The 115,758-nt window shown below is 42.1% G+C and overlaps 1 long non-coding RNA gene across 1 annotated transcript; it reads left to right on the top strand.

The window, feature by feature from the left end:
- Positions 1 to 11,721: 11,721 nt before the first annotated feature.
- Positions 11,722 to 77,450, top strand: LOC131277359 (uncharacterized). Its single transcript, XR_009184546.2, has 2 exons — positions 11,722 to 11,799; positions 77,164 to 77,450. It is a non-coding gene; the product is annotated as an uncharacterized lncRNA (long non-coding RNA).
- The last annotated feature ends 38,308 nt before the right edge of the window (positions 77,451 to 115,758 follow it).

Here is a 115,758-nt window from a genome sequence, read left to right on the forward strand (position 1 = left end):
AGAAATCAGCACTTAATCTTATGGAGCTTCCCTTGTATGTGATGGTTTTCTTTTCTCTTGCTGCTTTTAGAATTTTCTCTTTGTTTTCGGCGTTGGATAATTTGACAAGTATATGTCTTGGGGTGGGCCTGTTGGGGTTTATGATGTTTGGGGTGCGCTGTGCTTCTTGGATATGTACATCCATCTCTTCCAGTAGATTTGGGAAGTTTTCAGCCATTATTTCCTGCAACACTCCTTCTGACCCCTTTCCATTCTCTTCTCCTTCTGGGATGCCTATAATACGTATGTTTGTGCATTTTGCATTGTCATTCAGGTCCCTAAATCCTAGCTGGATTTTTTCTATCTTTTTATCGATCAATTCTACTGTTTGATTTCTGATGTACTGTCTTCCACATCACTAATTCTCTGCTCTGACTCTTCTAATCTGCTGTTATTTGCTGCAAGTGTATTTTTGATTTCTTGAACTGTGGTGTTCATTCACATCATATCTGTTATCTTTTTGCATATGTCTGCAATTTCCCCTCAAGTGTTGTCTTCATATTGTTAACCTCTTCATTAAATTTGTCTGTGATATATGTTCTGAGATCTTTAATTACTTGTGTGAAGTTCTGCTCCCCTTCCTGGTTTTTAGTTTGTTCATTGGATTCAGCCATGTTTTCCTGATTACTGGTTTGGTTTGTAGATTTTTGTTGCTGTCTGGTCATCATTTTATCTTCATGGGTTTAATCACTTCCTTAGCTTCTTTGTGTAGTCTTGGGGATTAATTAGCTCTTGTTTTTGCATAAATGTTATATCTTCTCTTTGTCACTTTGTTCTTCTTATTCTAATTTCTTATTGCTGGCTGAGTTCACTTTGAAGGAAACTATTAGGGCCAGGGAAAGGCAATTGTGTAAGAAAGGAAAATGAGTAAAGTAGTATTGGTAATAAATGTTAACAGAGCAACAATATGAGATCTGGGAGGATGGATATTAGATTCATGTAAGTTGTGTAGAGTTATAGCAGTAGGTAGAGTACCTACAATGAGGTAGTCGACTGAATATGGGAGGAATATGGTATGAATCAAAAAGCTAGTGTTTTCATGAGAGACGGAAAGAGAAAAGAAAGGCAATAGTTTCAAGAGTGGATAAAAGACAGAAAACAAAACAAAGGTACTAGAAATTAAGAGTTAGACAATTTGGGGATGAAAGAAAGGGAGGTGGAATATAGGAGAGACAGTAGATGATGGAGGATGTCAAGATGTGGGGGAAAGGGGATAGTGTAGTTAACCAAAATAAATTCACACAGAAATGAGGCAACAGAGGATGGGAAACCCAGCAAATGTGAGGTGTTTCCTGCAGCACCTATTTTACACTTAAGATAAAATGAAATAAGAAGAAAATGAGGGACAAGAGAGAAAAAAAAGAGAAGAAAGAAAGAAAAAGGGGGTGGGTAAAGGGAGGGGAACAAGTAAGGAAAGAAAAAAAGATATAGAACAACCACAACAGCAACAACAAAAAAACCCCCTAAATAACTAAAAAAAAAAAAAAAAAGACTTTGGGGGATACGATGAGAGAAAAAACTAGGAGAAAATGCAATGTTAGCAATCAGGACAATAAAAATAAAAAAAAATAAAAATAAACAAAACAAAACAAAAACAAAAAAGAAAAAATGCAAACATTGAGGGCTAGGACTTTCAAGGACCTCTGATGGACCTCAGGGCATGATGGATTCAGGGATGGAAAGTCTGTGATATTGCAGACTCAAGAGGTGTGAGTCTCTGGGGTCTGGGCCACCAGGGTTTAGGGGACTCAGACTTGGCAACCTCAAATCTGGTTAACAGGGAGCCTGGGAGCATCACAGTGCAAAACAGCCTTCAGGGATCCCTGCAGCTGGGATAGGACCAGCCAGCCCTATGGGGGAGGTCACATCCACAAACTCTAACCTATGTGTCAGAACCCCGCAATTCACCCTCTCACTTGGGTCTCTTCTGTGGCTGTATCACCAATTCAACTTCAGGACACCTCCCACCCTGTAAGCCCTCGAAATGGCCACCTGGGGGCACCTCTACACTACAGCCAATTTAATGATGCTGCAGATCAGTAGCCAGGCCCAGGGTGCGGGGCTCCAGCCAGAAACACTGATATCAGAGTCCAAAACTGAAATTCCCACACTTCGCAAAATATTCCCCTAATCGCCTTCCAGATGTCTCCCACCCTGCCAGTCCCTGAAACAGCCTCCTGGTGATGTCTCTTTATTGTGAGCAATTTAAGGCCACTGCAGACTGGCCTTGGGGGCAGGGCTCTAGCCAGAAGTGCTATTATTTGTGTCCACAATCAAAAATCCCTGCCTCGCAATAAAACTCCTGTCTGTCTCCCCAAATCGGTCTTCGAAGGCCTCCTGCCCAGTTAGCTCCCAATAGCCCACTCAGGGCTTATGAATTCCCCAGTACCACAGAGCCTCCAGGAACTGCCACCGCAGCACCAATGCCACAGCTCCGCCCACCCAAAGAGGGAGCATCCTGCACGCAGCCCCCACCTCCATGTAATAGAGCCTCAATTTTATCTTATATATGAATTTTCTCTGTTACCTTCCCACCAAATCAATGTCCAGACATCTCCTGCCCTGCAAAATCCTGAAACAGTCTGGTCCCAAAGAATTTCCAATGCTGCCCAGCTGCTTCTTTGCAGGAGAGATTGTCAGGTGCACTCACTCAGCCACCATCTTGCCCCACTCCCCATTTACATATTGATGCTCCACAAGGTTCAATCTTCTCACTTTCCTTCTCATTCACCATAGTCTATTCAATGACCACATCCGAACCTATTGTTTCAAGGAGGAGGCCAAGGACTCTTAACTTTTCATATCTAGCCCAGTTCTGTCTCCTGAGTCCCACATGTGAATTTCTCCCTTGTCTTTCATAAATCTCTCAAACTAAGGCTGTTACTCCAGAGGTCTAAAGCATTTTCTTTTTCAGTATGAATGTTACCACCTCCTGCCCAATTCTCTAAGCCAGAAACCAGATGATTTCCTTTATATTTCCCACTCTATCATTCTGAAATAATATTAGTCTGATGATGTGTCAATACTGTTTCCTAAACATATCTTCTCAATTCCACACCACCTCCCCATTTCTCACTGTAGACTTAGTCCATTATTTCATCACTGATAGCCTGGATTATTGTCACAAGCCTCCAAATATTTTCTCTGCTTCTGGTCCAGCCTCCTTCAAATTTATCTTCTACACTGCAGCTAGGACAGGTATAAAATTCAAAATATTTCTTATCTAAAACTATTCAATTATTTATATAGTTTGCATAATAAAATTCAAATCCAGCATTTTAGAACAGAAATCTCCAAACTAGACATTATCCACCTCTACAACTCATCTGTGAATCCCCCAACAGAATTATCTTACACTAAAGGTCAGCATATTCTAAACAGTGTTCCAAGGAACACTTCTTTCAGATATTAATAAAATTCTGGTCTAATAAGTTTGTGAACATGGGGAAATGAACTTAAACACAGTGATGGGCAGAGAGTGTAAACTATAATGTAAACTGTAATATACTTTAGCGGCAATGTTCCAAAATGTGCTCATCAATTGTAATAAATATACCACACTAATGGAGGATGTTGTTAATGTGGGAAAATGTGGAAAGGGTTCGGAGTGGGACATATCAGAATTCCCTCTATATTTTTTGTAACATTTATGTAGTCTTTTGTAACATTTATGTAGTCTAAGTATTTTTTTTTTAATTTAAAAGTATATTTAAAAAAATAAACACAGTAATGGGCATTGAGGATATCCAAATAGAGAACAGAGAAGATAAAGTTTGAGTACTGAACTCCTGTTTTTCACTGAATAGCTACTAACATCTGAAGGCATTCAGTTTGGGAAATGTTACCAAAAGTGCGGCTGGGGCGGCTTGCACCCCGATGCTGACGGGGGGGTTTGGAGGGGTCAGACTAGACCGCAGTGGCATCTGATGCTACGGCAGACAGCATCAGAGGGGCTCTCAGGAGTGGAGGACGCACGGCAAGGGGAGGAAGAAAGCCGCGGAGACCAGGTCTGTGCGCAAGTCCGGTTTATTGCGGAAGGGGACACAGCTTTATAGGGTTAGGGACTGCGTGGAGGGATTTGATAGGTGCGGGCGGGTACTGCTTCCTGATAGGTGATTGTAAGCGGTTGCTAGGCAGAGGGCTGGCTGAGAGGTTTGGAATAGGGGAGGGGAAAGGGGGAGTGAGAGCTGGCTGGATGTTGGGCTAGGCGGGAGATAAAAAGGGGGAGGGCAGCGCCGGCCAGCCGTTAGCAGCAAAGGCCTAGTCAGGCGTGGTCACCTTATCTAGGCCCAGTGGGCAGAAGCGGTATCACTTCTTGCCGCACCGTTTTCTACTGTGGCAAGCCGGGCGCCCTTCCTCCCACACAGAAGCATTTGGGAAAACCTAAAGTTCTGACAATATACTCTACTCTCCTATTTCTTCACCTCTGCCTGGTGAGTCATCCATTCATTCAGTCATTCATTTGTTCATACACTCCAAAACAATCACTGGATATCAACTAGTATATGCTTTACATTCAGGGGGAGAACATGCTCTTGGTGACCCAAACTTTGTAAACATATGATTAAAACAGTCAGGATAAGTGCTCTGAATTTTGGAGCATAGTGTAAGGATCTGAGTTTGGCAGATCAATCAACAACAAGCTTCCCCCTCCCCCCCTTGACAGGGATATCCCTCAGATAGGAGTCAAATTTTTTTTTTTTACTTTAGGTATTAAATGGAATCTTAGGTGTTAAATGAGCATATATTTACAGATGTCATATCTTTCCTTTAGGTTGATCCTTTTATTGTTATGAAGTCTCCCTCTCTGTTTGTAGAGGTATAGGTAAAGTATATGTACATGTCATGAAAGTTAAGTTGGTACCAAATGAAACATGATTTTATATATTAAGGATGTTGCATTTTAACCCCATGGAAAACACAGGAAAAGGAAATGACAATATATCCATATAGGAAAAGGAATGCAATCAATGTGGTACAATTCAAAACATCCAATACATATAATAGTAGGAAAAAAGGGTTGTGTTTAAAATGAATTCTTACCTTAGGACAAACTTTCTGGATAGAGTTAAGAAATTCATAATAATAATAATTTGAAAGAGTGGCAGAGTAAACTAGGCTGATGGGACAGTAGTGATCATGAGATTATTCTAGATAGATATTTTTCATTATGTTCATGTATCTAATCAAGAAAACTAATATATTTTAAATAAAATGCAGATTTCTGGTTCTCCACACCAAATCACAGATAAAAATATCTGAGTATAAGGTATAGAAAATAGTATTTTAAATATGTTTCCTACAAGATTTTCATGTACAATAAAGATCGAACTTTTCTGTTGGGAGACTGTAATGAATTCAATAATTGAAAGGTTCAGAATCCTTGATGTAAGTCATATATATTGGCTTCTTCATTTTTCACTGACCACTAAAATATTATATACCTGGACCACAGTTTAACCTCCTGCCACAATGTTTTTAAATTATAGTTTTGTTTTTTATTTACCAAGAAAGGGTTCTTATTTGCTAAAAAAAAAATTTATCTTTTTTATTATTGTTCTTTTTTATTAATTGTCTCTAATAACAGTTATATGTTATTTAATTATCCCTGTAAAAGCTATCACTTTCAGCATTCTTGCATCAGGAAAACTTTTTCTTAAGAATGGTATGTTTCCTTCTCTGTGAAAAACAAATATGTAATTGCTTTTTAGCCTGAGAAATATTTAACAAAAATGATAAAAGCATGGCTGCCCTGATGGAAGGGGCTGAGGGTCAGAACTGTGTACTCAGTTTCCTCCTTGACTCCTGCATTAATTTCCTCACTGCTGTAACGGATTCCATATAATGGGTTGGCTTACCAACAGGGATTTACAGACTCAAGGTTTCAGAGGCCAGAAGGCTTGCTTCCTCCCAGAGTCAGTACTTAGAACTCACCAGCCATGTTGGTGCTCCTTGGCTTTTCTGTCATGTGCTGATGCATATGGCTGCATCTTCTCCTTTCTCTTCTGGGTTCTGTTGACTTCCAGCTTCAGGCTGCTTCCAGAGTTTCCTTTCCACATCCATTTGCTTTGCTTATAAGGACTTCAGCGACACTGGATTTAAGGCCCATATATTCAAAGGTCCTATTTACAAAAGTGTTCCCACCCACAGACCAGGGGTTGGAACCTGAACATACCTTTTGTGGGGGACATTATGCAATCCCCAACACCAAAGATACCCTCTGACAACTCACCTTTCCAATGGGACCCAGAAAGCAATCAAAAAATCATTAAGTGAAAAATCAGTTTGGAAATCAGTATTTCAAATGTCCACAATTCTCACTTTGCCCTGAACACTAATTCAGTCAAATTTGATGCAATTTGTATTAACTCTCTTTGTGAGAATGTTTACTTTTGCCTTCTTTATGGCTTTAACTTCTTTAGTGCTTTAGTTTCAAGAGAATTTTATAATTATTTCTATAAATATGTGTTTGTGCATATACTAAAAACCCATTATGGAAAGATGGGGTACAAATAGTCTGAATACATATTCATTATTATTATCTTTAATGAAATCTTGTGAACTCAAATGGCTTCTATTACTTTACAATGATTCTTCTGGGAAGATGGCAGATTAGCAAGACAGAGGACTCTTCTCTTCCAGAAAAATAGCTAGAGGACAGGCAGAAATGGCCTGGAAAGAAACTTCTAGGCGTCAGGACCCCAGGGGAAGCCTGGACACCACCCAGCAGATAGAGGGGCAATGGAAAAGAAAAGAACCATGGTGGCAAAACTATGAGTACATGTTGCAGTTGCCAGTATCCACCCCCACCATATAGATACTTTGAATTCTCAGGCCTCAGGGCCACTGGCTACAAAGGGGGACCCACCTCCCAGAAGTGAGGAGAGAGCAACAAAGCCTAAGGCTGGCTGCTTTTGACCCACAGCTTTGGTCTGCTGTGCCCTTGAGCTCCTGCAGCCTGGGTGGGGCCCTGCTATTGTTTGCCTGGGAGCCAGCAGGGGACTAATTGCCCTCTCTATCAACCAGGACTGACTGTTTGATTTAGGGGGCTCTTAGCCTCCAGGCAGGATCCTCTATCACTGTGATCTGGTGTGGTGGATGTAAACACACTCTGACCAGGCTTTGAATTGAGAAGGCTGACAAAGAGTGCCATGGCTGGACCAAGGAAAAGCATATAAGGAACACAAATAAGCAAGAGAGGCATTTTCTGGTCTTTACAGTCTCCCTCCCCAACGGCCTAGGAAGCAGGTCTGCAATACATTACTCTGCTCAGGGCCTAGATCTGAGCAACAAACAGGGACTATCCTAAGACCCAGAACAAGTTGAACCAAGAATCAAGGACACCAGTAACACACAGCCTCCTGCCGCTAAATCCCTATGAAAGGAAAGTGAGCATCTGAGTAAACTCACCATTCAAATCAGATGCCTAGACATCAGGAAAAAGTTACAAGTCATTCTGAGAAAAGAGAAGAAATGACCCAAGAAAAGGAATCTATCAAAGTCCCCAAAAGAGACACAGGATTTCAGACAACTAACCAAGGAGATGCACACAAACTTCCAAAATCAAATTAATGAATTGAAAGATGATATGGATAAAAAGATAAAAGATATAAAAAAGACAAGTGAGCACAAAGAAGAATTTGGAAGCCTGAATAGAAAAGTAACAGAACTCAGGGTAATGAAAGACACAAAAGTGGGATAAAAAACAAATTAGAGGGCAGCAGTTGTAGCTCACGTGGTTGAGGATCTACTTTTCATGTACAAGGTCCCAGGTTTGATCCCTGGCACCTTCTAAAAACAACAAATGAAAAAATGAACTCTCACTGCAGAGCAGATGTAGCTCAGTGGTTGGGCATCTGCTTACAATGCACAAGGTCCTGGGTTCAATTGTCAGTACCCCTTTAAGAGGAAACAAACAAAACAACAACAACAACAAAACATTAGAGGCATACAACAGCAAGTTTGAAATGACAGAAGAAACAGTAAGTGATGCAGAAGACAGAACAGCAGAAATGGAAGAAAGAAAAGAACAGAAAGAGAAAAGAGTGTGAAAAATTGAGCAAGGGCTCAGGGAGTTGAGTGATAACAGAAAACACAACCACATGCATGTCATGTCAGTTCCAGAAGGGGAAGAGAAGGGAAAGGAGTAGAAAGAGTATCTGAGGTAATAAGAGCTGAAAATTTCCCAACCCTTATGAAAGTAATGACCTTGCATGTCCAGGAAACACAGTGTACCCCAATCAGAATAAATGTGAATAGACCTACTCCAATAGGTCTATTCAGATTCATAGTAGGTCTAACAGGACTACTCCAATTGCCAAATGTCAAAGATAAAGAGAAAATTCTGACAACAGCAATGGAGAAGCAAACTATCACATACAATGGGTGCCCAGAAAGATTTTTTTTGTGGATTTCTCATCAGAACTTGAAGAAGAGAAGACAATGGCATGATGTAATTAGGATACTAAAAGAGAAAAACTGCCAGCTGAGAAATCTTTATCCACCAAAATTGGCCTTCAAATATGAAAGGTGCATTTAAAATACAAAGAAAACAGAAATTAAGAGAATTCATAAAAATGATTCCATTTTGTAGGAAATATTAAAGGAGACCTTACCACCTGACAGAAAAAGACAGGAGACAGAGGTTTGGAAGAGATTATAAAAGAAAGAATAGCAGAAAGGATAATCAAGAGAGTGAAAATACAGGCAGAAATAAGACATAACATATGAAAACCAAAGAATAAAATGATAGAAGTAAATAATGCATTTACAGTAATAACATTGAATGTGAATAGATTAAACTCTCCAATCAAAAGATATAGGCTGGGAAGCAGACATGGCTCACCTGCTAGAGAATCCATCTACCACATGGAGGGCCCAGGGTTCAATCCCCAGGGCCTCCTGACCTGTGTGGTAAGCTGGCCCACGTGCAGTGTTGCTGCACTCAAGGAGTGCTCTGCCATGCAGGGATGCCCCTGCATAGCGGTGCCTTATGTGTAAGGAGTGCACCCCACAAGGAGAGCTGCCCCATGTGAAAAAAAGGTGCAGCTCACCCAGGAGTGGCACTGCACATGGAGAGCTGACACAGCAAGATGATGGAACAAAAAAAAAAGAATTTCCCAGTGCTGCCAGATAATGCAAGCAGACACAGAAGAACACACAGCAAATGGACACAGAGAGCAGACAATGGAGGGGGAAGGGGATAGGAATAAATAAAATAAATCTTAAAAAAAAAGATACAGGCTGACAGAATGGATGGAAAAACATGCGCCATCCATGTGCTGCCTACAAGAGACTCACCTTAGATCCAGGGATAAAAACTGCCTGAAAGTGAAATCTTTGAAAAAGATACTCCATGCTAACAGTAACCAAAAAAGATCATGTCTTCTACACAAGTAAAAGAAAAAACTTGCCAACTTTGATGAGTGATTCTGCAGTTCTTTGGGATTTGAGGGTTCTATAACAATGGAAATGAGGCCATGGCCTCTTGTGGTTTAGAAAAGCCTGAGAGAAGAGAGAGAAGAGGCAGGAGGAGGAGAGGGAGGAGGGGGAGGAGGAACTGGAGGGAGGAGGGGAGAAATGGGACATAAATAATGGCAGGGAAGGTTCATGTGGTCAGAGAGAACCCTGCAAAGGCACTAATAGAAGAGGGGAAGCTTAAGTGAGCTAGGAGAAAAACCCTCTGACCAGGTTCTGTACTAGAGCAGAAAAGAAAAAATGCTTTAATTGATACTGGTAATGAAATCTAGCAAGAGACTTGCTCAATTCCAAAATTCCTTTTTCCTCCTAATTCATCTTGAGTATGTCTGTGTTGATAATACTTGTTTAACTTAATACCCTAGCTTTTAGTCATTTTTAGAACTAGAGAAACCTATTTCTTGAACAGGAACCAGTCAGGATTTTTGTGGCTCCTTTGCAATGTAGACACACCTTGTCCTTTTGGATGGCATGGAACTCTTCCATCAGCAGGTGACAACTCAGAACTGTGCAGGTGAGAGATATAGTAGAAAGAAAGTGTTCCTTTCAAGCACTATAAGAGCATTATAATTATGAGTTTCTTTTTCCTCCACTTCACATTATCTGTATATTTTTTGTTAGGTGAAAGTGACATAACATAAAATTAACGATTTTAACAGTACATTCTGTGGCATTTAGTACATTTACTATGTTGTGCATAAAATTTATCTAATTTCAGAACATTTTTATCCATTCTGAAGGAAAACTCATAGACCCAAAAGGAGTTACTCCACCTTCCCCACTCCCCTCAACCCCTGCCAGCCATTAATCCTCATTCTGTCTCTCTTTATTTGCATAGTATAGTGGGGGGTAGGGGGTGGGAACCTTATATTTTTAATGTAACATTTGTGCTCAGGGTAGCATAAAAAAAGACAAATAAAAATTTTTTTTAAAGTTTCCATTTATATGATAGTTTTTTGACATTACAGGAGTAATCTGTTTGGAGTGAGTACAAAAGTCCTAAAAGATGAATTACTGATAGTTTGTCCCAAGTATTGCTCTAAAATATTCCAAGTGTTGATTCACTTATAACCATAGCATTTCATAGGTCTTCATTTCCCTTGAAGATTTTCCACTCTAAAATCCTGCGTATCTTGGGAAACTACAATAATTCTGTTCATTTTAACTATTTTTATAATCTTGGGTCCTAGAATCATTACCTGTTAGTTAAAAAGGGGCCAGTAACCATCTGTTTACAATGAGACTCCCCGCTCCCCCCCACCCAGCGCACCTCCTGCTGCCCTTTATTGGGCTGCACCCTGAGCTTCAGTCTTCTGTGATGTAGAAGAATATTTATCTCACAACAGGGGGTAGGGGGTGGGGGGTGGGGGGTGGGGGGGGTGGCTGGCAGCTCCTCCCAGGAGGCGTCCCCATTCCTGGCCAGGGGTATCCACGTGGATGCCAGGCGCTGGCCGGATCTCGGGGGTGGGGAGACCCTCCTCCCGGAGCACGCAGGTAGGGGCCCCGAAGTCTAGTGGGACGGGAGCACGCAGGAGCCCTACGTGCGCGGGTCCGCCTCGGGCCGTGGCAGGGGGGCGTGGCGGGCGCTCAGCCCAGCTGCTGACCGCGCAGCCGCTTTCCCCACCGCTCAGCCCCGCCCCCTGAGGCACCGCCCAGCACGAGGTGCAGCGGCTGCACCTTTCGGACCCTCAGGGGTTCCAGTCCCGGCGGCGTCCTGGTGCTTGGGCGGGGCCGAGACTCCGTGCAGGGCAGCTAGCGCCGGCCCGGAACCCTCAGGCGGAGCGCATGGTCCCTTCTCAGACGTCGGCCTGCTCCTGGCTCGGAGCTCGGTACGTGTGCGGACCCCACCCGGGGGCGGCGGGGCAGGCCAGGGCGCGGGGCGCGGGGCTGCGGGGGCCGCCGGCAGCGCGGAAAAGCGGGCAAGCGGCGGTCCCCGCGCTGCGCTGAGGATGAGCCTGGCCCGCGCGGCCGCCAAAGCTCCCGCTGTGCGGTTGGGGGCTGCCTTCACGGGGCCTGTGGGTGGCCGGGGGCCGGGGCCTGCTTCAGTCTTTGGCATTTTTCCAGACACGGATAACTTGTTTATTCTGTGAAAGTTAGTTGAATGAAATTACCTCGTTAGAGCTGCAGAGCTATTTACGATGTACCACCTTCTCTTATTCAAGCCCCAGTTGATAGGCATTTGTATTTTTTTCCCAGTTTTGACGGCCATGAACTTGCTGTGGGAATCATGGTACAGCAGTTTGTCTTGGATAGATATCTCGGAGTGGAACTAGCAACAATGATGTAAGTTTATATATATATATATATTTTTAAAGATGTATTTATTTATTTAATCCCCCCCTCCCCCGGTTGTCTGTTCTCTGTGTCTATTTGCTGCATCTTGTTTCTTTGTCCGCTTCTGTTGTCGTCAGTGGGAGGGGAAGTGTGGGCGGCGCCATTCCTGGGCAGGCTGCACTTTCTTTCGCCCTGGGCAGCTTTCCTTGTGGGGCGCACTCCTTGCGTGTGGGGCTCCCCTATGCGGGAGACACCCCTGCGTGGCAGGGCACTCCTTGTGCGCATCAGCACTGCACATGGGCCAGCTCCACACGGGTCAAGGAGGGCCGGGGTTTGAACCGCGGACCTCCCATGTGGTAGACAGGAGCCCTAACCACTGGGCCAAGTCCGTTTCCCAGTTTATATTTTTAAGAAACTGACAAAATGTTTCCCAAAGTGGTAGCACCTTTTGGCATTCTAACTAGAAAGATATGAGGGCTCCAGGTTTTCCACATCTTCTTTAACAGTTGGTATTATCTTTCTTGATATTAGCCATTTTACTATGTCTATATGATGTCATAGCAGATTTTAATTTGTATTTCCCTAGTGATGAAAAGAATTGAATGTTTCTTCTCTGGTGAAAGTGTTATTTACATAGTTTCCCATTTTTAAGTGCTGTTTGTCATTTTTTTAAACAAATCATTTTTATCTATATGTATCAACAAAGCATACAGTTCACTGCACAATCAGTGGTGTTTGGCAGCATCACATAGTTGTGCATTCATCACCTCCATCATTACTAGAGCATTTTCTTAATTTGAATAATAATTTAAAAAGTAAATCCATCACTTCTCCATCTGTGCTTCCTACTGTTCACAGCTCCCCTTTTTGGCTATTCTTGCACAGATACTTTTATTTCCCCTCTGTAAATTGATTTACATTTACATTTTATGTAAATGGGATCATACAATGTTATACAATATATTTAGTTCATAGTGATCCTCTATTTATTGTATTTATCCTTTTGTGTCTGGTTTGCTTCACTCAACATAATATCCTCCAGGTTCATTGATGTTGTCAAATGTTTTAGGACTTCTTTTCTATTTTTTTTTAAGATTTATTTTTTATTTATTATTCTTCCCTTCTGCACCCCACCCCCAGTTGTCTGCTCTCTGTGTCCATTTGCTGTGTGTTCTTCTTGTTTCCACTGGTACTCTTGTCAGCGACACCCAGAATCTGTGCCTCATTTTGTTGCATCATCTTGTTCTGTCAGCTCTCCATGTGTGTGGCACCACTCCTGGGCAGGCTGCACTTTCTTTTGTGCTGGGTGGCTCTCCTCATGGGGTGCACTCCTTGCACGTGGGGCTCCCTTATGCGGGGGACACCCCTGCGTGCCGCAGCACTCCTTGGGAAAATCAGCACTGTGTATGGGTCAGTTCATCACATGGATCAGGAGGCCCTGGGTTTGAACCTTGGACCTCCTATGTGGTAGGCAGATGCCCTATCTGTCTGGCCAAATCCGCTTGCCCATTTCTTCTTAAATACTGCATAATATTCCATTGTGGGACTATACCACTGTTTGTTTATCCATTTGTCAGTTGATGGACACCTGGGTTCTTTCCAGCTTTTGACATTGTGACTAGCACTGCTATGAACATGAGTGTGCAGATGTGTATTTGTATCACTGCTTTCAATTCTGGGTGTAGACCCAATAGTGATAGTGCTGGGTCACTGGCATTTTTATTTATTTATTTCTCTCCCCTCATCCCCGCCCTGCCCCAGTTGTCTGCTCTCTGTGCCTATTTGCTGCATATTCTTCTTTGTCCACGTCTGTTGTTGTCAGCAGCACGGGAATCTGTGTTTCTTTTTGTTGCATCATCTTGTTGTGTCAGGTCTCCATGTGTGCAGCACCATTCTTAGGCAGGCTGCACTTTCTTTTGCACTGGGCAGCTCTTCTTCTGGGGTGCACTCCTTGCACATGGGGCTCCCCTATATGGGGGACACCCCTGCATGGCAGGGCACTTCTTGTGTGCATCAGCACTGCACATGGGCGAGCTCCACATGGGTCGAGGAGGCCCGGGGTTTGAACCACAGAACTCCCATGTGGTAGATGGATGCCCTAACCACTGGGCCAAGTCTGCTTCCCTATATTCAACTTCTTTAGGAACTGCCCAACAGTCCTCCACAGGGGCTGTACCATTCTGCATTCCCACCAATTGTGAGTAAGAGTTCCTATCTCTCCACATCCTCTCCAACATTTGTAGTTCTCTGACTTTTTAATTGTGGCCATTCTGATAGGTGTGAAAAGATATCTCTTAAGTATGATTTTCATTTCCCTAATCATTACTCATATTGAACATTTTTTCACATGTTTTCTCACCATTTGTATTTCTTCTTTGGACAAATATCTATTCATGTCTTTTGCATTTAATTGAGTCTTTTTTTATTTTTGAGTTGTAACATCTCTTTACATATCAGGGATCTTAATTCCTTATTGGACATGTGATTTCCAAGTATTTCCTTCTGCTGAGGCAGCTGCCTTTTCACCTTTTTGACAAAGTTCTGTGAGGTGTACATGTGTTTAATTTTGAGGAGGTCCCATTTATCCATTTTTTCTTTTATTTTGTGTGCTTTGGATGTAAGGTCCAAGAAACCACCATGTAGCACAAGGTCTTTAAGATGTTTCCCTACATTTTCTTCAAGCAGTTTTATGGTGCTTTTATATCTAGGTCTCTGATCCATTTTCAGTTGATTCTTGTATGGGATGTAAGATAGGGGTTCCATTCCATTCTTTTGGTTGTAGATATCCAGGTCTCCCAGCACCATTTATTGAAGGGACTTTTTCCCCATTAACATGGACTTGGTGGGTGTCTGAAAAACTAGTTGACCATGGAGGTGGGGGTTTATTTCTGGACTCTAAATTCCATAATACTGATCCATGAGTCTCTCTTTATGCCAGTGCCATGCTGTTTTGGCCACTGTAGCTTTGTAATATGTTTCAAGGTCTGGCATTGAAATTCCTCCCATGTTGCTCTTCTTTTTTAGAATGCTTTTGGTTACTTGAGTGCATTTTCCCTTCCAAATGAATTTGGTAATTGCCTTTTCTATTTCTGTCAAGTAGGCTGTTGGAATTTTTATTGGTATTACATTGAGTCTATAAATCAGTTTAAGTTGGATTGACATCTTCATGATATTTAGTCTTAGAGTAAATGAACACAGAGTGTCATTCCATTTGTTTAGGTCATTTTAAATTTCTTTTACCACTGTTTTGTAGTTTTCTGCATCTAGGTCCTGTACTTCTTTGACTAAGTTGATGCCTACATATTGAATCTTTTTGTTGCTATTGTAAATGGAATTTTCCCCTGATTTCTCCTCTGATTATGCAGTACTACTGTACAAGAACACTGATTTCTGCATGTGGATCTTGTATTCTGCCACTCTGCTGAACTCATTTCTTATGTCAAGTAGCTTTGTTGTAGACATTTCAGAATTTTCTAAACATAGGATCATGTCATCTGCTGATAGTGCAAGTTTTATGTCCCCTTTTTCTATTTGGATGCCTTTAATTTTTTTTCTTCTCTAATTACTCTAGCTAGAACTTGTAGTACAATGTTGAATAGCAATGATGATAGTAGGCATCCTTGTCTTGTTCCTGATCTTAGATGGAAAGCTTTCAACCTTTCCCCACTGAGTACAATGTTGGCTGTGGGTTTTTCATATATGCCTTTTATCATATTGTGGCATTTTCCTTCTATTCATACCTTTTGAAGTGTTTTTTTTTTTTACCAAGAAAGAATGCTGGATTCTGTCAAATGCCTTTTCTGTGTCTATTGTGATCACCATGTGTTTTTTCCCTTCAATTTTTTTTAATGTGGTGTATTATGTTGATGGTTTTTTTTATGTTGAGCTAACCTTGCAACCAGGAACAAATCCCCCTTGGTTGTGATGTGTAAGTCTTCAATAATGCTGCTGGATTCAATTTGTCAATATTTTGTTGAGAATTTTTGCATCTCTGTGTTCATTGAAAAGATTGGTCTGTACTTTTCTTTCCGTGTAGTGTCTTTATCAGGCTTTGGTGTTAGGGAGATGTTGGCTTCATAAAAAGAGTGGGGTAATTTTCCCTCCTCTTCATCATATTGGAAGAGTTTAAACAGGATTGTTGTTAATTCTTTTTGAAATGTTTGGTTGAATTTGTCTCTGAAGTCATCTGGCCCTGAGCTTTTCCTTGTTGGGAGGTGTTTGATGATGGATTCAGTCTCTTTAAATGTGGTTGGTTTGTTAATTCTTGTATTTCTTGTAGTGTCAGTGTAGGTTGGTTGTGCCTTTCTAGGAATTTTCCCATTTCTAGGTTGTCATTGTTGGCATACAGTTTCTCATAATATCGTCTTTTGATTCTTTTTATTTCTGTGGGGTCAGTCATTACTTCCCTCCTTTCATTTCTGATTGTATTTATTTGCCTATTTTTCTCCTTTGTTAATCTTGCTAGCGATTTGTCAATTTTACTGATCTTCTCAAAGGACCAGCTTTTGGTTTTGATTTTATCTATTTTTTTGTTGTTGTTGTTGTTCTCAATTTCATTTATTTCTGCTCTAATCTTTATTATTTCTTTCCTTTTGTTTGCTTTGAGGATTGGTTTGCTGTTCTTTTTCCAATTTCTCTAGGTGTTCAGTTAAGTCTTTGAGTTTAGCGCTTTCTTCTTTTTTAATATAGGTGTTTAGGGCTATAAATTTCCCTCTCCAGACTGGCTTTGCTGTATCCCTTAAGTTTTCATAATTTGTGTTCTCATTTTCATTTGTCTATACATTTACTGATTTCACTTGCAATTTCTTCTTTGATCTACTGATCATTTAAGAGTGTGTTGTTTAGACTCCACACAGTTGCAAAGTTACCTTTTTCCTGTCTATTCTTGATTTCCAATTTCATTCCATTATGATCTAAGAAGGTGCTTTGTATAATTTCAGTCTTTTCATATGTATTGAGACCTACAGTGTGCCCTACATGTGGTGTATCCTGGTGAAGCGTACATGGGCACGTGAGAAGAATGTATAACTTGCTGCATTTGGATGCAGCATTCTGTGTATCATTAGGTCTAACTCATTTATAGTTCTTTAAGTTCTCTGTTTCCTTGTTGATCTTCTGTCCAGTTGTTCTGTCTCATAATGTGAGTGGTCTATTAGAGTCTCCAGTGATTATTGTACAGATGCTTGTTTCTCCCTTCAGTTTTGACAGAGTTTGTCTTATGTATTTTGGGGCACTGTGGTTAGGTGCATAAATATATCGTGGGTTGTCCTTTTAATTAATATATAATGGCCTTCTCTGACTCATAACTTTTTTTCACTTCAAGTCTGCTTTGTCCAATAATAGTATAGCTGTCCCTGCTCTTTTTTGGTTACTATTTGCATGGAGTATCTTTTTCCAACTTTTTACTTATAGCTGGTTTGTATCTGTGAGTCAAAGGTGGGTCTCTTGTAAGCAGCATATGGATGGCTTATGTGTTTATTATCCATCCTGTCAATCTATATCTTTTGTTTGGTGCATTTAATCCATTAACAATCAATGATAGGACTGTAAATGCATTGTTTACTTCCTACATTTTATTCTTTGGTTTTCATGTGTCATGTCATATTTTGGTGTCTTTTTTCTCTTGGTTATCCTTTCTGCTCTTCTTTTGTCTCTACTCTCCTCCAGGCCTTTCTCTTCTTTTTCTTTCAGGCTCTATGGCTTCCTTATTATTTCCTGCAATTTGGATTCTCTTTTACAAACTCTCTTAGTTTCTGTTTGTGGATATTTTATACTCACTTTCATATTTGGAGGACAGTTTTGCTGGGTGCAGAATTCTTGGCTGGTAGTTTTTCTCTTTCAGTCTCCTTATTGCATCATACCACTGTCTTCTTACCTCCATGGTTTCTGATGAGAAATCCATACTATTACTGGGCATCCCTTGTATGTGATGATTTGCTTCCCTTACTGCTCTCAGAATTTTCTCTTTATCTTTGACTTTTGACATTCTGAATAATATATCTTTTGGAGTATGTCTATTTGGATTTATTCTGATTAGGATAAGGTGGGCTTCTTAGACATGCAGGGTCATTCCTTTTGTGAGCATTGGAAATTTTAACTATTCCCTTAAATACTATTTCTAATCCTTTTCCCTTCTCTTCTCTTTCTGGAACTCCCATCACATGTATGTTGTTGTCCGTTTTCTGTTGTCATTCATCTCCCTGAGCCTCTGCTCAATTTTTTTCCCCATTTTTTTCCCTCCCTCTGTTCTTTTCTCTCTTCAGTTTCAGCTGTTCTGTCTTTGGTATCACTTATACTTTCTTCTGTCCTTTCAAGTCTGCCTGAAATTGTTGTAGACCTTTAATGTGTTTTTGATGTCACCTATCGTGTCTTTCATTCCCATGAGCTCTGTTGCTTTTCTGTTCCACATTTCAAATTCTGTTTTTTGCTTGCTCAACATCTTCTTGATGTCATTCATCCCTTTAGCCATATTGTCCTTCAACTCATGAATTTAATTTTGGAAATTGGTACACATCTTGTTAATTAGTTCTCTCAAATCCTGCATCTCTTCTGGGACTTTGATATATTCCTTTTCCTGGGCTATGTCTTCCATTTTCTTCTTCTGGCTCATAAATTTTTGCTGATTCTAGGCACCTGATTAGTATGTAGTTTACTCAGATGCTCAATTTCTTTGTCTTTTGTTGGGATTTAGTGGCAGGAGGCTGTGTGTTACTGTTGCTCTTTGATTCTGGATTCAACCTGGATCATTAGGCTTGTCCCTGTTAGTTGCTCAAAGGTGTGCTCTGCACCCACTAATGGGTTGCAGACCTACTTCCTAGGGCCTTGGGAGGAAAGCTATAAAGGTCAGAAAATGCCTCATTTATTTTTTATTTTCTCATATGTACAACCTAGTTCTGCCAACAGATGGCACTCTTTGACAGTCCTCTCAGTTCAATGCATTTTTAGAGTTTTTTTGCTGTAACACAGCCTGGATCAATCTGAAAGGGTCCTACCTGGAGCCTAAGAGCCTTGTAATTTGAACTTTCTTATTAAAAAAGGCTCTAGCCTTCTCTGGCAGCCCCCTCCCATTTTCTGGGTAAGAAATAATTCCACTCCCTTCTCCATCTTCAACAATCAGTCCCCGTTCATAGAGGAGATTGAGAGGGTCAGGTTTCTTTACTCTCTTGCAGCCTCCTAAGGCAAACAATGGCAAGGCCTCCCTGGCCTGGAAGGGGCTGTGGGACACAACAGACCAAATTTGTGGGTCAAAACCCGAGTCAGCCTTAGATCTTGTCCCTCTCTTCCCTGTTTTCTGGGAAGGTACATCCTCCACAATCAGTGCCAGCTATAAGAGAGGGAGATTGAGAATGTTGGATTTCTCCAGTCCTGTTTAGTGTCCCAAGGTAGACAACAGTGTGGTCCCACTCAGCCAGGAAGGGCTGGTGGGACACAGCAGACCAGAACTGTGGGTCAGAAGCTATCAGCCTTAGGCAGTGCCCCTCTCTCTCCCCTTTCTGGGGATGGTAGATCCCTGGATACCCCTTTGTAGTCAGCTCAGAGGCCTTTGTGTCCTTTTTAAATTTATTTTTAAAAGATCCTTAGATTACATAAAATGTTACATTAAAAAATGAGAGATTCCCATATGCCCTACTCCCTACACCTCCCACTGTTCCCAACATTACCAACTTCTTGCACTAGTGTGTCACAATTCATTACAATTGATGAACAGATTTTGATGCATTGCAACTAAGCATGGGTTATAGTTTACATTGTAGTTTATACTCTCTCACACTCAATTCTGTAGGTTATGGCAGAATATATAATGGTCTGTGTATTAATCAGGGAAAGGGGTACTGATGTAAAATACCAGAAATTGTTTTTTTTTTAACAAAGGGTATTTATTTGGGGTAGGAGCTTATAGATAGCAGACCATAAAGCATAAATTACTTCCCTCACCAAAATCTATTTTCACATGTTGGAGCAAGATGGCTGCTGAAATCTGCAAGGGTTCAGGCTTCCTGTGTTTCTTCCCTTCCAGGGTATTGCTTCTCTCTGGGTTCAGGGTTCCTTGCTTCCCAGGGCTCCAGCTTCAGCATCAAACTGCAACATCGAAACTACAACATTAAGAACACTTAACTCTGTCCTTTGCCTTGCCTTTTATCTGTGTGTCCCTGCTGATCAAAGGGTAGGGACTCAATGCCCTTCTGGCACAAGTGATAACATAAATACCTAATCAAGTAAACCTATGAATCCAACATAATTTAATATGCCCCCCTAAAAAAGATCAGTTTACATACATAATCCGATATTTCTTTTTGGAATTCATCCATAATATCAAAATGCTACAGCCTGTATCTGTCATTGCAATGTCATTCAGGTCTATTCCAAGTCCTGAAAATGCACCCATATTATACCTCTTTTTCCCTCTCCCTGACTTTAGCACCACCAGTGGCCATTGTCTCCACATCAATGAATAGTTATTCCATTGATAGAACCACAGTACATCTATAGTAGAACACCAGTAAGTTCACACTAATCTATATTTTATTCCCCAATCCTGAGGATTCTGGAATGGTGATGCCTGCTCTACCTGAGAGGTGACTTTGAACTCATTTGGCTAATAGATGAGACTTTCTTGCTTGCAGTTGTTGACTTTCTCAGTTCCTTGGTATGGTGGTTGTCCATCCTCACCTCCTTGTTAGTTGTCCTGGGTGAGGCCAATGAACTGGAGAGTAGGTGTTACACCTCCACTGAGTCTCAGGGCCCAGCTGACACATGAACCATCCAGAAATTCAAGTCTTTTGGATGTACACCTACCAATTCCAGCATCAACTATAGGTTCAAATAAAAGAGATAGAAGAGGCATGTGTAGAGAAGCACATTTGAGTCCAACTCTGTCACACTCAGGAGCACAAACTCCAAAGGAGGACCCAGTGGCCAGGCATCAATCTCTGGAGCTATCTGCCCTGAACATATGAGCTGGGTATCTCTGGATCCCTCAAGTGTCCCACTATTTGTGGTGGCATCTGCTTCGGCAGTCTATGACATCCTGCAGAGACATTTTAAGTGTAAATATCTGATGACCTCCTGGCTTACTTTGAAGTCTCTTAGCCATATAAACTCATGTATCTTTACCTTTCCCTCCCTTTAGTTCAGTGTCCAGTCTCATTCCTGGGAGTCATGTCCCACATTGGGGGAGAAAGTAATGCATTTGTATGCTGAGTTTGGCTTAGGGAGAGGGCACATTTGAGTAACATGGGGGCTCTCAGGAAATAACTCTTAGGTATCCTACATCACTAGGCTGAGTTACAAATTTAAGAGCAAAAAGTACATAAGCATAGTCATCAATCTCAAGGGTATATCAATGGGCCATCCTTTTTCACTAGTCCTTGCCCCTTGGGGGATTGTTGCTGTAGCATTAGAGAATGTGGCAGAGCTCCCAAGGATAGGACTTCAATATTCTTTCAGTTATTGTGTGAATCTCTACCCACTGTGGCAATGCCCCATGAACATTTGAACATATTTATATACCTTGTATATATCCCCACATGAACTTCCTTCCATATATCCCCCATCACAGACACCCCACACCAGTGGTCCTCCCCTACCATAGGTGTAACCCTTTTGTTATCTAAAACTTCTTCAAAAATGAAGCCAAGAATATTTTCAAATTCACTTAATAGGAAAATGAAATAATAACGAAAGGTTTAAACATCATAAATAAAATACATAACAATTTAAGAAAACAAAAACTAAAATAGGGTTAAAAAAAGGGTATTTAAAAAATGAAAAATAGTTTAAAAATTAAGTTTTGCCTTTCATCACTGTAATATATGTTGTCCTATATGTACAGTTACATTTTCTTCCATTACTTCCCCAGTATTTTACCTTTTTCATTTTTTCTTCAAAGCAGTTTTAGGTCACAGTAAAGTCATACAGAATATAGGGGACTCCCATATACCCAACACCCCCCCCCCTTTTTCACCTTTCCTTTTTAAGAACCTTTTTTTCATATGGATGGTACATTTGTTGCAACTGATGTACAAATATTAAAACATAGCTGCAAACTATGGTCAGTGGTTTCTATTATGGTTTACATTTTAGACCATATACCTTTATGCATTTTTGATGAAACTTAACATGGCCTATATCCATCATTGCAAGATCATACAGAACATTTCCTTTGCCCCCTAAATACCTACTCTTCCACTGATCCCTTTCCTCCCTCTCCCTCCCCTCAGGACCCACTGTGCCCACAAGGCTTCACTCCTTGAAGGACAAGATTTGTAATTCTTGCAACAATGCTGACACAGTCGTCTGTACTCCCCTATTGGGAACCACCCATACTCTCCAGAGACACCCTCCCCTGTGTTTGAGAACATATCAAGACTCCCCTGTATGGGAGTTTAACTCCTTTCCACTCATTATGTCGGTCTCCCCCACTGATCGAACACACTATGACAAAAGCATCACTTGCACCTTCTCTAGAAGACTACTCAGGTATGCCCTGTCCTAAATGTACCTCTGTCCAGCACCCTAAACCAGTAGCCCTTCCTTGTCATATTGCCAAAACAATTTTCTCAGCATTGTAGTCTCAACCACATACCTGCCAATCCCCAGTGTTCACCTGCTACCTTCCCCAACCCTTCCCCCATTTCCATGGACCATCCAACCCATCCTCCTTACCCTAGCTCCCTGTCAAGCTTGTACCACCCAACCCAATAGTATCCCTACACCCCTGTCATATCCCTTTACTGCACAACTACTCACACCTTATCATAGATTTCACCCCTATGGGCATTGGGTCACAATCTTCTCCCTTTCTATTTCCTGTAAACCTGTCTTCCAGACTCTAGCTCCCTGAGTTGGCTCACTTAACTTAGTTCTTATCAAAGAGGTGATGTAATATTTGTCCTTCAATGCCTGGCTTGCTTCATTCAACATAAGGCCCTTCAGATTCATTCATGTTATCCCATGTGTTGTACTGTATTCCTTCTTACAGTTGAATAATATTCCATTGTATGTATAGACTACATTTTGATTATCCATTCATCTCTTAGTGGGCATTTGGGTTGATTCCAGTTTTGGCAATAGTGAATAATGCTGCTACGAACATTGTTGTGCATAATCAGTTCTTGTCTTTTGTTTTCAGTTCTTCTGGATATATACCCAGCAGTGGAATTGATGGGTCTTATGACAGAACTACAGTTAGATTTTTGAGGAAATCCCAAACTGTCATCCAAAATGGCTGGGCCATTCTACATTCCCACCAGCAGTAGATGAGGGCATCCATTACTCTGCATCCTCTCCAACACCTTAGTTCTCTGATTTCTTTAATGTCCACCAGTCTGATAGAAGTAAGATGGTATCTCGTTGTAGTTTTGATTTGCATTTCCCTAATAGCTAGTGATGTTGAACCTCTTTTCATATGCTTTTTAGCCTTTTGTATTGCTTCTTTGAAGTGTCTGTTCAAATCACTTGTCCATCTTTAAAATGGGTTGTTTGTCTTTTCATTTATTTATTTATTTTTAAAGATTTATTTAATTCCCCCCTCCCCTGATTATCTGTTCTGTCTATTTGCTGTGTCTTGTTTCTTTGTCCACTTCTGTTGTCGTCAGTGGCACGGGAAGTGTGGATGGCACCATTCCTGGGCAGGTTGCACTTTCTTTCACGCTGGTTGGCTCTCCTTACGGGGTGCACTCCTTGCGCATGGGGCCCCCCTATGCGGGGGACACCCCTGTGTGTGTGGGGGTACTCCTTGTGCACATCAGCACTGCGCATGGGCCAGCTCCACACAGGTCAGGGAGGCCCGGGGTTTGAACCACGGACCTCCCATATGGTAGACGGACACTCTAACCACTGGGCCAAGTCCCTTTCCCATGTCTTTTTATTTTTGAGATATAGGATTTCTTTACATATACTGGATATTAGGCTCCTATCAGATATTTGGTTACCAAATACTTTCTACCATTGTCTTTTCCCTTTCATCGCAAACTTCTTTCTGGTGCAAATGGTTTTAATTTTGAGGAGGTCCCATTTGTCTATTTTTTTCTTTTGCTTCTCATGCTTTGGGTTTGAAGTTCATGAAGACATTTCCTATTACAAGGTCTTATAGATGCTTCCCTACTTACCTTCCAAGGTCTTTATGGTCTTGGCTCTTATAATTAGATCTTTGATCCATCTTTAGTTAGTTTTTGTATAAGGTGTGAGATGGCTATTCTTTTGGATATTCATATCCAGTGTCCAAGCACCATTTCTTGAAAAGGCCATTCTCTCCCAGTTGAGTGGGCTTGGTGGCTTTGCTGAGGATCAAATGACTGTACATGCCATGATCTATATCAGAACTCTCAGTTCAGTTCCATTAGTTATTGTCTGTTCTTGTGCCAGTACCATACAATTTTGACCACTGTAGCTTTGTAGTATGCCTTAAAGTCAGGTAGTGTGATTCCTCCAATTTCATTTTACTTTGTCAGTATGTCTTTGAATATTCAGGCACTCTTGCCCTTCCAAATAAATTTCATAGTAAGTCTTTCCAATTCATTAAAAAACGTTGTGTTGATTTTTATTGGGATTGCATTAAATCTGTAGATTAGTTTGGGTAGGACAGACATCTCAATGATATTTAGTCTTCTTATCCATGAGCAGGGAATATTCTTCCATTTATTTAAGTCTTCTTTGATTTTCTTTAACAGTTCTTTGTAGTTGTCTATGTATAAGTCATTTACTTCTTTAGTTAAATTATTTCTAGATATTTGATTTTTTTAAGTTTCTATTGTAAATGGTATTTTTTTTTCTTGATTTCCTCATCAGATTGCTCATTATTAGTGTAGAGGAATGCTACTTATTTTTTTGCATTATTCTTATAACCTTTGACTTTACTGAACTCATTTGTAAGTTCTAGAAGCTTTGTTCCTGAGGGCTTTCTCTGTATAGGATCATGTCGTCTGTACATAGTGAAACTTTTTTTTTCATAGTGTAACTTTTACTTTAAAAAATATATATATATATATATTTATTTATTTCTCTCCTCTTCACCCCCCCAACCCCAGATGTCTGTTCTCTGTGTCTATTTGCTGCATCGTCTTCTTTGTCCGCTTCTGTTGTTGTCAATGGCATGGGAATCTGTGTTTCTTTTTGTTGTGTCATCTTGTTGTGTCAGCTCTCCATGTGTGTGGCACCATTCCTGGGCAGGCTGCACTTTCTTTCATGCTGGGTGGCTCTCCATATGGGGCGTACTCCTTGCACGTGGGGCTCCCCTACACCGGGACACCCCTGCATGGCACAGCACTCCTTGTGCGCATCAGCACTGCATGTGGGTCAGCTCCACACAGGTCAAGGAGACCCGGGGTTTGAACCATGGACCTCCCATATGGTAGATGGACTCCTTATCCCCTAGGCCAAGTCCACTTCCCTCCATTTAGTATTTCTTGAATGGCAGGTTTCTTATTGACAAATGCTGTTAATTTCTCATTATCTGTTAATATATTGAAGTCTTCATTTTTTGAATGCCAGATTTTCTGGATAGAGAATTTTTGGCAGGAAGTTTTTTCTTTTAGCACCTTAACTCTGTCATACCACTGCCTTCTTGCCTGTATGCTTTCAGATGGGAAATCAGCACTTAATCTTTTTGAGCCTCCCTTGTATGTGATGGATCTCTTTTCCCTTGCTACTTTCAGTATTCTCTTTGTCATGAGCTTTGGACAATTTGACAAGTATATGTCTTGGGCAGAGGTGTTGGGATTTATACTTTTTGGGTTGTGCTGTACTTCCTGGACATGTACATCCCTTTCCCTCAGTAGGGTTGGGAAGTTTTCAGCCATCATTTCCTCCAGCACTCCTTCTGTCCCCTTTTCCTTCTCTTTTCCCTATGGGATTCCTACAGTGCATATGTTTCTGCAATTCAAATCCTTAAGTCCCTGCTGGATTTTTTGTCTTTTCATCCTTCTGTTTTGCTGTCTGATTTCAGATGTACTGCCTTCCTCATCATTGAGTCTTTCCTCTGTCTGTTCACATCTGCTGTTTTGTGCTTTCAGTGTATTTTTGATTTCCTGCATTGTGCCATTAATCACCATCATATCCATTATCTTTTTATGTATGCATGTTTTCAATTTCTTCAGTATATTCTCCCAGTGTCTTTTTTTAAGATTATTTTTTATTTATTTTTCTCCCCTTCCTCCCCTCCCCCCAGTTGTCTCCTCTCTGTGTCTATTTGCCGTGTGTTCTTCTGTGTCCACTTGTATTCTTGTCAGTGGCACTGACAATCTGTGTCTTTTTGTTGCATCATCTTGCTGCATCACCTCTCTGTGTGTGGCGCCATCCTGGGCATGCTGCACTTTTTTACACTGGGCAACTCTCCTTATGGGGTGCACTGCTTGTGCATGGGGCTCCCCTATGCAGGGGGACACCCCTGTGTGGCTTGGCACTCATTGCACACATCAGCACTGCACATGGGCCAGCTCATCCCATGGGTCAGGAGGCCCTGAGTGTGAAATTTGGACCTCCCATGTAGTAGGCAGATGCTGTATCTGTTGAGCCAAATCCACTTCCCCCTGTTTCTTTTTAATATCCTCAGTCTCTTCCTTCACTTCATTAAGTTGACTCATGATATTTGGACATCTTTGATTGTTCTGTATTTCCTCCTTTTTTTCAATTTGTTCATTAGCCTGGGCCATGTCTTCCTGTTTCTTAGTATGGGCCATACTTTTTTGTTGGTGTCTAGGCATCTGTTTATCTTGATGGGTTTATTCAGTTGGTTAGCTTCTCTTTCTGCTCTAGTGTTTTATTTTGTTATTGTTTTTGGATGTTGTAAGTTTTCACTTTGACACTTCATTCCTCTTATTGTATTTCCTTGTCTGTGTTGTCTTGAAAAAAATATGACCAGAGGAAAGGAAAGAGATAAGAAGAGGAAAAGAATAATAATAGGAGTAATAATAATAAAAGGTAGAATAGGGGTCATACAAGACCTAGGAAAATAAATACTCCACATGAGTGAAAAATCTTAAGGACAGTGGAATAAGTTTTAAAAAGTGGAATAAAAAATGAAATGAGAAAAAATAGAGAAAAATAATGAATTAAAAGCCTGGAATGATGAGTAGAGAGGTGAAAAAGAAATTAAAAAAATTTTTAAATTGAAGACCAAGCAAAATAGGCAAGGTGCATGAAAAAGAACAGAAAACAGAAGATAGATAAATGAAGGAAAGAAAAGAAATTATGTAGGTAGAAAAAAATCAGTAAAAGTAAAATTGGGGGGACAAAGCGAGGGGAACACCACAAAAAAAAACAAAACAGCAGCAGCAAGAACAACAAAACAACTGAAGAAAGACAGCCTTCTCTTTAGGCCCCTAAGGAGCTTCTCAGGCTGCTGGTGTTCATCATTCACCCTGCAGCCTACCTTCTGCAGGCAGGTGATGGACCCAGTTTTAGTGATTAAAATTTAAAAAGTTAAAATAAAGAAGGGGGACTTTTTTTAAAGCAAAGAAATAACAGGTCCAAGAGCACTTAAATCAGAAAGAGTGCCAGCATATTCCTTGTTATAAACTACTAGCTGATGCCTGATAACCAGTTGGGTCACACCTTAGACCAGGGATCTCATAAATGCAAGGCAGGACTCCCTCCACTGAGCTAAATTGTCTCCTTAAGTTAATGGGTCTTTAGAGAGCTAGGTGCCACCTTCCCCAGGTGTTTGTAGACTTCTGTACTTGCTAGAGTCCTGCTGATAGGCAGTTGTGCCCAGCCCCTCTCTAGTCTAATGGCTTTCTCTCCTCAGGAGGGCATCTGGGTGTGACAGCCTGCCTTAAGGGATCCTGCCTCCCCTCTCCCAGGCAGATTTGGGTTTCTTCCAAGATTCCAAGGGGCCTGAGCTGGCCAAACTCACCACAAAGAAACCACTGTGCAGCATCTGCCAGACCCCTCTTCCTCCCAGGGAACACCCCTTCCCAGTCCATTGGCAGCAGCAAGCTGGGGGCCATGTGGCTACTTGCCAGGATTGTGGGGTACATGTGCAATTCCCAGCCACAGGGGTGAGCAACTCCTGGTTTTCTTCTTTATCTTTCCAGTACCTTCCAGATGACTCAGAGCACCTTCCTGTTCTATAAATATCCAGAGCCCCTCCTTTAGATAGGTACCTGCCTTCTGGGTGCTTTTTTTTTGTAGGCTTGTAAGTCTCTACCTACCTTCTTCATCCTTTTTCCTGGCAGTCCTCAAGGCTGTTTTTTGGGGGGAAGTGGGCTTGGCCCAATGAATAGGGCATCCACCTATCAATGGGAGGTCCACTGTTCAAACCCCAGGCCTCCTTGCCCCATGTGGATCTGGTCCATGGACAGTGCTGATGCACATAGGGAGTGCTGTGCAATGCAGGGGTTTTCCCTAAGTAGCAGAGCCCCACATGGAGGGAGTGTGCCCCATAAGGAGAGCCACCCAGCACAAAAGAAAGTGCAGGCTGCACACACGGAGAGCTGACACAACAAGATGATGCAATAAAAAAGAAACAGATTCCTGGTGCTGCTGCTAAGAATAGAAGAGGTCACAGAAGAACACACAGTGAATGGACACAGCAGACAAATGGGGGCTGGGGAGGGGAGAGAAAAAAATAAATCATTTTTTTTAAAGTTGTTTTTTATGTTTGGTCCTCTAGAATATCCTCCCAGTTGTCTCTATTCCCTTGGCAAAAAAATGCTAGACCCATAGGAAAGGAAAGAGGTAAGAATAATAGTAATAATAATGCAAAAAACTTAAAGAGGAACTGCATAAGAGCTAGGAAACTAAGGAATATAAGTAAAAAAACATAAAAAATACAAAGGAATAAGAATAAAAAGAGTTGGAATAGAAAAAATTAAACAAGAATGAAAATAGAAAAAAATAGAATGAATTAAAATGCCAAGCACATCAGAAGACCGTAGAAGGAAAGAGAGAAAATGAAAAAATGAAGACCAAAGAAGAACTGGTAGAATGAAAGAAAAGCAACAGAAATCAGAAGGCAGAAAAACAAAAGGAAGAGAAATAAAATAGGTTGAAAAATAAGTTTAGAAAAAGGAACAAAGAACAAAGAAAACAAAAGAGTAACAAAGAAGCCACCCTGGAAGAGCAGCCTTCCCCCTTAGGCCCCCAGAGACCTCATAGGCTGCTGGTGTTCATCAGTCAGTCACTTACAGCCTGCCTTCCACAGGTGATGCATCCAGTTTTACCAAGTGAAATAAAGGAAAAAGAAAAAAATCCAAGAAACCATTAAAAAAACAATAGAATCTCAGCCTTATGTCCCTATCATGAGGTGCTCACTGTGTGCCTACTCTCTCTGGATCCCTTCACTCAGGAGGTACCAGGGCTCCAACCAGGCACCTACATGCAAGGCAGGGGCTTCCCTCTTGTGCTGCAGCAGCTCTATGAGCTAAACAGGCTTTTGGAAGCTTGTCTGGTTCTTCCTGGCCCTGTTTCCCTTAAGAGTTGGACTTTCTAACAGCTTTCAGGGGCTGGGCTAGTTGGGTGCCCATCCCTGCCCCTCCTTGATCAAGTTTCTCTCTCCCAGGGTGGCTGGGTGTGACAGCCTGCCTGAGCAGATTCCCCCTCCACTCTTCCCCAGGGCCACCTCAGTGCTGGCTGATGTCCTCCCTGAGATTCAAAGGGGGCTGAGGTTTCCAAACCCACAGAAGAGAAACCACTGCCCACCCTGCAGCAAACCCGCTTCTTCCCAGGGAATGCTCCCTCCCCCTCAGCTGGCCTTTGAGGGCCAGGGGGTCCGTGGAGGCTATTTGCCTTGAGGGTGGGGCTTGCCCACCACCTTTTCCAACCACAGGGGTGAACACCTCATGGTTTTCCTTTGAGCTCTTTATCTCTTTGTTCATCTCCCTCCTGAATGATGCCTGCTGCCTCTTGCTCCTTGGATTCCCAAAACAGCTCACTCAAGTTAGGCCCTTGCCCCCTCTCTCCCATTTTTTTTTTCAAAAGAGATGAGCAGTACCCACTTCCATCGACACCATTTTCCAGATTAGTGCATCTACAAATTTTTAATCTGCTCAGTGACAGAAAGGAAAACATGAGAATTATGTCTCCCCAAGTAGAGAATATCAATAAAGGGCTAGAAAGTATAAATTTAGTGGAAATAGAAATTCTGGAGTTGAAAAGTAGAATGATGTGAGAACTTCTCTAGAGGTGGTCAACAACAGGTGTTTCCCTGACTAAAGAGCTAAACAATTCCCTCAGCAGCCTGGAGTGTGCACCTTCCTATTTCAGTCCTTCCTCTCCCAGATCATGTGCACTTCAGAAGATGTAGCAGTGAGACCTTCTAGTTTTCTTATTAATTTTACTGGTCACTAGTGATGTTGAGTGAATTTTCATACCTTTGCTCATGCTTAACTCACTGCAGATCCTGTGATTTAGCATATAAAGAGGAGGGGACTTGGTCAATTATTGTGTTTTCAGAGACCTCTACTTCCTTCTGAGAACCAAAAACTGCACCCAGCCTGAATGAAAATATGCCAGTGGAGACATAGCTCTGTACTCAGAGATATTCCACATCCTGGCCTCTGAGTCCTCATGAAATTTACAGGAAAATTTTGCCCTCCATTAACAGGGAGAATTAGGACTCAAATTTCTGTGAACCCCAATATCCCTCAGAGAATCCCACATATTCCTACCCAAGTCAACCAGATCTCAATGAAAGCCCTCCTCATATTATATAAATTAGTCTATCACAGTCACACAAGGGAGAAAGGTGATTTTTTTCTCTATTAAAGATACTTATTGAAGCCATTTAAATTGGAGAATTGGTTTTTCCATTTCTGTAAACAAAAATGGCTGCTGGGATTTTTATAACTATTATATTGAATCTGTAGTTCCCTGTGGGTAGTATTGATATTAGAACAATACAGTCTTATCATTGTTGAACAATGGATGTTTTGCCATATGTTTAGGTCTTCTTTAGTTTCATTCAGTTGTTTGCTACTGTTCATGTGTTTTATCCTTTCATTAAAGTCATTTTAGCTATTTTATTTGTTAGCAGCTAATTGAATGGACTTTTTTTTTGCTGTGCTGTTTAAATGAAAGTGACTTTTGTGCCTTTATCTCCTACTATGCAAGTTTGCTTAATGCCCTTATTGTTTCATTAGTATTGTTGTGGCTTCTTTGGAATTATGTATTTAAAGGAGTATGTCATCTATAGGGATAGCTTTCCTTCTTCCATTGCAGTATGGATGACTTTATTTCTTTTTCTTACCCAATTGCTCTGGCTAGTACAATGTTGAAAAGCAGTGATGAAAGTTTGTTAACTTATCTTGTTCATGAACTCTTGGGAAAGATCTTCAGTATTTCACTATTGAGTGTAATGTTAGCCATGGATTTTTTAAATGCAGCTGTGAACAGAGTAGAATGACTTCCACAAATGACCATACACGTAGTGAGCAGCAGAAAGTCTCCAGATTATAGGCATCCTGTGCGTGCATTTCTGAAATCCTGGAATGTGAGTTAGTTGTAGGATACCTACATTTTTGTGGTTTTGAAGAACTTAATTCTTGCTAATGTCCATATGTTCAAGGTTTAATAATATCATGATAGACTATGCCTGAAATATTTTGATGTGTTCTTAAATTTTAAAAATTCAATAAACCCTATTAAATGAATTTTTCTTTCCTCAGGTTATTTATAAAATAGTATTTTAATTGGAGTAAGAACAAGTATTAGCCAGAATCCTTGAGGACCATGTGTGTGTCTGATGATAGGTATCAAGCCATATGGTGGTAATATTGTAGTCCAGATATAAATGATGCTGAACCTATTGGATTATGAATCTAAAGCAATAAATAATTTTCAGAATTTGCTGAATATGAACCATGATTGCTAACACCAAATGTGTATGAAAATAGATTCATTTAAAACTAAATAGAAAATAACTGTAGTCATAAAGTATAAGAAACTAAAATCTAATGATTGTAGGAATACAATACATTAAATATACAAAAACAAGACTAATTCAGAAATGAAATATAGTATAACTTATTGAAATAACATAGACATATTGCTTTTGAATATATATAGACTTTTATAGATCATTGATTTTGAAAATCTATAGATGTATAGAGAATGACTAGATTTTGGCAACGTGGTAATGTTTCTCAAGAGAGGAGTACATGTAAAAGGAACATTCAGTAGTCAGGTGGAGAAAGAAAATAGACAAGAAAAGGTGCAGTAGAGGTAATGAACTGAGTGAAGACCCTTCTTGGAAGAGTGGTGGAAGTATAGAATCTGAAAATATCAGGAAGAAAGCTTCCATATTTTAAAATATTTCATAAAACCTGTAGAAAGAGAAACAGAGCTGTATTGTTAGAAAGCTATTTTCAGTTTCACTTCTGTCTATAAAATTTTTTTAATCATGAAAACCAAGAGAAAAAACATTGTTATTTTCAAGTATCAAAGTAATACAGGGAGAAAAGGCGTAGGTGCTGAGTAATCCACAACAAATGAATGAAAGCTCTTTGTCGTGATCTATATTATGTACTGAAGTATACTTTCTGAAAAGTAGAGAACAGGCATTAAGTAAATGAAATAATACATGATAAGATATCATAAATTTAAAAAAACTCAAAAAGTGAATGAGAAGAAATAAGAAAAATGGAAATACAGCTCAAAATTGAAGTATGATCTCTTAAGAAATAGGGTGACAAGATAATGCTTGAGTAGATAAAGTGAAAAGCTGAAAGGGCTGAAATATTAAATGGAGAATGTTAAAGATTAAAGAAAAACACTCAGAAGTTGAGGAATGGTTCTGATGATCCACTAGCTGAACCCTGGGTGCCTGAAGCAGGAAGTGGGTGGGGCCATCCCCAGTCTGGAGGCCTTGGGTGGGCCCTGAGGTCTGGGTGGGGCCTGCACATGGGCAGTGCTGAAAGCTGCCCCGGCCCTCCCTCCCATGATGCTCAGCTCCAGGCTGCAGGCCTTGGCAGGTGGTGTCCAGGCTCCTTCAGCCCGGCCTTTGGTGATGGCTGTGGCTGCTCAGGTGCTAGGCAGCCTTGAGCTCTGTACCCTGGGAATGTTTGCAGGAGGTGTTAGTCCTGTGCACTGGGGAGGGTGCAGACCTGTGCTGAGTCTCATCCTTTAATACTGGACCTCCTGCTGCTGGAGCGGGAGGTGGTGCTTTCATCTGGGTGGACCTGGGGGACCCCAGATCACTGATTTGTCAATTAAAGAAAGTCCATGAACTGGGTTTCCACAGAGCTGTTAAACAGATGGATGGCTCCAGGATGACTGTGTGCTCCCCCTTGTTGAGGGCAGTTCTGTTTTATGTCCTTTGTCCTGCCTTGTCATGTCACCCCCTCTCACTAAGAGTATCCTGATGTGACTTTATGTTACATGGTCAAGCTATTAGGTCTATTTTGAGCATTTCTTTAAGAAAGGTTGACTTAATGACTGAATGATTTAAGTTAAAAAAACTTGTAAAACATAGGGTGTGCAATGAGACACAGGCATATATACTTGTGTCTGGATGGCTTATTCAGCAAGGAGGTGTGTGAAATTGGTAAGTGGGTGTCTGGGCAGAGGTAGAATGGAGGGAACGGGCTGGATGAGAGGGAGGCTTACCTTTCATTGTGTACCTTTTTCAACATTTGATTTTTATTAAAATGAGTGTTTTTCCTACAAAATACACAATAATAAGATTCTGGGAAGGGATCATTATAGGCATTTGTAATATGTCCTGTTATGTGAATTTTCCTTCTAGGAGACCCCTAGTCAGCTGGACAATCCCAGGCAATGGGACAAAATTTTGTTTTTATATTCATGAGAAATATTGGTATGTGCTTTTCCATTCTTTTAATATCTTTTTCTGGTTTTGCCATTGGCTAATGTTGGCCTTATCTCATGAGTTAGGAAAGGTTCCCTTTGCATTGTTTCTGAAAGAGATTGTGAAGAATTGGTTTCATTTTTCCTTAAATGTTTGGTAGAATTTGCTTTTGAACTGTCTGAACCAGGTCCTTTATTTTTTGGAATGTTATTAATTATTGATTCAAAATTTTAATGGCTATAGGGCTATTCTGATGATCTATTCTTGTGTGAGTTTTGATAATTTGCATCTCTCAAGAACTTTTGAGTCATTACATCTAAGTTATAAAATTATTGGACCTAAGGATGTTCATAGTCTTGTTTGATTATCCTTTTAATGTCTGTGGAAGCAGTAGTGATGACACCTCTTCCATTCCTGGTATTGGTAATTTTTATCTTCTCTATTTTATGTTTGGTTAGCCTAGCTAGAGATTTATCCGTTTGATCAGATCATTTCAAACAACAAACTAAGGCTTTAGTTTGGGCATATGTTTTGATTTCTATGTGATTAATGTGCAGGAGTGCACTCACTGGGCTGTATGATAAGTTTATGTTTAGTTTTGTAAGAAACTGCTAACTAGTTTTCAGAGTGACTGTACCATTTTATGTTCCCTTATGCAATGTATGAGTGATTCAGTTTTTCTGCATTCTCACCAGCATTTGGTATTGTCACCTTATGTTTTAGTTGTTTTAATAGTGTGTAGTTGCATATCATAATGGTATAGTTTGCATTTCCTTAATGACTAATTATATCCAGCATCTCTTCCTGTACTTATTTCCCATCCATTCATCTACTACGGTGAAATGTTTGCACATATATAGTGCCCATTTTCTAATTGGATTGTTTTTTTTTTTAATTTTTAAGTTTCCCCTCCACCCTCGCAGCTTGCTTGCTGTGTCCATTCTCTGCACACTCTTCTGTGGGTTTTTTTGCTTGTCTCCCTCCTTTGTTGCATGACCTGGCTGAGTTGGCTCTCCGCAGTACCTGTGGGCGAGGCAGCGATCCTCAGCCTGTGGGTGAGCCTGCCTTCACAAGGAGGCCCTGGGATGAGAACCCAGGGCCTCCCATATGGTAGACAGGAGCCCAAGTGATTGAGCCACAGCCACTTCCCAGGATTGTTTTTTCATGGTTAAATTTTGAGAATTTTGGAAATTCTTTTGATTTATTCTAGATATCTGTGTTTTTGTGGGTTGTTTTTTTTTTTTTTTTGATATTTGGCTCAGTGGTTGAACCCAGGACCTCATTAGTGGGAAGCCAGCCCTCTACCACCAAGCCACATGGGCTCCCCTGAAATTTTTTTGTTTGCTTGTTTTTTGTTTTTGTTTATTTTAGCAAGTACTTGGATCTGAACCCAGAACCTCTTGTGGGAAGCAGGCACTCAACTGCTCGAGCCACATCCACTCCCAATATTGTAGATAGCTGTTCTAGATATCAGTTTCAGATAGTCTAGGTATGTGTTCTTTCTTTGTCATAGTTAAGTTTGCAAATATTATTCTCTGTCTGTAGTTTGCCTTTATTGTTTCTTTTTTTCAGATCTGTAGTTTTAAAATTTGGTGAAGAGCCGTGTATCATTTTTATTTTTTATGGATCTCATTCAATGCACTCTCTCTTCAGAATCTCTTTCCATGTTTTCAAATATCAACTAGTTTTGATGATACCCCAGTCTTTCTCTTGCCTAACATCACAACCCCATTGATACTTCTGCTTCAGTGTCACAATTTAAAAAAAATTTATTTTCATTATTTTTAAAGGAGCTTTAGTTGCCATAGATGTTCCATCAAAAATATAGGGGGTTCCCATATACCCTACTCCCTCCCCCTAACAATTTTCCCCATATACATTATCCTTCATTAGTGTGGTCCATTTGTTTCATGGGATGAGCACATATTGAAGCATTGTTGTCAAGCATGGTCTATAGTTTGCATTGTTTCACACTTTGCACAGCACATTTTTGTAAGTTTGAGAAAATGTATAATGACATGTATCTGTTATTGCAGTATCATGCAAAATTATTCCAGTGTTTGAAAAATGCCCCATGTAATGCCTATTCTTCCCTCTCCCTCCCCTCAGAACCTCTTGTGTCCACTGTCTTTATATTAATGTTATGTTCTTCCATTATTAGAATAATAATAGTCTACTTATCCATAGGTGCATTCCTCCTGATTGTTCATTCCTCTGTCTTTTGGACTTGGGATTGTGTCACTTTCTTACCCCACAGTAATCCAGCAACAGCTACTTCAAATAAGTGTGGAACCCGACCACCTGGTTTCCCTAACTGCTGCTGCTCTGTCTAATCCACCATATCACTTGCCTGGACTGCTGTGATAGCTCCCTAACTAGTCTGCCTTTTGACCTACTTGCCATTGTGGTCCATTCTTACCTAGCAGCCAGAATGATCCTGTTAAAACCTCAGGCAAGTCTTGGCCCTTGTTTTTCTTTACTGAAACCCCCACACTTTCCCAGTTTACAGTAAAATGCAAGGCTATTACACTGGACTACAAGAACCTCCACAATCTGTGCTCCAAGTTTTAAAAGCAGTTTTATTGAGATATAGTTACATACCATATAAGCTATCCTAAGTGTACTTTAGTATAATTACAGATGTGTGCATTCCTCACCACAATCAAGTTCAGGACATTTTCATTACTCCTAGAAGGAAAGCCCTATACTCCTTAGAAGTCACCTCTTAATCCCTCTATCATTCCCCAGCCCTCCATAACCACTATAAATTTCATCTCTATAAATTTATCTTTCCATTTTATATTAATGAAATCATAGAATATATGGTACTTTGCATCTAGTTTCCTTCATTTAGCATAATGCTTTCTTAAATTATACAATTTTTTTAAAATGAGGGAAGTTGTATGTTTACAGAAAATTCATGTAAAAAATACAATGTTCCCATGTATCCCTCTATTGTTGACTCTTTGCATTAGTGTGTCAGCTTTGTGAGGCTTGATGAAAGAATATAAGATATTACTGATAACTATAATCCTTAGTTTACATTAGGTTTTTTTTCCATCTACCTTCCTATTATTAACAATGTGTAATAGTGTCATCCATTTGTTATAATTCATGAAAGAGCAATCTTATATTTGTTAACCTCAGTCCATCATCCATAACAGATTCACTTAGTTAAACAATCCCATCTTTAGGCTTTTAGCTTTCCTTCGAGTAACGTACTTGACCTTAAACAAATTCTCTCAACCATATTCACAAACATATAATTCACAGTAAGGTCCTACCGTCACCACTATCCATTCCCAAACATTTATAATCAACCTAAATAGAGATTCTGCACAATTTAAGTATCAGTTTTCCATTCTCTAACCCATTGTATCCCTTGGTAACTTACATTCTAGATTCTAAATCTGTGAGTTTGCTTCTTATCCTTAGTTCATATCAGTGAGATCATACAATATTTGTCTTTTTGTGTCCGACTTATTTTACCGAATGTAATGTCCTGATGGTTCATCCATGTTGACGAATGCATCAGGACTTCATTCTTTCTTAAAGCTGAATAATATTCCATTGTATGTATTCACCACATTTTGTTTATCCATTCATCTGCTGGTAGTTATTTGGCTTCTATCCTTTCTTTATTGTGCTCTGAACATTGACATACAAATACCTGTCTGAATCCTTGCTTTCAATTCTTTTAGATATATATGCAGAAATGGGATTGCCAGGTCATTTGGTAATTTTAGTTTAACTTTTTGAGTTACTGCCAAGCTGTTTTCCACAGCCAATACATTATTTTATATTCTTACCAACAGTGTATGAGGTTTCCTATTTATATGCATCCTTACCAGCACTTGCTATTTTCCAATTTAAAAAATAATAGCCTTTTGAGTGGGTGTGAAGGATAGCTCATCATGCTTTGATGTGCCTTTCCCTAAAGGCTAATAGACTTGAGCATCTTTTCATATGCTTATTTACCATTTGTGTATCTTCTTTGTAGAAATGTCTATTTAAATACTTTGCACATTTTTAATGTTTTTTTTTGTCATGCCCAACTCCCTTGGAGATAATTGAGTGATCAAGCTCTTTCTTCCTTCTCCACTTGTCACTGGCTATATCCTTGATGTGGAAATAGCCCCTCACCATTTGCCTGCTTCCTCCTCCTCCTTTGATCCCCATCTCCAGTCTTGTCTTCTCTGACTTAGGTAACCTTTTTTTTTTTTTTTTTTTTAGGTACCAGGACTGGGCATTGAACCTGAACCTGGGACCTTGTATGTGGGAAGCTGGCACTGAACCACTGAGCCACATAGGCTCCCTTGAGTTGGTTTATTCATTTGTTTGCTTGTTTGTTTTTAGGAGGCACCAGGAACCAAACCTGGGACATCCTATGTGGGCAGCAGGTTGAACTTAATCCACTCACAGCATCTTTCTTACCTGCTCTGTTATCCTACCATTGACCCCTCTTCTTCAAGTTGTATTTGCTGATTCTTTATCTCTTGCTCACTGGACCACCTAAACAGTCCTAAACAGTCACCATGCACCCACTTTATTTAATAAAGTGTAAAGGGTGGAGACGGTGGCTCTTTCCACCATCTCTATGATGACCCTCCTTGTTGGGTAGGTGGTTTCAGACCATCATATTTGCAGCCCTTGAATGTAGTTGAGGCTCACCATGGGCTTTGAGGGTGGCCCAACTTGGATGGAATTGTGACTCTTGTGAAGTCATTTCCACAGTGGTTTACCTTAAGTCAGACTTCCCTGTACTTAGATCCTGACATGTACTTGGTGGGTCACTTCAGGAAAAGTACTTTGAGATCTTTGTACCTATTCCTCATCTGTAAATTGGTGATAAAAAAAAATACCTAATTTTTCAACTTTGTTTTATAATTGAATCTAATTTTAGCTTGCCTGACTCCCCAGATAGTCTCCTTCCAATCCTGTTCCCCAGAAAGGAGAGTGATGGACTCAGTGGGTCCCATGCTTTTTAAAACATTTTTTAAAAATTTATTAGAGTATACCACTCATACATAAGCATATATAAACATTAAGTGTATACTAATAGTTGTGAATTTACAAAACAAATATATATATAACATGATACAGGACTCTCATACCTCACCCTATCACCAATACCTTGAATTGTTAAACATTTTAACCTAATGATTAAAGAGCATTGTCACAATATTACTACTAACCAAAGTATTTTCCCCAACCCACCCTATTATTATCTTTATATCATTTATATATGATCTTTCATAAATAATAAGTATGGTAAAAATTGTGAAGTTAGAAAGCAAACATGTGTAACATCATTCAGGTGTCCCATACATCAACCCTCCACCAACACCTTGCATTTTCATGAGATGTTTTTTACAAATTATGAAAGATTTTTGTCAGAATCTTGTTGTTCTTATCTTACATTTGGTGTATTTTCCCCCCAACCTACCCTATTTTTATTTTTTAACTATATTTTTATGGCAGAAGTTGTAAACTTATAAAACAATCATGCACATGTACAGAATCCCCAAACAACACCCCTCTATCTGAACATTTGTTACAGATAAGATAATATCATCTGATTGTTACCATGACCATAGTGTACATTTGGCATACATTTTCCATACTGCCCCATTATCAACACAGTACATCTTTGGCATAGATGCAACAATATTATATTATTACTGCTAATCAGAGTCCATAGGTCACTCCAGTTGTATTTTTCCCATACTTCTCCACATTCCCACCACCTTACAGTAGTGATGTACATTTGCTTTAGCTAACAAAGGACACTCTTGCATTTGTACCATCAAACACAATTCTCATCTACTTCTTGGTTTGCTGTGCTATTCAGGGTTCCTAGATTATTCTTTAGCATTCTGTCAATTGGCATTTCATATCTAGATTACCATTTTCAGCCACATCCCCATTTATAAACTAGCTTTTACTCACTATGTGTTACCATCCGCTCTCTACATTTCCACACTTTCACAGCAAAGCTAATTAAAACTTATGTACATTAACCATCAGTAGTCCATCTCAGTCCTCCTCTTATCTCCTTTAAGAATCTACCATGTACCACCATATCTTGAAGATACTTTCCTATCATTTTTTCTAGAAGTTTTATGGTTCTTGCTTTTATTTTTAGGTTTTTGGTCCATTTTGAGTTAATTTTTGGATAAAGTGTGAGATAGGGGTCCTCTTTCCTTCTTTTGGCTATGGATATCAAGTTCTTTCAGCACCATTTGTTGAATGGACTATTCTGCCTGAGCTGTGTGGGATTGACAGGCTAGTAAAAAATGGCTTGACCATACATGTGAGGGTCTGTTTCTGAACCATCAAATTGATTCCATTGGTCTATGTGTCTGTCTTTATGGCAGTACCATGCTTTTTTTAAACCACTATATCTAGGAAATATGATTTAAAGTCTGGAGGTGAGATTTCGCTTTTCCTTTTTAAGATGTTCCTGGCTATTCAGGATCCCTTACCCTTCCAAATAAGTTTGATAATTGTGTTTTCAATTAAAAAAAATTCTGGTGGAATTTTCATCAGGCTTGCATTGAATCTGTATATCAATTTGAGTAGAACTGACATCTTAATGATATTTAGTCTTCCAGTTCATGAGCATGGAATATTCTTCCAGTTATTTAGAACTTTTTTGATTTTTTTTTTAACATTGAGTTGCAGTTTTATGAATACAAGTGCCTTACATCATTGGTTAAGTTTTTTCTTGACTTTTTGAGTTTTATCTGCTGTATTTTATTTTCACCTTTTTTTCCCCTCTTTTAATTTTATTGATATAATCTTCATTTCTAGACTCTCTTCCAGGCCTCTCTGTCCTGTCTTTTCTTGTCAGGGTCTAGCATAACCTTTAGTATGTCTTGAAAATCTTGCCTCTTGGTTAGAAATTCTCTCAGTTTCTGTTTATCTGTGAATATTCTAATCTCACCCTCAGTTTTGAAAGACAGTCTTGCTGGATATAAGATCCTTGGCTGGAAGTTTTACTTCTATATTTAGTATCTTAAATATATCAGACCACTGTTTTATTTTCTCCCTGGTTTCTGAAGAGAAATCAGCACTTAATCTTATTGGGTATCCCTTATGTCATGCTTTGCTTTTCTCTCGTTGGTCTCAGAATTCTCTTTGTCTTTGGCATCAGATATTCTGGTTAGTATGTGTCTCAGAGTTGGTTGATTCAGATTTTTTTGGATGGGAGTACATTGTGCTTCTTGGACATGGATATCTATGTCCTTCAATAGGGTTGGGAAATTTTCTACCATTGTTTCTTCAAATATTCCTTCTGCCCCTTTTCCCTTTTCTTCTTCTCTGGGTCACCCATGACATGTATGTTTGTACATCTTTTGCTGTCATTTATTTCCCTGTTTCCTTGTTCAATTTTTCCCATTCCTCATTTGTTCTTTTGTATGTTCACTTTCAGAGGCCATTTCTTTCAGCTTACCAATCCTTTTTGCTGCCTCCTTAAATCTGCTTTATATGATTTCAATGTTTTTAAATTTCATTTATTGCACCTTTCATTCTGAGATCTGCTAATTTGCTATGTATGCTTTCAAGTTCTTTGTGCTCCTCCAGTGTCTTCTTAATATCCTTAATCTCTTTAGCCATCTCATTGAATTTATTAAGGAGATTTGTTTGAACTTCTATGATTAGTTGTCTCAAATCCTTTCTGTTACTTGGAACATTATCTTGTCCCTTTAACTGGGCCATATCTTCCTGTTCCTTGGTGTGGATTATAATTTTTTGTTGTATTGGCATCTGGTGTAGTAGAGTATTTATTCTGGGTGTAGATTTTCCTCTTTAGTTTATGGCTTTCTGCCCTTTCTCCTTTGCTGGTTGTGCAGTAGGAGCCAAGGATGTAGTTGGTGCTCTAAGCTGTGGAGGCTTAAGCTGCCCTCATTACCCAGGGACCTATGAAGCTTCTCTCAACTTTCCCCTTTGCCAGGACTAGGGACAGAATCACAGCTGTGTGGAATAATTCAAGTTATGCAGGCTGTGACTGTGGCTGCCCAGTGAAACTGATGAAGCTTCATGCCCCTTTCACCCCTGCCTGGGGCAGGGACAGAACTGCAGGCATGGGCAGCAATCTATGTATTGCAGGTCCAAGATGACCACAGTTGTCCTGGTAGACTTCCAGTTATTCAGTCCATGTCAGCTAAAGGTTCCTGCAGTTACCTGGATAGGCTGGTACAGGGTCCACTAGTTTCCCCCCTGCCAGAGGTGGGGCTGAAGCCTAGGATAGGACTGCAGGCTGATCTGGGTGAAAGAAACAGGTCTCTATGTTCACCATGATTTTCGGTCAACCTGGCTTCCCCTTCTGCTGGGGGTGGAGTTAAAATGGTGGTCATCAGCCTCTTTCTGACTTGGACAGGTTCATCCTTTAGCTGTTCTTAGGGTTAGACTCTAGCAAACTGAATTTACTAATCAGTAGCTGAAATCAGTGGCCAACTCTCTTCCTCCCCTGTTTTTGGGAAAAAGGAGCTTCCATTTCTAGCCAGAGGATAGCTCTTGGGGCAGCTTGTGCTGCTATAGTAGGATATTCACTGGCAACTCAACTTGAGTGGTAATTTCCCAAAGAGGCTAATGCAGGTCCCCCAGCTTCCTCCCTGCTGGAGGTGAGGCTGGGTCCTATGCTAGAGCTGCAATCTGATCTGGATGGAAAGGTGCTGGTCCCTACCAGCACTGGGATTTTTATTCTGTCCTGCTTCCCCTTGTGCCCAGCATGGAGTTAAGATGGCAACTCCCAGCCTCTTTCTGACTTGTTCAGGTTCAAACTTCAGCTGTTCTTAGGATTATATACTGTAGCCCTCTCAATTTACTCATCAGTAGCTGCAGTTGGTGCCCAACTACCTTTTCTTTCCCCATTTTTGGGAAATGGAGCTTCCTATTCCAGCTGCAGAATAGTTCCTGAGGTGGCTTGTGCCTCCATTGGATGATGGGCACCAGCTTCCAGGGCATGGGGTGCTCTACTTCTGAATCTTCTCTGCAGATGGGCAGTCTCCTTCCTTCTGTTCTTTCAAGGATGTTGCATGAAACTCTTCTGGCTTCCTGAAGCACCCAAACAGGTGCTTTAGATAGCACCATGTGATTACTAACTGCCCTGTAGCAGGAGCTGACTCTAGGAACTCCTTACTTTGCCACATCTTGTTAGTTGTCCTTGAATTTTGGATATTTTATATATAGGTCTAAAGTTTCCTTTTACATTTTTGTTGTTGTTTATGTTTCTTTGTTGAGAACTATCTTTTCTTTCATTCCAAGAGTATTTACCTTTCTAATTGAGCAGAGACTGCTTTGACGCATAATTCCTTCTCTGGTTCATTTGGGACTGTATTGGCTGATTTTTCCCCCTGGAGAATAGATGAGCTTTTTCCATTTCTTTTTATGTTATGTTGTATAATTTAGGATGATATCTTGGTTGTGTGTGCTTATTATATAGTTAGAGACTTCTGAAAGATTGTTTTGGCTAGTTGGTGCCTTGCTATTCCATATGAATTTGAGGATCACCTTTTTCCATTCCTAAAAAAAGGTTGCAGAGATTTTGGTAGGTATTGCATTTATTATTTTTTTCATTTTTTTTGGTCTTTTTAAAATTTTTTAATGTTACCTTAAAAAAATACAAGGTCCCTATAAACCCCCATCTCCCTCACCCCACTTTTCCCCCCATAACAACCTCCTCCATCATCATGAGACATTCATTGCACTTGGTGAATACATCTCTGAGCACCACTGCACCTCATGGTCAATGGCCCACACCATAGCCTACACTCTCCCACAGTCCACCCAGTGGGCCATGAGAGGACATACAATGACTGGTAATTGTCCCTGCAGCACCACCCAGGACAACTCCAACCCCTGAAAATGCCCCCACATCACATCTCTCCCTCCCACTCCCTGCCCCCAGCAGCCACCATGACCACTTTCTCCATACCAATGCCACATTTTCTTCAGTTACTAATCACAATCGTTCATGAATAGGACATCAGTAAGTCCACTCTAATCCATACTCTATTCCTCCATCCTGTGGACCTTGGAATGGTTGTGTCCACTCCACATCTATATCAAGAAAGGGCTTAGATTCCACATGGATGCTGGATGCAATTCTCCTGCTTTCAGTTGTCTGCACTCTTGGCTCCCTGCTGTGGTGGTTCACCTTCTTCATCTCCATGTTAGCAGAATGGTGTAAGTCCAATAAACCAGAGTGTAGGAGTTGCAAGCCTGTTGAGGCTCAGGGCCTGGCTATCACATGGTCAGTCCAGAGATTCAGGTCCCCTGGGTATACACTAAACCCAAGCACCAACTACAGATCCAGTAAAAGTAACAGGGGAGGCTTGTGGACAAAATCAGATCTGAGTCCAGCTCCATCACACAGAAACACAAACTCCAAAGTAGGGCCAACTGACATGGCACTGTACTCCATCTGCCATGACCACAGAAACTGTTGGTCCCTGTAGCCCTCAGAAGAACCAGTACCTGGGGTTGTATCTTCTTTATCTGTCTCTGGGACTCTGCTGAGATGTGCGTAAGGGCGACCACTCTGATGACCTCCTGGCTCTTTTTGGAGACTCATAGCCACATAAACTCATTTGTTCTTTCCTTTCCTCCTTTTATTCAAGGTCAAAAAGCATTTTTAACTCCTGGTATTATATGTAGACAGATATTCTGATGGTCCGAGTTGACCCTTTTATTCAAGGTCATTTTCTAGTTACATCATCAGCTGGTATTTGGTAGTAATCCCTTGGTGGAAGAAGTTGCCTTGCCAGTTTGCATACAAGGCAACACTTATTGCAGTGATGGAAGGCAAAACATCAAAAATAAAGCTTTTGCATTTTTAAATTTTTTGGTACCCCAATTTATTTTTACCTTAATTTTTCTAAATTAATATGTATTCTATATCTAACCTTTAAACTCATCACTATATTTCATTTTACTACTAATGGAACCTGGCAATATAGGGCTTCATTTTTGAAGAAGTTTTGGATCACAGAGAGGTTCAATAATGTCAGAGGAGGAACGCTGGTGTGGGATGTTATTGACAGGGGACACATGGTTGGCAGGGAGTTCTACAGGGCATATATCCATATATCCAGGGTACATAAAGATGTTTGGATATTTTCATAGTTGTTACAATTAAAAACAACTGAGGGAGTGCTGAGTTCCTAGCCAGGGGAGCTCTATCACAGTCCCTAAAGGAACAGCAACAATCCCCCAAGTGCAATAGCAAAGACCAAAAAAGAAGGAAGATCCAACAATGAGCCCTTGATACTAATGATTATGCTTGTGAGCCTGTGCACCTGAGATAAGAACAAGGCCTAGAGCTGCAGTGTGCCTAAGAATTACCTCCTGAGAGCCTCTATGTTGCTCAAATGTGGCCAGTCTCAAAGCCAAACTCAGTATGTTAATGTATTGCCTTCTCCCCATTTTGGGTATTGCATTTAATCTGCAGATCACTTCAGATACTACTGATATTGTAACAATATTAAATCTGAAACAAGGACACAATGTCTCACCATTTATTTAGATCATCTTTAATTAATTAAAATTAATTAGGTCATAATTTAGGTCAAATTTAATTAAGTGCTTTGCAGATTTCAGTGTATAGGTCATTCATCTCTTTATTTAAATTCATTATCAGGGATTTTATTGTTTTAGAGGCTATAGTGAATGGAATGTTTTAAAGATTTTTTTATTTTTTCAAATGTACTTAGGTTACAGAAAATGTTACACAAAAACTATAAGGGATTCCCAAATGCCCCATTCCACACACCTCCCACCCTTCCCCACATTAACAGCTTCTTTCATTAATGTGGTACATTCATTGCAATTGATGAACACATTTGGAGCATTGCCAGGAAGCATGGATTATAGTTTACATTCTTCCTACTCAGTCTCACTCAATTCTTTAGGATATATAGTGGCCTGTATCTGTTTTTGCAGTGTCAGTGAAGACAATTCCATGTTTCAAAAATGCCCCCATATTACACCTCTTTTTCCCTTTCTGTGCCTTCAGCACCTCCAGCAGCCACTGTCTCCACATCAATGATATACTTTCTTCCATTGCTGGAATACTAGTAAGTTCATAGTAGAATATTAGTAAGTCCACTCTCATCCATATTTTATTCCCCAATCCTGACGATTCTGGAATGGGGATACCTACTCCACTTCTAATTGAGAGGTGGCTTCAATCCCTTATGGCTGATGGATGGGACTCTCTTGCTTGCAGTTGTAGACTCTCTCGGTTCCTTGGTATGGTGGTTGTCCTTCCCCACCTCCTTGTTAGTTATCCTGGGTGACGCCAATGAACTGCAGAGTAGATGTTGCAGCTACTGCAATTGATGTTTAATGCCCATATCACAGTGTTTTTTCCGGGTATGGAAAAACAAAACTGATTTTTTTTTAGTGTTTATCTTATACCCTGCAACTTTTCTGAATTTATTTCCTCTAGTAGATTTCTTGAGGATTTTTTGGGATTTTCAATATGAACGATCATACCATCTGTGAATAGTGGTAGTTTTTGATTTCTGATTTAAATGTCTTTCTCTTTTTTTGCCTAATAACCCTGGCTAGAACTTCCATTTTAATTTTGAATAGAAGTGGTAACAGTGGGCATCCTTGTCTTGTTCCTGACCTCAGGTTTCATTCTTTCATTGCAGGCTTTCATTGTTTCTCACATTGATTTTGATGTTACCTGTGAGTTTTTTGTATTTACTTGTTGTGGTTGTTACCTTTCATTCCTATTTTTCTGAGCAATTTTATTATGAAATCATGGTAGATTTCATCAGAAGGCTTCTCAGTGCTATTGAAGTGATCATAGATTGTTCCCTCCATTGTTTTTAATGTGGTGTTACTACAGTGAGTGATTTTCTTAGGTTGGCCCACCACTGCATTCTGGGGATAAGTCACCTTTGGTCATGGAGTATAATCCTTATAATATATGTAGTTTGATTTGATTTGCCAGTGTTTTGTTGGGAATTTTTGCTTCTGTATTCATATGGAAGTGGTTCTTTGTTTTCTTTTGATGTGTCTATCTGGTTTGGGTATCAGAACAATAGTAGCCTTATGGAATAATGAGTTAGGAAGAATTCCTACCACTTTAGTTTTTTGGAAGAGTTTGGGAAGAATTGGTGTTAATTCTTGTTTGAATGTTTGGTACACTTCTCCCTGAAGCCTTCTGGGCTTTGATCTTTCCTTGATGGGAAATTTTCAATTATTATTCAATTTCTTTGCTTTTATAGGTCTGTTAGGATCTTTTATATCTTCTTGAGTCAGAGCAGGTTATTTTTATGTTTTAGGAATTTGTTCATGTCTTCTCGATTATCTAGTTTATTGACATATGAATGTTCATAGTATTCTCTTATAACCCTTTTAATTTCTGCCAATTGAGTGTTAATGTTCCCACTTTCATTCCTTAAATAGTTATTTGCATCTTCTCTCATTTCTCTTTGTCTGGATAAAAGTTTGTCAATTTTATTAATCTTTTTAAGGAACCAAATTTTGGTTTCATTGATCCTCTCAGTTGTTTTTCTGTGCTTTATCTCCCTTTTCTCCTTTCTGATCTTTATTATTTCCTTCCTCCCACTAATGTTAGGTTTAGTTTTCTCTTTCCTCAAGATATGAAGTTAGGTAATTGATTAAATATCATTCTTTGGTGGGTGGGGACTCAATGCCCTACTGGCACAAGAGGTTTCTGTAATTCCTTAATTAAGTAAACCTATGAATCCAGTATCATCTGATATGCCTAGAATTGAAATTCATCAATAATATCAAACTGCTACAGCCAATATCTAAAAGGGGAACAAAAGAGTTGGAGCCTTTATTTACCTATCCTATACTTATTTAAATCCAAGGTGGGAGCTAAAATATAAAAACTCAAGGATGTGGGCTGCTTAGAAAAATTCTTGCTCCTACTTGCCTTGTGAATCATGTTACCTTACAAACTGGGTCCCCTATCTAATGTCTGCTGTGACCTAATTAAAACAATAGGCAGCTGCAAAGTCTTTAAAAAAAATCCAAATTTTATAAAGAACCAATTAGAAAGCCCTGTGTACACCAAAAAGATACATTTTCAACTGCCTTTTGAAGGCTTAGAAGGAGGACTGCTTGATCCCCAAGTCTGAATGTGTAAACAATGTTTGGATAAGGAGCCAATATACTATAGGATATCTGAGTCATGGTATCTCTATTTACCAGCCCACTAGCCATACCAGAAATAAACATGCCTTAGATATGAAGTAGCTGGGCTAGGGTTAACCATAAGACTATCAACTCCCTATGGAAGGTTTGCCCATCATGAGGCAACCTAACAGCCACAGTAGAAGAACATGTCAATATCACTGATTCAATTCTCAAAACAATTCGAGTTTCTATAGACACAGCAAATGTCATGCATAATGAGATGGCCTTAGATCATCTTCTGGCAGAACAAAGAGGGGTATGTGCAGTAGCCAATATCTCCTGCTGCACATGGGTAAATACATCAGTGCAGCTAGGGCTAAACACCCAAGCCATTTAGCTTCATAACATTACCAGTCCTCCTGCATAATCGATATGAGAATCCATCAAAAACTCTATGCCTAAATTATCATGGTTCTTACCCATAATAAGTCCCCTAATAATTGGTATCATGCTCTTAAAATGTGGTCCCTGCCTTCTTAACTGCTTGGTGTACTTCATGAGTAAAAGTTTAGAAGCTATTAAACTGCAAATGATCATAGCCCAGAGCTATGAACGATTCTGTTGTCAGTATGCTGACAGTCAAGTATACCTTAACATAGCTTGGGCAAGATTCTGCTCCTCCACTGGAACCTGTCACAACATCCACAGTCAGCAGGAAGCAGCTCCAGAAGCTAAACCTCCTCAACAGTAAGGAGAGGATATAAACAGAGGGGGAACTGCTACAAGGATGGAGTGCCCCCTGGATGATTTCACCCGGAAAATTTCACCTGTCCTTTTGTTTGAGCTATGCTTATTTTCAGGAACTAAGGGTAGGTTGCCAGTAACCACAAGAGCAGCCCACCTAGGGCTGCCAAAGATGGCAAATGGGCTCCCTGTGCAAAAAGTATTATAAAAAGTGCCATGTGCAAGAAGAGACCATCTACATATAACAGAGTAGAGTTAACAATAATATTGTAATATTTGCAGCAATGGCAAAGATATATCAATTCTAAGGGACAATAATAAGGGGTATAAGGGGATATGGGATTTTTCCTTCTTGAGTAGTGAAAATGTTCTAAAATTGACTGAGGTGATGATAGCACAACTTTGCAATGGATGTGAGAGCCACTGAGTATACACTTTTAGTGGATTGTACAAAACAGGAGACTGTATAACACAGTGAATCCTGTGGTAGAAGATGGACTGTGGCTAACAGAATATGAAAATGTTCTCTCATGAACTATAATAAGTACATAATACTAATTCAGGGTGTCATTAACTGGGTGAGTTGGGGGAAAAATACACCAAATGTAAGATATTGGCTATATTTAGTAGTAATATTTTTACAATACTTTTTCATGGTTTGTAACAATTGTTTCATAACAATGCAAGGTACTGCTGTTGGGGTAATATATAGGAGCCCTGTATGATGATATTCATGTTTGTTTTGTAAGTTCACAACTTATACTATACACTTATTATTTATAGATATTCACATATGAATGATAATCTTCAATAAAAACTTAAAAAAAATAAAAAGTTGTAAAACTAAAGATAGGAGGTAGCATGATTGTAAAATAAACATAATTATTTCAAAAGTGAGGTTTATTCTCTACAACAAGAGAGGATGATAAGGTAAATATACAGCAGAGGTGATACAGAAAGTTTGCCTTCTAAACAAGACACTCAGTTAAGGAAAACCTTTTATAACTTCTTATTAAGAACAGACAGATAATACAAGAAAACTTTAAATGAACAGAGAGAAAACCACGGTATGAGGTGATTTTGTATGAAGCACTGTATGAAGATATTGTCTGATGGGAAAACTCTTAAAAATCTTATAAACCTATCAAATCTTAGCCACCCTGTGCCATGACAAATAAAATCCATTTTCTGCAAACCTTCAACTTTCTGTATCAACTCATGATTGTCCTACATATTCCCGTTTCTTTCTACAACAACCAGTTTATTTTACTTTAAAATTTAAGACAAAACTTTATTTTCCTTTAACAAAACATATCTTGCAAATGTATTTAAATGATCAAAAAGATCTTGGAAACTCTCTTCAAGGTAACAATCTTGAAAACATAATTTTTCTTTCAATATAATCATGGAGGTGAAGAAGGTCAACCACCCATGTGGAATCTAAGTCTCCTCTTGATATAGATGTGGAGTGGACACAACCATTCCAAGGTCCACAGGATGGAGGAATAGAGTATGGATTAGAGTGGATTTACTGATATTCTGTTCATGAACTATTGTGATTAGTAATTGAAGAAAATGTGGCATTGGTGTGGAGAAAGTGGCCATGGTGGCTGCTTGGAGTAGGGAGTGGGAGGAAGAGATGAGATGTAGGGGTGCTTTTGGGACTTGGAGTTGTCCTGGGTGGTGCTGCAGGGACAGTTGCTGGACATTGTATGTCCTCCCATGGCCCACTGGGTGGACTGTAGGACAGTGTGGGCTCTAATGTGGACCATTGACCATGAGGTGCAGCAGTGCTCAGAGATGTATTTGCCAAATGCAATGAATGTCTCATGATGATGGAGGAGATTGTTGTTATGGGGGGAGGAGTGGGATGAGGGGGATGGGGGGAATATGGGGACCTCATTTTGTTTAATGTAATATTAAAAAATAAAGACAAAAAATAAAAATATTAATAAAATCAAAATAAAAGCTCTGATAGATATAGTTCTAGTTTATTTGATCAGTAATTACATGGAGTTGGGAAGAACACACCCATGTAGAATGAAATTATATGCTTATATTGTACTTATTTTTTTAAAGATTTATTTATTTCTCTCCCCTCCTTCTGCGTTGTCTTCTCTCTGTGTCCATTTGCTGTGTGTTCTTCTGTGACTGCTTCTATCCTTATCAGCGGCACCGGGAATCTGTGTCTCTTTGTTGAGTCATCTTGCTGTGTCAGCTTTCCATGTGTGTGGTGCCATTCCTGGGCAGACTGCACTTTCTTTTGCCCTGGGTGGCTCTCCTTAGGGGGTACACTCTTGTGCATGGGGCTCCCTGTAACATTAGGAGTGTTAATTTATATGTAAATGCTTACTTATCTCTAAGTCAATTTGAATAGAGCTCTTTGCAGGAGTTTCATAAGTTAATTTGGAAATAATATTCAGATGTAGGAAAATATCATGCATCAAACATACAGACACACAGAGTTTATACTTTCAATTTAAACTACTAATCAAACATAAAAAACAGAAATACAGAAAACATAGACATCTCATGAGCTTTTAATTTCTCACTTGCCTTTTTCAAAGAATCATTTAATGAAACTTTAAAAATATTGCTAACATACTGTGAGCATCAGTTGAAATAGGCATCTCATTTGACTGGCTGGGATATCACATTTGGGAGCACATCTCTGAGATGAGTAATTTTGTCTACTTGGAATGTTTCTCATAATTAACATTAAAATTCTAGGTTGTCTTTGTTAGATATTGCCAATTTGTTCGATATGTACAGCTTCCAACTCCATAATATTTGAATATGGATAATATGCCAGTGTGCCATAGGATAGAGAATTAACATTTTAAGAGAATGAGGATCCGTCTTTATCATTTTGCTTCTTAACTTGTGCACAGGTCAAAGAAACTAGCCATAGCAAACATGAAACTGTGGACTGAACCATAAGGCTAGAGACTCAGGATCAAAACTTGAATTTTCTCATTAAAAAGATTGACCCACTGACCTTTGGACTGAAAGCTAGTGAGACTGGAGAGCACAGACAGAAATGAGTGGAGCTCAGATCCAAGAGGGACTCACTCATGAACCTTATAGATGGTGGAGAGGAGAGCATGCTGAAAGGTTTCAGCAGGAACCTTCTTCTGTCTTATCTCCAGAGCCCTTCATAGTGGCATTCAGATTCTGTTCTCATCACTGAACCTGTGCAAAAAAATACCCAGGTAATTAACATTTTGGATTTCACACCTTTATTAAGTGATTCATGAATTAGGCAGCATTCAACCCAAGAGCAAGGCTCATATAGGCAGAACAAGGTAGTCTTAAAGAAAATAGAGTTGGGAAGTAGACTTGGCCCAGTGGTTAGGGCATCCGTCTACCACATGGGAGGTCTGCGGTTCAAACCCCAGGCCTCCTCCTTGACCCATGTGGAGCTGGCTCACGCACAGTGCTGATCCATGCAAGGAGTGCCATGCCACACAGGAGTGTCCCCCGCATAGGGGAGCCCCACGTGCAAGGAGTGCACCCCATGAGGAGAGCCGCCCAGCATGAAAGAAAGTGCAGCCTGCCCAGGAATGGTGCCGCACACATGGAGAACTGACACAAGATGATGCAACAAAAATAAACACAGATTCCCTTGCCACTGACAATGACAGAAGTGGACAAAGATGCAGCAAATAGACACAGAGAACAGACAACTGGGGTGGGGGGGGAAGGGAGAGAAATAAATAAATCTTTTAAAAAAAAAGAAAATACAGTCTTACAGAGTGCCTTACTTGGCTTAGCCTTGACTTAGAGGAACTAGGCTACAGAACAAAAAAGGGAGCTGGTGAGTTATGATTGGTTGCTCCCCAATTTCAGGTTCAGGGAGAAGGACCCTTTACAAGAGATAGGAACTTAATTAGGCTTTGGTTTCTGATATGAACTTAGCATGAAAGTCTCTGTATCAGGCCTAGTAAACTTACTTATCATCTGTTGTGCTTGTGTCTCCTATTTATTTTGAAAGGGCAGTTCTTATACTTTCTCAAAAAAAGTAGAACAAATTTCACAAATTTTCAACAAATGTATAAATGAAAGCACAACATCCTAAAAGATGAAAATTTATCTATAAGGGGCTCATGGGCCTGCATACAAATGACTCCTAAAATAAGATGGAGAGAAACTGCAAAAATTTGAAAGATATAACAGCATTCCCTATCACGGAGTCCCCAGGACCTGGGGGCACAGGGACCCCCAAGGGGAGATCATGGCCACTGCACCTAGAGAGCCCCAAACTGGAGGGGGGTGCATGCAGGGCACAAAGAGGAAGTCCTCAGTAACACAAAGCAAGGGAGCTATGCAGCCCCAAAGAACAGGATCTGTGCAAGCTGGCACCCCAGGTTTCCACAGGAAACAGTTGCTGGCAGCTACAAAACATTTACAGCTTCTTCTCTGAAAGAAAAAAAAATTAATTAATTGAAATTTAATAGCCAAATGTGGCTAGTGCTTACACAAGTGAACACCAAAACCTGGGATCTTGGATGAGGCAATTAAAAGCAATGAAATTTTTCTTTCATGTAAAAGTTGCATGTTTGAAATGTCTGCAGGTGGGTCCCACTATTGGATGGATTAGTTGGTGAATATATATTACAAAATAAGATCAGGGAGGATGTGGGGCTGCTGGAGAGGGAAATACTTCCCAGAACTGGGGTTCAGTTCAGGCATGGCCCATGCCTGCCCCTTCCCTGGCTTCACCCACACCTGCCAGGTAAGGGCTGACTATGTAAAGGGAACCAAATCATCTTGATAGTGCCTGCCTGTAGAGGGTGATTTTCATAATCTCCCCATCCCAGGCACCCAAGAATCAAACCACAGCCAGGGCTGCAGCACTGAGCCATGGAATGTGGCAACTCCTAGAGCCAAGAGGTGTCTTTTAAAGAGCCACAGGTGGGTAATCTCCTCAGCCATCAGTTAAAGAACACACACTGCTTCTCCCTCACCATCCTCCTGTAGTGAGGATGGTCTCCTGCCCCATGTGGGGACTGCTCTGCTAGCAGTGGGCATTTCTGCTCAGACCACCACAAGCTCCTGGGATGGGTGGCCCAGCAGGCCAGGTGCCCTGGTGCTCTGTGGGTGGGCACATGGGCTGTCCTGAACTAGGGAAAGGTCTGCAGCCTCCCCCACTGCTCCCTCCAGCTTATGGCTGATGGTGACCTGTGGACAGGCCTGATGACAGATGTGAACCTGCCTCCTGAACAGGTGCGAGTGGGCTATCTTTTGGAAGTTAAAGGTAGCATTAGTATTTGCCTGTGCTACAGAGGAAGACACCTAGGGCTTCTCAGAAACAGAGAGAAACTTAGTTTGCACAAAGCTAGGGCCCTGTGTGCACAGTGGCACTTTGCATACATGCACGTGCAGGCAAATGCATGCACAGTGGCATTCAGCAGAGAGGGGCAAAGATGGGAGACAGGATGGGAAGGAAGAGAAAAAGCCTGAAAAGAAGGAAATCAGAAAAAAGCAATGAAATAAACTAACACCCCCCAGAGACAATACTCTGAGTAAACCAGCAACTCTACACACACTCTTTAATAAAGTGACACATTCTGGTCCACAGCTGGCAGGATGTACCAGAGGGGCATTCACCTGACATTTCACAGGTCTCCTCCCCTCCATATACAGAAAAAAAAAAAAGAGCAGGGGAAGGGGCCCACATTTTCTCCTTGATAAAACCTGGTTGAAAACCCATAATGGACTCAAAGTCACAAGGTTGTCTCTTTTTTAAAAAATCTGCTAGTGAAACATGTCTTGGATTGTCCATCTCAGCAGGGAGTGATTTTTAATAAGGATGGAAAGAGCATCTGCTGTTGAAGATGCTTCCCTAGAGGAGAAAGAAACTCTGTGGAGCAGGAAGAGAGCCACAACCTGCCCCCCAGGAGGTGCCTCTGCCCTCTGCACCCCAAGGGCCTCTGGGGGTCCTCCAGGGATGCTCCTGCCTGAGGGGAGCTGGCAGCACTGGCACGAAGGCCTGATGAGCCAGAGGAGGAGCTGACCTGGTCTCACCAGGTGGGGCAAAGCAGGAGGGAGGCCCCAAGCCTGGAGGGAACAGCAATGGCCTTTCAAGCACCCAGCGAGCAGCAAGAGCAACAGAGGGAGCTGCGAACCCCACCCAGGACAGGAAGCTCCTCCACTCTCCTCTCTCTGAATTAACACACCCAAAAGCTACTGCTGCCAGCTCAGGAAAGTTAAGACTCTCTTCCTCCGTCCTCCTCAGGGCACACAGGCAGAAGAAGGGACACAAATGGAGCCCTGTAGGAAGGCCTCCCTGACCAGAGGCAGGTGCTGCCTCAGCCCACAGCTGACAGGGGGCTGGGAAGGAGGTGGAGGCATGTACCAGGTCTGGAGAGCTGCAAAGGGAGCCCTAGAAATCAACAGCCCCAGGGAGTGCTTCCTACTGTCAGTGAGCCTCAGGATGGCTGGTGTGGGTCAGGAGCAGAGCTCTGCACCCTGAGAGGTGCTGGAGGGAGAGTGATGATGACAACCAGGATGTCAGACCTGCTGAGTGTCACACCACAGAGTGGGGGGATCTCACACATTGGGGTGCACAGAGCAGTTTTAAATAGGATGTCAGAGAGGTCTAATGGGGAAGGGGTCCTGTATACACAAGTGGGAAGGAGGTGGGGGTTGTGGGTAGCAGCCTGTTTGGGGTGCAACAGGAGAGAAGAGGCCCTGAGGACCACCTCGGGGGCTTGTTGGGAGGGAAGGGAGGAACCAGGTGCAGCCACGTGTCCAGGCCCAATGGCTGCCACATAACCCCTGCATTCCACCCCAAGGTTTTTACCTGAGAGAAATGAGATCAAATGTGCTGCCACCACTAATGTGTCTCTGGGTCATAGCAGCTTTATCTGCAAAGGCCCAAAGTTGGAGCCAACCCAGAGGCCTGACAGGGTATAGCATGAGCCACATGTGGTCTGTCCACACTGTGGAATCCTACTTAGCAGTAAGGATACACACCCCATGATGGATCTCCAAATAATTATGCTGGGTTAATGAAGGAAGACCAAGGGGGCAGGGAGAGAAGAGAGAGAGAGCAGTGCTGTGCAAATCCCCCCATGTGATTCTAGAAGGTGCAGGGGACTCTGTTGTGAAAGGAAGCACAGCAGTGCTCCCTGGATAGGGGGCAGGGAATGAGGGTGGAGAACCGGCAAATGGGGACTCCAGGGGTGGACATGTTCATTACTTTAGTCTTGGCTTCATAGGTGGACATGTGTCAACACAAACCATAACAGCTGTAGCCTCTAGACTTGCAGTTTAAGTAGGTCAATATGCCCCCAAAGGAGGAGGGGTTTTTTTGTCTTTATTTTTTTAATGTTACCTTAAAAAAATGAGTTCCCATATCCCCCCACTCCCTTTACCCCACTCCTCCCCCCATAACAACAACCTCCATCATCATGAGACATTCATTGCATTTGGCGAATACATCTCTGTGCACCACTGCACCTCATGGTCAATGGTCCATGTCATAGCCCACACACTCCCACAGTCCACCCAGTGGGCCATGGGAGGACATACAATATCCAGTAACTGTCCCTGCAGCACCACCCAGGACAACTCCAAGTCCCAAAAACACCCCCACCTCACATCTTTTCCTCCCACTCCCTACCCCAGCAGCCACCATGGCCACTTTCTCCACACCAATGCCACATTTTCTTCTATTACTAATCACGATAGTTCATGAATAGAATATGAGTAAGTCCACTCTAATCCATACTCTATTCCTCCATTCTGTGGACCTTGGAATGGTTGTGTCCACTCCACATCTATATCAAGAGGGGGCTTAGATTCCACATGGATGCTGGATGCAATTCTCCTGCTTTCAGTTGTAGACACACTTGGTACCCTGGTGTGGTGGTTGACCTTCTTCACTTCCATGTTAGCTGAGTGGGGTAAGTCCAATAAACCAGAGTGTAGAAGTTGCAAGTCTGTTGAGGCTCAGGGCCTGGCTATCACATGGTCAGTCCAGAGATTCAGGTCCCCTGGGTATACATTAAACCCCAGCACCAACTATAGTTCTGGTAAAAGTAACAGGAGAGGCTTGTGGACAAAGATCAGATCTGAGTCCAGCTCCATCACACAGAAACACAAACTCCAAAGTAGAGCCAACTGACATGGCACTGAGCTCCATCTGCCATGACCATAGAACCTGTGAGTCTCTGTAGCCCTCAGAAGAGCCAATACCTGGGGTTTTATCTACTTTATCTGTCTCTGGGACTCTGCTGAGGTGTGTATAAGGGCAACCCCTCTGATAACCTCCTGTCTCTTTTTGGAGACTCATAGCCCATATAAACTCATTTGTCCTTTCCATTTCCTCCTTTTATTCAGGTCAAAAAGCATTTTTAACTCCTGGTGTTATATGTAGACTGAGATATTCTGCTGGTCCGAGTTGACCCTTTTATTCAGGGTCATTTTCTTGTTACATCATCAGCTGGTACTTGGTAGTAATCCCTTGGCACCAGGAAGGCTCATCCTCAGGGGTCATGTCCCACGCTGGGGGGAAGGCAACACATTTACACGCTGAGTTTGACCTTGAGGCTGGCCACATTTGTGCAACACAGAGGCTCTTAGGAGGTAATTCTTAGACACCCTGCAGCTCTAGGCCTTGTTCTTATTTCAGGTGCACAGGCTCACAAGCATAGTCATTAGTATCAAGGGCTCATTGTTGGACCTTCCTTCTTTTTTGATCTTTGCTCTTCACTTGTGGGATTGTTGCTGTTCCTTTAGGGACTGTGATATAGCTCCCCTGGCTAGGAACTCAGCACTCCCTCAGTTGTTGTTTTTAATTGTAGCCACTATGAAAATATCCAAACATTTTTATGTACCCTGGATATATGCCCTGTAGAACGCCCTGCCAATTATGTGTCCCCTGTCAATAACATCCCATACCAGTATTCAAAGAAGGAGTTTTTAACAGAAATAAACAAGGTCATCAGGTTAGAGTGGGGGGAGGAAGCTAGGGGCTCTGAGGAATAAGAGGAGGTAAGTGTGGGTGCAGAGCACACACAGGAATTGTCCACAGGACATGGGGCCCAGAGAGGCTGATGGGGACAGGTGAGGGGAGTGCAGGCCACAGGGTCCTGCTGGTCCCACAAATGGTTGCTCTTATCAAGAGCTTGTGATCTGGGGCTCACCCTCTCCCTCTCATGTCCCATCATTCTGCCCTCCCAGGGCAGTGCCCAGCAGTGGCATCTTTGGCTCCACATTAGGGAGACCCTGCTCCTGGGGGACCTGGTCCTGCTGGCACCTGATGTGACCACAGGATGTGGTGTCCACTGTGGTTTGGGAGATGGGGCAAGGTCCCCAGCAGAGCCCCTTGGCACTCTCAGCCCTCGGTGCCCTCTCCTCTGTCTCTCCTGCTTCCTGCCATGACCCTGAGCCCTGGGATCTTTGGTTATCTCCTCTCCATTTCCTACACCATCAACAACAAACTGTCACTTGGAATGTGCAAGACCCTCCAGAGCCTTTCAAACTACAAATGGGAATGTAAAATAAGGAGGTCATGCTGCTTAGGAACCCTGGGAGCAATTTATCTTGTGTAAAGAAAATGCCAGGTAGAGGCTTCAGGGATTCAGGATGATCGCAGGGAAGAGAAAACTCTTGAGCTTAGTTCCCAGTTCTGGTTCAAACATAGGAGAATGTATTGTATCTATTCCTTGCAAGAGAAAGCAAGCACACAGCCATGAACCCACAACTGAGAGGTGAGGTGTGAGGTGAGCAGCAGGTGGGAGATGTCCACAGTTCTGTAGACTCAGGAAGCAAGAGGAAGGGCCATGGCCAATGGGCATCTGAGATAGAGCTTCAGGACAGGGCAGGGGACAGGGTAGGGCAAGAGCGGGGTAACTGGCTTTTGCGGTTTGGAGATACATTCACCAGAAAAGCATGTTCTTAAACCTAATCCATCATGTGAGTCTACTGATGAGGTTACACCAGCTGAGTCCTGGTCCAGCTAAAGCAGGATGGGTCTCAATCCTGTTACTGAAGGTCTTATAGGGAAGATCATGTGGAAAGAGAAAGCCAGGAGCAGCCAAAGGTGAAAGTCAACAAAACCTGGAATAACAGAAAGAAATCAGCACAGGCTGCCATGTGCACTGGGATATGACAGAAGAGCTAGGACCAAGGGTCCCTGGCTACCAGCTCCAGGGTGCTTCAGTTTCTGGGAGAAAGCGTCACTCTCATGACACTCTTGATTTTGGTATTCTCCTTGAAAAAACTATGAGTAAATAAATTCCCACTGTTCAAGCCAATCCACTGTTCAGCAGCCAGGAAACAGCCATTGTCCAAGGGTCCTTATTTATCGCAGCACTTGGGCAGTCAGCAGGAACACCTGGGCAGGGAATTCTACAAACCTGGCAAAAATAATATTGGAAGAACAAGAAAGCTACTGGTTTACCAGTGAAATCCCTCCTCACATTTGCTGGTCCCTGGCAGGTGGTAACAGGTGAGGCCAGATGGCCCTGGAGGGGGAAGTAGAGAGGCAGCAGCTCTTTCCTTTCATTTTAGTTCTTTCTACACTGCCTTACTCTTTAGCAATGTGCATATTTTCTGCCCAAAAATAAACTAAAATCTATAGGTAATAACTGTGGGAAGAGTGTCTGTTTCAGTGGCACAGGTTCTGGGTCTAATCAGATGACAATGGGGGAAAGTAAACATCTGGGTCCTTCCATCCTTCTGCCCTCTCAACAAAGAGGTGAGGAGGCCATGGCATCTGGTACAGAACTAATCATCCTGTTGAGAGGAGACCCACCTGTAGGGCTGGGATTGTCCAAGGCAATGATGGGACACAGCTGCTTTGGCATCGAGATGGAGCCAGATGGGGCATCATGAATTCCAGCTCCTGAGTGGGGACCAGCTGCCCACTTCCATGGATGACACCAGGACATAAGCCATGATCCTGATGTGGCCAGTGTGGGTCCACCAGGTTGCTGCCAGCTGTCAGTGGGCAGAGGCCAGGCCCAGGCCAGGTGGGGGTCCAGGAGGCAGCATGGAGGCCAGAACCCTCCACCAACATATTGGTGCCCTGAAGAGACTTGAAGGACAAGCAAACATCACCCCTCAGTGGGCAGAGGCTCCTGCAGGCAGGGGCCTGGGTAGGGACTCCAGTTACTTTGGGAATCTGGGTTCCCATCTGGGCTCAACCCTGACCACCTGTGGGACCCATGCAGGAGTCACACTCCCCTGTCCTCCTGCACATGTGAGATGAGGGGGCTAGAGGCTGGGCCTGAGGGGCTGGCCCCAGGGACACCTAATTGCAATTCATTAGCAGTTGTGTTTACAGTGGCTGAAATGGAAACCTGGTTCAAGACTGAAAAGGCTGAGCAAGGGCCTCAGGGTGGATCATGGCTTCACACATCAAATAGTGGTGCATTGAAGGAACACCAGGCAGCAGTAACTAGTAATTTACAAATTAATATTCATCATACTTTCAGTGTCTCTCAGACTGAGCTCTGAGCCTTTGGTTAACCCCACATAATCTCTGCAGCAACTCAACATGAAAGTCCTATCACTAGCCCCACTTCACAGATGGGAAAACTGAGGCACAGAGAGGTCAGGAGAACCTGCCCAAGGTCACACAGCAATGTGGGGCCAGGCCTGGAAGTGAACCAGCTGGGAGCCATGAGAGATTCGATGTCTGATCATTTAAAGGACAAAGAGGAACAGGTGCACTCAGGGTCAAGGGCAGGCCAGGATGGGCCTTGGCCCTGGCTTGGGCCCCAGCCCTGCCCCAGCCAGCCACATGGGCACCACAGTGTCCTTACAGCTCCAGGGGCTGTGAAGTTGAGAGGAGAAGCAGAGTGGCAGGGGCAGTGCTTAGAACAGCACCTGGGGCAGAGGAGGGACTCAGAAGGGGTTGGTTTAAGCAACCCAATGACATTTGAAAACTCAAAGTACTACAAAGAGATGAAGGTAACAGCAGCACATTATATTTCTAAGTCTGCCTCTCCTGCTGCCAGAAGGAAGCTGCCCTCACCTGTGGCCACGGGGGCTCCTTCCATCCCAGGACAGCTGTCTCTGCTCTCAGCCTCCAAGGACCACCCTCTCCAAGCCCCACTCTTTTGCCCTGAGAGCAGAGCTGGGGCTAAACGGCTGATTGGTCACATTAGCCATCGAGATGACAGGACCTGGGCTCCAGTGGCTTTGAAAGGTTCTCCTCTCCAGGAAATTCCAGGACCAGGGCCAGTGGTTCCCACAGTCCTTGAGTGGCCTCTGGGTACCTCAGAGGGTCAGTTCCTTGACTTCCTGCTGAAAGCAGGGCAGAGTCAGAAGGAGAGGAGACTAGAAGCTCCATGGCCCTGCCTCTTTTCCCTGGCAGAGTTAGGTCATCTGAGCAGGGAAGAGCATCCACTGGTTGGAAGAGGGCGTTGCCACTGCTTCAATCCACTGTCCTTTACTGCTTGGTCTCTCTTCAGTCTTAACCAACAACCAGAATTATGAATCCTGGACACCCGAAACTAGGACACATGGTTCACCAGCTCCCTACCTCTGACCACATGATGGCCCTTTTTCCACCTGACTCCTGGCCCTGGCTGCACATTAACCTCTAACCACAGAGTGGCTGCCACAGCCCCACCTGGCCAATACTTGGCCACATAGGAGCCTCAAAGCCCAATCTCTTGCCAGCCTCAGCTGCATCATTCTCATTCCCTGATAACAAACTGACCCCACAACACCTGAGGGTGAGCTCTAGCCACCAGGAGAAGCTCTGAACCTGCAAATGGCACACTGCCCCTGCCTAACCAGAAGGGTACAGGTGAATGTGAAGCTTATTGGAGGCCAGGAGCCACCCCAAGCCATAAAGAGTCTGGGCCCTCACACCACTCACCTGACAGCACAGGCCTGTCCCCAAACTGGGCATGAGCTTGGGTGCTGCCTGATGGCCCTGGCAGGCCTTGCATGGAACTCAGGAGGAGAGACCTTCAGCACCCCTGGAAGCTGGCACAACAGTTGTAGACATTTGACTGCCCAGCTCATCTCCAATGCCACATGCTCCTGCCCAGGACAACATGTCCCCCAGTCAGTCCAAGTTCACCCTCATCTCTCCAAGCACAGTCATGGATTATTCTGTGGTTAAGGTTTCAAATTTTGCTCATGACAGAGACAGAGTCGTGCCAAGTTGCTCAAGCAAGTACATCAAACACCCAGTTAAGTACAAAAAATGTGCTTCAGAGTTAATAACTGGATCATACAAAGCTCAGGATGTACTGAAAATTGCCAAAGAAAAGGCACAAAAGAAACAAATTGAGACCTGACTCTTCCAGTGTATCAGTTGTAGCACTGATTTGAAATCAACCCATGCAGACTCTAGTTCTCCTGAAAGCTTTGATTTTCCTCCAGGAAGCATGCATGCATCTTCTGCCTCCACTACTTCCTCTTCTTCAAAGGGAGAGAAAAAGCTCAGGAATTCCTTGATAATGAAAGCCTGTTCCAAAATCATCTCTGAATCTTTCACACCAGATGGCAGGATCATATGTGTAGGGAACATTGTTTGCATCCAGATTTACAGCTTCCATTGGCCATTATTCATATCATAACTGTGGGACAGAAATTTATAATGGCCTTTCAATCCAACGGGAGACCCATATTTCATGGTTTGAGTCTCCAACATCTTTCCTTGCTCTCTTGCAACCCTCCCCCTTTATAGAAAACTTCCAGTAACACTTTAGTAAGAGAAAGGGCCTGTGTCACAAGCCTGTCACAAAGGCAGCTAAGACTGCCAAGCAGCCAACCCCTGAAATGTGGGCTCTGTTGGTGCAGTTTGAAATATGAACATGGACAGTAAGTTAGGTGAGAAAAATTGGAAAGCACTGCAGATTTTCTAATCTAGTTAGCAATGACTTCCACAAATTGCCTGTTCAAATTGTAGAGAGAAATTGTACTGAATTGGCTGGTTTGTTTGTTTGTATGTTTTGGTTGGGCTTGGTTTTTTACTTCCATATAGCCATTTTTTGACTGGGCAACTTATTGAACAAGCAATGAAATTTTGTCTTAAGGAAGTGAAATGTTAGTAGTATTTTTCAGTTGTGAAGTCAAAAAACCCCAAGGCATAGGAACCAAAGCTTCAATTGAAAGTGAATTTTTGTAACTAAAAATTTTCTTTTCTTCTTTATTTTCTTTTAAATGTTACATTAAAAAAAATGAGGTCCCCATATACCCCCCACCCCACCCACCCCACCCACCCCACCCCTCCCGTATCAACAAACTCATTGTGGCACATCCACTGCACTCGGCGAATACATTCTGGAGAACCACTGCAGCACATGGACAGTGGTCTAGATTGTAGTCCATACTCTTCCCCAGTCCACACAGTGGGCCACGACAGGACACAATGTCCAGCATCCATCCCTGCAGCACCACCTAGGACAACTCCAAATCCTGAAAATTCCCCCACACCATATCTCTTCTTCCCTCTTCCAACCATCAGCAGACACCGTGGCCACCCTCTCCACATCACTACTACAGTTTTTTCCCTTAGTTATCACAATAGTTCCCCAGCAGAACACCAGTACATCCACTCTAATCCATACTCTGTTCCTGTGTCTTGTGGACCTGGGATGGCTATGTCCAGTCCCCTCTACCTCAAGAGGAGGTTTAGATTCCACATGGATGATGGATGCAATTCTTCTGCTTGCAGCTGTAGGCACTCTTGGCTCCCTGGTGTGGTGGTTGACCCTCTTCACCTCCCTGTCAGCTGGCTAGGGTAAGTCCAAGAAACCAGAGGGTAGGAGCTGCAAGTCTCCTGAGGCCCAGGGCCTGGCCATCACATGGACAGTTCAGAGTTTCAGGTCTCCTGAGTATACACCAACCCAAGTGCCAACCACAGGTCCAGTAAAAGTAACAAAAGAGGCATGAGTAGAAAGGTTATATCTGAGTCCAACTCCATCACACTCAGGAACACAAACTCCAAAGTCAGGCCAACTAACATGGTCCTGAACTCCAGAGCCATCTGCCTTGACCATAGAACTGTGAGTTGCTGCAGCCCTCAGGAGAACCAGCACCTGGGTTTCCATCTATCTTGGCTGTCTCTGGTACCCTGCTGAGGCATGCATAAGCATCACCCCTGATGACCTCCTGACTCTTTTTTGGAGACTCTTAGCCATATAAACTCACTTTCCATTCCCCCCTTTTTTATCCAAAGTAAAAAAGCAGTTTTTAACACCTGATATTACATGTAGGCTGAGATATTCTGCCGGTCTGAGTTGACCTCTTTGTTCAAGGTCTTTTGGTAGTTACATCATCAGCTGGTGCTTGGTAGTAACCCCTCAATGCCAGGGAGCCTCATCCCCAGGAGTCATGTCCCATGCTGGGGGGAAAGCAGTGCATCTACATGCTGAGTTTGGCTTACAGAGTGGCCACATCTGAGCAACATGGAGGCTCTCAGGAGGTAATTCTTAGGTACCCCACAGCTATAGTTCTAGTTCATATTTCAGGCACATAGGCTCATAGTCAGAGCCATCAGTATCAAGGGCTCATCGTTGGACCTTCCATCTTTATTGGTCTTTGCCATTGCACTTGGGGGATTGTTTTTGTTCCACTGGGGAGTGTGATAGAGCTCCCCTGGTCAGAAAGTCAGCACTCTCTCATCTGTAGTTTCCAACTGAAACCACTATGAAAATATTCAAACCTTTCTATGTACCCTGTATACATGCCCTGGAGAACTCCCTCCCAACTGTGTGCAGCCCTCCAATGACACCCCACATGAATGCTTCTCTCCCACCATAGTTGAACCTCTCTGTATTCCAAAACTTATTCAAAAAGGAAGCCCAATATATTGACAGGCTCCATTAATAAGAAAATGGAATATAGTGATGGGTTTAAAGGTTAGGTATAGAATATATAGAAATTTAGAAAAATTAAATAAAGGAAAAATAAATTGGGGCATCAAAAAAATGAAAAAGCTTTGTTTTTGACATTTTGCCTTTCATCACTGCTATAGCTGTTGCCTTGTATGTACAGTAGCAAGGCAATTTCCTCCATTTCTTCCTCAGTATCTACCTCCTTTTTTTTTTTTCCTGGTTATTAATTTTCTCTTGATGTAAGTTTTAGGTCACAGTAATTCACATATACAATATATGGTACACCCACATATCCAACGTCAAACCCTTGTCCTTCCTCAACAGTGATCTTTTTACATGTTCATATTATATTTGCTGCAGCTAATGTACAGATATTGAAATGAGAGCTTTCAAACATGGTTTCATTTGGGTTTACATCATGGTTTATATTTTAGACTATACACTTTTCTAAATTTTTAGTTATCTTATGTTTTACATTTTGGTTTACATTTTAGCCTATAGACTTTTATACATTTTTGGTATAATTTAACATGACCTATATCCATCATGGCATGATCTTGTGGAACACTTTCATTGCCCCACAGTTACCCTGATTCCATGTATTCAACACCTCTTTCCCCCTCCCCTTAGGGCCCACCACGACAATCAATCTTCATTACTTGAGGGACCATATTCAGAGATACATGCAAAAATGTTGAGGGCTTGATCTACTTGACTGCCCTAACCTATTGGGAGCCACCGATTCTCTCAAGAGTTACAATTCCCTTTGTTTGAGAACATCAGTTCTCAGGATGTGGGTATACCTTCACTCTCATTGTATGGGTCTCCACCCAAAGATATAATCCACTATGACAAAATGAGCACTCACACACTCCCCAGACGCTTGCCCTGTGTCAGATGCCCCCTGCCCTTAAGCATCCAAAACAGGCAACCTTCCATATTACATTCTCTAAAGAGTTTTCTCTGCACCACAATTTCAACTACATACCTGACAATCTCCCATGATCAAATGTTCCCCTCACCCTCTGCCCAATTTCTTGGGCAATCTGACCCATCCTCCCATCCCTAGTGCCTCTAAAGCCCATGCAGCACCACCCTAAGTTACCCCTATGCCCCCATTTTATCCCTTCCCTGTACAAATACTTACCTCCAGCTTATCATCAGTTTCACCCAAGTAGCTGTCAGCTCAAAACCTTCCTCTACCCTCCAACTACTTTAAAGTTTATCATCCAGTCTCTAGCTCTCTGAGACAGCTTGGTTTACTTATTTCATATCATTGAGGTCATGTAGTATTTGTCCTTCAATGCCTGGGTTGCTTCATTCAACATGAGTTTCTCAAGATTCATCCATGTTATCAAGTGTTTCTACTCTATTTGTTCTTATAGCTGAGTAGTATTCCATTGTATGTATATACCACATTTTATTTATCCATTCATCTGTTGATGGGCATTTGGGTTGATTCCAACTTTTGGCAGTAGTGAACAATGCTGCTATGAACATTGATGTGCATATATCAGTTTGTGTCCTTGTTTTCAGATCTTCTGGGTATATACCCAGCAGTGGAATTTCTGGGTCATATGGCAAATCCATAGCTAGTTTTTTGAGAAACCACCAAACTGTCCTCCAGAATGGCTGGATCCTTCTGCATTCCCACCAGCAATGGATGAGTGTTCCCATTCCTCCACATCCTCTCCAACAATTGTAGTCTTCTGATTTTTTGATAGCTGCCAGTCTTATGGGAGTAAGATGGTATCTCATTGTTGTTTTGATTTGCATTTCCCTAATAGCTAGGGATTTTGAGCATTTTGTCATGTGTTTTTTAGCCATTTGTATATCATCTTTGGAAAAGTGTTCAAATCTTTTTCCCATTTTTTAAATGGGCTGTTTGTCTTTTCACTTTCAAGATATAGGAGTTCTTTATATATGCAAGATATAAGTCTCCTATCAGATATATGGTTACCAAATATTTTCTCCCATTGTGTAGGCTCTCTTTTCACTTTCCTGAAAAACTTCTTTGAGATGCAGAGGAAGTCCCATTTATTTATTTGTTCTTTTGCTGCTCGTGCTTTTGGTGTGAAGTTCATAAAGCCCTTTCCTATTACAATGTCCTGTAGATGCTTTCCAATTGCAGAGAGTTTTAATAGCCAATTTGTACATAGTATTTTTTTGTGTGTGTGTACACATACATACTCACAGGTAACATAAATATATGTAATAGAAAATGTAGCTTGTCACTAAGTGACACATGTTGCAGACTTGGAATTGCAGATGAGCTGGAAGAATAGTACAGACATTTAATGAATTTTTGTTTTGCTTTTTAATTAATGATCATGTAACCTTTCTATGCACACAATAGCATAAGAGTTTGATACATGGGGTCAGTCAAACTGAGATGCTCATTATTCAGTGGCAGACTGGAAATAGCCTAGTATTTGGGATTAACACTGTTAAGGCTGGATATAGGTTTAAATGATCACTTCCTATCTTCCAATGTGGATTTAACAAAAAGTTTCAAGCTTCTTGTTTGGAAGATTAATTAGGTTTGTTTTTAAATATATAAATAGCTGATTGCTGAATTGCGGTCACCCCTCCGGCTGAAGTGTGGTTTGCTGGCCTGGCAGGGGAGCGGCCGCGGTAGGCCTAATTCCGCTGCCCCCATAATAGGGTGGTTGGTCGGGCCCACCGCCACCCCTGAAGGAAGCTCGGCATGGGCGCAGAGTGCCCTCGGGTCTCCCCTTCTCGGCAGCCATGCTTCCGCGGCCGCCCCTCCTCCCGGATGGCGCCACATGATGCCTTCTTTCTCCCTGCACAGGCGCAGGGCAGAAAATTCCAGTCTGCCCTTTTCCCCTCCCCCGACAGCAGCAACAGCCAGGTGTGGGCGGAAAAATCCAGCCCGCCCTTTTCCCCTCCCCCGACAGCAGCAACAGCCAGGTGTGGGCGGAAAAATCCAGCCTGCCCTTTTCCCTTCCCCCGACAGCAGCAACAGCCAGGCGTGGGCGGGAAACTCAAGTCTGCCCTCCACCCCAGCAACAGCAGCCACCAATCCCTAAACCCTGCCCCTTCCCCCAGCAACAGCGACAGCCAATCCCTAACCACCACCCCTCCCCTGTCCAGTACCGCCCACTGACCTTTTGCCGGCAACCAATCAGAACAGGGCGTGGCTTTGACCAATCAGCCTTCCCCAGCCCCTATAAAACTGTTGCCTCTCCCTCAGTAAAGTGGACTTGCGTGTTTACCTTGTCTCCGCGGTAGTTCTTCTGCCGTGCGCCCTCCAGTCCTGAGAGCCCCCGACAAGGGCCTGGCCTCCCTTGTCCCCAGTTCGTCGCCTGCTTCTCCGGGCGACCCCTTCGTCGCCGGCTTCGCCCGGTGACCCCGTCAGCCGAACCGCGCAACCCCTTGTGAGACCGATCCCTCGTCTGCTGCCGGACCGATCCCTCGTCCCAGGTGGGACCGACCCCTCGTCCCAAGCGGGACCGACCCCTCGTCCAGAGCTGGACCGACCCCTCGTCCGCAGCCAGACCCCACCTCTACCGACCGAGCAAGCCGTCGCAGCTGGCGCCCAACGTGGGGCAAGGCAACCCCACCACAGCCTCACTCCATAACCTGGCAGCCCCCCCCTCCTCTCTTCTCACCTTGGGACTTCTCTCGTGCAACATTGCTGCTACCTGAGCCTTGGCTACCTCATACGATCCACGGCGGTCTGGGAGAATCGCTGGATGGCTTTCTCCTTCCATGTCGGGGGCTTATACCGACCCGCTATGATTAAGAGGAGCCTTGGATTTCTCGGGAGCGCGTGCTTGCACGTCTGAAGTAATCCTACCACAGCCCTACGCCCTCCTCTCTTCTCACCCTGGGACTTCTCTCGTGCAACATTGCTGCTACCTGAGCCTTGGCTACCTCATATGATCCACGGCGGTCTGGGAGAATCGCTGGATGGCTTTCTCCTTCCATGTCGGGGGCTTATACCGACCCGCTATGATTAAGAGGAGCCTTGGATTTCTCGGGAGCGCGCGCTTGCATGTCTGAAGTAATCCTACCACAGCCCTACGCCCTCCTCTCTTCTCACCTTGGGACTTCTCTCGTGCAACATTGCTGCTACCTGAGCCTTGGCTACCTCATACGATCCACGGCGGTCTGGGAGAATCGCTGGATGGCTTTCTCCTTCCATGTCGGGGGCTTATACCGACCCGCTATGATTAAGAGGAGCCTTGGATTTCTCGGGAGCACGCACTTGCACGTCTGAAGTAATCCTACCATAGCCCTACGCTCTCCTCTCTTCTCACCCCTATCTTTTCACTCTGCATTGCTGCTCCTGAACCTTGGTGACCTCATATGATCCACGGCGGTCTGGGAGAATCGCTGGATGGCTTTCTCCTTCCATGTCGGGGGCTTATACCGACCCGCTATGATTAAGAGGCACCAATAAAACTCTCAGGAGCGCGTGCCTGAGCACCTCCTCTCCTGCCTTCACCTCTGCCTCCTCCCCTCCGTGCTTGCTCCCCTTTGCCTTGCTCCACTGCTCGTCGTCCTGCCCTCCCCTCGTTGGGGCCTTCTCTTGGCCCGCGACCACCGTCGGAGCCCCACCGGCTCCGACCCCTCGTCTCACAGCGCACCTTGGCTCCCATCGCCGCGCTCTCAAGGTAAGGGCCCCTTTTCTTATCGGCTCCAAAAGGCCATTAGCAATGGGTAACATCCTATCTGCTAAGCAAGCCCCACAAGTTCGGGCCCTCGCCGGTCTCCTAGACACTCACCGGTGTAAGATCTCTTTCAAACAGCTTCAAGTATATCGGGACCTTCTTCTCCCCTTTAATCCGTGGCTTACCACGTGTCAGCTTTGGGACCCGGACACCTATACTCGCCTTATAGATAGGGTCACTTTTGCTGTGGAGCAGGAAGGTAAAAGATTCCCTCCTGGCATATTATAGGCAACATGAAGTCCAGAAGAAATCTTGAAGGGTATAATCTATGATATGCTATATAAAAAAGGATTTAAAAGCAGCTATACCAAGAAAGTAAGAATTATGAGTCAACTGTAAATAAATTATATATTTCTGTTAATGTGTTGTAATTGTTCTGTGTTTGTCTGTCTGTTCGTTCAATGTCAACGTATATTGTGATACCTCCGGATGGTAAATATAAATTACTAGAAATCTTTAAAAGAGCTCTATTCAAATGGCCAAAAATTAAATAAGCGCTTATATTAATACTTAAGTTTATTATATTAATACATAAGTTTAAATGTTAATAAGATATCTACAATTAAAAAAAATTGTAAGTCTTAATTAACAAAATTAACTGTACGTCTTCAGAAAAAGTTGTTCTTGCCTAGATTAAAATGAATAACTTATTTTTCTTCACAGGATAATATAAAGAATGTAAAACTTATATGAATATTAAAAAGGTTAAAAGTTTGTAAAAATGCTAACGGAAATGTAATAAGTTTTGCAAAAAGACGTATTTTGTCCTAAAGTAAGATGGCTAATTTTTCATAAACTCTTGAAATTTAATTTGCATGCGGCAAGTGTAAAAGGTATTGTGATAACTTTACGTAAGGGAATGTGTTCTGTAAGGATAAAATTTATCTTCAATAGTTTACATTAAGGTATTAAATGGCTAATTCCAAAAGGTCATTCTTAAATATATATATATAAAACTAAATTGATGATAATAATAATAAAAGGTAATTTTATAACAGGAAAGATTAACAGCAACCAAGCTCCCCTGCGAACTTGCTTTTAGGAAACGGTTTCTAATATTGCATGCTACTAAGTATTTAAAGAAAAGTTATTCTTAAGGAAACAGAGGATGATTTTGTCTTTGCAGCCATTGTCTACTTAGCAACACCCCTCGCTATCGGCCTAGCCACTGTTGCGCCGGACGATTGGAACCTTAAACAAAGACTCCTCCTCACTGTCATCTTCCTATCTATCGTTACTATATTTACTGCCCTCATTCTCCTTCGTTTATAAAGCAGTCTCCTACAAACCACAAAGCTTCTGTCTTAAACATACCATTCTCAACCCTATCCTCTAAATGATCTTCTCACTTCCCCCACAGCCTTTAATACTCTATTTCTTTCTCATAACCTTTGCTTTCTTGATAATATTTTCCGCCATCTGTCTAGCCACTACCACCCCAGAAGATTGTAACCACGGCCCCCCATGCCGCCATCGCTCTCAAGCAGCTCCAGCCCCGCGAAACGGCCCGCAACCTGCTTTCCCCGGCCTGCGGCCTGCTTTCTAGCATCTAATAACGTTTCTGCTTTTAACAGCTCCCCATACTTCTGCAGAGCTTCCTCCTGTCTCGACCTCACTCCTCTTCTCAGCCATCCAAAGCGTCCTTTCTCGTCCCCCGCCCCCCTCCTTTTTTCGCTTGAACCCCTACTGCATTGCAGATTGGGCCGCCCCATGTCGGCCCGCCCCATTAACATCGGCCTCTCTCGCACCCGTGAAGACTTTGGCCTTCTTATTGTCCTCGCCTACGTCTCCACCACTCCCGACGCTGCCGCCACCACCGTCGCTGGTGCCCTGACGCGACGTGTCCTCACCGCTGCGATCCTCCAGACCATCACACAGTCTGCCTCTACCGCTCTTCGCCGCCAAGAAGAGATCAACTACCTGTAACGCGCTGTCATCCTGGACTTTTAACAAGCAGATGGACCTTATAGCCACCGAGATCAACAAGAATTGGACATTGGCCACCCTTGCTTGCAACGGCAAGATACTGCCCCCCAAATTGTACATTTATCCCCGGCATACTCGCCTCCCTCTTCAGCCCCGCTTCCCTCATTGCTTACTGCCTCTTGGGCCTCAGCTACTTGTTGCTGCTGCCATCCTGGTCCTTATTTGAAAAGAAGGGGGAAATGCGGTCACCCCTCCGGCTGAAGTGTGGTTTGCTGGCCTGGCAGGGGAGCAGCCGCGGTAGGCCTAATTCCGCTGCCCCCATAATAGGGTGGTTGGTCGGGCCCACCGCCACCCCTGAAGGAAGCTCGGCATGGGCGCAGAGTGCCCTCGGGTCTCCCCTTCTCGGCAGCCATGCTTCCGCGGCCGCCCCTCCTCCCGGATGGCGCCACACGATGCCTTCTTTCTCCCTGCGCAGGCGCAGGGCAGAAAATTCCAGTCTGCCCTTTCCCCCTCCCCCGACAGCAGCAACAGCCAGGTGTGGGCGGAAAAATCCAGCCCGCCCTTTTCCCCTCCCCCGACAGCAGCAACAGCCAGGTGTGGGCGGAAAATTCCAGCCCGCCCTTTTCCCTTCCCCCGACAGCAGCGGGAAACTCAAGTCTGCCCTCCACCCCAGCAACAGCAGCCACCAATCCCTAAACCCTGCCCCTTCCCCCAGCAACAGCGACAGCCAATCCCTAACCACCACCCCTCCCCCATCCAGTACCGCCCACTGACCTTTTGCCGGCAACCAATCAGAACAGGGCGTGGCTTTGACCAATCAGCCTTCCCCAACCCCTATAAAACTGTTGCCTCTCCCTCAGTAAAGTGGACTTGCGTGTTTACCTTGTCTCCGCGGTAGTTCTTCTGCCGTGCGCCCTCCAGTCCTGAGAGCCCCCGACAAGGGCCTGGCCTCCCTTGTCCCCAGTTCGTCGCCTGCTTCTCCGGGCGACCCCTTCGTCGCCGGCTTCGCCGGGCGACCCCGTCAGCCGAACCGCGCAACCCCTTGTGAGACCGATCCCTCGTCTGCTGCCGGACCGACCCCTCGTCCCAAGTGGGACCGACCCCTCGTCCCAAGTGGGACCGACCCCTCGTCCAGAGCTGGACCGACCCCTCGTCCGCAGCCAGACCCCACCTCTACCGACCGAGCAAGCCACCGCACTGAATTTGGTCAGAATTTTCCTGATTGCCAAATTTAGTCAGATTTCTACTGATTGGCTGCTCTAAATTCTTAGTACATGTCCTAGTAAATTCCACTTTGTGAATTGTCTTATATGTAGTTGTTGCATTTTGGAAATACCTAATTTGTAATATTAAAAAAAATACATTTCCACATAAGGTATCTGTTTGCAGGTCAGAAAATGAAAAAAAAGTAATTGTGTAATGCTCTGAAAGGTGTAAGAACAAAAATGGTGAAATAAAATTGACTAAATCTAACCAAAAAACTCTAAATGCTTACATTTAAAATTGGCATGAAGCTGTAAATGCTTATATTAAAAATGAGGAAAGATTTTATATTAGAGACTTAACCTCAAACCTGGAAGAACCAGAGAAAAAGAAGATCAAGCTAAACCAAAGCAAGTCGAAGGATGTAATTAACAAGGTTTAGAGCAGAGATTAATGAAATAGAATATGATAAAACAATAGAATCAGTGAAACTAAAACTTGGGTCTTTGAAAAGGTTAATAAAACAGGCACACCTTTCTTTCAGCTTCTGACTACTCCATCTTTGGCTGTTCTCTCTGCTGGGCATTGGTTTTAGCTTCTGGAGTCATTTCCCTGTCTCTGCAGTTTTTTCCTCCATTAGTGACCTTTTATTCCTCCATATATAAAGGACTCCAGTAGAAGGATTAAGACACACCCTGGGTCACACAATCTAATCAAAGGCCCTTAATGGAGTAATTTAATCAAAAGATCCCACCAACAATTGGTTTCCACACAGGGAATTAATTAGCTCTAAGGACATGATTTTCTAGGGTTTAAAATTTCTCAAACTACCATGCCCCATAGTCCAACTATTAGATATAAATCCAAATGAATGGAATTGCACAATGATATTCATAGCAGCATTATGCAAAATTGCAAAAAGTTGGAAGTAACCCAAGTGTCCATCAACTGGTGAATGGAAAAAAATGTGATATATTCATACAATGGGATATTATTCAGTCATAAAAAGAAATGCAGATTTGATACATGCATTGTGAAGATTTGAAGCTGTACATACCTCAGAAAAAGAAGCTCTTAAAAGCAATCCATTCCTATGGATGCATATCCATAGTAAGTAGGGCCTTTTGATGAGGTTCTTTCAGTTACGGTGTGACGCATCTCAATCAGGGCGGAACTTACTCCTATTTCTGCAGTCCTTTCTATACAGAACACATTATGGAGAGAAAAAAAGCCATGGTAGGAAGAAGCTGGAGTCATGAAACCTAGAAGAAAAAGAAGAGATCAGGAGAGGCCACCATATGCCTTTCCATGGGCAGAGGAGCCAAGAATCACTGTAGTAGTCTTAAAGAAGAAATCATAGCCTTGATGGATTACATGAGTTGAACATATTCCTATAACCATGAACAAATAAATTCCCATTGTTTAAGCCAAACCCACTTCATGATATTTGCACTAAGTAGTCTAGGAAAATAAAACAGATTTTTGTAACAGGATAGTGGAGTGCTGCTATTGGAAGCTCTAAAAATGTGGAAATGGCATTGGAATTGAGTAATGGTTAGAGGCTCATACAACTGTGCAGCACTTGCTAGAAAAAGTTTAAAGGTTACTTTTTAGTGTCTGTTCCTAGAAATATGGACACTAAATATACTTCCATTGAGGCCTTAGATGGAAATTTGAAAATGTTATTAGAAACTGGAGTTAAAGTGATCCTTGTTCAAAATGGCAAAGAACTTGGCAAAATTAAGTTCTGATGTTGGTGGAAGGCAGAACTTGAAAGTACTGAGCTGGGATATTTAGCTGAAGAGTTTCCCAAGGTATAACTATAGAAAGGACAGTTTACCCTTCATTGCAGCTTATAGTAAAATATAAGAGGAAATGGAAAAGCTAATAACCGAATTCTTAAGCATAAAGAAACCAGAAATTGATGGCTTGGAAAAGCCTGGGCTTCCATAAAGCAAGTCCCTAGAGAACAGTGTCCATGTGAGGGTTTAACTGAACATGAATCCAATTAGACAGACATTCCAGGGCAAGTCAGGACTTGCAGTGTAGTTACTCAGGAAAAAAACTGTGAAAAGTCTTGTTTGATGGATTCAACCCTGTTTACTACATGCAGACCAACAAGATTTTTTGCAAGATCTGTATAAGTGGAGCCACTGCCAGCCTGGATTAAAAGGGAGACATTGAAGACTAAAATCACTTCAAGGGCAGAACCATGGAAGCTGAGTTCTGGACCAAACACAATTCAGGCCAAGAGTGTGGACACACCATGTGTGCAGAAAATGTGCATCTGCCACAGCATTGGAGAGGGCAGGCCTTCCAGCCCACTGTTCAGGAAAAGTGTTATTGCCCCAGTGTTCTAGGAAGTTGGAACCTATGTCCCAAGATTGCTGACAGCCTAGATGCCATCTCAGTGGTGGAGAGGGTGGTGTCTTCACCACTAGTACTTGGGTAGAGCATTTTCACTGCACACACACTTGGAAGGGTTGTCCTCCACTCCATCAGGCCCGTAGAACAAGACATCTTTCCATTGAGGACTCTCAGAGTGTGCCCTTCAGGGTTTCATAATTGCTTGGAAACTCTAATCCCTATTTTCCTTCCAACTTCTCCCTGTGGGAATGGGAATGTTTATCCTATGCCTGTCTCTCAATTGTATATTGGAAGCAGATAACTTTTTAATTAGGATTCCCAGGTCAACTGAAGGAGGGGAACTGTGCCATAGGACAGACCACACCCAGAACCAATTCTGATGAGACTTTGTAATAAGCATTGTTTCTGAAATGATTTCAAGTCTTTGGGATATTGGGATGGAGTAAATGTATTTTGCATATGGGGAGAACATGTCTTTAGCAGATCCAGAGGATGGGCTGTGGTGGTGCAATGCTGTATGTGCCCCTGAAAAACACATTCTTAAATCTAATTCACTCCTGTGGGTGTGAGCCCACTGTAAGTATGGATTTTTGTTAAGGTTACTTCATTTAGGGTGTCACCAACATCAATCAGGATGGGTATTAATGAACAGAATGAATACAGAGAGAGAGAGAGAAAGCCATGGAAGCAAAAAGCTGAAATCAACAAAAACTGGAAGAAGGGAGAGACCAGCAGATGCCACCATATTCCATGTGGTAGAGGAGTCAATGATTGCCAGAAGCTGCTCTTCAGGAAGAAAGCATCACCTTGATGATGCCTTGATTCAGACATTTTTCTGAACTCTAACCATGAGTGAATAAGTTCCCATTGTTTAAGCAAACTCATTTCATGGTATTTGGTTTGAGCAGTCTAGGGAACTAAAACATGAGACAGTTTGGATGAAGCTTGAAGACGTTAAATGAAATAAACCAGACAGAAAAGGACAAATGTTGTATGATTTCATGGATATGAAACTAGAATAAGTAAACTTACAGAGTCAGAATCTAGAATATAGGATACCAGAAGATGAGGTGTGGAGAGGGAATGGGAAATTGTGGGTTAAAATGTACACGGCTCTTATTTGGAAATTATATAACTGTTTTGGTGGTGGATGGTGTTGATGGTGGCACAACATTGTGAAGGTAATTAAGAACCCTGAAATAGCCATCTGAATGTGGCTAGGAGAAGAAATGTAAAGTTTTGTATATGGTAAAAAAATAAAACTTTTACAAAACTCCAGGGAACTGCACTATATAAACAACAAACCCGACCTTAAACCATAGACTATAGTTCATAGTACAATTATAAAAATGTGCTCTTATCAATTGTAATATATTTTCCACACCAATGCTTGGTGTTAATATTTGGATGGTATATGGGAATCTTGTATATCATGTATGATTTCTCTGTAAACCCACAACTTCTCTCAGAAAGAAAAAAAATGGTATTGACATCTGATAAAAGAAAAATTTGTAATGAAAAAATATTAATTAATTTTAAAAGTAGCCCCAATAGGATGATCATGTCTTTTTTATATAATTTTTAGATTAAATTGTCTATTTTTAAAAGATACATAGATCACAGAAAATGTTACATTAAAAAATGTAAGAGCTTCCCATAACCCCCCACATACACACTCTTCCCACACCAACAACGTCTTCCATCATCGTGGCACATTCATTGAATTTGGTGAATACATTTTGGAGCACTGCTGTACCACATGAATAGTGGTTTACATTGTAGTTCATTCTCTCCCCCAGTACCTTCAGTGGGTTATGGCCCATGGTTTCTGGTTTCCTCCTTCAAGAAATGGACACAACCAATCCAAAATCCACATAGAAGAGGTGGCATTGGATTGGGAAAAGTGGACATGGTGGCTGATGGGTATGGGGAAAGGCAGGAAGAGATGAGAGGTGAAGGCGTCTTTGGGACATGGAGCTGCCCTGGATGGTGCTTCAGGGGCAATCATCGGACATTGTAAATCCTCACAGGACCCACTGGATGGAATGGAGGAGAGTATGGGCCATGATGTGGACCATTGACCATGAGGTGCAGAGGTGCCCAAAGATGTACTTACCAAATACAATGGATGTGTCATGATGATGGGAACGAGTGTTGCTGGGGGCGGGGAGAGGTGGGGTGGGGGGGTGGGGTTGAATGGGACCTCATATATATATTTTTAATGTAATATTATTACAAAGTCAATAAAAAAATAAAAAGAAAAAAGAAAAGAAAAAAGAAAAAAAAAAAAAAAGATAGTCCCTCTCCCACTTCCTGTCTTGGGCCCTGTCTCCAAAAGGTTTGCAGACTCAAGCTGGAATTACCTTGCATGCTCTTCTCTGTCTTCCTTCCTTGATGATGTCATGGGGTCCAGAACAGGTCACTGCACCCACTTGTAAATAAGCCAGCCTAAGGGACAATGGGGCAGGGGAGTGGAGGTAGGGGTGGTAAGGGTGTGGGGGACATATTTTTGCTGCATCCCATGACACGAGCAGCCCCATGAAGCTTTGGTGTAGGACTTTTATGTGGTGCAGTAAACTCACTAGGGCCCAAACAGACTCCCAGGACTGATGGTTTCTGAAGTTCTGCAGATAAAAGGCAAAACACTACAGTGATGCTTTGTAGCATGATTTGCAGGCTTCAGAGACTATCTTTCAGCTTTCCCCAAAGCAAGAGTTCTTTACAGATATATGTGCACTCTTTCTCCTCCTAGCAGGGAGAAGTCCAAGGAGTTTTCACCCTCTCTTTGGACCTCAATGTTGAGCTCCACCAACACTGTGCACCCCCAGAGCTACTCCTCACTGCAGGTGAGCAGAGGACTGCTACCACATAAATACAGGGGTGGGCAGATGCAGCCTCATGGCCTCAAGGACAAGTTTCAGGCAATGCTCTGAATTGCTGGACTACTGAGATTAAGCATGTTTAGGGGGCACAAGGGTGATACTTAAACTCAACCATGTGTTATGGAGAAGAGAGGAAAAATAAAGTGGGAGGCACACGATTTGTCACTGTGGCCATGTATGTGTATGAGAGAGAAACAGTGACAGAAGTGGGACAGAACAGTGACAGAAGTAATGGAGTCACAGGTCACAGATTCCCTTCAGCGCAGTGTGCTGGCCACTGCCCTGGCTTTGGAAGGCACCACATATCAAGGGGTAGATGGGTTACATGACAAGGACACAGGAGTCTAAGAGGTGGATCTAGGACTGTTTTCTCCATGATCTTTTCAATTTTTCTGTTTGAAATTTTCCATAATGAAATGATGGGGGAATTCCTGTGTGTGGAAAACAGATGGGTAGTAAAGACAGTGTATGTGAATGTGAGCAGCTGAATTTTAAGGCATGGGGTGTGACCAGGTGCCCCACAGAGGGACAAATGAGAAGGGTCCCAGGTGGAACCCCAGGCAGGGTGATGTTTAGGGTAGGAGAAGCAGATGACAGTAGAGACCTGGGGAGAGGACAGCAGACAGTTACCTAAGGCCTAAGGTCCCATGGGAGACCCAGGTCTAGGTGCTCCCTCTGAAGTGATCTCTTGGCCAGGCTGAAGCTGCAGATCTTGAGCAAGATTCCCTTCAGGCACTGGGGCCTGGGTGTAGCTTCTCCAGCAACAGATCTGAATTCTTCTGAATCATAAAATCATGTATCTCTTTATTGTGGACCTCTTTTAATTTCCCTTAATAAAGTATTACATTTTTTTACCTTCAATCTTGCACGCCTTTGGTTAGATTGATCTGTTTGTGTCATTAGGATACAGAAAAACATAATTGTCTGTATTATTCTTTCACTCAACTACCTTGTAGTCTCATATTTTCCTGTAGATTTTTTCATGGTTCTATGTAAATTGACAAATAATATACAAGCAATTTTATTTTTTCCTTTCTAAATCTTATGCCCTTAAATTCTTTTTCTAATTTTTTTTTGCTCTATCTAAGGACTGCCAGTATAATGATGACCAGAAGTGTTAGTGAATATTCTCTTCTCATCCTTGTCCCACATTTTAAAGAGAATATGTTCAATGTTTTAGGAAGATATTTCCATAGGTATGGCTTTGGGGAGAGCATGACCATCAGCCAGTGTTCTGACAGCACTGATCCTGTGCTCTGGGATTGCAGTGTTTGGCCATGACCATGATGCTTCAAGTGTGTACTTCCTCCCCAGTGTTTGGGGAGAGCATGGGAAAGGGTGGGACTGCTGCTCCATTAGTCCCAGAGGCCAAACATCATTCCATAGAAGACCCTCAGACCTCAAAATCTGATGAAGGAGTCCCTGCTGTGTCTCAGAATTGTTTGGGACCCATGAACCCTGTGTTTCCTTCCAGTTTCTCCCTGTGGGAATAGGAATGCATATCCTATGCCTCTCCTTCCATTGTGTACTGGAAGCAGATAACTTGTTCTCATTTTCACAGGCCCACAGACAGAGAATTATGCCCCAGGACAGAACACACCTATAACTGATTTTTTTAAACAAGGCAATTTTATGGATATGTATTAATAAAGCAACAATTCATCCGGTGTACAGTCAATGGTATTTGGTATAATCACAGGTGTGCATTCATCACCTCAATCATCATTAGAGCATTTTCATTCTTTTGATAATGATAATTAACAAAAGACAAACTAACAAATTCTTTACCCCTTTATCTCTCTATGCTTCCCCTGTTGTATACATAGCTGCTATTTCTGGTTATTCTTGCACAATTATTTATTTATTAAGCAGCTATTACCAGTTTTGATGAGACTTTGTACTTAATGCTGATACTGAAATGACTTAAGGCTTTGGGGATATTTTGATGGAATGGATGTATTTTGCATATGGCAAGTAACATCTTTGGGGGTCCTAAGGATATGGTGTTGTGTTTTGAAGCTGTATGTACCCCAGAGAAACATGTTCTTTAATCTGTGCCATTGATATGGAGGTAAACCATATCAATGGTAAGTAGGATCTTTTGAGGAGACTGCTTTAATTAAGACATTCATTCAGGATCAGGCTTAATCCTATTATTAGAGTCCTTGACAAGAGAATGAAATTCAAAGAGAGAAAGCCATGGAAACAAGAAGCTTAAATCAGTGAAACCTAGAAAAGAAGGGAGAGACCAGCAGATGCACCATGGGCTTTGCCAAGTGGCAGAGGAGCCAAAGATTGCTGGCAGCAGGTCTTTGGAGGAAAGCATCACTTTGAGATACTTGGATTTGGATATTGTCTCAGGCTCAAAACTGTAAGCTAATAAGTTCCCATTGATGAAATCTAACCATTTCATGGTATAAGCTTTAAGTAGCTTAGGAACCTAAAACAATGTTCTTTTCTACTACAATTGTATTGTTATAATGTTTAGGTTGCAAAGTATATTATGCTTGAAGGTTCATTTGTAAATGTTTTGGGGAAAGGAACTCCTTTTCATGGCAGATCATTTGCTTTTGGCAGTTTTTAATTCCAAAATGGATTGCTTTTCTGGCAGGTCACTGTCCCTTTGTCTTTTTTATGAACATATTCCAAATCAATTATTTTTCACTGTTGACTATGAATTTAGAATTGCTTTGCTTTGATTCTATAGGATGTTGTATCTTGGAAATAATTCAATTATGTAGGCTGAAGAGAATCCTTTCATGAGTAAGTCTCAAAGAGAATGATCTATAATGTCTTAAGACCAGTGGAAATGAATGGTTTAAAAAGCAGTAGCTCCCTCTTAAATTTGCAATTTATTCCTTGAATCCAATTCTGTTAAGGTACAAATGTCTATTTATCCCTTCAAATCTGTCAGTATTTGCTGTATATATTATGTGGCTCTGCCATTAGATACATATATGTATGATTATGTCTCTTTGTTGATTATGCCTCCTTGTTAATTGCCCCCTTTATCAGTATATAATGACTGTCTTTGTCCCTCTTAACAGTTGTTCATTTTAAGTTTATTTTACAGGCAATTAGTTTGACAACTCATGCTGTCTTTTGGTTACTATGAGATGCAGGAGAACTTCTAGGAAAGTAAATGCCCATGAAGCCATTTTAAGTTCATGTTCCAAACTTTAAGGTGATATGTCATGTGAGGTGGTGGTCTGCAGTAGGATGCATGAAATCGGTATTGGGGAGGGACAGCAGCTACCAATAATGAGAAGATTCAAGAGAGGATCATGCAATGCATGGCTGCAGAGTGTGGAGACAAGATCACAGGAGGAGAAGAGTAAAGAATTGAAAGGACAGTGTATTGGCCAGTTGAGATGTGAGGAGTATTGGAGAGAGTAACAGAGTGTCAGTACTGGAAATTCAGAAATGAGGGGGGAAGCAGATTTAGCTCAACTGATAGAGCATCTGCCTACCACTTGGGAGGTCCAGGGTTCAAACCCAGGGCCTCCTGGCCTGTGTGATGAGCTGGCCCATGTGCAGTGCTGATGCATGCAAAGAGTACTGTGCCAAACAGGGGTGTCCCCCACATAGGGGAGCCCCATGACAAAGAGTGTGCCACTCAAGGAGAGCTGCCCCATGCAAAAAAGGTGCAGCCTGCTCAGGAGTGGTGCCACACACACCAAGGGCTGATGCAGCAAGATGATGCAATAAAAAGTGACATAGATTCCTGGTGCCACTGACAAGAATGCTAGGAGACAAAGAAGAACACACAGTGAATGGACACAGAGAGAAGACAATGGGGGGAACAGGGGGAAAAAGGGGAAAGAAATAAAAAATGAGGGGCCTACAGTCAACAGCAAGTGAGGGCAGTGGGTGATATCATCTGGTGACATGAGATTCAAACATTGGTCTATGCCTCTGTTTAGGAAATAGGAAAGAATAATTATCTGAAAAGAGCAAGGTGAATAACCCCCCACTCTAGGCCAGAGGTAAGGTGTGTATGCAGAAACAGCAGCCATCCTTGTGGTGGATGCTTGGACCATAGGGAGAGTTGGGTTTCCCATACAGCAGGCTTTTTCACTCTCAGCACTGTTGGCATCCCGGACTAGAAAATTCCTGGTTGTGGGGCATGTACAGAGTGTTTTAGGGTGTTTACTGGCATCCCTGACCTCTGTCTACCCACTAGATGCCAGTAGTAGCTCCTCCCACCAGCCCAGCATTATGTCAACTAAAAGTGCCTCCACAAGTAGCCCCTGGGGGGGGGGGGAGCAAAAATTGTTGAGAACCACTACCTTAGAACACTATGGTGATGGAACTTTCAACAGGAGCTGTTGAAGATAAAGTATATTTTGCTGTTGATGCACCACAAATCCAGAGGACTCCAATCTATGCTATGATATGAACAGTGTTGGGAAACACTAGATTAAGACTGCAGCTACTGGGAGGATGAGAAAGACAGAGAAAAACCTAGAAAGTGAGAACAAAGGAATTGAGAATAAAGGAATATCAGGATACTAAGCTCATGTGGTTCTGACCTGCAGATTGCTGCCACTCTTTCATATCAAAAAGTCTGGGCCAAGAGCCTGGCAGATGTCAGACTACAGTTACAGGCCAAGTATAAGCAGGTTTCCAAATAAAGAAAAGAACTGGTCAGAACATTACATCAAGAGAAATATATGCCATTGCAAGCAGAATGAGTTAACTCTGACCTGAAAATGTCTGTTTTTATTTACAGCATTTGAAAGCAGACAATTCGGTCAATATTCTCTGATTTCAGAGAACTGCCTATACAATTCCTGTTAATGAGATATTGACTAAGGGAGACAAATTTAATGTAATCAGGGCAAGTACACTGAAAGGTCATTTGCACCAAACAGAGAAGTGAGAAAGAGCACAACTTGAAATAGAGGTAGATGAAAAGTATAGCAGTTTTAGAGTGAAAACTGATAGTAATAATAAAATGTATATGTGTTATGAACTCTTGAGTGACCAAAATAATGGAGAAAGAACCACAGATTACCCAATTTAATCATAACAGATTAATGCAATATATACTTAAATTCTGCACAAAATTTAACTCAAAGGATCATTGAGCTAAACATGAAACAAAAACATAAAATGCAAGAAAATATATGAAATAACTAGGTGAAACATGATTGGAAATATTTTTTGGCTTTTTGTTAATTTAAATTTTTAATTAGATAAGTAGGTTGTCAGAAAAATCATGTAACAAATACAGTCTTCCCTTATATCCCCCTCTATTATTAGCACATTGCATTAGTGTGGTACTTTGTTACAATTGATAGAAGAGTATTATAATTGTAGTATTAACAATAGTCCATATTTTATATTAGGGTGTATTTTTTCCCAGTATATCACCCTCTTATTAACACCTTGCATTTGGGTGTATATGTATATGCCACATTTTGTTTATCCATACATTGGTTGATGGACAATTGGTTGACAGCATCTTTTGGCAATTGTGAACACACTAGTATGAAGATATTGGTTTGAGTCCCTGCTTTCAATACTGTTGCATATATGCCTATTGGAGGGATTGCTGGGTCATATTGTAATTCTATACTTAAAAACTGATAAGGACCAGACACTAAGAGATTCATTTGTTCCCCCCCCCAACACCCTCCACTGGGCTCGGTGCAAGTGGTTGTTTTTTGTGAGCAATCTCAGTAAGTATTTTATTGGTTGGTGAACTCTGTTTTAAAAGATATAAATTGTAGGCCATTTGTAAATGGCATGTCTAGGTAACAATTACAGTGTCCATTTATCCACTATAATCTTAGGTAGTATAGCAGTTTGATATTGTTTATGAATTTAAAAAATAGATATTGGATTATGTTTGTGAACTGGTCTCTTTCTCTGGGCATATTAGGTTGGATTGGATTCAGAGGTTTTACTGTTACTTGATTAAGTAATAATTAAGGCTTTGATTGGGCCATGTCAGTATGACATTGAGCCCCACCCTCTTGGTGGGTAGGGACTCACAGAGAAAATGACATGACAGAAGAGAAAGTTGGAGTTTTGAGCTGGAGCCTGGGAAGTAAGCACAGTAGAGCAGCTGAGCCCAGAGAGAAATGAGCCCCAGGAAGTGAGGAACCCAGGAAGCCTGAACCCTGGCAGACATCAGTAGTAGCCTTCTTGCCTAAACATGTGGGAATAGACTTTGGTGAGGGAAGTAACTTATGCTGACAATTCCTAAAATGCTCAGTCAGTACCACCTATATTCTCCCATTGAGGAAGCTGACACAACAGGATGAAGAGGTTTCAGAATCAGTGGAACTAACATCTGAATCCTAAAATTATCTCCTATTAATTGGTTTAATGTTGTAAAAATTCCTGAACAAATGCAATGTCAGGAGGTCCAGGAAGGCATGCAAGGATGGGATCTTAAGCACCAGGGCTCCCTGAAGGGCCCTTTCCAATCTGAAATGCTGATTCTTCTCCTGGCATTAATTTTTAGGCCAGTAAAAATAATTTATTGGGAAATTGGGGTAAGAACAGAACTTGTTGAGAAATGGGAGAGAAGGACGGAAACAAATCAAGCTTTGGTGTGGGCTCCTCTAGGAAGAGAGCCTCCTGGACTTTTGAGGAAGCCTGCCCTCTCCTTCTCCATGGGGCTGAGTAGCTGCACACCAAGGAGCACTGCACACCCATGAAGAAATGGAAGCCCTTGTAATCCTGTCACTGCAGCATGTGAAAACTCATCCATATGTGCACCTGGCTCCCTGCCCAGAGAGCACAGAAACATCCTTGGGCTCAGGGTCTCCTGTACCACTATGAAGAGCAACTCGAAGTGATGCATTCAGGAGGCACTGAGGAGCAAACTGAAACCTGACTGCCTGGATTCAAGTCCCAGCTCCTACACCCACTAGCCGTGTGACCTTGAGTGACTTACAACTCCTGTGCCTCAATTTCCTCAACCACAATGTGACAAGAGTAGAGTAAGCACACACTAAATGATGGCTACTATTGTTGCTGCTGTTGTTCAGAAAGTTTTGTCCAATTCAGGGCACTTCTTCTCACAATGTCCTTACATCACAGTGTATATGAGAGTATTCTCCTCCTTCACTCCAATTATAAAACTATGCTTTCAACCAAGCTCAGAAAAATGAAAATAAGAAACTAGACTTCTCAAACCAAAGGACTTACATTAACTATTTCCTAACATGATGATAGGAGCAAAAACCAATAAGCTCTCACAGAATTCACTCATGAATAGGAGGAAGCTAATTTAAATAAGAAGTTTAAATGAACTCATTTCCACAAAAAAAAGTATTCTTATTGTTTGACATAAGTATGGTAAACATTCTCCCAACTATGAGATAGGAATGGGTTTCACTTTTTAAAGATATAATTTATGCATTTCCACTGATTAGTTTCATAATATTTCAGATTAGTTTTACTGTCAAAAAACATCCCATTAGCTGGCCATGCGCAGTGCTGATGCGCGCAAGGAGTGCCGCGCCACGCAAGGGTGTCCCCCGCGTAGGGGAGCCCCACGCGCAAGGAGTGCACCCGTGAGGAAAGCCGCCCAGCGTGAAAAGAAAGAGCAGCCTGCCCAGGAATGGCGCCACCCACACTTCCCGGGCCGCTGACGACAACAGAAGTGGACAAAGAAACAAGACGCAGCAAATACACACCAAGAACAGACAACCAGGGGAGGGGGGGAAATTAAATAAATAAATAAATCTTTAAAAAAAAAAAAAACATCCCATTTACAATATCAATTCAACTTTTAAATCATTAGGGAGCAAAGTATCATTGATTTCAATATACATTCATGATTTAGGGATGACATTGTCACCAAATTTCTTTAGAGACAGAATATTAGCAATAGGGATAGCTAATATTTATTACACACCAATTAAGTATTTAAGAAGCTAGATGCTATTTTTATATGCTAGCTCATCTGTTTAATCCTTCGATGGAGGTTGTTAGAGAAAAAATGGAGATCACTGAGACATGGAGACTGACAGGATTGCAGGAAGTAAGTTGATTGGGAAGCTCTCCCAATGGAGGGGACTGGAGAGAGACTTCAGTCCGCATTTGGCAGAGGGGGTCATGAATCTATGCAGTACATCTATAGGCAGGAACATGCTTAGCCAATGGGAGGGGTGGGGCTTGGGTAAGACCGAGGGCCAATAGGGATGGCCAGGGGGGTGGTCTGCTAGTGGTAGTGAATTCTAGGATTGTGGAGGGGTTGGTGGTGTCACGTGGCTCCTTTGTCTATTCTGGTGGGTAAATGAACTGTATCTGAACACGTAGGCTCTGGATGGGGGCTGTTCTAGGTCACAGGAATTCAAGTCACTGTTAGCCCTTGTAAACAGTGTGATCAGTTCATTATTAAACACCTTGTAAGGGAGAAATCTCTAACAGAGGTTCAGGCCCCTTTTATACAAAAATCTCAGCCTTGAGGTGGATTGTTAAATGCTTCTGAGGGCTGATAGCACCCATGTGAGATTTTTATTTTTTATTTATTTATTTATTTTTTGGTCCACTTTTATTTTGTAACAGCTTTATTAAGATATAGGTTATGTAATATCCAATTCACTCATTTAAACTGTACAACACAATGGTTTTCAATACATTAACGGATGTGTGCAACTATCACCGCAGAACAATTTAGAAAATTTTTTAAATTATTTATTTATTTTTAAAAATTACATTAAAAAAATATGAGGTCCCATTCAACCCCACCACCCCCACCCCCCACTCCCCCCACAGCAACACTCTCTCTCATCATCGTGACACATCCATTGCGCCTGGTAAGTACATCTCTGAGTATCACTGCACCCCTAGTCAATGGTCCACATCATAGCCCACACTCTCCCACGTTCCATCCAGTGGGCCCTGGGGGGATCTACAATGGCCCATAATTGTCCATGAAGCACCACCCAGGGCATCTCCTCGTCCCAAAAACGCCTCCACATCTCATCTCTTCCTCCCATTCCCCAAACCCAGCAGCCACCATGGCTACCCTTCCCACACTCATTCCACATTTTCTCTGTGGACATTGGATTGGTTGTGTCCATTGCACATCTATGTCAAGTGGGTGCTTAGATTCCACATGGATACTGGATGCACTCCTCCTTCTTTCAGTTGTAGACACTCTAGGCTCCATGGTGTGGTGGTTGACCTTCTTCAACTCGATGTTAGCTGAGTGGGATAAGTCCAATAAATCAAAGTGTAGGAGCTGAAGTCTGTTGAGGCTCTGGGCCTGGGTGTCATATTATCAGTCCAGAGATTCAAATCCCCTAAATGTAACTAAAACCCCAGCACCAGCTACAATTCCATTAAAGTAGCATGCAAGTCTTGTGAAAACAGATCCCCTCTGAGTCCAATTCCATCATGCAGAAACACCAGCTCCAAAGAACGGCCATCTGCCATGGCAGTGAACCCCATCTGCCATGACCATAGAACCCATGGGTCTCTTTATCCCTCAAAAGAACCAATACCTGGGGTTGTATCTACTTTATCTGTCTCTCAGACTCTGCTCATTTGTGCATAAGGGCATTCCTTCTGACAACCTCCAGACTCTTTTTTAGAGACTCATAGCCTTATAATCTCATTTCTCCTTTCCATTTCCCCCTTACATTAGGTCAAACTGCATTTTGAAGTCATGTTATTATATGTAGACAGGGATATTCTGCTGATCCATGTTGAACCTTTAATTCAAGGTCCTTTTCTAGTTGCATCTTCAGCTGATATGTGGTAGTGATCCCTCGGTGCCAGGGAGGCTCATCCCCGGGTGTCATGTCCCACGCTGGGGGGACTGCACTGCATTTACATGCTGAGTTTGGCTGTGAGAGTGGCCACATTTGAGTAACATGAAGGCTGTCAGGAGGAAACTCCCAGGCACAGTGCTACTCTAGGCCTTATTCTTATTGGAGGTGTATAGGCTCAAAAGCATAGCCATAAGTATCAGGAACCCACTGTTGGGCCCTCCTTCCTTCCTGGTTCTTGCCGTTGCACCTGGGGGACTGCCGCTGCTCCCCCAGGGTCCACGACAGTGACCCCCCGGCCAGGGGCCCAGTACCCCCCCCCAGCTTTTGTTTTTAATTGTTTCCACTATGAGTATATCTAGACATTATTATATACCCTGGGCATATGCCCTGTATAACTCCCTGTCAACCATATATATCCTGTCAATAACATCCTATATCAGTATTCCTCCGCTGCCATTGTTGAACCACTCTGTGATCCAAAACTTCCTGTAAAGTCAATCCCAGCATAATGTCAGCTTCACAAGAGTCTTAGATCACCGAAATTCATATATACAATATACAGTACTTCCCCAGATTCACCATAAAACCTTTTCCCTTCCACAGCGATAATCTCTTAACTTGTTCATATCATATTTCCTGAAACTGATGTACAGATTCCGAGACAATAGCTTTCAAACAAGATGACATCTGTGCTTACTATGTGGTCCATACTTTAGGTTGTACAGTTTTCTAAATTTTTTAGTTATCCTATGTTTTGCCTTATGGTTTACATTATTAGTCTGTCATCCCCTATATGTTTCTGGAGTAATATTACATGTTTTATATTCATCTTTGTGTACTCTCACAAAACTCCTCTCTTGCCCCCATATTTACCTTGTTTCCATCCATTCCACATCCATTTTCCCCTCCCCTTGGGGCCCACAACGCCAGCCAGTCTCCATTTCCCGAGAAGCCATGTCCAGGGATACTTGCAGCAGTATTCAGGGCCTGACTTTCTCAACTGCCCTAATGCCCTGGGAGCCATCCTTTCTCACTAGAGATACAGTTCTCTCTATTTGATGGCATTAGTCCTCCCCAGGATGTGGGTCCACCCCAACTCTCACTTCTTGGGTCTCTTCCCAATGGTACAACCCACCTTGGCAAAATGAGCCTTCAGCTATTCGCCCCGAGTCCGTCCCGCATCAGCCCATACCCACTGAGCATCCTAAACAGGTAACCCTCCTACTTATACTTTGATACGATTTTCTCAACATTTTGTTCTCAGCTAACACCTGACACTCTCCCATGTTCATATGTTGCCCCTTCTTCCCCCCGATTTTTGGACAATATTACCCCTCTGCCCATCCCCAGCCCCAGTCAAACCCACAAAGCCCCACCCGAAGGTAACCCCTTGCCCCCATTTTGTCCCTTCTTTGTGCTCATACTTACCGCCAGCTCATCACAGATTCCACCCCTCCAGACGTTAACTCTCATCCTTCCCCCACCCCCCGATTTCCTGTAAGCCTCTTTTCCGGTGTCTAGCTCTCTGAGGCAGTTTGCTTATTTCATATCATTGAGGTCATGTAGTATTTGTCCTTCAATGCCTGGGTTGCTTCACTCAACATAAGATTCTCAAGGTTCATCCATGTTATCACGTGTGATTGTAGTGAATTTGTTCTAACAGCCGAGTAGTATTCCATAGTGTGTATATACCACATTTTATTGATCCACTCATCTGTTGATGGACATTTGGATTGATTCCAACTTTTGGCGATAGTAAACAATGCTGCTATGAACATTGGTGTACATATATCTCTTTGTGTCCTTGTTTTCAGTTCTGATGGGTATATACCCAGCAGTCGTATTGCTGGGTCATATGGCAAATCTATGGTTAGTTTTTTGAGAAACTGCCAAACTGTCCTCCAGAATGGTTGGATCCTTCTGCATTCCCACCAGCAGTGGATGAGTGTTCCCCTTTCTTCACATCCTCTCCAGCATTTGTATTCTTCTGTTTTTTTCATAGCTGCCAATCTTATGGGAGTGAGATGGTATCTCATTGTAGTTTTGATTTGCATTTCCCTGATAGCTAGAGATTTGGAGCATTTTTTCATGTGCTTCTTAGCCATTTGTATTTCTTCTTTGGAGAATTGTCTGTTTAAATTTTTTCCCCATTTTTTAAGTGGGTTGTTTATCTTTTTGTTTTCAAGATTTATGAGTTCTTTATATATGCAAGTTATAAGCCTCTTATCAGATATATGGTTGCCAAATATTTTCTCCCATTGTGTGGGTTCCCTTTTTACTTTCTTGACAAACTCCTTTGAGGTGCAGAAGGCTTTAATTTTGAGGAAGTCCCATTTATCTAATTGTTCTTTTGCTGCTCGTACTTTTGGTGTGAAATTCATGAATCCATTTCCTATTACAAGGTCCTGTAGATGTTTCCTGACACTGCTTTCCAATGCCGCCCAGTTGATTCCCCCCAGGAGCCAGCAACCAGGAAGTTCACTCAGCCGCCATCTTGCTCTTTCCCCTAGAACATTTCCATGTGAGATTTTTAGCACAAAAACATAGAGGACTGTACTTCTCAAATTTTAATATGCATGTGAATCATGTAGGGGTCCCTGAAGTAATGTGTAGGGTTCAAGCCATGTTGTGAGGGAGGATCAATGTGTGCAGAGAGGTGGGGATGTGGTCAAACATGTCTGTATCTGCAAGTAAGCAGAAAGGAACTGATGTTCTGAGAAGAAGGAACTCTAAGAACATCCTCCTCAAAGAACTTCGTGCCTGATAGCCCCTGCTCTGAGAACAATGACCTAGTTAACTGCTTCATTATTTTTTTAAAGATTTATTTATTTTATTTTTTTCTCTCCCCTTCCTCCCCCACCCCAGTTGTCTGTTCTCTGTGTCTATTTGCCTCATGTTCTTCTTTGTCTGCTTCTGTTGTTGTCAGTGGCATGGGAATCTGTGTTTCTTTTTGTTGTGTCATCTTGTTGTGTCAGCTCTCTGTGTGTGCAGTGCAATTCCTGGGCAGGCTGAACTTTCTTTCACACTGGGCAGCTCTCCTTACAGGGTGCACTCCTTGCATGTGGGGCTCCCCTACACGGTGATACCCCTGTGTGGCATGGCATTCCTTGTGCGCATCACCACTGCACGTGGGCCAGCTCCACATGGGTCAAGGAGGCCCAGAATTTGAACCATGGACCTCCCATGTGGTAGACAGATGCCCTAACCACTGGGCCAAGTCTGCTTCCCTTAACTGCTTTAAATAAAGCTTGTGGTGCCAGCTCGGGGCCTTGGCTTGCCATCAGCTAGCCCTGGTGCACCTGGTCCCCTCTAATCTTGTCTTTGTCTCTATGTATCTTTCTTCAGCTCCTGCCGCCTCCCCTCAGATTCTCAGTTCACCCACACAGGTTGCAGCAAATCACCTGGGGAAACTTCCTATTATGATTCAAAAGTCTTGGGTGAGGTGTTTCTACAATCTCTCAGAACTTGGTGAGGCTTCTGGTCTATGGAACACATTTTGAACAAGGATCAACTGGTTGTAATAGGCCACAAGTCATATGTGCAAAAAATCTTTTTAAAAATTCAAATTTTAAAACATGAGTTTTCTCAAAAATCACAGGATTAGAATGAGAAATATTCATATTTCTTGTTGGGATTCTGAAATATATAACACCATAGAACTATTTTATAGCAACTTCTTGTTTTCTTTTCCAGTTTAAATTTAGAATCCAATTTCTTGTTGTTTTCCTGGGGGTGGGGATGGGGGTGGGGTGTCCCCTAAAGCCTCTGATTTTTATCAAGGCTGAAAGGACAAGTACATGGAAAACTGTTGCGTGCTGCCATACCCTCATACAGGTTCCTTCTCTTCTCTCACCCATGCATAACAGCTCACTTTTAAAGTTCTAGAGATTAGACAACTGGCAGAGTCAGGCTGTATCTAAGGAGCTGGGCCTAGAAGTTCTCCCAGATGAAAGGCAAGCTCTATAACAAAACAGTACCTTACCAAAAGGCAAGAATAAAACCACTGGCTTCCATCCCTGACCTTAGGTGACACACTCCCAGCAATAAGATGATAACATTTGTTTGTACAATATTTTGCACGATAGTTTGGTTCAACTTTGCCAGTGCCGGGTTCAATTTACCTTTGAAAGGCCACTGGCTAAACAAAGCAAGTTTACTGAAGGATGTGTGGTCCACCTGGGCCCCTCATCCCCATTCTTTTTGCTAACAGCAACACCTTACTACCAAACCAATACATAGCTGAGAGCATTCCAGCTTGTTGTAAAGGGTCAGTTTAAAATTTTACACCTGCCCTTTTGTCTTTCCTCAGAGTCTCTCAAAAACTACTCTCCAGTCACCAGCAGAACAAGCCTTTTACCCAGGAAAGAGATAAAACAGTCTATGATTCTGCAAGCTACAAATTCCTACAAATTCTGAGACCTTTATTTAAAAGGTGCTGGTGCATTACATTATTCCCAAGGATTGTTCATTTGTGCACTCACATAAGCTGTTGATGGCCTACCTGTGAGTTGGAACATAAGGGCACTTTTTTTTAAAGGTTAAGGTAGGTATTCATCACAATTCATTTGAAGATTCCTCTTTAGATGTGGCAAAATGGAGTCAGGCTGGCCCCTAAGCCATAAGACTGGAGTCCTTACAAGCAAAGGAAACTCAGACACACAAAATCAGTAGAAGCCCCAAATCAGGGAAGCCAGAAGTCACAAAAGAGAAAAGGTGGAACCATGTGATAGAGGCAGAGATTCCAGATAAGGAACCCCACATCCACAGCAAGCAGCAGCAGAATATTGCAATGTCAGGGAGAAGGTGTGTTCTGTTGAGATCTTTATTTTGGAATTCTAGCTTCCAAACCTGAGGCAATAAGTTTCCAATCCTTAAAACAACCGGCTTTGAAGTATTTATAGTATCAGCCTTGGCATATTTGATACCAGAAAGTGCTGTGCCTTTGTTACAGATACCTAAAACTGTGGAAGTTATTTAGGAATTCAGTAATTGATAGATCCTGAATTTTTCACAAGTTGTGGGTTTATAGAACCATCATGAATAAAATAAAGGATTCCCCATTCTGTGTTCCCTTATTCTAATTATTTCATATTAGTGAGATCATATAAGATTTGTCCACCTGTTTCTGGCTTAATTCTCTCAACAAGCTGTCTTCAAGGCTCTCTCTGCTGTCACATGAATCAGGACTTCTTTTTCTTTTTATGACGGAATAATAGTCCATTTAATGTTTTCTTTTTTTAAAATTTGTTTCTCTCCCCTTCTCCCCACCCAGTTGTCTGTTCTCTGTGTCTATTTGTTGCATGTTCTTCTTTGTCAGCTTCTGTTGTTGTCAGTGGCATGGGAATCTGTGTCTCTTTTTGTTGTGTCATCTTGCTGCATCAGTTCTCCATGTGTGTGTGGTGCCATTTCTGAGCAGGCTGTACTTTCTTTCACACTGGGTGACTCTCCTTATGGGTGGACTCCTTGCACATAGGGTGCACTCCTTGTGCATGAGGCTCCCCTATGCAGGGGGGGGCACCCCTGCATGGCAGGACACTCCTTGTATGTATCAGCACTGCATGTGGGCCAGCTCCACATAGATCAAGGAGGCCCAAGGTTTGAACCGCTGACCTCCCATGTTGTAGGTGGATGCCCTATCCATTGGGCCAAGTGTACTTCCCTATATTCAACTTCTTTAGGAACTGCCAAGCAGTCCTCCACAGTGACTGTACCACTCTGTATTCCCACTGATGAATAAGTTTTCCTCTCTCCACATCCTCTCCATGACTTTACTTCTCTGTCTTTTTAATACTGGTCATTCTGATAGGTGTGAAATGATACCTTATTGTAGTTTTGATTTGCATTTTCCTAATTATTAGTGATGTTGAGCATTTTTTCATGTGGTTTTTTTTTTGCCATTTGTATTTCTTCTTTGGACACATGTCAATTCAAATCTTTTGCCCACTTTTTAATTGGGTCATTTGTCTTTTTATTGTTGAGTTGTAACATCTCTATATATCCTGGAGATTAAACCCTTATCAGACAAATGATTTCCAAATATTTTCTCCCATTAAGTCGGCTGCCTTTTCAGCCTTTTGACAAAGTTCTTTGAGGTGCAAAAGTGTTTAATGTTGAGGAGGTCCTATTTATCTATGATTTCTTTTGTTGTGTGTGCTTTGGATGTAAGGTCCAAGAAACCACTACTGATCACTAGGTCTTGAAGATGTTTCCTTACATTTTCTTCTAGTAGCCTTATTGTCCTGTCTTTTATATTTAGGTCTTTAATCCATTTTGAGTTGATTCTTGTATAGGGAGTGAGATAGGGGTCCTCTTTCATTCTTTTGGTTATAGATTTCCAGTTCTCCCAGCACCATTTGTTGCTGAGACTGTTTTGTATCATTAACATGGATTTGGTATGTTTGTCAAAACCATTTGGCCATAGAGATGATGGTTTATTTCTGGACTTTCAATTCTATTCCACTGATTGATGTGTCTACCTGTATGCCAGTATCATGCTGTTTGACAACTGTAGCTTTGTAATGTTTCAAGGTCAGGCAGAATAATTCATCCCTGTCTCTCTTCTTTTTTAGAATGCTTTTGGTTTCTCACATATACTTTCCCTTCCAATTGAATTAGGTAATTGCCTTTTCTAGTTCTGTAAAGTAGGCTGTTGGAATTTTGATTGGTATTGAATGAACAATGGACTAAAATTGACTCATTATTATTCTACTAAGACTTATTATTCTAGAAATTGAAGAGCTCTTTTCATTGATGTAAAGTCAGTGGCCACCAAAGGTTCTGAAGAGGGGAGAGGGAAGAATAGGTGGAATTTGGGGGCATTTTGGGGACATCGGTATTGTCCTACATGGCATTGCAGTGATGAATACAGGCCATTGTATATTTTGTCATAATCTACAAAATTATGCAGGACAAAGTGTAACCTATGTTGTAAACTTTAGTGCATGGTTAGCAGCAATTCTTCAGTATGGGTTCATCAACTTTAACAAATGTACCACACTAGTGAAGGATGCTGTTAATGTGGGAAAATATGGGAGGTGAACAGAGTGGGGCATATTGGAATTTCTTATATTTTTATGTAACATTTATGTAATCTAAAGCTTCTTTAAAAACTAAAAAAAAAATTATAAAAATAGTCCCTGTGCATAAAAAATGTTTCAGATTTCTGTGGAATTAGGGAAATCTCACTAACATAGAATAATTGAATAATGTTGAAGATGACCTGAACTGAGTCTGAAAACACTGCTACGATATACTGAACACGGGTGTGTTCTGTCATGTGACAATGAATATGGGGAAGTAGGTCAAAACTTTTTCTCCTTTCTTCTCTGTTCACATAGTCATTTTACCACGTAACACTCTTTATCCAAAATCTATGCTAAGCAGCACTGCTTCTGAAACACAGTTGGTTCCCTCTGAGTTAGGGCTTCAGTATGGCTTATGGCTCCTTGGCTTTAAGGCTGCACATGTGGCAATCTGAGGCAGTCTAGTAAAACAGGGAATTGATAGTGGATCTGGAACCTGGCAGAAAGCCGCCACCATTAAACACATGTCCTTCGGTGCCCCCAAAATGGCTGCTGGAAGACCCTTGCTAGAAACTCCCTTTCAGAACGAGATTTCCTCTGGAAGCCAGGAGAAGCCCCAGATATTCACCTCTTTGGCTGACTAATACAGCGGGTATGTGCATGCTTAAAGAAAGTACCAAGAAGGACTGCGGGCAGTGATGTGAACAGACATCTGCACACCTATATTCATAGAGGCATTATCCAAACTTGCCAAAAGTTGGAAACAAACCCAGTATCTACCTACCCATGAATGGATAAGGAAACTGTGGTATATACACACGATGGAATATTATGCAGCTGCAAGGAGAAATGAAGTTATAAATATTTGACAGCATGGAGGAACCTGGAGGACATGTTGAGTGTAGCATGCCAGACACAAAAGGACAAATACTGGGAAACGGACTTTGGCCCAGTGGGTAGGGCGTCCGTCTACCATATGGGAGGTCCGCAGTTCAAACCCCGGGCCTCCTTGACCCGTGTGGAGTTGGCCATGCGCAGTGCTGATGCGTGCAAGGAGTGCCGTGCCACGCAAGGGTGTCCCCCGCGTGGGGGAGTCCCACGCACAAGGAGTGCGCCCGTGAGGAAAGCCGCCCAGCGTGAAAAGAAAAATGCAGCCTGCCCAGGAATGGCGCCGCCCACACTTCCCGTGCCGCTGACGACAACAGAAGCGGACAAAGAAACAAGACGCAGCGAATAGACACCAAGAACAGACAACCAGGGGAGGGGGGGAAATTAAATAAATAAATGAATCTTTAAAAAAAAAAAAAAAAAAAAGGACAAATACTGTATGATTGCATTACTATGAACCAAATACATTGTGTAACATATTATATGATTTGAAAAAAATTTATATGTATTCAGTACATTTGAGAAATGTATGCTTTTATTCAACTGTGTTTTCTTGTAATTAACTATTGTTTATATTTTCAATTATTAAATGTACAAAATAAAGTTAAAAAGATACTTCATGATTCCATTGATATAAAATGTAAATATAAATCAATTTATAAAGATGACCTTTGATTAGTGGTTATGGATGGCTAGGGAAGGCATGCTAAGGGGTGTGGAGTAATGAAATAATTCTAAAAGTTTTTGTGTATGCACAACATTGGAATTATACTAAAAGCCACTGACTATACACTTTAGATGTTATGGTATGTGAACATGTCTGAATAAAACGACTAAATAAATAAATAATTGTGCTAGAATGGCCAGAAATAGCAGCTCTGTAAGGCAGGGGAACAGAGAGAGTGAGGGATGAAGAAGTCTGTTTTTTGCTTATTATTATTGAAATAATGATAACGCACTCCTAATGATGAAGTGATGCCCGCACAACTCCGATATACCAAATACCGTTGCTTGTATTCTTTGAATGTATTGTATGATTTATTAACATGTACGAATAAAATAAATTTGGGAAATAAATTCTCCCCAGAACGCAGGCCAGGGGCCAGCACTCCTCAGGCTCCTCAGAGGAGCCAGCCCCAGCTCCGGGAGAAAGGAGCAGGGACGACAGCCTCGCTCGGGGCCGGGCTCGGCTGCACCGGGCCAGAGGCCCCTCACACCGCGCTTCCAGCAGCTCCAAGCAGCCGGCCTCGGTGACCCACGCCCGGGCCCAGGCCGCCTCTGGTGCACTGTGGGTGGGGACACCCCCACTTGCGGGGATCCCCTGCCCACCAGTCAGGAGCCGCCCTCACGGCGTAGGGGGAGATCGCCCTCCTTAGCGCCAGCCGGACCGCGCGTCCACTGGCTGCTGGGCGCTGTCCGTCAGGGGGAGGGCCACGCCCCTTAGGGGGCGGAGTCGGGGAACCGGTCCAGACCTGATTGGCCCTTGGGCTCTCCGGCCCTCAAGTCCCGCCGGCCCCCGTGCGGCGGCCCCTTTAACAGCTGGCGGCGGTTGGGCGCGCGCCCCGCGGACCTGCTGCGCGCTCCCGCGGCACCCCTGCGAGCCCGAGGGCAGGAGGGACGCGGTGTCGGGGCGCACGGGGCGCTGCGGGGAGCGCTCGCCCGCCCTTGGGAACCCCGTGTCCCGCCCGCTCAGCGGTAAGTCTGGGCCCCACGTGGCGTCGGGCGGGCGCAGGCGGGGCCGTAGGCGCAGACGAGGGTGAGCGAACCCCCCTTGCCGCGTGAGGGGCGCCCGTCCCGCGCCCACGGAGGTCCTGCTGCTTCGCCTGCGGGGGGCGGGGTCCTTCGGGGCCGGTGGGGACCTGGCAGGGTGGGCCGTGTGGCGGCTGCTTCCGCGGGCGGCGCGGGCCGGTGGTGGCCTTTCGGTGGTCCAGTCCCAGCGCGGTGGTCCTGCGGGGGGTCCCGAGTCAGAATAAGGGAGGGCGGCCCACACTCCCCACGGTCGCTCCTTCCCCATTTTCCCTACCCCCCCTACTTTCCCTACCCCCATGGTCCCTCCACCCCACTATTCCTCCCCAGGGGCCTTCTGCCCCCATGGTCCCTCCCCCCCCACTGTTCCTCCCCTCAGGGGCCCTCTGCCCTCCATAGTCCCTTCCAGCCACCGTCCCTCCTCCTCCGCATAGTCCCTCCTCCCCCAGTACCCCTACCTCCACGGTTCCTCCTCCCCCCAAACTGACCTGTCCCCAGTCTTGGTCCCTTCCCACCCCCCACTATCCCCCCAACACGTTTCCTCCTCCTCTTTACAATTTATGCCCCCACTGTCCCTCCTCCCCCATCCTTTGCCCCAGGGTCCCTCCCCCCACAGTCCCTCCTTCCCTCCTTGGTCCCTCCCCCATGACTCCTCCCCCTTCTCCGTTTCTTTCCTCCCCCTCCTCAGTCCCTTTCCTCCCCATCCCTCTTCCCCCCATGGCCCCTCCTCTGCCCACAGCCCCCCTCCCTCCCCACATGCCCCCTGTTTCCCAGTTGTCCAACCTGCAGCCCTGCCCCCTGCCCTCCCTGCCTACCCTCCCAGGTTCCTGGGGGCCTCCCCTTTCAGCTCTCCCTTCCCAGGCCCTCCACTTCACATTTGCCTCCAGGCCCAGGCGGCTACTCTTTCTTCTTCTCCCCTGGATAGGGCCAGCTGGTGCCTGTCCACAGCGTGACTTTTACAGGGGAACTGATCTGCTCCCTGGGGAGGGGCCCTGGGAAGGCCCGGGGGGCGGGGAGCAGGACTGACACCCCGTGTGTGCCCTCAGGGAGCACAAGGAATGGGGCCCTCTCCTGTGAGGGGCCTGGGGGCAGGTTTCTGCCCAGCCCGGGAGTTTTGCAGGGACCTCAACAGTTTACAACTAAAAGTGTGTATCCAACCCAGAGGTCTGCGGGTGGCGCTCTTCCTCATCATAGGCTTTTGCATTCTTTGGATCCAAGCCCTGGTGAGCCACTTGAGACTTTCATTTTCTCTCTTCCTCCCGTTTTACTCCTTTCTGCTTTCCGGGAGTACACGCGGCAGGCGAGGTCTGTGGTCTAGGAGCCCATTCCCATCGCACCCCTCCTGGCTGTGCTGCCCTGGACGCCCTGGGACAGCTTGAGCCAGGACCTTCCTCAGAGCTCCCCATGGCCCCAGGGAGGCTTTTCCTTTTGGTAGTGGTTAAAGCTTTTCTTAAAACTTTGATTTGTTGGAGTAATGCTGGGTGGAAATGGCTTGCGTGTCTTGCTAAGATGCTAGCTTCTGAGGGCCGGAGGAGGTTGGCTGGCCAACAGAGGCCACCGGATTTGTGTGCCTGCTAGGGTGCACTGCAGAGTGGGAAAGGGCACCTACTAGGGGCTGCTGAGGGAGCCCAGGGCTGTGCTGAGCATTTCAGGAGCTCTAGGGCACCTCTGTTTGGCAGAGGGAGTGACCCAGGTGCCTTGGGGACACCCTTCTAGCCCTGCTGTGTCTGCCAAGGGCCGTCACCCAGCTGACCTTAAAGGAGCCGGCTGCAGAGGAAGCCTCTGCGCTTACTGTTCTCAGCCTCTTAGAAGAGTTGGTTCAATTCCAGGGAAGCAGTTCAGAGCTGGGGAGCAGCTGCTCTAGTTAAGACAGATGTGCTGGACCTCCTCACCCCCACCCCCTTCTTTTGACCCCTGCGCTTCCCCCTGAGCTTCTGAAGGTGGTTTTCACACGATTGCCACCCTGGAAGGGGGAAAGCCAGGCAGAGCTGCTGGGCACAGATGACTGTGCCATTCTCCTAACGCACTGTCACTCAGCCGATCCTAAGTGTGACGAGGAAGAATACAATGTTGCTCAGTGGAAAAATCTGGGGAGGTTTTATACTAAAACCTTAACAATGAAATCATTGGATGAGGATTATAAGAGTTTTTCTTTTTTTAAAAACTAATTTTATTGATACATGCTTATATGTTTTTAACAAATCAACTTTATTGGTATACATTAATAAAACAATTCATTTAAAGTGTACAACCAAAAAAAGTGCACAACCAGTGGTATTTGGTATAATCACATAGTTGTGTATTCATTACCTCAACCATCATTAGAACATTTTCATTATTTGAATAATAAATAAAAATTAATAAGGAAATTCCTCACCCCTTGATCTCTTTGTTTCCCCTGCTGAACCGCTGCTATTTTTTGCTGTTCTTACACAATTATTTACTTAAGTTTTACTGAGATACATTCATATACCATACAATCTATCTGAAGTGTATAATCAGTGGCTTTTAGTATTATCACAATATTATGCATTTCTCACCATCAAAAATTTTAGAACATTTTCAGTACTCTAGAAAAAACGCACAACCTTTAGCAGTCCTCCCCAGCCCTACATAACTACTAATTGAACTTCAACTTTATAAATTGATTTACATTTACCTTTTATATAAATGGGATCACACAATTTGTAGTATTTTGTGTCAGGCTTCTTCACTTAGCATAAGTGATATTGTTACCATCTTTTGTTAACATACATTTGTTCAATTTCAGAGAAAACAGGCATATATGCAACTTTATCCATATTCATATATTTCACACATGATTTTATTATGCTAAAAAAAGCTTGTTTTCTATATCTCTTTTTTTGGTATTTATTTTTCTTGAGTAAAGGATCACTTTTTTGTGTGTGACTAAGTTCTTTTAATACAATATTTTCAATATATGATACATCTGTGCTGTAACATTATCAGTACTGGGATCACATTTTAAAGTCTCTGATTTTTCAACTCTTCAGTGCAACCTCACTTTTTTTTAAACTTTATTTTATACATTTTAATAATTGAATATGTAAACAATAATTTAAAAAGAAAAGGAAAACACTGTTGGATAAAGATACCATTTCTCAAATAGATGTACTTGATGCATATTAATTTTTTTGAATCAAACAATATGTTACACAATATATTTGGTTCATAGTCACACAATCATACAGTATTTGTCCTTTTGTGTCTGGCTTGCTTCACTCAACGTAATGTCCTCTAGATTCATGCTTGTCATATGCTTTATGGTTTCACTTCTTACAGCTATGTAATATTCCATTATGTGAATATACCACAATTTATTTACCCATTCATCAGTTGATGGATGCTTGGGTTTTTTCCAACTTTTGGAATCGCGAATACTGCTGTAGTGAACTTTGGTGTACAGATGTCTGTTGGTGTTAGTGCTTTTAGTTTTTTCTGGATACATACCTAGTAGTGATATTGCAGGGTCATGTAGCAAGTTTATATTCAACTTCTTTAGGAACCGCCAAATGGTCCTCCATAGGGGCTGTACCATTCTGCATTCCCACCAACAGTGAATAACCAACTGTTCATTTCTCTCTACATCCTGTCCAGCAATTGTGGTTTTCTATCTGTGGCAGGGGGTGATCACTTGTATGGGGTGTCAGTGATGGGGAATAAATAGGAGGAGGCTCACCTGGGCATACATAAAAGGCATATAAATGTGTTCAGATGTTCATGGGGCATTGCCGTGGTGGGTGGAGACTCATATAATTGAAGAAATATCCAAGTCCCATCCTGGGGAGCTCTGCCACATTCTTTCTCTAATAGGTCAGCAAGAATCCCCCAAATACAGGGGCAATGACTAGTGAAAGAGGATGGCCTACTTATGGGTCTTTGATATTGATGACTATAAGAACCTTTACTCTTAAGTTGAAACCTAGCCTTGTACTATAGGGTGCTAAGAGTTGCCTTCTGGGAGCTTCCTTTTTGATCAAATGTGGCCTCTCTCTAAGCCAAACAGTGTATAAATACATTATTTTCCCCCAGTGTAGGACATGAATCCTGGGGATGAGCCTGTCTGGCACCAAGGGATTATTATGAAGCACCAACTAGCAATGCAACTGGGAAAAGCCCTTGACCAAAAGTGGGGAAAGGTCAAGACAAAAGAGTTTATAAAGCTAAGAAACTTCAAAGTGAGTTTCTGCACATCTCAGCAGGATCTTATTGACTGCCAAAGTAGGTACTATCCCAAATTTCAGGGCTCCTGAGGGTTCTGGAGATATCCAGACACTATAGCCATCATTAGAGCAGTTTCATTATCTCAGGGATAATAATAAAAAACAAATAAAATCCACCACCCCTCAATCTTCCTGTGCTTTCTTTGTTGTCCACAGCTCCCCTTTCTGGCTTATTTTGCACAAATATTTTTTTCTTTCATCTACAAATTGATTTCTATTTACATTTTATATAAATGGAATCATACACTATATTACATAATACTTTAGTTCATTGTAATGCAATTTTCCTGTATTTGTCTTTTCTGTCTGGCTTGCTTCACTCAACGTGCTGTCCTCCAGGTTCATCAATTTTGTCAATGTTATGACTTCATTTCTTCTTACAGATGCATAATGTTCCATTATGTGAATATACCACAGTTCAATTATCCATTTATCAGTTGATGGACACCTTGGTTGTTTCCAGCTTCTGGCAATTGTGAATAATGCCACTATGAACATAGATGTGCAGATGTCTCTTCATGTCACTGCTCTCACAGCTCTCAGTTCTTCTGTGTATATACCCCATAGTGGTATTGCCAGGTCATGTGGGAAATCTATATTCAACTTCTTTAGGAACTGCTGAACTCCACAGTGGCTCTACATTCTGCATTACCAACAACAGTGAATAAGTGTTCCTATCCACATTCTTTCCAACATTTAGTTCTCTGACATTGAATACTTTTTCATATGTTTTTTGCCACTTGTATTTCTTCTTTGAACAAATGTCTATTCATGTCTTTGGCCCATTTTTAATTGGGTCATTTGTCTTTATATTGTTGAGTTGTAACATCTCTTTATATATCATGGATATTATACCCTTATCAAATATGTGATTTCTGATTATTTTCTCCCATTGAGTTGGCTGCCTTTTCACCCTTTTGACAAAGTCTTGTGAGAAGCAAAAGTATTTAATTTTCAGTAGTTCTGAATTATCTGTTTTTTCTTTTGTTGTGTGTACTTTGGGTGTAAGGTCCAAGAAATCACCATGTACCATGAAGTCTTTAAGATATTTCCCTACATTTTCTTCTGTTGTTTTATGGCCCCGCCTTTTATATTTAGGTCTTTGATCCATTTTGAGTTGCTTCTTGTATAGGGAATGAGATACGGGTCCCCTGTCATTCTTTTGGTTATAGATATGCAGCTCTCCCTGTACAATTTGTTGAAGAAACTGTTTTTTCCTGTTAACATGGACTTAGTAGATATGTCAAAAACTAGTTGACCATAGAGGTAAGGGTTTATTTCTAGACTTTCAATTCTATTCCACTGTTCAATGTGTCTCTCTTTATGCCAGTACCATGTTGTTTTGACCACTGTAGCTTTGTAATATGTTTGAAGATCAGACAGTGAAATTCCTCCTATATTATGCTATAGTATAGTATAGTATAGTATACTATACTTTTTTAGAATACTTTTGGCTATTCAGGGGTACTTTCCCTTCCAAGTGAATTTGGTAATTGCCTTTTCTATTAATGTCAAATAAGCTGTTGGAATTTTGATTGGTATTGCATTGGATCTTTAAATCAGTTGGGTTAGGGTTGACATCTTCATAATAGTCTTCCAATCCATGAACATGGAATATCTTTCCATTTAAGTCTTTCTAACATTTCTTTTAGTGTTGTTTTGTAGTTTTCTGCTTATAGGTCCTGTACTTCTTTGGTTAAATAGATTTCTAGGTGTTTTAGTCATTTTGTTGCTATTGTTAGTGGAATTTCCCCCCAATTTCCTCTTCAGATTATGCAGTAACTAATGTACAAAAACATTACAGATTTCTGCATATTGATCTTGTATCCTGCCACTTTGCTGAACTCTTTAGCTCAAGTAGCTTTGTTTTGTAGACATTTCTGAATTTTCTAAAAATAGGATCATGTCATCCACAAATAGAGCTTTCCTTCCTCTTTTTCCTATTTGGATGCATTTATTTTCTTTTCTTGCTCTAGCCAGAGCTAGTACAATGTTAAATACCAAGGTTGCTAGTGGGCATCTTGTCTTGTTCCTGATCTTAGAGGGAAAGCCTTCAACCTTTCCCCACTAAGATGTTGGTTGTGTGGTTTTCATATATACTTTTTATCATATTGAGGAATTTTCCTCCTATTCATATCTTTTGAAATGTTTTTATCAAGAAAGGATGCCAGATTTTGTCAGATGTTTTTTCCGATTTTTTATGATTTTTTTTTGATTTAGATGATCATGTGTTTTTTCCTTTCAGTTTGGTAATGTGGTTGATTTTCTTATGTTGAATGAGCCTTGCCTACCAGGAATAAATCCCACTTGGTTGTAATGTACAAGTCTATTGAGATGCTCCTGAATTCTATTTACAAATACTTTGTTGAGGATTCTTGCATCTATGTTTAATAGAGAAATTGGTCTATAATTTTCTTTCCTTGTGGTGTCTCTATTTGGCTTTGATTTTACAGTGATGTTGGTTTCATAAAAAGTGTTGGGTAATTTTCCCTCTTGAATTTTTTGAAAGAATTTGAACAGGATTGGTGTTAATTCTTTTTGAAATGTTTGGTAGAATTCACCTGTAAAGCCATCTGGTCCTGGACTTTTTTTTGATGGGAAGTTTTTGATGATGGATTCAATGTCTTTAAGTGTGAGTGGTTTGTTAAGTTCTTGCATTTCTTATAGTGTCATTGTAAGTTGTTTGTGCATTTCTAGGAATCTGCCCATTTCATCTAGGTTGTCTAGTTTGTTGACATACAGTTTCTCATAATATCCTCTTAGGATCCTTTTTATTTCTGTGGGGTCAGTCATAGTTCTTCCCTTTTTTTCAGATTGTATTTATTTGCCTCTTCTCTTTTCTCTGTTAATCTTAGTAGGGGTTTGTAAATTTTACCTATCTTCTCAAAGAACCAGCTTTTGATTTTGATTTTCTCTAAAGTTCTTTTTCTTTTCAATTTCATTTATTTCTACTTCACTCTTTGTTATTTCTTCTGCTTGCTTTGAGGATTGGTTTGTTGTTCTTTTTCTAGTTTGTCTTGTTGCTCAGTTAAATCTTTGCATTTAGCTCTTTTTTCACTTTTAATATGGGCATTTAGGGTTATAAGTTTCCCTCTCAAGACTGCCTTTGCTGTATCTCATAAGTTTTTTTGTGTGTGTGACATGGATCACAATGTTTATTGCAGACTTATTGGCAGTGGTCAGAAACAAAAACAAGGCAAATGTCCATCAACAGAAGACTTGATACACAAAGTGTGCTGTAATTGTACAGCAGAATGTATGAAAGCAAAATAAACAAAATACAGCTCTGGCAACAACTCAGATTTAAAGTTCCAAAATAGGCAAAACTACATTTCACAGTGCTGTATATTTTAATTATTTTAAGTCAATCTAGTGATTATTGATATGGGGAGAGCAATTATTAGACACAAGAGTCATTGGATGTGGGGGTACTCTTTGGAAAATCGCTATTTTTTCTTTTTTTGGTGAAGCATATAGTTGACTTTATTTTATTTTTTAATATTTACTTAAATTTTTTTGTCTTTTTTTAATATTACATTAAAAAAATATGAGGTCCCTACATACCCCCCATCCCCCTCACCCCATTCCTCGCCCCATAACAACAACCTCCTCCATCATTATGAGACATTCATTGCACTTGGTGAATACATCTCTGAGCACCGCTGCACCTCATGGTCAGTAGTCCACACCATAGCCCACACTCTCCTACAGTCCACCCAGTGGGCCATGGGAGAACATACAATGTCTGATAACTGTCACTGCAGCACCATCCAGGACAACTCCAAGTCCTGAAAATGCCCCACATCACATCTCTTCCTCACACTCCCTACCCCCAGCAGCCACCATGACCACTTTCTCCACACCAGTGCCACATTATCTTTGATTACTAATCACAATAGTTCATGAATAGAATATCAGTAAGTCCACTCTAATCCATACTCTATTCCTCCATCCTGCAGACCCTGGAATGGTTATGTCCTCTCTCCCTCTGTATTGAGAAGGGGCTTAAATTCCACATGGATGATGGATGCAATTCTCCTGCATGTAGTTAAAGGCACTCTTGGCTCCCTGGTGTGGTGGTTGACCTTCTTCACCTCCATGTTAGCTGAGTGGGGTAAGTCCAATAAACCAGAGTGTAGGAGTTGCAAGTCTGTTGAGGCTCAGGGCTTGGCTATCACATGGGCAGTCCAGAGATTCAAGACCCCTGAGTACACACTAAACCCCAGTGCCAACCACAGGTCCAGTAAAAGTAACAAGAGAGGCTTGTGAAGCAAGATCACATCTGAGTCCAGCTCCATCACACCAGAACACAAACTCCAAAGTAGGGCCAACTGACATGGCACTGAACTCCATCCGCCATGACCATAGAACCTTTGGGACTCTGTTGCCCTCAGAAGAACCAATACTGGGGTTGTATCTACTTTATCTGTCTCTGGGACTCTGCTGAGGTGTACATAGGTGTGACCCCTCTGATAACATCACAACTCTTTTTTGGAGACCCATAGCCATATAAGCTCATTTGTCCTTTCTATTTTCCCTTTTATTTAAGGTCAAAAAAGCATTTTTAACTCCTGATATTATATGTAGGCTGAGATATTCTGTGGTCTGAGCTGACCCTTTTATTCAAGGTCATTTTCTAGTTACATCATCAGCTGGTACTTGGTAGTAATCCCTCAGCACCAGGGAGGCTCATTCCTGGGAGTCATGTCCCATGCTGGGGGGAAGGCACTGCATTTACATGCTGAGTTTGGCTTTGAGACTGGCCACATTTGAGCAACAGAGAGGTTCTCAGGAGGTAACTCTTAGGCACCCTGCAGCTCTGCGTCTAGTTCTTATTTCAGGTGCACAGGCTCATATGCATAGTCATTAGTATTAAGGGCTCATTGTTGGACCATCCTTCTTTTTTGGTCTTTGCTGTTGCACTTGGGGGATTAATGCCGTTCCTTTAGGAAATGTGATAGAGCTCCCCTGGCTTGGAACTCAGCACTTCCTCAGTTGTCATTTTAAACTGTAACCACTATGAAAATATCCAAACATTTATATGTACCCTAGATATATGTCCTGGAGAACTCCCTGCCAACCTATGTCCCCTGTCAATAACATCCCACACCAGTATTCCTCCCCTGCCATTGTTGAACCTCTCTGTGATCCAAAACTTTTTCAAAAATGAAGCATAATATATTGCCACATTCCATTAATAGTAAAATGGAATATAGTGATGAGTTTAAAGGTTAGATATAAAGTACATATTAATTTAGAAAAATTAAGGTAAAAATAAATTGGGGTATCAAAAAATTAAAAAATGCGAAAGCTTTATTTTTGATGTTTTGCCTTCCATCACTGCAGTAAGTGTTGTCCTGTATGCAAATTGGCAAGGCAACTTCTTCCATCTTTTCCTTAGTGTCTACATCCTTTCTTTTTCTTTTTTTCCCCTAATTATTAAGCTTATCTTCACAAAAGTTTTAGATCACAGTAGTTCATATATACAATATACAGTACTCCAACATATCCAACATAAAACCTTTTCCCTTCCACAGCAATAATCTTTTTACATATTCATACTGTATTTACTGAAACTGGTGTACAGATACTGAGACAATAGCTTTCAAACATGGTAACATTTGGGTTTACATTGTGGTTTATATTTTAGACTATACAATTTTCTAAATTTTTAATTATCTTATGTTTTACATTATGAATTGCATTTTAGCCTATCGGCCCCTCTACATTTTTTGGTGTAATTTAACATGTCTTATATCCATCTTTCCATAATCTTGTGAACACTTCTATTGCACACATAGTTACATTGATTCCGTCTATTGAATACTTCTTTCTCCCTCCCCTCAGGGCGCACAGTTACCATCAATCTTCATTGCTTAAAGGGCCATGTTCAGAGATACTTGCAACAATGTTGAGGACTTGACATGCTCGACTGCCACCATTCCTCTCGAGAGATACAATTCCCTCTATTTGAGAACATCAGTCCTCCCCAGGATGTGGGTATACCTTCACTCTCATTATATGGGTCTCTATCCAATGATATAACTCACTATGGCAAAATGAGCACTCACACACTCCCTAGGAACCTGTCCTGTATCAGATTATCTCCTTTAAACATCTTTTTTTTTTTTTTTTAAAGATTTATTTTATTTATTTAATTTCCCCCCTTCCCCTGGTTGTCTGTTCTTGGTGTCTATTTGCTGCGTCTTGTTTCTTTGTCCGCTTCTGTTGTCGTCAGCGGCACGGGAAGTGTGGGCGGCGCCATTCCTGGGCAGGCTGCTCTTTCTTTTCACGCTGGGCGGCTTTTCCTCACGGGAGGACTCCTTGTGCGTGGGGCTCCCCCACGCGGGGGACACCCTTGCGTGGCACGGCACTCCTTGCGCGCATCAGCACTGCGCATGGCCAGCTCCACACCGGTCAAGGAGGCCCAGGGTTTGAACCGCGGACCTCCCATATGGTAGACGGATGCCCTAACCACTGGGCCAAAGTCCGTTTCCCATCCTTTAAACATCTTAAACAGGTAACCTTCCTTATTATATTTTTGAAAGAGTTTTCTCAGCATTATACTTTCAACCAAATATCTGACAATCTCCTATGTTCATATGTTCCCCCAGCCTCCCCTCAATTTCTTGGGCAATATTACCCATTCTCCCATACCTAGCCCCCCTCTAGCCCACAAAACCCCACTCAAAAGTAACCCTATGCCCCCATTTTATCCCTTCCTTGTACAAATACTTCCAGTTTATTATAAATTTCACCCATGTAGGTGTCAGCTTACTTCCTTCCTCTACCCCCAATTTCCTGTAAGCCTATCATCCAGTCTCTAGCTCTCGGAGGCAGCTTTGTTTACATATTTCATGTCATTGAAGTCATGTAGTATTTGTTCTTCAATGCATGGGTTTCTTCACTAAACATAAGGTTCTCAAGATTCATCCATGTTATCACATGTGTTTGTAGTGTATTCATTCTTAAAGCTGAATAGTATTCCTTGTATGTATATACCAGATTTTATTTATCCATTCATCTGTTGATGGGCATTTGGCTTTTGGCAATAGTGAACAATGCTGCTATGATCATGGTGTGCATATATTGGTTTGTGTCCTTGTTCTCAGTTCTTCTGGGTATATACCCAGCTGTGGAATTCCTTGGTCATATGGCAAATCCATACCTAGGTTTTTGAGAAACCGCCAAACTGTCCTCCAGAATGTCTGGATCCTTCTGCATTCCCACCAGCAGTGGATGACTGTTCCCATTCCTCCACATCCTCTCCAGCATTTGTAGTCTTCTGTTTTTTTCATAGCTGCCAATCTTATGGGAGTAAGATGGTATCTCATTGTAGTTTTGATTTGCATTTCCCTAATAGCTAGAGATTTGGAGCATTTTTTCATGTGTGTTTTAGCCATTTGTATGTCTTCTTTGGAGAAGTGTCTTTTTAAATCTTTTCCCCATTTTTAAAATGGGCTGTTTGTCTTTTTATTTTCAAGATATAGGAGTTTTTTTTTTTTAATTATTTATTTTTAAAAATTACATTAAAAAAATATGAGGTCCCATTCAACCCCTATAGGAGTTCTTTTTATATGCAAGATTTAAGTTTGCTATCAGATATGTGGTTACCAAATATTTTCTCCCATTATGTAGGCTCTCCTTTCACTTTCCTGACAAAGTCCTTTGAGGTACAGAAGGCTTTAATTTTGAGGAAGTCCCATTGATCTATTTGTTCTTTTGCTACTCGTGCTTTTGGTGTGAAGCCCATGAAGCCATTTCCTATTACAAGGTCCTGTAGATGCTTCCCTACACTGCTTTCCAAAGTCTTTATGGTCTTGGTTCTTATATTTATGTCTTTGATCCATCTTGAGTTGATTTTTGTATAAGGTGTGAGTTGGTAGTCATCTTTCATTCTTTTACACATGGATATCCAGTTCTCCAGGCACCATTTGTTGAATAGGCCATTCTCTCCCAGTTGAGAGGGTTTGGTGGCTTTATTGAATATTATATGACTATATATATGAGGATATATATCAGAACTCTCAATTTGGTTCCATTGGTCTGTGTGTCTCTCCTTGTGCCAATACCATGCTGTTTTCAGTACTGTAGCTTTGTAGTATGTTTTGAAGTTGGGTAGTGTGATTCTTCCAATTTCATTTTTCTTTTTCAATATGTCTTTGGCTTTTTGGGGACTCTTTCCTTTCCAAATAAATTTCATAGCTAGGTTTTCTAGTTCCTTAAAGAAGACTGTGTTGATTTTTATTGGGAATCCATTGAATTTGTAGCTCAGTTTTGGAAGGATAGACATGTTAATAATATTTAGTCTTCCTATCCATGAACAGTGAATATTCTTCCATTTATTTATGTCTTCTTTAATTTCCTTGAACAGTGTTGTGTAGTTCTCTGTGTATAAGTTTTTTACATCTTTAGTTAAATTTAACCTAGGTATTTGTTTTTCATATCAACTATTGTAAATGGTATTTGTTTCTTGATTTCCTCCTGAGCTTGCTCATTATTGGTGTACAGAAATGCTACTGATTTTTGCACATTGATCTTATAACCTGCAACTTTACTAAGCTCATTTATGAGTTCTAGAAGCTTTGTTGTAAACTTCTCAGGGTTTTCTATGTATAGAATTATGATATCTGCAAATAATGAAATTTTGACTTCTTCCTTTCCAATTTGAATACCTTTTATATCTCGTTCTTGCCTCAGTGCTCGAGTAAGTACTTCTAAGACAATGTTAAATAGAAGAGGTGATAGTGGGCATCCTTGTCTTGTTCCTGATCTTAGAGGGAAAAATTTTAGGATTTCACCATTGTAAATGATGTTGGATGTGGGTTTTTATTTTATATATATATATATATTTTTATTCATTTTTATTTTTATTTTATTTTATTATTATTATTTTTTAAAGATTTATTTTTATTTATTTAATTCCCCTCCCCTCTCCCGGTTGTCTGTTTTCTGTGTCTTTTTGCTGCGTCTTGTTTCTTGGTCCGCTTCTGTTGTCGTCAGCGGCACGGGAAGTGTGGGCGGCGCCATTCCTGCGCAGGCTGCTCCCTCTTTCGCACTGGGCGGCTCTCCTTATGGGTGCACTCCTTGAGCGTGGGGCTTCCCTACACGGGGGACACCCCTGTGTAGCACGGCACTCCTTGCGCACATCAGCACTGCGCATGGGCCAGCTCCACACGGGTCAAGGAGGCCCGGGGCTTGAACCTCGGACCTCCCATGTGGTAGACGGACGCCCTAACCACTAGGCCAAAGTCCATTTCCCTTTATTCATTTTTAAAAAATACTACATTCAAAAAATATGAGGTCCCCATTCACCCCCACTGCCCCCACCCCACCACTCCCCGGCTGTGGGTTTTTCATATATACTTTTTTTTTTAATTGACTTTGTAATAATATTACATTAAAAATGTATATATATGAGTTCCCATTGAACCCTACCACCCCCACCCCACCTCTCCCCCCCCAGCAACACTCCCTCCCATCATCATGACACAGCCATTGCATTTGGCAAGTACATTTCTGGGCACCCCCGCACCCCATGGTCAACGGTTCACACCATGTTCTCAAAATTTCCTTATATTCTGATCTTTTGCAGTGTTTTCCTCAAGAAAGTGTGCTGTATTTTGTCAAATGCTTTCTCTGCATCTATAGATATAATCATGTGATTTTTTTCCCTTCAATCTGTTTATATGGTGTATTACATTGATTGATTTTCTTATGTTGAACCATCCTTGCATACCCAGAATGAATCTCACTTGGTCACAGTGTATAATTCATTAAATGTGTTGTTGAATACGGTTAGCAAGTGTTTTGTTGAGGATTTTTGCATCTAGGTTCATTAGAGAAATTGGTCTGTAATTTTCCTTTCTTGTGGTGTCTTTCTTTGGCTTTGGCACTAGGATAATGTTGGCATCCAGAATGAGTTAGGTAATATTCCTTCTGTTTCAATTTTTTTGGAAGAGTTTCAGCAAGATTGGCATTTTTCTTTCTGGAATGTTTTGTAGAATTAACCAGTGAAGCCATCTGGCCCAGGGCTCTTCTTAGTTGGGAGGTTTTTAGTGACTGATTCTATCTCTTGTGATTGGTTTGTTGAGCTTGTCAGTTTCTTCTTTCATCAATATAGGCTGCTTATGTGTTTCTAGAAATTTGTCCATTTCCTCTGAATTGTCATTTTTGTTGGAATATAGTTTTTCAAAGTATCCTCTCATGATCATCTTTATTTCTGTGGGGTCAGTGGTGATAATCTCTCTTCTCATTTCTTATTTTGTGTATTTGCATCTTCTCTCTTTTTTTCTTTGTTAGTTGAACTAAGGGTTTGTCAATTTTATTGATCTTCTCAAAGAACCAGCTCCTGGTTTTGTTTATCTTTTCAATTGCTTACTTATTTTCTATTCCAGTTAGTTCTGCTCTTATCTTTGTTCTTTCTTTCTTCTTCCTGTGGGGTTACTTTGTTGGTTTTTTTTACTAATTCCTGCAAATGTGCAGTTAGTTCTTCAATTTTTGCTCTTCTTTTTTGATGTATGAATTTATGGCTATAAATTTCCCTTTCAGTACTGTTTTTGCTGCATCCCATAAGTTTTGGTATGTTGTGTTATCATTTTCATTAGTTTCAAGGTAGTTATTAATTTCTTTTGAGAGTTCCTCCTTCACCAACTTTTTCTAAGAGTGTGCTGTTTAATTTCCATATCTTGGTGTGAAATCTGGGTCTGGTCCTTGTAGATTTCCAGCTTCACTCCACTGTGATCAGAGAAATTATTTTTTTATGATTTTGATCTTTCTGAATTCATTGAGACTTTCTTTGTGGCCTCGCATATGGTCTATCTTGGAGAATGATCCCTGTGCACTTGAGACAAATGTATATCCTGCTGTATTCTGGTGTAATGATCTGTATATGTCTGTCAGGTCCAGCACCTGTAATATACTGTTCAAAGTTTTTGTTTTCTTTATTGATTCTCTTTTGAGATGTTCTGTCCAAAGTTGATAGTGGTGTATTAAAGTCCCCCAGTATAATTGTAGAGGCATCTATTCTTTCACTTAGTTTTTCCAGTGTTTGCCTCACATAATTGGAGGTGCCCTGTTAGCAGCATAAATGTTTATCGTTGTTCATTCTTCTTGAAAGATTATCCCTTTCAGTAATATGTAGTATCCATCTTTTTCTCTCACAATCGTTTCACATTTAAAGTCTATTTTGTCTGATATTAATATAGCTACACCTGCCTTTTTTTGGTTATTGTTTGCTTGTAATATTGTTTTCCAGCCATTCACTTTCAACCTCCTTGAATCCCGGGGTCTAGGATGTGTTTCTTGTAGACAGCATATAGATGGGTCATATATCCTATTCAGTCTTCCAGTCTGAGTCTTTTGACAGGTGAGTTTAAGCCATTGACATTCAGTGTTATTACTTTCAAGGAATTATTTATGTTAACAATATTTCGTTTGGACTTGTGTTTGTCATATTTTGTTTTCTTCCTTCTCTTTTTGTCTTTTTTGTTGCTTGTACAGTCTCCTCCAAATCTGCCTCTCCTCTTTTTTTCTTTATTCCTGCAGAACTCCCTTTAGTATTTCTTGAAGGGCAGGGTTCTTGTTGGCATACTCTTAATTTCTGTTTATCTGTGAATATTTTGAACTCTCCATCATTTTTGAATGCTAGCTTAGCTGGGTAGAGTATTCTTGGTTGGAAATTTTTTCTTTTAGTACATTGACTATATCATACCACTGCCTTCTTCCTCCATGGTTTCAGATAAGAAAGCAGCACTTAATCTTTTTTTTTCTTCCAGATTTTATTTTTGTGTTTATTTTATGCAAGCACTTAATCTTATGGAGCCTCCCTTGTATGTGATGGTTCTCTTTTCTCACTGCTTTTAGAATCTTTTCTTTGTCTTGAGCATTGGAAAATTTGACAAGTACATGTCTTTGGGTAGGCCTTTGGGATTTATGGTGTTTGGGGTGTGTTTTGCTTCCTGGACATGTACATCCATCTTCTTAAGTAGATTTGGGAAGTTTTTAGCCTTTATTTCCTCCAACACCCATTCTTTCCCCCTTCCCTTCTCTTCTCCTTCTGGGATGCCTATAATACATATGTTTGTGTATTTTGCATTGTCATTCAGGTCCCTAATTCCCAGCTGTATTTTTTCTAACTTTTTATTATTCAGTTCTACTATCTATTTGATTTCAGATGCAGTGTCTTCCATGTCACTAATTCTCTCCTCTGCCTCTTCTAATGTGCTGCTGTTTGCTGAGAGTGTATTTTTGATTTCTTGATCTGTGATGTTCATCACCATCATATCTGTTACCTTTTTGTATATGACTGCAATTTCTTCTGTATTCTCTCCTAGTGTTTTCTTCATATTGTTAATCTCTTCCTTTACTTCATTAAGTTGGTCTCTAATATGTGTTTTGAAATCTTTAATTACTTGTCTGATGTTCTGCTCCTCTTCCTGGTTTTTATTTTTAGTTTGTTCATTGGAATTGGCCATGTTTTTCTGATTATTTGTTTGGTTTGTAGTTTCTTGTTGCCATCTGGTTATCATTTAATCTTGATGGGTTTAATCAGTTCCTTAGCTTCTTTGTCTAGTCTTGCGGATTAATTAGTTGTTGTTTGTGTGTGTTATGTCTTCTCTTTGTCACTTTGTTTTTCTTACTCTATTTTCTTGTTTCTGGGCAAGTTCAATTTAAAGGAAAATATTAGGGCCAAGGAAAGCAAAAAGAGTAAGAAAAGAAAATGTATAAAGTAGTATTGGTAATAAATGTTAAGAGAGTAATGTGAGATCTAGCAGAATGGATATTAGACTCATGTAAGTTGTGTAGAGTTATAGCAGTAAGTAGAGTACCTATAATGAGACAGTCAACTGAATATGGGGAGGAATATAGTATGAGGTAACAGGTCAGTGTTTTCATGAGAGAGAAAGAGAAAAGAAAGACAATATCAAGAGTGGATAGGTGGCAGACTTGGCCTAGTGGTTAGGGCATTCGTCTACCACATGGGAGGTCCACGTTTCAAACCCCGGGCCTCCTTGACCCATGTGGTGCTGGCCCATGTGCAGTGCTGATGCATGCAAGGAGTGTTGTGCCACACAGGGGTGCCCCCCACATAGAGGAGTCCCTTGCACAAGGAGTGCACCCCATAAGGAGAGCTGCCCAGAGCGAAAGTAAGTGCATCCTGCCCAGGAATGGTGCTGCACACACGGAGAGCTGACACAACAAGATGATGCAACCAAAAAAGAAACACAGATTCCTGTGCCACTGACAACAACAGAAGTGGACAAAGAAGATGCAGCAAAATAGACACTGAGAACAGACAACCGAGGTGGGAGTGGAAGGGTGAGAAATACATTTGAAAAAAAAGAGTGGATAAAAGACAGAAAACAGAATAAAGTATTAGAAATAGAAATTCAGATGATTTGGGGGCCAAAGAATGGGAAGTGGAATATAAGAGAGACAGTAGATGGTGGAGGATAGAACAATGTAGAGGGAAGGGCATAGTGTAGGTGGCCAAAATCAATGCATATAGAAAAGAGGAAATGGAGGATGAGGAAACACAGCAAATGTGAAGTGCTCCCTGCAGCACCTATTATATAAAGAAAATAAAAGAAAAAGAGGAAAAAAGGGGGGGGCAAAGAAAAGGAGGGGAAACAAGCAAGAAAAAGAAAAAGAGAAAAAACTAAATAAATGAAAAAGGACCTTGTGGGATAAAATGGGACATAAAATCAGGAGACAATGTAATAGTAGCAACCATGACAAAACAAACAAACAAACAAACAAAGTTTCAAGCTAGGAATCTTCTTTGCAGTTAAATAAAATGCCTAGGGATTTGACATTCCCCCTTTCTCCCTTCCTCTCTTCTCTCCCAGGGCAGCAGGAAAGCTGCCTGAGAGGTCCAGTAGGAGATTTAAGTGGGTCCTTGTTGAACCAACTCAGCACAGAAGACAATGACTCTTTATTTCCAGCATGAGCGCACCTACACCTCACCAGAAATTGCAAATATTCTATTGGAAGCTTGGATAGCATGTCCTACAGTCCCTCCCCCTTAGGTGTGCCAGTGGAGGCCTAATTGATTTTCTGACTCCACCTTCTCCCAGACCAAGTTTCCTATCTCAGGACATTTTGGTAAATTGGTCTTTGTCAGCAGATTCAGCTCTGCCTTCTTCGCAGACTCTTCCCAAGTCAGCTGATACACTCCTCCACACTCAAGGAGAAAAAACAAAAACCAAAAACCAAAAAACCCGGACATCTAGGGTGATCAAGGACCTCAGATGGACCTCAGGCTGCAGTGGATTCAGGAATGGGAATTCCATGATATTGCAGACTCAAGGTGTGTGAGTCTCTGGAGTGTGGGCTACCAGGATTTAGAGGATACAGACCTGGGAACCATGCATCTGGTAAACACAGGGCCTTGGAACACTGCAGCACAACAAAGTTTTCAGGGATTGCTGCGGCTGGGCCACCAGCCCTAGGGGGAGGGGTCCCACCCTCAACTTCTAACCTCCATGTCAGAAACCCAAAAATTCCACCTCTCACAAGAATCTCTTCTGTCACTGTCTCGCCAAATCTACATGCAGACACTTCCTGCCCTGCTAGCTCCTGAAACAGCCCACTCAGTGTTTGGGAACCCTGCAGCACAACAGAGTTTTCAGGGATCGCCGCAGCCAGGCTGCCAGCCCTAGGGGGAAGGGTTATGCCTACAAATTCTGACCTCTGTGTTAGAAACCCAAAGTTCCACCTCTCATAAGAATTTCTTCTGTCACTGTCTCACCAAATTGACACCCAGACACTTCCTGCCCTGCTAGCCCCTGAAACAGCCCAGTCCAGCAGGACTCCGACCTTACTAA

This window comes from Dasypus novemcinctus, assembly GCF_030445035.2.
Source record: "Dasypus novemcinctus isolate mDasNov1 chromosome 11 unlocalized genomic scaffold, mDasNov1.1.hap2 SUPER_11_unloc_1, whole genome shotgun sequence".
NCBI classification, from domain to species: domain Eukaryota; kingdom Metazoa; phylum Chordata; class Mammalia; order Cingulata; family Dasypodidae; genus Dasypus; species Dasypus novemcinctus.